General features: G+C 47.4%; 3 protein-coding genes and 1 non-coding gene across 5 annotated transcripts in view; 3 read left to right on the top strand and 1 right to left on the bottom strand.

Annotated features, from left to right (window-relative positions):
* LRRFIP1 (LRR binding FLII interacting protein 1) overlaps nucleotides 1–67,265 on the top strand; it is a 93,938-nt gene extending 26,673 nt beyond the window's left edge. The window contains exons 2-15 of one of the 2 annotated variants that reach the window (XM_049773665.1): nucleotides 18,403–18,489; nucleotides 37,913–37,987; nucleotides 40,981–41,016; nucleotides 41,238–41,363; nucleotides 43,558–43,728; nucleotides 45,853–45,945; nucleotides 46,495–46,587; nucleotides 47,747–47,839; nucleotides 48,986–49,127; nucleotides 60,623–60,672; nucleotides 62,886–63,003; nucleotides 63,630–63,709; nucleotides 65,050–65,154; nucleotides 66,455–67,265. In XM_049773665.1, the coding sequence (XP_049629622.1) occupies nucleotides 18,403–18,489; nucleotides 37,913–37,987; nucleotides 40,981–41,016; nucleotides 41,238–41,363; nucleotides 43,558–43,728; nucleotides 45,853–45,945; nucleotides 46,495–46,587; nucleotides 47,747–47,839; nucleotides 48,986–49,127; nucleotides 60,623–60,672; nucleotides 62,886–63,003; nucleotides 63,630–63,709; nucleotides 65,050–65,154; nucleotides 66,455–66,565 (1,380 nt within the window). In that variant the 3' untranslated portion in view covers nucleotides 66,566–67,265. Of the gene's footprint in view, nucleotides 1–18,402; nucleotides 18,490–27,850; nucleotides 28,160–37,912; nucleotides 37,988–40,980; nucleotides 41,017–41,237; nucleotides 41,364–43,557; nucleotides 43,729–45,852; nucleotides 45,946–46,494; nucleotides 46,588–47,746; nucleotides 47,840–48,985; nucleotides 49,128–60,622; nucleotides 60,673–62,885; nucleotides 63,004–63,629; nucleotides 63,710–65,049; nucleotides 65,155–66,454 lie in introns of those variants that run through there. The other variant, XM_049773666.1, reaches the window with a different exon arrangement.
* Nucleotides 67,266–75,194: 7,929 nt separating this feature from the next.
* RBM44 (RNA binding motif protein 44) lies at nucleotides 75,195–109,018 on the top strand. The gene is made up of 14 exons (XM_049773631.1): nucleotides 75,195–75,267; nucleotides 81,726–83,308; nucleotides 83,984–84,042; nucleotides 85,452–85,628; nucleotides 86,984–87,167; nucleotides 87,253–87,275; nucleotides 87,409–87,493; nucleotides 95,402–95,513; nucleotides 96,380–96,508; nucleotides 100,956–101,035; nucleotides 101,128–101,198; nucleotides 104,719–105,010; nucleotides 108,442–108,587; nucleotides 108,895–109,018. Exons 1-14 carry the CDS (start codon nucleotides 75,195–75,197, stop codon nucleotides 109,016–109,018), a joined length of 3,138 nt encoding a protein of 1,045 aa, XP_049629588.1.
* Nucleotides 90,663–90,724, bottom strand: LOC126009925 (U7 small nuclear RNA). Its single transcript, XR_007496088.1, has one exon. It is a non-coding gene; the product is annotated as a U7 small nuclear RNA (small nuclear RNA).
* Nucleotides 109,019–121,065: 12,047 nt separating the features above from the next.
* RAMP1 (receptor activity modifying protein 1) lies at nucleotides 121,066–138,030 on the top strand. Its single transcript, XM_049773733.1, has 3 exons — nucleotides 121,066–121,259; nucleotides 127,814–127,952; nucleotides 137,597–138,030. The coding sequence occupies exons 1-3, from the start codon at nucleotides 121,208–121,210 to the stop codon at nucleotides 137,850–137,852; spliced, it is 447 nt and encodes a 148-aa protein (XP_049629690.1). The 5' UTR covers nucleotides 121,066–121,207; the 3' UTR covers nucleotides 137,853–138,030.
* Nucleotides 138,031–142,476: the final 4,446 nt, after the last annotated feature.

Raw genomic sequence — 142,476 nt, 5'->3', positions numbered from 1 at the left:
CGGGGTGCAGGTATAAAGGTGCTTTAATTGACCTCCGCGCCCGGACTTGGTATGACGTGGTCAGGAGTGGCTATTTGATCTCCAGTTATTCCAGAATTTCCACTCCAGGGCCAAGCATGTCTCCCTAGCTTGCTGCTCTGTGCTCATCCTCGCATTGGCCTTGAAGCACACCAGGAATCTTCTTTTTTCAGAGGTGAGGCTTTTTCTCTTCTGTGGCTTTGTGTTCGAAAAAGGTGTGCAGTTGGCGCGGACGGTGGGGCCTCTCTAATAATCGATGGATGGCTGGTCTGCAAATCAGTCTGCTTAGCAGAAAAGTAGCCCAGATTTTGAATTCATCTTGAACTTTTACAATGTTCTCTTCTTAGCTGGAGCACTGGAGACATTCAAGCAGTGAGTTCCAGCCCCACTCCCTACTTCCTCTGTGAGTGACATCTGTCAATCACATCAGTGCCTGATGGATTGATGGACTTTTTTTTTTGGCTCAAGAATAGAGATTCCTGCCTCAGATTCTTTGGTTTCTTCTGTCTTTTCTAGATGGTTGAGCTCAGGCTAGATTATAGTGGTCTGAGCCAAATACATGGGTGCGGATCTGAGAACAGATATTTTCTTTTTTTAAAACTGTTCCTAAGCACCTCTTGAAGTGTTTTCTGCTTGTTGTGGTTGATGTTGTTATTGTGGTTATTGAGTTGTTAAGGGGGGAGAGGACATTGCTTTTCCCATTCTACTGAAAAAAAAAAAAACACCTTTTCCTGTGCTTTCCAGTTGATGGAGGGAGCTTTTCTGCATGGCTGAGCAATAAGTGATGGATGGATTTAATTTTTTGTTGTTCTCATGGCTTCATAAAAATAATCAGTGACATCTGCAGTGTGTTGTGTTGGTGTTAGCTCAAAGTGAACCTGTACCAGAGCTCAGGGGTTCTAGAGCATTGTGTGAAAGATTTGCAAATAAAACCCAGAAGTTTGGGGCTGCAGAGATAGCACAGCTGTAGGATGCTTGCCTTGCCTGCAGCTGATTCAAACAGGCAGTGGTTCAAATCCCAGCATCTCATGGTCTCCCCTGTGCCTGCGAGAAGCGATTTCTGAACGCAGAGCCAAGAGTAACCCCTGAGCACCACCATGTATAACCCAAAAACAAACAAACAAAAACATCCCAAAACCAAAACCAAAAAGACATTATAATTATGATTCAAGTGGATGTCAGGGTCTCTCGTCATGTCCAGGCCTCTCCTTTTACCCATGTGTGACTCACTCGTCCTGTCCCTCCAGGCCCCATCCAGTGTAAAACATCCAAAGTCCTGCCCCTCACTGTCGGCTCCCCACAGTGGACACTGACCTAGCCCTCCCCTCGATGTTCTCTGTCCAGTGTGCTTGTTCCTGATCTGGAATCTGCACCTGGACCCCTGTTACCCAAGTCCCTAGTATGACCTGTCACTGGGCCTCTGTTGGACAGTGCCCAGTGGCTCTCCATCCCCTCTACTTCCTTCATCTCCAGCCATATGCACATGGGTGAGCCCCCTGCTGTCCCGTATCTGTGTGGTTGTGGAAAAGGGCCAGAGAGTGAGGCCTAGCCAGGGCTTCCTCATATCTAGGCCACCTCCCACTCTAGCCACCCCGTTATCTACTTTCATTGGGGACCTTCTCTTGCGTGAGGCGTAGTGACCGTTTAAATAAACTGGCTGCTCGCACCTGTCAACCTTTTTTGTGGACACTCCGGGCTGGCCAGATAAGCTGATCATTCTCTCATGGGTGGCTCTGCCCTGACACTCGGGCACGCTTTGTGATAAGCTAAATTCCGAGTCTGAGAAGCTGGAAATAATGGATGTGGGAGTGCCTTTTACTGGCACCTCATCCTTGGGTTTCAGGAACTAAAGAAAAAGTCTGTGATGGAGCCAAGGGTAGGTTTGACCCGAATGCTCTGGGCCCTACATGGGTCTTGTCACTGCTGTGCCCTGCCCTTCTGCCCTGGCTCCCGTTCTTGGGCTCCATGCAAGAACTTTTTTCTGCCTATTCCTGCCAAGTTGGCTTTCTAGGCTCCATGGAGCTCAGAGTCAAGCTCAGACCCTGAAAGGTGGCACACCTCCTTTTCCCATGGCCCTTGTTTTTTATTTTTCTTCTTTATGGCCACTGCCTACCACCAGTCTTCACACAAGTTCAGTCTGTCCTTTCCTTTTTGGTTGTGGTATGTCCAAAATCACATGTTTCATTGTGATGTTGGGGATACCCAAGGGCAGTGTCTCTGGGATCACACTCAGACATATGCAGAGATGCTGAGGATTGAAGTTGAGACTACATGTGAGAAAAGTGGGGCACTTCACTACTGAGACACTTTTTAGGAGTTTGTTTTTGGGCCATACCCCGTGATGCTCAGGACTTACTCTTGGCTCTGAACTATGGAGTAAATCCTAGTAGTGATCATGGGGAACCTATGAGATGCCAGGGATTGAACCTTGCACATGGCTATATGTTCAAGGCAAGTAACCTATCTGTTCTGTCTCTAGGGCACCCTCAGATACAATTTTTGTGCCCCAGAGTCCTCTCATTTTATGAGAATCAACCATCTGTCCATCCACCTGCGAGTATGTTCATAATCCATGCATCAGCCACCCATCTGCCCATTCATCATCCATCCTTATGCTTATCTACCAATCCATCTATCATCCATCCACCCAGGTATCTATTCATTCATCCCTATACTCATCCACCCACCCACCCATCCCTACACTTAATCCATTCATCCACTCATCCATGTATCATCTACCCATCCATCCATCCCTCCATTTATCTACCCACCCATCTATCCACCCCTCCATCTACCCACCTATCCATCCATCTGACCACTCACCCATCCATCTATTTGTTCACTCTCCATCTATCCCTCCATCCAATCATCTCTTCATCCATCATTATCTACACATTCACACATCATGTTGAAAATGCCCTTGGTGTTTCCATGCCTCCCCCCTCAGGGTCTGCTCCCGGCAGGACTGGTTAGTACTCAGCAGGAACAGCTGCCCCCTTATCTGCTGTTTGTGAGGACTGGGCTTTCCAGCCTCATTTCCACTTGCAGCTGGTGGCCGCTGGGGGCAGCCAGGCTCCTGTGGGCTTGAGCCAGATAGCTTTCAGTGTGGCTTTCACTGCAGAGACCAGTCAGTTTCATCCTTGGGGCCCCTACCCAAGCTTGGGGTGTTACTGGATATGTGTAGCACTATGCCAACACCTCAAGGGTGAGAGATGTGTTTTCTGGTGTGGGTGAAGGCCCAAAGAGAGCCTAGGAAGTTCCCCCAAGCTTCTGTGTCTGTGTGTTTTGGGTGAGGAGTCCCTGGGTGTGTGTGTGGGAAGGGAGGATCCGAGGGAAGAACTCGTGAAGTGGGATGTGAAGGGTTCGGACTTGGCTTTGCCCAGTTTGTGAGCGAGTCCTTCTGCGATTATCTGGGCATTCGAGTCTCGCTTGCCTTTTTTAGATGCACTTGTGGGTTTTCATTAGAGGCACCGTCTCCAGCAGGCTCTGGGGTGGGTGTTAGCTTTGTGTTTGCAGGACTAATACAGAGATGTTTGCCAAGCTGCCACCGTGTGGCTAATGCGTCATGCCTAGAACAGCACATGCCATGGTTGTGATTTGGAAAAAATGGTTTAGTGCTAGTTTCCAAGGAAGGGAGCGGCCCAATTATGGTGCCCGCCCTGTCTGCCCGCTGTGCACTCATGCTAGGTAGAGCTGTCTCTGGAGCTCCTGTACTGAGCCGCAAACCTCAGCAGGAGGTCACATGCAGCGCCTAGCAACAGATAGTGCCATGGAGACCAGCAAACCAAGCCTGGGTGTGGGCCCCAGTTGGTGAAAAGTCCTTTCTTGAGCTGGCTAGCTGAAGGGCCAGGGGACCGCTACTATTTCTCTGCTCTGCTCTTCCTAGGCAGGGAAGATGCTTGCTTTGCACGTGGCTGACCTGGATTTAATCCCTGGTATAGTGGAAACCTCATGTCCCAGTCCCAGGGGGCTTGCGGAACATGGGTCTGTATGCAACGCTAGCACAGGAAATAATCCACACAAGATTAGGGAGATAAAACAGGTTCAGGAACTTTCACCACCAAGCTGTCTGAAAGCAGGCAAAAGGTACCAGCAGGCAGACAGACTAGCTATGGGACCCAAACCCAGAAGAAGTGTCTCTTGCCCGTTGTCTTTTTGGGGAAGAGCAGGGCCACCCACATGAGTAGAGAACAGGTAGGGTTAGGAGACTAATACAGACGTACATCCAACCCAGGTGAGACAAGCACACGCAAAGAATAATTATCCTGAATAAAGTAAAAAATGGTTACTCCAACATTCTGGTACCCCCAATATACTCTTCCAAGCCAAGAGTGATCCCTGAGCACTACTGGATGTTACCCAAAAACTAAAAAATGAAGGTAAGAAGGCCCCACATGTCATCTTTTTTTTTTGGGGGGGGCAGGGTTACACTCGGCAGCACTTGGGTTATTCCTGGCTCTACACTCAGAAATCGTTGCTGGCAGGCTCGGGGGACCATATGGGATGCTGGGATTTGAACCACCGTCCTTCTGCATGCAAGGCAAACGCCCTACCTCCATGCTATCTCTCTGGCCCCCTTACATGTTATCTTATCTGGCAACAGCTGGGCAGTTTTTGGAGATGGATGTTTTACAAGCAGCACTGAGGAAGGCGAAAGTATAATCTGGCATCATAACTTTTGGGAACCCCAGGCTCTGGCCTTTGTGGACACAGCCTGCTTTCAGCATAAAAGGGAAAGGATCAACAATTTGGAGCCACCCACTGAAGGGACAGCAATAGACAAGTGGTAGTAGCCAAAGGTTCGCAAAGTATAGCTGTATTGACCTCAAATCACAGATCTTTATATGAGTCTGGAAGGGAGTGGGGGTTCACATGAAAAGTGGGGGACTTTTCATTAAAGAGCTGTTCCTATCAAAATAAAGGAAGTCTTAACCCCCTGTGCCTCAGCTTGGGGCGTGGGACTCAGGAACCACTAGAGATTGGACCTGGGTTTATTGGTGAGGCCCTGGTCCAACGTTCTCCATCCTGACCAGGTCCTTGACCACGGTCAGCTGAGTGACTCAGAAAGTGCTCCAGGCTGGTATTGCTCAATTGACCTGTCGGTTTGTCCTGGGATTCTAATGAGCTGCTGGTTCTCCTGGCTCCATGCCCCTTTGGCTAGAGTCTTGGCTCCTTGCCCTTTGGGGGCTGGAGGTGCTGTCTGGGCACAACGTGAAAGCTCCCTGGATACAAACTCAAGTGAACAAGCCTAGAAAGTACTTTTGCTTTGTCTTGTCCTGGGGCCAGCAGAGTAGCTTGCACTAATTGTGGGGTGGGGTATTGGGAGAGGCCTTTGGATTGGTCCTCATATTGCCTTCTAATTAAATGTCTCTCGATTGGTTCCTTTGGTTTTCCTGTTAAAAAGATGTTTCTCCATTGCCTCCTCCTCTGGCTTTTTCTCCTCCCCTTGGGCTTTGTGTTTCCCCATAAAGGCTGCTTTAGTGGTCTGGAGGAGGAGCTACCATCTTGGCTCGTGGTTCCACACGGTGGAGCGACTAGCTTATGGGTGAACAGCTTAGAGTGTGAGTTTCTGGCCTGCTATTCCTTCCCTACTGTGTGTGGATTTTTTCCAGCGACTCTTGTCCTACCCGGACTTGGGGCACAGGGATCCCTCTTCCTCTCTGGGAATTGTGGAACACACAACCCACCATTTCACAGTGGGGAAAGGTTCCTGTTTATGCTGCCCTATCACTGCAAGCTTTTCTTGAGACTCTGGAGTAAGGAAGTTGCTCAGCATCCGTAATTGGTGGCTGAGCCAGGAACTGGGCCAGATGGTCTCACCCCAGAAGCCCCCCTCCTGCTAAGGTTTCAGGATGCTGGTGAGTGGCACCTGGGGGCCCAAGAAGACATGTTGATGTGTCGCTGAAGGTGTGACACTAGCTGTGACACTAGCAGGTCTAGAATTTGCTGAAGTCGAAATCTTCAAAGAAAGCCTCATTTGTTAACATCACCCAAACTACCTTTTTAATTAGCTTATAGGGGCTGGAGCAGGTATAGCGCTGCAGTAAGGCCCTTATCTTACACATGGCAGACGTGGGTTCGATCCCTGACACCACATTGGGTTCCTGAGCTCTACCAGGAGTAATTTCTGAGTACAGAGCCTGTAGTCAGCCCTGTACCCTGCATCGTTTTGGGTAAAGCCCCAATTACAAAAATAATAGATAAGCTGATACAGTTAAGTTCTCCAATTCATCTCTCTTGGTAGAATCAGAGATTCAAGACACTGATATTGTTTTATGAGTTACTGCATTTAAGGGTCCTGTTATGTCTTTAGATTAAGACTTGTGGGCGTCATTCACTAAAGTTGGAACCAGCTGAATCTTCCACAGTGCCATCTCTGACCCTCTGACCCTCAACTTAACTCCTTACCACAGGAGGCAGGGTGTGCAAACCATTGCATGTAGAGGCGATTGAGCCGAAAATGCCCAGGGCCGCCTTGACAGAAAATGAACATGTGCTGTCGTTGGGTGGTCTGTCGGTAGATCTGGGGGGGATCAGGGAGCAGGGTTGCAGGGTTGATGTGTGTTCTCAGAGCCTGGTGGAGCTGGAGCGAGGGTGGGCGACTCAAGAGAAGCGGGCTCTGGCCAGGCGGGTGGACACAACAGTTTCCCCAGTTTCCTTCCTGTGGCTGTGGCAGTGGCAGGGCCTGCTCCCCCAGGGAGGAAGCACATTCTGTTTGCAAAGGCAGCTCAAGCAGGCGGGTGGAGGAGGAGCTTGCAGGGGAGTGGGTGCATCCCCTGTCCCTGCTTGCTCTCTCTCGCCCTTGGCTGACAAGAGACGTCCTGCAGGGTCCCCTCCGGGACCCTTGAACCGAGCTGCACCCCGTTGGCCTCTGAGCGGGAAACTGCTGCTGGTGGGGCACAGCAGCACGCGGAGCCCGCGCCATTCAGCTATCCGGGTAGCCCCTAGTCAGCACTGACGGGGTGATCCTGAAGAGGTTGGTGCAGGTAGAAGTTCAATTCAGTCAAAATGGAGAGAACCCAGCGGAGGAAGGGGCGGGGAGGGGGCAGGGCAGGGCAGCCCCGCGCCCACAAACCCCAGTCAGGCTGCTAGGCCAAGCCCAATTGATTCCGCCCTGCGTGCGCCCGGCCTCTTCCCGCGAGGGGCCGCCCGATCCCCTCAAGGCTCCGCCTCTCGCAGGTCAGGTCTTCGCAGGACCCCACCCCCCCCCGTTCGGGTCCCATTCAGTCCCCAAAGGCCCCGCCCTTCATGCATAGACCCCGCCCACCCACGCGCAGGCCCCGCCCCGAACCAGTCCCGCTGAGTCTTCACGTGCCCCGCCCCCACAAGACCACGCCCACTCTCCCTCAAGGCCACGCCCAATACTCCGCAAAGCCCGCCCCGAAAGCATGTCCCGCTTAGTCTACACGTGTCCCGCTCCGTTAGGCTCCACCCAGTCCGTCATAAGGCCCCGCCCACCCGCGCACGCCCTGCCCCGAAGGCATCCCGTCCCGCCCAGGCCCCGCCTACTATTCCCTAAAGCCCCCGCCCCTTCCTGCGCAGGCCCTGCCCTAACATGTTCCTTTCAGCCCTTCACGAGTGGCCACGCCCCGAAAGGCCACGCCCACTACAATGAGGCCCCGCCTCTTCCTGCACAGGTCCAAGCCCCGAGCATGTCCCGCTCAGTCCCCACGTGTCCCGCGCTGCGCAGGCTCCACCCAGTCCTCCACAAGGCCCCGCCCCGAATATGTCCCGCTCAGTCCCCCACGTGCCCCGCCCCGCCAAGCCCCGCCCACTCTTCCGTAAGGCCACGCCTAATGCTCATCAAGGCCCCGCCCTGAACATGTCCCGCTCAATTCCATGCGCCCCGCCCTCAAGACCACGCCCACAACCCGCAAGGCCCCGCCCAATCATTAACAAGGCCACGCCCCTCTGCGCAGGCCACACCCCGTCGACCCCTACCCAAGCCCATTCCACTGCAGTTCTAAGAGCAGGCCGAGTCCCCTGCTCGCGACCCCGCGGACGTCACCCATCCTGACCTTTCCCGAATACCTGCCTGAGCCTGGGCAGGGCTGGGCCGCGGGGACGGGCCGGCCCCTTCCCCACGCATTTCCGGAGCTCGATCTCTGGCCTGTAACTGTGCTAGTGTCCCGGGGCTGCATCCCGGGGCTTGTTTGCTGCCGGGGAGGCGGGGATCCCCGATCGGGGCCGGGAGACCAACGCGCGTGGCCCGGGGCGGGGTCCGGGGTGTTCGGAACCCCCGAGGGCGGAGCCGGCGCCTGGCGGGGTGCAGGGCGGAACCCCCGAGGGTGGAGCGCGGAGAGGGGGTGGCCCGGGCCACCTGCGTCCGCCCTGGGCCGCGCCCGTCCGGGACAGTCGGGCCGGGACCGAGCCGGGCCAGCGGAGTGCGGAGCCCGGAGCCGGCACCATGAGCTCGGCCGAGATCGACTGCCTGAGCCCGGAGGCGCAGAGATTGGTAAGAGCCGCGCCGAGGATTTCTGGCTCCGAGCGAGTTGGCCGCCTTGCTGGGGGCCTCGCATGGCCCGGGGACCGTCCCGGCGGCTGTGCCCTGCGCGGGACGGGGCCTGTCTTGGGCCTCCGCGCCCCTGATCGCCGCCCTGGCCCGCAGGAGGGGACTTTCCTGGGGGGGCGTCCTGTTTCCTCGCAGCTGCTGGGCACGGTGTGAAGGAGTCCAGCTCCGAGGCTGGCCAGGCCGGGGTTGGGGTGGACTTGGGGGCCCTTAGCCTTATCCACGACTGGCCATAAGGCCGCTTGGGCATGGAACCCCATTTCTGTGCTCCCCCAGGATCTCTCAGTTCCCAGACTGACTCTGGCTGGTGTCCTGGTGTTGGGTCAGAGATTTTTTTCCCCCCGTTTTCCGGTGGCCAAAGCCAAGTTATGGGTGTGGCCAAACTTGGCAGTGAACTTGGGGTGGGAGGTGGAAAGGCTTTTGCTTCTATCCCTTTGGTACTCTGGTTTTGGTAGATGTCAGAAAGGGGTCCTTAAAGGCAAAACAGCAATCTGGGCTGAGAAGGACACACACATTCTCTCTCTCTCTCTCTCTCTCTCTCTCTCTCTCTCTCTCTCTCTCTCTCTCTCTCTCTCTCTCTCTCTCTCTCTCTCTCTCTCTCTCTCTCTCACATTCTCTCTCTCTCTCACTCTCTCTCTCTCTCTCTCTCTCTCTCTCTCTCTCTCTCTCTCTCTCTCTCTCTCTCTCTCTCTCCTCTCTCTCCTCTCTCTCTCTCTCTCCCCCCAAAACAGTCACTCTTTCTCCAGGTAGGAATTAATCATCTGCTGGGTGTGCACAGAAGATTCCAGATGATTAAGTCTCCCCTGCCCTAGGGCAGCTTAGGGGTGGTGTAGTGTATACGGAGATTTGGAGGAGTGGGCATGCTGCAGAGGGATTCATGCTGAGAACCCTACCTGCAGTGTCACAAGGATTCTGAATGTCCCTCTGCCTCTCCTTCTGTCTGGCTCCTTTTCCCCCCCGCACCACTTTGGTTCTAGGGTCCTGGGAACTAGCACAGAGACCCCCGAATCATCGGGAAGGGCACCCAGAAGAAGGAACTGTTGACAATCTAGACTCTGGCACAGTTGCGCACGCACACACACACACACACACACACACACACACACACACACACTTTTTTTTTGCATCTACTTTGTTTTGTTTTTAAGTTTCAAAGTTGTTTGTGATTGAGTTTCACTCATACAGTGTCCAACACCCTTCACCAGTGCAATTTCCTGCCACCACCACCATCCCCAGTTTCCCTCCTGCCTTTGTGGCAGACATTTTTTCTCTCACTCACTCTCTCTCCCTCTTTCTCTCTCTACCTATTTTTCTTTTTAGTCACTTTGGTTTGCCATATTACAGAATGGGTATCAATTTACCTCCTTTCAGCACCCAGTTCTGGTCCAGAGTGATCTTTTCCAACTAATATTGTCATAGCAGTCTCTTCTCTATCCTCCCTGTACTCCTGTGCAGGGATGATTTTGGCCCAGCTTCACCCCATCCTCAAACTCAGCTGTGCGGGCATCTGCCTGAATGACCACCTGCATGGACATGCCCCTGGAGCATGTGGGTTGGGCATGGAGAAGTTCCCATTGAGGGGCCACACACAGAAGTCCTCTAATCTGGCCCTCAGTTCCAGGACCCCAGAATGTGTGGGGTTTCAGGGTGTGCCTAAGTTCTCAAACTATCTCTACTCTGAGCTGTTAGTGAATAGTTGAAGGGGTGTGACTCTTTGACCTTAGTGGAATCCTCCAATGAGGTGTTCTGAACTCATGGGGTAGACTGGGAAAAGGGAATTCATCTGAGGGACCTATTTTTCAGTAACAACAGCATCCCTTTGAGAGTGGACTCTGCAGAGAAAGATGACAGGGATCATAAGGCCCCAGTTAAGATCCAGATTTTCTGTAGCATTACAGACTGAGCTTAGACTTTGCATGGAAGAGGCCTAAATTCAGTCCCCGACCCAGAGCACTGCTGGATGTGGTGCCAGAACAGAACACAAACAAACAGGGTTCTCTGAGCTTATTGGGGAAAGAAGTCCAGCTGCATGGTCAGTGGGGTGCACTGGGAAATCCCCCGGGACTCCTGTGGGGCCTCTGGCACCAGGTCATGTTCCCACGGGTGTTCCCACAGGTGCCAGTCCTGAGCAAAGGAACCCCGTGTCCTGGGTAGGAGACAAGGAACGACCACCCCCCCCCTGCTGTGGGACAAGAGCCCAACATTGACAGGAGGATGGGTTTGCCAAGTTCCACGTCAGCTGGCCACGCCGGTGGCCTTCTGAGTATATACTGAAGGAGCAGCCGAACAGCCAGTGGACCGCTGGCTCGGACCACTTTCGTAACTTCCAGATTCTCGCTGGGTTGTGTCACCTCAGGTTTGTTTCCACATACTGATTAGTGCCTCACAGCCAGGGCCCAGGCAAGAGTCTTGGAGCCAGGCCCCAGTCCCAGCCCTCCTTCTGAGGTCCCCAGGTCCCCAGGTCTTGGCAAAGGGAGCACTGATGAGGCAGGCCAACACATAGGCGGAAGAATTATCTGAGATTTGGAGCTGGGAATTGCCCCTGTTGGAGGAAGCATATTGCCTCACGGTCCCCCTCTGAAAGTCGTCACTTCTCCCCAGGGCTGGTGTGGCCCATTGGGGGGGGGGGAGGAGGAGGCGGGGAGCATGGGCAGAAAGTCAGTTTCCCTTTTTCTTCTAAGAGTTTCTGTTCAGCCTGAACCCCAATGAGAGTGAGCTGGGAGCGGAAGCCTCCTTAGCAAATGACAAAAGTTTTTGGTCTTAGCCTTGCATACCTAGCACAGGAAATGGGGTTATTTATAGTTTCTGGGCTCTTTTCAGGCGAGGTTGATCACCTGATTGGTCTAGGTCCTTATCTGTGGCTGCCCTGGAGCTCTGGGGTTTTGCTGGTGCCCAGTTTGGTCCTCAAAAGGCAATGTTGGAGAGAGATCTCTTATCCCAGAGAGATCGGGGTGACTCAGCAACAGAATGGTTTATGACTGGCTGTTCCTTTGCCTGTGTGTGTTCAGGATTTTTGAGCATGCCGAAGGGAATTAATCTGGGGCCCCAGAGCGAGAAGGCTCGGATTACTGACCTGGTTATCACGGGAGTCTGCCCTCCCCCCACTAGGGGTAAGGAGAGGAGGAATTTTTATTACCTTAAGGCTTTCTCTCTGGGCCACACAACTCTCAGCTGGCTTTTTTTTCTGTGTAAAGAGTTTATTCTCATGAAATGGACTCACTGTAGCTTTTCACTATTTAGACTGACATGAAGAGAATTCCCTTCTTCTCAATTAGAAAAAAAAGCACCTTAGGGCCTGAGCAATAGTTCAGCGAGTAGGGCTTCCCACCCAGGTTGATCCCCGGCATTCTCATATGGTCCTCTAAACCAGGGGTCTCAAACCCCTCCGTACAACATTTTGTGGCCCTGCCCTAGAGCAGGGGTCTTCAAACTATGGCCCTTGGGCCACATGCGGTCTGCAGAGGAGTCTGATCCGGCCTGTCAGCAGTGAGCACTTTTTGGTTGCCAAGATACCTGCTAGCATATACACTCAGTGTATATCCAAATATCAGGAACCATGCACTCAAAATGGTAACCATCTTTGGTAGCACTTATGCCTGTGAATAGACTTTTTCAAGAATGAAACATCTGAAATCTCCAACCAGATCAAGATTAACTGATGCCCACTTGCATCACTTGTTACGGTTGGCAGTGACAAATATGGAACTGGACATTGACCATCTCTTTAACCAAAAGCAGGCCCACAGTTCCCATTGAAATACTGGTGTGTGATCTGTTTATTTATAAATGGTTTTCATTTTATTTATATAAGATATGTGCAGTGTGAGTAGGAATTAGTAGCTCATATAGTCCGGCCCTCCAGCTCTCTAAGGGACTGTAATCCGGCCCCCACTTTAAAAAGTTTGAAGACCCCTGCCCTAGAGGAATCTTTTTTGTTTTGTTTTGTTTTAGTTGTTTGGGTCACACCCCCCAATGTTCAAGGCTAACTACTGACTTTGCACTCAAGAATCACCCCGACTCTGCCTCCTGCGGCCCCAGGTAAATTGAGTTTGAGACCGCTGCCAGGGTGACCCCTGAGAGGAGAGCCAGGAGTAACCCTTTAGTACCTCTGGTTATGGTCCCCAAACAAATAAAAACATAACAAAAATAGAAGCACAATGTATTGGGACCACATTCAAGATTTAATGATTCATTATGAATCCATAAAGTTTGTTTTCAGTCTATAATAAAATCCCCTGCCCCTGCTAACTTCCACCCTCCCGACACACACACACACACACACACACACACACACACACACACACACACACACACACACACACACACACACACACACACACACACCATCCAGGGAGAAGCAGTTCTGAACCCTCTCAGGAGTCTAGCCTTGATCTAAAGCCCCATGGCCTTCTGGCAAAGTGATGCTTGGTTAGTGGCTAGTGAAGGATTTATTATTGTAACCCAAACATTTCCTGTCATGTTTCTGAGCCAGAGCTGAGAGGACACCATCATTTCTCATCTCGCTGGCTCCTTTCCAATCCTTGGGACATGTGGATAATGGGCATTTTCCTGGGGAAGAGAAACGTGAGGGGTTCCCAAGGTGCCCCAGGAATACCCACACTCACACCTGATGCATACCGGTGGGGTGTGGTGCACCCAGACATGTGGGACCCCCAATACAGCCCTGCTGGCCCAGCTCTTCCCAAAGGCTCTCAGGACATTGTTGGTCTTCCAGTGCCCTGCATTGACAACTGGTCACCGTGGGGACAGTCCTTTCCTCCTATTGTGCCCCAGATGAACCAAGTTATTTCCTCTCTATAAAGAAAGAAGGAAACTGAGACTCAGGCTGGCCTGAGGCCTGTGCCAGGCTTACCCAAGTGGCAAACATGGGGGGGGGGTGGCTCTGAGCCAGGCTAGTCACCACAGGCTGGTACCCAGACATGCCCGCACTGGTGGATGCCCACCTCATGCCAACCTTGGTGTGGGGCTGAGGAACAATGTTGGCCACTCTAGGACACAAGTTCCTGCCCCGCTGAGGAGCCTGGTTTCCACCAATGTTTCTATTTCTGGGAGTTTTCTGGACAAAGAAATTCAATGAGCTTAATTTTTCTAAATAAGGAAAAGAATCCTATGAACAAAAGAGCCGCAGCAATGTGTGGTTTCTCTGCCCCAGCTGACTTCACTGTGCTCTGGGTACCACCAGCGCTATCCCATGTGGACAGGGCTCCTGGCCTGGTTGGTCACAGGAAGCTGCATCCAGGAAGGAGTCTGTGGCCCTTCCACATGGGGGGTTTGTAGACAGGTATTGGGTACAGGGATCATGGAAGGAATGGTAAGAGTGTATATTTTGGGGCAAAGTGCTGCTGCACTAACATGCCCCCACTCTCAAGGGTGCTGGTGTTTGGTCCCTCCCTCTCCCTGTGTCTCTGGGACTGTGGAGAAAACACCTCACTTGTCTTGGAAATAGTCAAAAGTGCAGGATCCAGGCAAGTGGCTCAGATTGGAGTGAGCTGCCTTGGCTGCTGGTGCCACAAACACATAATCATTAACACATGAGCCTTGTCTGGCTCACATAAGGTGCTTTGCAAAGTCTCTGCCCAGTTCTATCAAGGGTACTTGAAGCAGCTTCTTATGCTGACCAGCAAAGTTGGGAGATTCCCAGTTGCAAAATAGGGTAGATTTCCAGTGGGGACACACAACCACCATCACCTTGTGCTCAATGCACATTATGTGACCCTGAAGCACCCTGCTGGAGGTGCTCCAGAACACATTCCAGAACACTCAGGGGTTCCCTAAAGCAATCAATACCTCAATTCCAAGCTTTGCCATGAGGTGTCCCCGAAGTAGAGGGTGCCCCCACTCATTCGCATCTCTGGATCCCAGATCATGTTCCATAGTGACTTGTGTAGAAGGCACCAGCCAGATACCCAAGTGTCCAGAAATGCCAGCTGGATGGCGACCACCAACCTTGGGTTCTTGAGTAATTTCCAAGTCGGACCCACCAGTAGTTCATTTGGCTTTGGAAACCCCAATTTTGTGACATGTGGGGTACTGGGAGGGACCCTAACAGTTTCCGAGCTGTGGTGAGCAGCCTCATGAGACCTCCAATATCCCCTTTCCTCATGCCTGCAACATCCTCTAAGAATGTGGAGGGACCTCATGCATGGCGGCTCCCATCTCCATGGCTTTGTCCCAGTGTGGAAGGTAAAGGAAAGGGCAGCAGCCCCAGAGAACTCCAGGTGAGGGGTCCACAGGTACAGGGCATATGTCCTCTCTGCCCTACGGCTGAGCACTAAGACAGATGGACAGGACTATACCTATTCACACAGTGTCTCATGCTGGTATCAGTTTGGAGTTTGGGGGCCAACAGCTAAAGGGACTTCAGTGTGCTGAGCCATATAGGGAGCTGGTCTGTGTGCTGTTCTTGTGTGCACAGGAATTGTTCCCATACTCCCTCATGGTTCCCTGGCCCCATATTGCCACCCACAATATTTCCCAAAGGCCCTCCTCATGGTGGGCTGTCCCCAGGATGCCCCCAATGATGAGCCTTCCCAGGGGTCCACAGGGGTCCCTTGGGAAGGTTCAGGAGTAAACCAGCCTGGGCCACAAAGGTGGGGTGCCCAGCTCAATTCTTGAGGTGCTGCCATGGGAAGCCCTCATGGGCTCTGAGAAAAGGTGGACGGTGAGACACATGCACAAGGATCCTCACTAGCACCCCTGCAGGGTCCCCACACAGAGGGATCCACACACAAGGCACTCTAGAGAGCAGCAATGAGGAGCTGCAGTGACTGTGTTTTGTACAAGCCCTATGGCTGGCCCTGGTAGTTGGTGGCCATGGGGGAGACAGAGGTCCCCATAGGATCCACCCTTCATGCATTCACAGCAGGATCCTGGCAGCTCAAGTATAGACACACAGGTTTGGTTCGGAAAGAGGCAGCAGTCTAAGCAGGGAGGGAGTACACAACAGAGGCCCGGCCCTGCTGCCTCAGCAGAGTGAATTCAGACCTCGGCAGGGGTGGGCTTTCCATGACTGTCCACAGCTTGTGGGGGAGGATCAGCTTGGGCCTGGCACACGGTGCCTCCCCTGTGTCCACACAACTCCCATGAAGCAGCTGTTTCATGATATAGTCACAGTCCTCTCCCACACTGGTGTCCTGTACCAAGAGAGACAGAGGGATGTCTAGGCAGGGGTTACCAGGCTACTTACTGGAGCCAAAGCACACAGCAATGTCTTTTGCTTGTTTTTGGAGCCAGGTGTCAAACTCAGGTGGGGTGGCCCTCACATATTAACAATAGCTGCAGATCATGGAATCATCTCTGTGCCAGTCACTGATTTCTAGAAGGATCTTTTCAGGTCTTTGTGTTTCATGTATTTTATTTTCCCACCTTGTCTGATGTTGTTTTGTAATAATTGGTGTGGCACAATTGGTGGCAGTGGCTTTGGGCCCACACTTGGTGACTGTGGACTCTGGCCACACTTAGTGTCTGTGGTCTTTGGACTTACACTCAGTGGCCATGGTCTCTGGATCTCACATTTGGTGGCTATGGGCTTTGGACCTTCTTAATTCAGAATCAGCAGGGGCAGAACTGAGTTTTAGCTACATTACCCTTCTGCCTGTCACAAAGCACAGCCCCATGTAGGAGGGCAGCATGTTGTTCTAGCCCCTGGCACTATCCTGGTGAGGGTGAAGCAGGGTCTCTTGTCCTGGAGCTGAGGAGGAGTTTTGTGGGAGGCAGGAGCCAGGCTGGAGCTGGGGAGGATTCTCCCCACTCAGCTCACACCTGCCAGCCCTTCTTCCATTCCCCTTGCCACTCTCCATCCCTGCCCTGGTCCTAAGCTGAAACCAGAAAGAGTGCACCAGGGGTGGTGGGAGTGGGCAGGCAGTGGACAATGGGTGCAGGAGAGGCAGTGAGTGGCAAGAGTAGACAATGCATGGGCAGAAATAGGCAGTGGGTAAGTAGGATGGATAGGGTGGGTAGGTGGGAGAGGGGGTATTAGGTGGTAGGACTAGGGAGTGGAAGGCAGGAATGGGCATCAGTCGACAGTGGGCAGGTAGGATGGGCAGTGTGTGGCAAGAGTCGGCAACAGAGTACAGTGTTTTGGCAGGAGCCCTGTGCTCTTGTGCTGGTGGAGGAAGACGTTGTGGCCGGAAGTGCTCTGAGCACTGTCCTCTGTCCAGCTCTACTGGGCTTTTTATAGATGTGTGACCTGTAGCAGAGCATCACACAGTTTGGGAAGCTGCAACTGTCCGCAGCACAGGTGTGGGCCGGTGCATGAGTCTGAGGGAAGCTCTTGGTGGAGGGACCTGTGAAGGCTGGTAAGAGGCTGTCCCTGGGTGGGGAGTTAGTCAGGCTAGGGCTCTCTCTGGCCTCCTGGTGTACCCTACTGGCCTGGAAGATGCTTGTACCATGGGGCAGTGTCCCTGAACTGTACTGTCAGCTGGGGGACTGAGCGTCCTTGGCCATGATCCTTGGACACGCTGAGCAATGCGTGGAGGAGCACATGCAACCCCCCAATAGAGCCCATGGGGCCGGAGCGAAGGCAAGGCAGTAGGGTATTTGCCTTGTATGCGGTTGCCCAGGGTGAACCTGGGTTTTGATTCCTGGCGTCCCATATGGTCCCGCAAGCCAGGAGCAATTTCTGAGCGCCTAGCCAGGAGTAACCCTGAGCGTCACTGGGTGTGGTCCCAAAACCAAAATAAATAAATAAATAGCCCGGCCCGGAGAGATAGCACAGCGGCATTTGCCTTGCAAACAGCCGATCCAGGACCAAAGGTGGTTGGTTCGAATCCTGGTGTCCCATATGGTCCCCCGTGCCTGCCAGGAGCTATTTCTGAGCAGATAGCCAGGAGTAACCCCTGAGCAATGCCAGGTGTGGCCCAAAAACCAAAAATAATAATAATAATAATAATAATAAATAAATAAATAGCCTATGAACCTAAGTAACAGAGTAAATGTTTGGAAGATACAAGCCAGCCCATGGCAGGCTGGGCCCTCGGATTAGAGTCTAGAAAGGACAGAGACACAGGTACGTCGAGGGGCCTACCCTCCATGAGCCCAGTGCAGAGGGTCCAGTTTTGGGGAGACATCAATTCTCAGGCCTCTTGCTGTGGCCCCTCCCCAACCAGAAGCTGGCCTGGAATAGAGATGCATGTGAAATTATCATGGACCATGAGAATGCAAAGCCTGTGACCGGGGTTTGTGGTGTGGGAGTGGACAGATGTATGACCCCACTACAGGGGGGAAGATGGAGATTCCCCTGGACAGCTGGCAGCCCCATATGCTGGCCCCAGGTGTGATGGGGGTGGGCAGGGGGACACTGGGGTCAGGAGCAAGCATGAGGCTAGAAGTGCCCAGTTGCATGTCCAATAACCCCAATGTCCAATAGCACCAGTCCAGTAGACTGGTGCAGGGGCCTCCACTTCCTGCTTCTGGATGGAGCAGTCAGGCATCTGCATGGCCTTGGCCAGAGTTCTGTGTTTCTCCCTGTCACCTCTCTAGAGCCAGGCAAGCGCCTTGAATCTGCAAATTGGGGCTGTGTGACCCCAAGTGAATTACTTACCCTCTCCATGCCTCGGTTCCTTGGTCTAGAAATGTGGGGACTGGTAACAGTTTCCCCCTGATAGGGCCTTTTGAGGAGGGGCAGACGAGCCCATTGCACGTTATCTCTCAAGTCTTAGAATAGTGTCGGCTGGCATGGAGGCAGGGCCAGGCACGCCCAGCCATTGCCCTTTTAGCCACTCACGTTCATCTCTTCCAAGTGTGTGTGTGTAGGGGAGGGGGGCGCTTCTGTTTATCAGCTGCCTAGCAGGATCCTCCAGAGGAGTTTTGTTCCCGGGCCACTTCTCATGCCATTTCCTGGTCTGGTGTTGCAGGCGGAGGCCCGGCTGGCAGCCAAACGCGCAGCCCGCGCTGAAGCACGAGAAATCAGGATGAAGGAGCTGGAGCGGCAACAGAAGGAGGTAACCTTGGGGCATAGAGGGGTGGAGAACATGGGGTGGGGACTCTGCAGGTGACACAGGCTCCCCACTGGCACGCCCAGTATCCTAGGACCTCTTCCCAAGGTCAGGGTGGAGGTGCATAGTACAGATGCCAGCCATGCTTGAGCCCCACTCCTGAAGGCCTCTACACTCCGAGATGCCATCCTGCACACCTGCAGCCCAAGGGAAGGGCAGCTTGGCACTGCCCGGGCTGACTCTGGCCAGGGCTGGATCTCAGCAGGAAGTGTAAAGAGGGGCCATTCCACATTTTTTATCCAAGATCCCCCATCCGGCATGTCTATTAGTGGGAGTGTGGCCCACAGGCTTGGCCAATGTGGGGGTGTTGGGGTTGGGGCCCACACCTGGAGAGGGAAGTCCAGTCTTTTCAAGGCTCAGCATGGCTATTTGCACACCTGCTCCCATCCTGGGCCACATCACATGGGCCTCAAGTTCTCACCTGAAGTGGCTTTGGAGAGTGGCCATGAATGTTGTGGGTGTCACCATGGCCTGAGTATCATGGAAAGTGTTGGGAGTAGCTGTCGATGTTATGGCTCCTGGTCTTCTTGGTCCCCTTCCCAGGAAAGGGGACATGTGACCATGATCTCATGGCCCACGAGAGTCCTGAAAGAAATAGGAGTCCAAATCTGTGGCTGCCTTTCCTGCCTGAGATCTCACTCCCCTCAAGTGCTTTTTCTAGGCCTGTGATTCACAGGAACTCCTGATGGGAGCCAGGGTGGGTTGTTAACGTCTCCTGTCCCGGTGGCCCTATAGTGATGGGGACAAGAGAGAAGAACTACAGGCCAGGTCAGTGGTGGCTGGAGGTGAGTGAGGAGTAAGTGGTCTTGAGCACTACAGTTGGTGTAGAATCAGGGGGCTGGAGTAGAGATACCACTTTTCCCCTCGCTTCCCCTGTTCTCAGTGTCAGGGTCTGCCATTTTCAGTGAGGATTTTTTTTTTTGGGGGGGTCACACCCGGCGGTGCTCAGGGGTTAGTTACTCCTGGCTGTCTGCTCAGAAATAGCTCCTGGCAGGCACAGGGGACAATATGGGACACCGGGATTCGAACCAACCACCTTTGGTCCTGGATTGGCTGCTTGCAAGGCAAACGCCGCAGTGCTATCTCTCTGGGCCTTCAGTGAGGATTTTTTAAGGAGCTCCAGTTTCTGAACCATTGTTTTTCCTGCAGTTTCCTCAAAGACGAGTTTTCTCTGACCATTCCCAGCCAAGGGGCACTTGTGTGATTGGAAACATGAAAAGTGCCGGAACATGAGAGTGGATTTGTGGTGGGTTCACACTGGGAAAGTCTGATGAACAGCAGGATGCACCCTCTCTAGTGGGGACAGAACACAGTTCATTTTGAGGGGGAAATGGTGGACTTTACGTAAGCCCAGGATGAGGGACCTGGCCAGGACAGGTCGCTAAGAACCACAATGATGCAACTGTGGGCAAGTCTCAGAGTGGGAGTGTCAAGTGGAGAAAGGCCAATGTGTCCTTTTGCTGCTGTCATGGCCTGGAGTGCACCATCACTACCGAGACCCTGCCGAGTGTTTGCAGGTGGCCCAATCCCCTGGCCTATGCTGTGCCCCAAGGAGGTGAATGAGGAAAGGCACTACGAGTGGTACCTGCTTCTGTGGGCTCTGAGATGGTTCTGGGCACATGAGCAGCAAGACATCCTTTGTCTTCCCCATGTTACTGTGAACATGTGTGCTGTTGTAGTTGAGTATATGAAGCGTGCATGTTTGTGTGTTTGAGTCTATATGTATGAGTGTATTTGTATGTGCCATGGTGCTTATGTGTACAGGTCTATATGGATGCATGTATGTGTCAACGAGCAAGTGTGAGTATAAGTGTACATGCATGTGTGAGTGTGTCCCTGACATACCTCCTCCCCGCCCCTCCACGACACAGGCTTGTCACAGAGCTCTAGGGAGAATTGATTCCCAGCAACGATTTACCCCTGTGAGCTAAATTCCGCACCATCCCTCTTCCCCTGCCCCCTTTAGTAGTATTTCCAGAGGCTCATGGCTGCATCAGGCTCTAACTGGAGCTGAATCTTTGGGCCAAAGAGATTAAGACAGCATCTGTGTGGCCCTCTATGAGGTCGCTATGTGGCATGCTGTGTGACCCATGGTGTGGCCTGCTGAGAGGCCCACAGCATGGGTCACTGTGTGACTTGTTATGTGGCCTGATATGTGGCCACCGTGAGATCACTATATGACCCATCGTGAGGTTACTCTGAAGCCTGCTGTGAAGTCTCTGTGATCTACTACGTGACACTGGTGACCTGTGTGAGACTTGCTGTGTGACTCAGTGACCTGTTTTGTGATCCTCTGTAAGGTAGCCCTCTGCAAGGTTGCTCTATGGACCTTGTGAGGTCACTGTGTGGCCCACTGTGTGATCCACTGTACGGCCTGCTGTGAGGTAGTTTGTGAGGCCCTCTATGTGGCCCTGGTGTGCAATCCTCACCAGATGTCACCCTGGTCATCCCAGGCACGTGGAGAAGAAGCTGCATAATCATGATATCCCTACCAGGGATACCACTTCCAGGGCCACACCTACTGACCGCTGTGCACAGGGAAGTAGTGAAAGGGTGAGGGCTGTCAGCTGGGTGCTGAGCACTTTCAAGGGAAGAACCGCTTGAGTGGGAAGCTGTGTCCCGAAGGCTTGACAAACACGACATGAGTCTTGCTGGTTAGCATCTTGCTCCCAAGGACCCACAGGTGGCAGAGGCCGGCCAGGCTCTTTGTTTCTCCAGCCTGAGTGTCCCCCTGGTGTGGGGACCAAGCTCAGGACCTTACACACAGCCTGTGGGCCACCACCTAGCCAAGCTGGGCCACACTGGTGCTAATCTTGCTGCTGCTTGATTCAACCCCGTGGATGGGGTGGTAGGGTGGTCCTCCACCGTGGGTCTGACCCAGGAGAGGCCTTTAGGACTCTGTACTTTGCTGCTGCCAGATCTTGGCCTGGCTATTTTTAGAAGCTGCCAGCACGATTTCAGGTTAAACCAGCTGGCAGTGCTGTTTGTTAGTCAGAGTTGTTGATCCAGTGGAAATGACTCTGTTATGCGGGGGCAGTCCAGCAAGCGGCTGCTGCAGTGACGTAGTGGCTGTGAACCCTGGTCCATACATCCCCATTTTCTTGGGCTGTGGCCACCCACCTTATCACAGTACTTCTGAGCAGGACCATTACCAAAGGCCCCAGTGTGGGTGCTGTCTGTCCACACTGCAGGATGGGTTGTCTCATCCTGTCCTGGGTGCTGGGTGCTGTCTTCTACACTTTGGATTGGATAGGGAACATTTGGTCTACACTGCAGGTCAGGATGGGTACTGAGTACTGGATGTTGTCTGTCTACACTTTGGAATGGATAGGACACTGTCTCTCTCTACTGCAGGGGAAGGGTGTCCGGTGTGGGTGTTGACTGTCTACACTGCAAGATCAGATGCGGTAGTGTGCAGATGTTGTTTTTCTACACTGCGGGACAGGACTTGGTGTCCTAGGAGACACAGGAGAGCAGGAAGCTGGGTCAGGTTTGGGGGCCTGACAAGCCCATTGTTCTGGGCTCCCCCACTAGTGTGCAGAGGTGCATGAAGGAGATTCTGACTTTAGACCTGAGGGTCTGAACTGACATGGGGGAATCCATCTTGCTGGCCCCCCTCCCTGCCATACTCAGTAACAAGCTGGAGGGGGAGGTCCTATTGCAGGCCCCTTATGGGACTGTGGGCTATTAAAGAGCCAGCCTCAGTGGTCTGGAACCTTCCATTCTGCCTGGTATCCCAGGGGTCTGCTGCTTACCATAAGGACAGAGGATTCCTTTGTAATGGGGGTTCTAATAATGACAGGGCCGTGTGGGGCATTATTACTGTCAGTACAGCTTTTGATGGTTGTGTCACATGTCATTGGGATAGTAAAATATGTGAGACCAGAAATTGCCAAGTTTCTCATATCACCATTTCGGAAACTTTTGTTACATGAATGACTGAGTGAATGAAGCCATGACCAATCTTCCTGATGTTGGGCAAACCTCTGCCACCAGCTAATGAATTTGGGCAAGTACCCTGGTAAACTTGTTCCTAGCGAGCTTCATCTTTGCTCTAGTTTCTGGGGTGAGCTGTTTCCCGGTGTTCTGCTTGCATCTGCTTGAATCAGATCATGAAATCTTGTTTTCACTCTGTGTGAATTTGCCTGTTGACTTTCCACTGACAATGGAAAGTTACGGTATTTTGCCCATTTTGGTTTACTAACTGGTAGTTACTGTACTTTGGTTAATTCACCTGGGTGGGAAGGAATTTAAGGTTGAAGTTGAATTACCTTCCAGTTACTGCCTGAGGCTCTGCAGACCTGGTGGGGCCTAGGACCCCCAGGAGGTGTTGCCCACAGTTCATCAGAATCTCTAATGAAATAATGAAAATAAATTATGATTCGTAATCAATGAGGCATCCCTGAGTTTTCACACATGCCTCTTGCCAAGGACCATTTTTCCCAACATGGCTTTTGTCCTTGATTTCAGGTACCACTTCTCTTTCTGTTGCTTCTGCTATGAATTGTTTCTGTTTTTCTAATTCTTTCCTGTATCTTTTGCCCTTTTCTATAGATATATCAGGTTCAAAAGGTAGGCGCTTTCTTCCTGCAGTGTTTGCATGCCCTTGCCACCGAGCCAAAACCTGGCCCTCCCTGCTTGGCTTGAGTCACAGTGCTTCGTTCCCACTGAAAGCCCCGGCCCACTGGGTTCAGTTCTGTGCACAACACACATCTCATCTCCATTTTCCTCAAGAAATTTGAAAATCATTTCTTTGAGAATGACAATAATTCTAGGCAATAAAATCACACTCCAGAGTTTGGAAACCCCTCTGGATGTATTAAAGAGATGATCTTTTCACATAGTCTTTAAAAAACGGCCCTCAACATTTTAAAGCAGATTATCATACAGAGGTATTTTTTTTTATAGAACCGGAACAATAGTACAGCAGGGAGAGCTTTTGCCTTGCACATGACCAAACCAGGTTTGATTCTGCAGCACTCCATACCACTCACCCAAGCTTGCCTAGAGTGAGCCTTGAATGCTTAGCCAGGAGTAACCCAAGTACTGCTGGGTAGTGGCCCCAAAACAAACAAACAAACAATAAAGATGTATTATATAGTGAATGAAAGTTCTGAATAAAGAAATAAAAAGGTGGTTGAACAATAAAATCCAATCACTTGAAATAAGGCCACCCGCCGCCCCTCATGCCAGGGTGCATCACTGTTCTGTAGATGCAGCTGAGCTCAGATGTTGGAAACCAGATGCAGAAATTGAAGAGCAAAACAAGTTAACCTGATTTTGCAGCATGTACCAGGGCGTCTTTCCAGGGACTGAGTACACTCTGTTACTTAATCCAGAATGGCTTCTGGATAAATAATATGCATTCATTACTTCCTAGATAACAAATAGATATGGTTTTCTTTAAGAGCAGATAAGAAGATAAAGGAAGATGACAGGACTTACTTAGTGCCCGGCAGGGATATGGCTCAGCAACCCAGCAACGCATGCCTGACATGTGTGTGGCCCTACATTCGAACCCTGGTACAGGAAGGAAGGAAGGAAGGAAGGAAGGAAGGAAGGAAGGAAGGAAGGAAGGAAGGAAGGAAGGAAGGAAGGAAGGAAGGAAGGAAGAAGGAAAGAAGGGAGAGAGGGAGAGAGGAAGGAAGAAAGGAGGGAGGGGGAGGAAAAAGAAGGAAGAAAGAGAGGGATGGAAAGGAGAGAGGGAAGGAAGGAGGGAAGAAGAAAGGAAGGAGGGAGGGAGGAAAGAAGGAGGGAAGAAGGAGGGAAGGAAGGAAGGAAAGAAGGAAGGGAGGAAGGGAGGGAGGGAGGAGAGAGAGAGGGTGGAAAAGTAGAAGGATGGAGGGAGGAGATGGGGGATGGCCATACTTGGATAACAGTCTGTACTCCAGTATTTTGAGCTATCTTCATGGTCCCAAAGAAATAAATAGTGAAGAAATAATTTAGGGGTGCATGGGGAACTGTCTTCCCTGTCAAGAGTGACCCCAATCTACCAGGTGTGGCCACCCTGATCTCCCTGATCTCCCTGCCTTCTTTCACCTCCCCAGCTCCCTGTCAATCACTTCTGTCCTGAGGGAACAAAAAAATCACCCAGCAGATTCTGGACTCTTGTCCTGAGGTTTGCATGCCTAGTACTCATGCTCTGTGGCCCTAGGAGTTCCAAGCCCTGCTTGGAGCCTAAATGAGCTGGTCAGGGGTGAAGGTGGGACTGGGCGTGGGCTCGCAACCTCCTTCCCCTGCCCCCAGCCCTGTTCATTTTAGCTCCTTCCTTTATGCCTGTTTCTAGGTCATCTCATCTTTTTTTTTTTCTTTTTTTTTTTTTTTTTTGGACATTTTGGGCCACACCCGATGATGCTCAGGTATTACTGCTGGCTATGAGCTCAGAAATGCTCCTGGTTTGGGGGACCAAACTGAGGTCCATCCTAGGTCAGCTGCATGCAAGGCAAACACCCTACCAACGTGCCACCATTCCGACCTCTCCTCATCCTATTTTTTGTTTGTTTCGGGTTTATTCCTGGCTCCGTGCTTGGGGATCCCACCTGGTAAGCTCTGAGGACTGTATGGAATGCTGAGGAACAAACTTGGGCAGGCTGTGTACAAGGCAAGTGCTCTACCCGCTGTCCTGTCATTCTGGCCCCAAGGTCACCCCATTTCTTCCGAACAGCTTCCCGGAAATAGATAACACTGTTGAAGCTTGGTCTGAGCAGTTGTCTCAGAAGGAGAGCCCCAGAGACACTCGCTGTCATGGTCCCGTCCTGCTGACTATCCACTCTCCGTGGGACCCAGGCTCTGCGCATGCCTCACCAGCTAACCTGGCTGTGCCCTGGGCCCGGTGCTCAGAGTTTGCTGTGCTGCTGTGACTAACTGCACCAAGTTCTTGGCATTGCTGGGCTGGGAGGTACAGGGTGTGGTGGGCATCCTATGGAGTGAGAGAGAGTGTGTGTGGCCACAACTGTCCGTGAAACCACCCGGGAACCAGATGAGGGACTTTGCTTCAAGCTTTGCTGCAGTCATGGAAGTCAGAGCTACATGGCCTTATTGGGACTCTCAGACTTGGGGAGATGGATCTGCTATCACCTCTCTCATTTTCTCCTTCTCCCACTCCGCTCACTCCTCTCCCCCACTCCCCCCCCCCCCGCCCCAGTGCAGCACATAACTCAGGGATGCTTCCACTCTGAGCTCTGACTCAGCAAGTCCCTGGCATGATCTTGAGTTCAGAGGCCTGCACCAACCCCTTATGAGTGTAATGGCGAGTACACCCTCTGGGTGGTCTTTCTTCAGCATATCTTCCTCCCATGGCAGGGCCATGTCCCTGCATCTGGCCCCTCCTAAATGGAGCCACCCACATAGTGAGTCTGGGGGTGCTTTGCACCCCTGTAGGCAGAGGCCTGAGACTTCATGGTGGGTCCTTGTGGAGGATAGAGATGGGAGACCAGAGCATGCAACAAAGCTTCCTCCTGCCCCGAGTGGCCTTTACCACACCCACATAGCTGTAGTCATAGCTTCCCAAATTCTTGGACCCTATACTCCACACTCCAAGGACTTGTCCTGCCTTGCATCTGCTCAGTCTATGGTGGCTTCCCAGAGTCGCAACAATGAAGGCAAAAGCAGCTCGAATGTAGGGGCTGGGTTAGGGAGGCAGGAGGTCCACAGAGATCCCCAACATCAGAAAGGGAGCAGCCCTTAGAGTTGCTTCTGCAGAGATTCCAGACCACCCCACCAGCAGCAGCTGCTGCTGCTGCTGCTTTCTACCTGAGTTTCATGCTTGCCTGAGGGCCTAGGCAGGCTGAGTGAGATCTCTGTCCTTTTCAGACCCACTCACTCTTTCCTCATGAGCCCTGGTATGGCTTGTGTGTCTATGCATGAGTATGTGTGTGTTTGTATCCGAATGTGAATGTGCATTTGTGTGTGAATATTGGTGCATGCATGAGTGCAGCAATAACTCGCCCGATGACCTTTTAATGTCTTGTCTGATTTTCTCTCCCTTCTGTCTTCAGAAATATTACGGGCTGGATGCGAAGTGGGGTGACATCGAGCAGTGGATGGTAGGCCTGGGGTCCATAGGCCTGGGGTCCGCCCTGTGGAAATTCAGGGTTTATAATCTGATTCCTGCGCAATTTCATTGTACAAGCCCAGTTGAACTTGAGTTTCAGCTTGGGCTGCCACAGCCAACCTGCCTGGTGTAGTGGGTCTTCTTGGCAAGTCCAGTCCTGGACTCTGGTCTGTTTGGAAGGATCTGGGCCCTGGGGTGCCCAGGCCAGGTCTTGTGGAGGTCTCCACAGCTCCTGAGTTGAGGGTGGGTCCCATAGAACAGTCCAGAGGCTTCATCTTCCAGGTCAGCTGAGCGCAGACAAAATCCAGCTTTGTCCATCTCCATCTACCAGCCCAGGGGCCCTGGCCTTGCTCCTCACAGCCTCCCCGCCTCCTCCTTTATAGGATCCTCTGGCCTCATCTTAAAAGATAGGATCATGTGAAAGAGAAGCATTCTTGAAAGTCCCTGCATTGGTGGAACAGACTAGCTACCCTCTTTATTACTTTTCTCATCTGACCTCCCCCCCCCCAAAGGCAGGGAGGACCTGTGGGGAAAGTGGGAGGCTTCCAAATGCCGGGTTGGGAGAGAGATGGGATGGCAGAGGTGAGGCTGCAGTACAGAGGTGAGGCTGGGATGTAGAGGTGAGCCTGGAAAGGCAGAGATGAGGCCTGGATGCAGAAGTAAGAACCAACAACTAAAGGTGAGGGATGGGATGGCAGAGGTTAGGGCCAGGTTGCAAAGGTGAGGATGCCTCCCCATTCTGTGCTCAGTGTTTTCTGATATTCAGAACTGTAATGAGCTCAGCTGCTTGGAAACTGAACTTACCCTTAGATGCAAACACTTCCCTCCCCAGCTTTCATGGCACTTCTGGACAGTTTCAGGACCCTATTTCTTTGAAGCCACAGCTGGGTTATGGATGGGCTGTTCATCTGTCTTTCTGTCTATCCTTCTGACCTTCCCTTCTTGGTACTTCGGCAGGAAGACAGTGAACGCTGCTCCCACCGGTCTAGGAGACACCCCTGGGTCAGTACCCCTGGATCAGCACTCCTTCTTCTGCCCTTTCTCCTCTTCCCCACCTTGGGACTGATTTTAATATTCAAGTTGCCTTTATGGAAAACAGAAGCACCAGCTGATGGGGCCAGTTCCTGGCCAGGAGCCTGACATCTGACTCTGCTAGGAGTGGGCCTGAGATGTGTCTGCACTCTCTCACATCCTCATGATTTTATCCCCTTTTCCATCCGGCTTCCCTGGCTTGTTTGAAGAACTGGGTGTTTTGAGGCTGTGTCTATGGGTCACCGACCCCATGCCACAGGCTGCTGCAGTGTTGCCTCACACTGCTGGACCCAGAAATAGGCCCTGTGTCTGGACGCTGAGAGCAGACCTGCACGAGTGAGGTGGGGGACCTCATCCCACCCAGGTGGTTGGGCCCCTGCACTACTGCCCCATAATGCCGCTGGGTCCCACCATGCATCCTTAGAATCTGGACTTCCAGCCACACTGGTCCTCAAAGCCCTTCTCATTCTTTCTCCCCAGGCCTCTGACGATGAGGATCACATGTCCCTGGGGAGCCGTAGCAGCCGGCGGGTCAGTGCCCAGAGGATGGTCCTGTCTGTGCCCTCCTCCACCCCTTTCTGCAGGCAGCCAAGTGGTCATGTGCTCAGAGGTTCCTGGATGGGGTGAGGGATATTATCCCTGGTCCAGAGGATGCTGAAGAGTCCAGAGAAGGTTGAAGGGTCCAGAGAGGGTTGAAGACTCTTCGAGAAGGCATGGGACGGGGACACTCCCTGTCCTGTCCATCTCACCCTGTGTGCAGGGAGTGGAATCTCCTACCTCTTAGAATACTTAGAATTTGCTGCTCAGCTCTAGGGGACCCTGTATGCCCCCCAGAAAACTGCAGAGCCACCCTGTCAGCCTACAGCTGGCTCAAGGAGCCATATGGGGTGCCAGAGATTTAACCCAGATTAGCCACACACAGGCAAATGCTCTCCCTGCTGTGCTGTCCCTACAGCCTCTTTTTAAATTGATTTTTTGCGTGGATCTCCCTAGCAGTGCTCAGAGCCTGGGCTTAAGAGACCCTGTGGTACTGGGGATTGAACTGGGCCCTCCTGCCAAGGAAGCAAAAGCTACAGCCTTGAGCCACCACTCTGCACCCTATTTGTCTGTTTGGAGCAGTCGTGGTACAATAAGACACTTGTTAGAACTCTGATTCCTCTGGAAAGTACCCCCCCCCAAGTTCTATTGTTGGGCTAGGACCCCTCCTCAGGGGGAGGCATCTTCTGCACCACTTCCAGGTGAAATCAGGCCCTCTTGATATTCAAGACTTTGGGTTTTGTAGGTTCTGATCTGAGCTCTTACCTCTCATTTTCAACTTTCCTGAGGTCTGCAGAGAGAATCAAGCTCTCAAGCACTGGGAGCTTCTTTTCCTGTGGCCTGTATGCAGCTGAACCTCCCAGAACTAACTCCCATCTGGGGCATCATAGGTTGTACAATGGGGCAGGGAACTGGTTTCCAAGGGTGGGAGTTTTGTGTGAGTAGAACCCCTAGGTTTGACCCCCAGCACCATATGTGGGTCTTGCCACTGCTGCCTGTGTGACCCCCCCCCAAAGATGTAAAACCTAAATACACACACACACACACACAACACACACAACATCTTTCACCCTTAACAGAAGGAAAAGTCTATGCACATTTCCTGAAATCAGCAGTTCTGGCCAGTCACCTTCCGTTACTCTGGTGATGGTTTCATGAATCTAAATCATCTTAAAAGATGCAAAAGGTGGAGCTGGAGAGATCGTACAGCAGAGAAAGCACTTGCTTTGTACGCGGCTTACCGAGGTTCAATCCTGACACCCATGTGGCCCTCACTGGCCCTCACCAGGAATAATCCCTAAGCCCAGAGCCAGGAATCAATCCTGAACACCACCCACAGGTGTGCCTCCAAACCAAACACACAGGTGACCCCAACATTCAGGAGGGAGAGTTGCCATGGCTCCGCAGTCTCTTTTGCTTGATGTTTCCTTCTGATCACTGCACTTGCTGTGTTTTTTCAACTCTCTTCCCTGCTTCACTTCCCATTGTCCCGACAGGCTCATCTGGACATGGAATCTGCGGGCCCCTTCTCTTGGGTGAGCTGCTGGCCTTGCCTGTGTGTGGCCTGAGTGGTGTGAGACTAACCTTTGCTTTTCCACAGCCATGCAGAAAACTGGCAGGAGGACCTGCCATCTGTCAGGACGGGCCAGGGACTCTGCCCTCTCCAGTGCCTGGGCGCCCCCTCCCGGGGGTTCTGAGCACCAGCCTCAAGGCATGTGTGGGACCAGCCAAAGTGAATATAGCATGAGAGGATTGGGGGCAGGGAAGCCAAATCACACCAGGAACTCTGGCAAAGAGACTTTGGCCTGCCATCCCAATCAAAGGAAGACCTGTCCTCCTCACTTGGAACCATTCTCCCCAGAGTTGGACTGGTCCCCTCGACTTGGAACCTTTTCCCCAGGGAAGAGTAGTCCTCTTGACCTGGAATCATTTTTCCAGGGGAAAGCTAGTTCCTCTGACCCAGAACCATTTCCCCCAGGAAAAGGGCAGTCCCTCTGACTTAGAAGCATTTTTCTGATGCTGGACTGTGCCCTTAGCCCCTGCTTCCAGGAGCAAGACCAGGCCTGGAGAGTCCTACACTCAGTTCTGCTTTGCACCTTTCTGGAAGTTTCTCTTTGCTTTTCTTGCACTGCCAGAAGTCTTTGCCCTACATCTCGGCCACAGGAATATAGCCTGGAGATTCAACCCTCAGTTTCCATGCTGGTATTTGTCCAGCCTCAGGCATGCTCCTTGGTGCCTCCCACTGCATCTCTCCTGTGGGTTGATGGTTACCATAAATGTGTGTCCTGACCCTGGAGCCCTCACAGAGGTGGAGTAGAGCATGAGGAAGGCTGAGGGACTAGATCCACCCACCAGCCAAGACTTCACAGTATGATTCAGGAGTGAGAAGAGCTACAAGGAGAGCTCAGTTCCTGCTGTGGCTTGGCCTTGCACCCCAGAAAAACCAGCATGTCTGGTCACTGACCCTGCTGTGTCTCATCTTCTTGTGATAATATGACTTTAGGCCTGAGATGTTCAGCTTCTCCCAGTTTTTGTGTGCCCCCCTCCACTCACACACTGGGCTTTTCTCATGCATGTTCCACCTCACTCCCAGCTCACCCAATGCAGTGTCTCCCTTATAGACTCATTTCTCTTTTTATTTTCCATTGACACAGGCAAATGGTTATGATGGGGAAATGATCGGATCTCAGGCCCTGAGTAGAAGATCTAGCAGGGTTAGTAACTTAAGCAGTAGGATGTTTGCATGGTACAGAATTCAAACAAGGGCTTTTTTTTTTTTTAATATTGCTTATTTGAGCTTCTTTGCTTTTCCCCCTATTACAATGGGCCTCCTCTTCTTTTTCTAGTATATGAGAATATGAAAGCTCCTGTGAATATTCTTAGAATGTTCATCTGAAATTCTGAGTGCTGATCAAGATGGATAGGGATGTGTTTTTAAAAGAGCTGTAATGAGGCTGGGGAGATGAGTCTGTTGTAAAGTATCCACAGCACATATGAAAGGCTGGTTCCTTCCCTGGTACCACATAGATGGGTTGGTGAATGAACAGATTGGTGGATGAATGGATAGTGGATAGGATGGATGAGATGGGTAGATGGACAGATGGACAGTAGAATGATGGATGAGTGAGAGATGGATAGATAGATTAGCAGATGGGATGGATAGGCAGATAGATAGGCGGGGGCTAGGTGGATGGCTCCATTAAAGAGCATCCCTTTGCTTTATGTGATGTAGAATAGTTTGTACTCAGATAAACTGGCTATTGTGGTTCTCTGCACCTCTCGTGTCATTGTGAAGACAACACTTCCCCCCTACCCCCCTATGCTTGGCTTCCAGAGCAAAAGAGAAGGAGGGAGAGGGGTGCTAGGATTTAGAGTAACCTGGTTCTGAGTTCTGGGAGGGACCCTGACCACGGCAGGGATGCCTTGAGATCCATTGGGAGGGTCTCAGGCACCTCAGGGGTTGAACTGAAGGTTCCTGCATCTGTCAGACCTGCACACCCCCTACCTCTAGACAGCAGATGGTGTGGGGGCTGCCTGCCTGCCCATTGCCCTCACTGTTTCTGGTAGCATTGGACCTAGGCTCTACTTGCTGAGTCCAATTATTTCTACTCATTTATCTGTATCCATTAAAATAATGTCTGCCCTCCGAGTTTTAGTTTTGACTTCACGGGGTGATTTTGACCCCTCCCCCAGAACTCAGAGCTGCCCTGGCTCAGCCTCCCCCTTGCTCTTCCCCAAAGTAAAGCTGGCAGCCCTTGTTCTGGCTGGAGGTGCTGACTGTGGGTGCTGACATTATGGCAGGAGGAGGGGAGACAGTGCATCTGCCGGCCACAGGCTGCTGGAGGGGATCCCTGACCTCAGCTTTTCACCCCACACGTGTGAAAACTTCTTTCACCACCATCACAGCACACGGAGGCACAGTCTGGACTCCAAAGTTCCTCGACTGACTTTGGCCAGTGCCTCTCCTCTAGGACTCCCTGCATCTGCAGTAACATGTGTGCGTGTGTTAATGTGGGGCAGTAAGCTCTGGTGCACACGTGTGTAGGCGTGCATGTCTGTGTACATGTATCAATGCACAGAGCTCCGATACATAGACATATGTCTAATGTGTGTGCAGGGCACAGAGCTCTGAGGCGGTGCCACCTACCCTAGGTTCCACCCCTGCTCTGATGTGGAAACAGTGGATGGACGTGCATTGCATGGATCGCTAGCTCTGAGCTATGCCTTCGGAATGCAGACTCAGAAGACTCTGTTCTAGAACTATTTCCAGAGGCAGAGGGAGGGTAGGGAACTGAGACCACTGCCAAGAGAGTACCCAGGACTAGCCCATGGCTGAGATGAAATGTAGCCGCCATGCATACAGGGAGATCCCAGGTAGGATAGGATGCATCACTGCAGGTAGAATGAGCCTCCAGCCTGGCCCATTGGAAGCATCATTTCCCAGAGTTCAGGAAAACCAAGTGCCTGTCCTCTGGGCCCCACTGCTAGCCACAAACACCCACTCCATGGCCCAGGCTCTCAGCAGATCGAGGTTTAACCGAATGTGAAGACATGGCCAGGTTATGGTCCCACACATACCCCTGGCGGATGCTTAACCCAGGCTGTGCCTGAGAATTGGACTGCCAGAGAAAGGATTAAACAGGCGCATGCAGAGAGAGCACAATCCTGAACAGTCCGTCTTATGATGGGTGCAATGACAAGGTCACAGCTCACAAGGGCGCAGAGTTATGAGTGAGAATTAAACACACACACCCCCACTCCCCTGAGCTAGGAATCCATGAACAGAAAACAGCTGCGAGCCTGGGGCAGTGTAAATCCCGATCGCCCAGTTCTGCCACTGACGTGCTTTCTCGGCACTGGCATGGCCGGGCTGACAGCGTTCCCTCTGAGTGTGGAGTGAGACAGGGAGGACAGGGGGAGCAGTAAAGGAGGGCCTCACTGACTGTCTTCTTCCTTGGGACTCAGAGCTGCTACAGTGGAGACACAGGCAGATTCTCGGCTCTGCCTTCCCCGCGGGAGAAGCTGGTTGATGCGGCGGGTTTTGTGGTGGGTTTCATGGCACGGACGGATTCCGTGTGAATTTGCTGCTTTTCTAACATCTGGCGTGAGTCTGGTGTGCCACAGAGCTGTCATAGACACGTTTTCTTACCTCTGCCTGCCTCCTTCCCTGCCCCATGTATGTGTATTTGCGGTGGTCGTGGTGTGGTTTGAGCGAGCTGGCCAGAGGCAGAGCCAGTCACAGTATTCTCTCCCTGGGAGCCCCTCGGGATCATCACTTTGCAGCAGATTTGCAAGCTGCTTCTCTGCCCTCCTGGATGAGGCAGGAGAGGCCAGGTCAGATCCCAACCCAGACGTTACACTTGTACCTGTCTCCAGAGACAAACATATGTGGTATGTGCTGGCACCCTCATCACGCCTCTGCCCACTCAGTGAGTCCCAGGGAAGGGAAGTATATAAGGAGGGAGGCCAGCAGGACTAAGTGGCTAAGACCAGACTTGGGCCCAGAGTGTTTAATTCTCAGCAGAACACAGGCCCACCTGGCAGACGTGGGCAGGAAATGTAATCAAGAGAAGGCCATTACCAAAAGTCTCTACAGGATTTGAGCTGAGCCTTTGAGAGGAAGCAGGAAAGAGGAATAAAGAGAAACCAGCCAGGTTGCAAATCCTCTCTTCCTCACCTGCATTACAGTGCCCCCCCTCCCCATTCTGAGTCCCCTCACTTTACTGCAAGATGCAAACCCCTCCCTGTGGGTTCCTGGCTCCTCCTCCGTATCCCAGTTCAGACTTTGTTTTGTTTGGGGGCTACCCCCAACCGTGTTTAGGGCTTACTCCAGGCTCTGCACTCAGGATCACTCCTGGTGGGCATGGGGGCAGTCAGGTGGGATGCCAGGGACTGACTGCCCTACCCGCTGAACCATCTCTCTAGCCCCAGTCTAGCCAGAATAGAGTAAATCACCTGACACACCCCCGTATCATAGGGTCATGAAGAACTTTGAAGTGCTTTGTGGCCCATTGTGTACATTCTCCATTTTCCAGGGGGATGCTTCCTGGTGACCCTTGACCCCTGAACACCCAATTCCCATGTGGCAGAGACATTTCCAAAGACACCCTCAATCTCTGCGGTGGTCAGGGGAAAGCATATGGCTCTGTGGAGCTCTCCATGAGTTACCAGAAACCGCTGGAGGACCGGCTAGGGTGAGGCATGCTCTCTACCACTCAATGACTCTCCACCACCTCATCTGAGGCTGCTTTATATACATCTGACCCGGTTCATTCCCCAGCCCTCCATAGGTTCCCCAAGCCCTGCCTGGAGCGATCCCTTAACACAGCCAGGAATAAGCCCTGGACACACCCAAAACAAAACTGGAAAAGTCAAGAGGATTTTTGTCTTCTGCTCTGGACAGTGTCTCCCCATGTACGTGAGAGCCCCCAGGACAGGCCCTTCCCATTGCACTCTTGGCCAGAGTCCACCATTCTCATGGCCAGACCCCAATCCTGCCCACAAGAGGTGAGAGAATTGGGCCAGCATCAAGTCAGACTCCATAGCCATCCCAACCATTGGGGCTGAGCCAGCCCTCAGGACAGTTCCAGTTCATTTGCACCTTCTGCAGAACACACAGACTTGGTCTCAAGAATTCTCCCACTGGACCCTAGCCAGGTCCCTGGGCTCATGGGAAATATATGGGCTGGGTGGAGGCCGCCCTGATGGCCCTCACCCGTGATGTGACTTATTGCATCCAGCAGAGGTGTGTGGTGGCATGTATGTGATTGTGAGCGTCCCCACTCCTCACAGGACCACAGAACTCAAGGACACAGCCAGTGCATGGGGCGTCAGTTTAGATGCCCACTTGGTCCCCAAAGGCACCTTTGCCAGTTAACTGCACAACTCTTCTTTCCTGCCCCCACCTGCCTCCCTTCCCAGTGCATGCTTGTGGATTTGCCGTGTCTCCCCCAAGATGGTAAAGCCATGAACCTCTCTTTACCCCAAATTCTCTAATTCCAGGGATCTTCCGGCTCTGTCCTCAGTCTGTCAAGCAGCAGCTTCGCTCCCCAGCCCCTTCCAGCCCAGAATGGAACCTGGGTCTGTCCCCCCACAACTATCCCCTGGAAACCCATGTAGCTACTTTTGCTCCTTCTGTGGAGACCCCAGAGCACAGACACCTTGAGCTTTTTCATTTTACTTCTGCACCTGGTGGGGTTTACAAACTTCCTGGCCTAGTGCTTGGGGTGGGGGGTTGTCTCTCTGATATTGCTCAAGGCTGCATGATGGGTGGTTGTAATACCCCACACCAGCCTGACTCCCCTTCAAGAAGGGGAGAATTCAGATTCTGGAGCAGGGAGGAACATAGGGGCTGAAGGGGCTATGGAAGGAGGAGGGTCTGAGCTTTTTCTCCTTCATGTAGTTGCTCCTAACTCAGCTTCATGCCTGCATCTGAAAAGTGTTTTGCTCCTGTGAACTGCCCAGGAAGCTCCATTCCCTGCCTCCAGCCTCCTGTTTGGGGAGGGGTGCCAAGGTCACTGACCCCACTCACAGTTACCTGCCCCCAGGTGCCCTGGTATCCTTGCCTGCAAGCCCCTCCCAGGCCTACCTGGCTCTACATGTGCCCAGTCATAGTATCTTCTGGCCCCCCAGCAAGGGCTGACTGCTAGACAAATCCCAGGGGGTTCAGGCCTCTCCTCAGCTCAGCCTTGGGGTCTTGGACCAGGCATTCCCCCTGGCAGGGCAGGGGCTGACTTGCTCCTGAATCATGGCCATGGAGACATGGCACCTCTTTGGGGGTGGCTCTGCCAGTCTCCCCAGTTCTTGGGTGACCAGGGCTCTGGGGCAGGCTGGGATATGCTCCCACCTCCTCATTCCTAGGGGAGAGTGACCAGGTCCAAGTTATCACTGCCTCCTGCAGCCTCGTCCTGGCTCCCTTTGCTTTCCTTCTCTGCCCAGCTGTGAGGTGGGGCGGGGGGGGGGGGGGTTCCTGAGTGCAATGGAGCATCCACCATTCCTCTCTTGTCTCCTTCCCTTTGGAATGACAAACCTGTACCCATATCCATGTCTGGAAAACCCTGGGAAGATCAGGACTGGGCTGTTGCTGCCCCTGAGACCCCAGGAGATTCATGGGAATGAGAGAGGAGACCAGTTGTCAGCAGGAGGTCTTCAACAGGTGGCCAAAGAAATGGTGGCCAGTGGGAAAGGGTGGCTGGTGATTTTGCACCCAAGATGTTTTCAGCTTCAAGGCCCCAACAGCAACAATCCTGAGCCTACAGTGCTGGTGGATCAGATCCTTGTCTGCTCCATAGTGAGGAGCTTTCACAGACCACAGCTTGAGGCCAGTGTTGGCCTCTGGCGTCAGAGCCGTTGCAAACCCGGGTCACATGGGTCACCCAGGCTCCAGGCTTCTCTAACCTGGAACTTTTTTGGGGGGGGGGGCCACACCCATTTGATGCTCAGGGGTTACTCCTGACTAAGCGCTCAGAAATTGCCCCTGGCTTGGGGGGACCATATGAGACACTGGGGGATCGAACTTCGGTCCTTCCTTGACTAGCGCTTGCAAGGCAGACACCTTACCTCTACTGCCACCTCACAGGCCCCTAACCTGGAACTTTTCATTAGAATATAATGTTGTAGAGCAGACTTCATTGTTGACACTGCGTTTAGTCAACAGAAGGTCACACATGGATCAGCTTCCTATTGTGTTAACTGTTTCTCTTGGTTCTCACATGTCTTGGCTGTGAGAAAATTCACAGAGCAGCCACAGAGCCCTGTTCATGTCCTCTCCATGATGGGGAAAGTGTGATTAAGGGTCCAGGGGAAGGCATCCCATTCCCATGAGAGACAGATGCTGACACACACTTACTGCCGGACTCTGAGCATATCGCAGGTTGTCTGGTGTTTCCTTGGGAGGAGGCCGTGGTCATGACTGGTGGGCTTTTTGTGTGTGGCCAAGGACCATATCTGATGGACTCTCCATGCCTGCTGGACCTTCCATGGCTGGTAGACTATGTCTGGTCTGGTCTGTGGCTGGTGGACCATCCCTGGCTCACTTCCTTGGGGTAGCGGCTGGTACTCTGGGGAGCCTTGCCCATGCTTTTGGCTTCTGTGGGACATAGTAAGGGTGAGGATGGTGTTAGTGGAGGGAGAGCATGAATCTTCCCAACTAGCAGCATCAATTTCTGGCATTCAGGCTGGTGCCCAGCTATGCAGGAGGCAAGACAGGAAGCTGGGTGGTATCTCAAATTGTGCTCCATCAGGAAGGCCTTGGCACATGTACAAGGGGTACAGGGGGCTCCAGACCTGCCCTATACACTCACATGCCTGCCATTGGATCTGGGGGTCTGTATGCTAGATCAGGGTCATCTTCCAAAGTTTGACCCTGTGGAGCTAGTGTCACTGTTCCATTATCCTCTTGTAGATGAAGGCTGCTCTGTCCAAGATAAGATCTTTCCTGTCTCCTCTCACCACCACCGCACCATTGATTTTGGGGCCACACCTGGCAGTGTTCAGAGGTTACTCCTGGCTCTATGCTCAGGAATTACACCTGGTGGTGCTCAGGGACCATATGGGATGCCAGGATTAGAACAAGGTCAGCCGCGTGCAAGGGAGGCGCCCTCCATGCTGTGCTGTCCCCTGGCCCCCCTTCTTCTCCTTCTCAGCCTCTCAGTGTTAGCAGCTCCCCTCACCTCCTGGGACAAGTGGGCCTCTTGCTGCTTCTCTGACCTGTTCTGTTTCTGCCTGTCCTGCCGCCTCTGTGTGCAGCCCTCAGAGCACAGCGGCCTCAACTCCAGCTCCCGGGCCTCCTCCAGGGCCAGCTCTGCTCGGGCCAGCCCCGTGGTAAGTGTGACCCAAGCCTGTTCCTCCTCCTGCTCCACCTCTTCCTTCTCACATTCCTGCTCCTCCACTCCCCCTCTCAGCCATTCCTGCTGAAGTTAAAGCAAGTGGGTAGCTGGGTGCCTCTCACAGCAGGATCACCTTGGAGCTTTGAGGGTCATTAGGAAACTTTGGGGGCCTAGAGCTGGGGGCCCGGACATAGGGATGGAGCCCCTGTCAGGTGTGGTTTATGGGACAGATGTGGGAAGGACCTGTCAATGACTCCTTTTGTCCAGGATTGGGGGGCCAGGCAGTCTTGAAGGTAGCATTGCTACCACCATTCCCCAGAACCCTACTATCCCCACCAGGACCCTCACTATTTCCCAAACTCCCATCATTCCCCAGGCCCCCACCATCTGTCAGGCCCTTCACCATATCCCAGGTCCCCACCATTCCCAGTAGCCCCACCATTCCTCTCGGCCATAGGACTCACAGTGCCCCCCTGTCTGGGGCCTCCCTTTAATTTCTGGGGGTGTGGGGGTGCAGGGTTCAGACAGGGTTCCCAGAACTAAGCAAAGGCCTGGTTCAGAAAGTACCCTCCAGACAGGACCTCCAGTCTTGGGTGGGCAGCAGAGTCAGAGACCCCCTGAGTGAAGGGCCAGGGGGAATGGGTCATGAATAATGTGTACAGGAAGTCCAAGTTTGGAGGGAAACTTAAGCACCAGTGTCCACTCTCCCAGTGTGCTCTACAGGGTTTTTTTTTTTAATGATATTCTCATTGGGGGGGGGTGTTTGGGCCACATCTGGTGGTGCTCAGGGGTTGGCTACTCCTGACTGCACTCAGAAATTGTTCCTGGCAGGCTCAGGGGACCATATGGGGACCCAAGTCCTTCCAGGGTTGGCTACGTGCAAGGCAAACGCCCTATTGCTGTGCTATCGCTCTGGCCCCGAGTGATATTACTCTTACACTGGATGTTTCGAGCCAGTCCAGAGAGCTGTTTGTCTCAAGGGAGTTGTGCAAGACAGTCCAGATACCTGCCCAGGGCGGGATGTGTTACCAACCCTCAGGTCAACCCCAAAGCCGCTCATTGCTCCGTGCTGCCACCTGGTGGACAACACTCCATGCTGCAGCATCTCACACTTCCAGGGGCCTTTTCCTGACCCACTGGACCCTTTCTCTGAGAGTTTCCTATTCCCTGTCTACAGTCTTAGACTCTTAGTTTTAGAGTGGGGGCTTGATGTATTTTTTAATTTATATAGAAAGAGCAAGCAGTTTGAAGACCACACCAGACAGTTTTGGTTTGGGGACCACACCGGACAGTGCTCATGAGATGCTTTTGGTTCTGTGCTCTTGGTTCTGTGCCTGAGGGTCGCTCCCCTCCCAGTGCTTCTGGAGGAATCACATACTGGGGATCAAACCCTGCTTCCGACATGCACTGCAGGGCTTCATCTTTTCTGGTCTAGTCCCTGCTTGCTTTCTGATGGGAACTACCCCCTAGCACAGCCCCTGCCATGACACTCCATCTGGGGTTTTAGTGCTAGGGCCCAGCGGTGGTATATGCCTCCATGGCCACACCAGAAGTTCTGGTGCAACCAGGAAAATACCCAGTGGAGCGCAGAGTCTCTGTGCTGTACCCCGAGAACCAGAGCCCTAGAAATTTGTTTCCCACCAACGCAGCACAAGCTCAGTGAGCTACAGACGATAAGTGTCACCATGCCCCACAGTAGGGGGCACAAGAGACCGCCAAGGTTCCCCGGACAGGTGCCTTGAGCCCAGCACATGAGATGGGCCTGTAGGGTTCTAGTTGTGGATGGAGGGCTGGAAGGGAACCCCATGACCAACCCTGAGTCTGTCCCTCGGGTCCTGTCCCTCCTATCTTGTCACCTCTTGGGCACTAGGAGACCTTTGTAAGGTGCCAGAGGTTGGTCCCAAAAAACCAAGTGAGAGCCACTGGGGGACATACAGGAGCTGAGGTGGGGGGGTGGATTAAAACTAGGTGAGCACTCTCAGGTGTGGGCAGAGCAGGGAGGGCCCCCTGATGTGGTCAGAGCTGTGCAGGGACCCTCAAACATGATCAGAGCCAGGTGGGCACTCCCAGACATAGTCAGAGGTGAGTGAGGACCCTCAGGCATGGTCAGCTGGCAGGGACTTCGGCCCCATAGAGGGGCATCCTCAGATGTGGTCTGGCTTGGTCCAGCTGACCTCAGGATTTGAGTTCTTTTGGATTCAGAGTTTCTTCCTATCATATCATTTATCACACATACCCCTCTCCCCCATGAAATGCATCTCACACACCTGAGTTCATCCCCAAGACGCCAGCATGGAGCCATATGTGAAGCAGTTTCTGGCACCAGTCACAGTCAAACCACAGAAAGGGGAAAAGGAAACTGGAGTCTCCCCATGACCCAGGCTGCTGGGAGCTGTGCTCCCCATCTACTACCCAGGGCGGGGGTTTGGGTGCAGTAGGTCTTTGCCCCAGAGAACACCCTAGCCCCAGCACAGTGCAACCAAATGCATGAGCTTCATTCTGAGTCACTACTGAGTGGATCCTGTTCTTCCAGACCCTTCCCTTCAGGACAGGAAGGACTTGGGAGAAGGGCAGCAGGCAGTAAGGGGCACAACAGTGTGGGGAAAAGGAGCCATCTGGGGATGACCATACTGGCCAGCATAGTGAAGGCATCCCAAGCTCCTGTGTCTGTGCTTCAACTCATGGGTCCCTATCAATGAAAAGGTTCTCTCAGGTACAGTGCTCAGGGCTTACTCTGGCTCTGCATTTAGGAATTATCACTCCTGATGGCTTGGGGGACTCATTGGGATGCCAGAGATCAAACCTAGGTCAACCCCATGCAAGGCAAACTCTCCCCACTATGTTATCTCTTTGACCCCCCGCCCCCAATCAAGGAGTTTTGAAGTTCTGAGGAAGCCAGTGCTCCATCATGCCATTGCCTTCACCTGCTCCTGATGATCCCTGAGTGCCTTCAGGGATTTCATCTCTACTCTCTTTCTTCCTCTGCAGGTTGAAGAGCGACCAGAGAAGGATTTTGCTGAGAAGGTGAGTACTGGAAACTGGGTTGGCGGAGGCTAAGTGACAGGGAGCTTCCCAGGGATGTGGTTGGACATGCCCACTATCCCGTGTCCAGGACTTGGTCACCGAGGCCTGCTCTGGGGGGAAGGTTGGGTGGGTGGTGGGAGGAGGCAGACCCCTGCAACAAGGGACATCTGTGGCACCCAGGTCATGAAAACAGTGCTGAGCATGTATCCTCTGTCGTCCAGGTGTCTCGGACCCTGCCAGGCCTGTCCTCGGCCACACTATCTTCCCTGGGCGGGGGCATGTCCCGCCGGAATAGCGGCGACACCTGCACCTCTGTGGACACCGAGGCATCCCTCAGGGAGATGCGGGTGAGTCCCCTGATGGGTGTTTCAATTTCTACCCCTCTCATGCCTCCCTTTCCCCCCTGTGTCCCTGGCACCCTCACTTCCTGTGCACCCAGTACCCTGCTGCCACCAGGACCCACTTCAGATTTGAATTCATGCAGGGAGCTGGGCACACCTGGGTGAGGGCCACTTCTGGCCCTGGGCATGAGCCACAGACACAGGACCCACTTTCTGTGTCTCCCCACTCTGACACTTCACCTCTGCCCGGGGCCTGGCTGCCCTGGTCTTCGCTGCCGCTGTGGCCTTAGAGATGCCCATTGATTGCCAGGGGGACTGGCGGGTCCCACTGTCCATGGCACATTGGCGTCATCCCATCCTCAGCCTGGGCTGCATCTCTGAGGGAGCTTCTGTCAGTCAGTCTGCTCGAGGCACTGACCAGGGTGCAGGGAAATCTTAGGCCTGCTTCTCTGCTAATAGGAACTGAGACTCCCAGGGCCGCCCTGGCTCCCTCTATGACCCGCTGAGCCTCTGAAGCTGGGCTTAGGGCACATGAGCACCATCATGTCTGTGTGTGTGTGTTTTGTGTGTGTGTGTGTGTGTGTGTGTGTGTGTGTGTGTGTGTGTATGTGTGTGTCTGCCAGAATTGAGTGTGAGATGGACAGAACCAAGCAGAGCCAGACCCTGTGACTGTTTCACTGACAAGCAGAGGCTCCAGTTCCATTTTAAGAATTTCTTTATTTTATTCATGAGAACCATCATTATGTTTTTTAAAAAAAAAAATCAAAGCCCTTGAATTTATCCCAATGGGCTTGTTTATTCCCTTAAGGAGATGCCCTTCCTCGGGGTGGGGGGGTTCCACCTACCTGTCCCCACCTCACTACCTTTCTGTGCCATTTCCCTAGGAGCTCAGTGAGTTAAAGGAGCAGATTCAGGATGTAGAAGGCAAATACATGCAGGGACTGAAAGAGATGAAGGTACCGACCCAAGTGCCGTCTGATCCCCCAGTCTGTGAGGCCTGAGGAGACACCCGCTCACGCGTGTGTTCCTGTGGCTTCCAGCTGTGGAATGTTCCAGAATGGCAGGGACGTTGCATGGGTTTGAGCCCCTCTCAAGTCCTCACTAACAGTCCTGACAACACATTGTTTGTCCCTTCACATCTGCCCCATTCCTGTGTCCTCCCACATGCCTGTGACCTCACTGTGACTGACCCACATGGGGCTTTGCTCACCTCTACTACTGCCCTTAGGGTACCCTTGCCACAGTGTACCAACCACTGGGCCGGTCCTCCTGGGAACACTTTTCCAAAATATGTCTCTTTCCCTGACCCAGCCTATATCTCCCTGTTGAGCTCGCAGAAAGCACAAACATATACACACCCAGATCTCACAACAGGGTGCCAGATGGAGGTGACAGGATGTAGCCTGGACAGACTGGGAAGGTAAAGGACAAGCCAGGCCTGGCTTATGGGCTGTAGAAAGCCTCATAAGTCATGGGAGGCCTGCCCCTCTTGTCCAGCTCAGGCCCTGAGCATTCTGGGCACTGTGTTTTGTTCGTTCAGGCCCTGCCCAGTAGATGGAGACTCTGACCCCACACTGGGTCTCTCTGGGCTCACCTCCAGGCAGGACATGGAGGTGTCATTGCGTCTACTCCAGTCCTTCTCCTGCACATCCCAATGCAGATCTGGGACCCAGCTCCAGAACTTGAAGAACAGCACACCCCCAAGGTCCCACAGATCACACACTCTAGCTCCCTTGCTCTGTTGCCCTGTCCGCCTCCATGATCCTGGCGTGGGTCTCCTTTGCCCTGTTGTCCCAGACATAACTGTCATGGTTTGAGCAGGAAAGATTTCATCTCTGAAAGGGAGACTTCCTGTACTTTGAAGGCTCCGCATGCTTCTGATTCATATCGATCTGCTTTGAGCAGCCAGGCTTCCATGGAGCTCTGAGTGACTAGAAATCTGTGTTTAAGAAACTAAAACTGGGGCTGGAGAGAGCCAGTGGGGGAGGTTCTTGCCTTGCATGGGGACTGACCCGAGTTTGATCCCTGACATTCCATATGAGCCCTGCCAGGAGTGATTCCTGAGCCAGAGCCTAGAGTCAGCACTGAGCACTGCCAGGTATAGAAAAGCAAAACAAAACAAAACAAAAACAAAACAGTACAAGTGACCTTGGCCTTTGGTTCCTCCTGAGAATGTCACACTGTGAGCCGGTCTCTGCAGGACTCTCTGGTGGAAGCTGAGGAGAAGTACAAGAAGGCCATGGTGTCCAATGCCCAGCTCGACAACGAGAAGACCAACTTCATGTACCAGGTCGACACCCTCAAAGACATGCTCCTGGAACTGGAGGAGCAGCTGGCCGAGTCTCAGCGGCAGTACGAAGAGAAAAGCAAAGTGAGTGTCAGAGTGAGAGAAAGGGATGAGGGCACACAACACACACACATACCCCTGCCTGAATATTTACACACACAGTGCGCCTACCTGCATGTACTTATGCACACAGATATATAAACACTCATGTACCCATTTATGAATCATCTGCACATGCACACATGGACCCATCTGCAAATACACACATGCAATACATCTGTCTGTATACACATGTACATGCACAGTCCCATGTACATCTATGTACACATGGGCCCATCTGCATACACACAAATATGAACCACCCGCACATGCACACACAAATGCACACACCTACATATATACCCACCTGCATATATGTACATACATGACACATTCTTAATCATATACACACGCACCCACCTGCACAAATACTCATATGCACATATACTCTCACCTATTTTCTGTTTGTATCTAGGGATGTTGGCTTAAAGAGAAAAAAATACAGTGATTCTCCACTTGTCTAGGGCCCCCAGATATTGTATGAGAAAAAAACTGCTATGCTGTATGCAGTATTTGTGGGCACATGTGAAAGATATAAAGGTGTGGCAGTTCTGCCAGGAGATCACTGTGTTTGTGCATGGAAATTCAGATCAAACTACAAGCACTCACACTTCCACACAGACCAGCTTGCTTACCAAGACTCCATTTTCCTGTCCCCACATTTCAAGATTCCTATGATTTCATTAGAGTGACAGTGGGTACCAAGCTTCAGAGATTTTAGACAATCACACTCATTTCTTCATGCTGCCTGGAGTCAGTGACCATGGCAGGGCTCGGTGTCTTCCCAGGGCTTATATTGTCTATCTCTGGTCTTTGTGCCTGCTGGGCCAGACAGATTCAAGACTCAGAGTAGCTAAGACAGACTTAGATCCTGTGACAGACAGACTAATGGCCATTCGATGTTCAGAGTACAGTACAGTACAGAGAACAGATGAATCCGTTGGTTTTCTGAATGGGTGATGCCACTCCCTTGGGGCTCTCTGGAACAAGCAGGGGAGCAGTTACCTATTTTGTTCACCACGCAGGGGTTCTGCATGCTTTTTTTTTTTCTTCAAAGTGATGGTAAAGCATCTAAGTTTGGGATCGTCTGACCTAAAACAGTCTCATTTTTTCAGAGGTTGAGATAAACAAAAATGTTAATCGGTGTCATTATTTTTTCGAATTGGGTATATCTGAATTCCAAAGTGGACAGACAGTACCTCTTTACTGTCCAAAACCCGTACCATTGACTGCTATGCTGGAGAACTGAAAATTTAAAGATTATCTAAAATCTTATCCCTGAGACATCCCTGAGTTCCATCCCATTCCCCCAATAAACTTGACCCTCCACAGGAATGATGGATCCCAGCAGCATGATGCATCTCAGCAGTATAAAGCCTAGGAGGGAAGTACGAAAGGATGGACAGAGGGTCACCGAGAATAGCTTAAGAAACAGGAGAGCAGAGGCTCCTTCTGACCCTGGATGAAAAGCCAGTGGCCCCTTTACCTGGCTCTAGAAAGCCCAGATTTGGCCTCAAATCCAGCCCCAGAGAAGTTTACTGAGTCTCATCTCAGTCTTGTTCACACCCCCTTGGGCACAGCAGTGCTGTGCTGCTATGCTGAGTAGAAGCCCCTTCCCAGGTTCAGACTGGGAGGAACTGTGGAGTGGGGTGTGCTCTTTCTGTGCTGATTGGGAGGCCAGGTCTTGGGATGCAGTCAGGTAGGAGGCACAGGGCTATGTGTTCCTGTTAGCACCCACTTTGCCTCTCCTGCCTTTTCCCGTTTGGTTCCCCAGGAGCCAAGGTGATGTGACATGAGGTCACTCACTCTCATTCTGGCCTTCTTCATCCTGGGGCCTGGTTGGCTATGGTGCCATGGAAAGCCCTTTGCAGGCTGCCTTGAGTAGACCCTGAGCACAGCCAGCCATGGGCACTCAGCTCGGGGCACTGCCTGACCAAAGAACTCAGCCAGGTTTGCCATTGGCAGTGACTCCCAGTGTCATAGAAAACCCAGGGTTCCCTTCTGGGAAAGCTAGAGCATGGTTCACATCGTGGGTCATGGCTGGTAGGGTCAGGGTGTGCCCAGCACACCTGTTACCTATATTACCTGTTACTTCCTGTTACCCCCCAGGAGCTGGAGCGGGAGAAACATGCACATAGCGTGCTGCAGTTCCAATTCACTGAGGTCAAGGAGGCATTGACGCAGCGGGAGCAGATGCTGGAGGTGAGTGCAGCATCTGGGCATGCTGGGAGACGGGCCCTGGGGGTTGGAGCTTGGTGGGGGACAGCAACTGGCAGGAGGGGACCTCCAAGGGGTCCACAGCTCAGCTAGTTAAGCCTCCAAACTGGGCTTGGAAGGGGGATTGTGGGGAGACCTGACCATTAACAGGTAGGAGGGGTGGGCAGGGAGGCCCACGCAGGAGAGATGGTAGGAGAGCACCAAAGTTTGAGACTGACTAGGAAATGACCAAAGAGTGTGGGAGCCTCTGCTTCCAGGACAATATGGCCTCCTTGTGGGAATCCCAGGGCCTAGAATGAGCCAGATGAGACTCAGGCTCGAAGCCAGGATTTCCCAGCAGGCTGTGTTCTGCCCTTCCTGTGCCAGTGGACAGGACAAGAACTCCCCACCTGCCTGGGGACCTTTGAGTCACAACTGTGGGGTGGAGGGTGAGGTGGGGGGAAACTTGCTGTCTGGACACTTGGATGTCTACTCTGGGCTCCATTCTGGCTTAACCCTGTCTTCACTTCCTTCCTGCCTACCACCTCTCTTCAGGAAATCCGACAACTTCAGCACAAACAGGCGGGTTTGAGCAGGGAGATTGCGGACCTGCAGGAGACCATAGAGTGGAAAGACAAAAAGATAGGGGTAGGGGATGCAGGGCTGGCTGCCCTCTACTGGACATTGCCCAGAGAAGGCTTGGTTTGCAAACTCGCTTGCTCCGCATGCATGGGGACAGTCATGGGGGCCTCTGATGGGCCTCAGTGATCATTTTTTTTAAACTTTATTGATTGATTGGTCTTTGGGCCACACCTGGCAGCACTCAGGAGTTATTCCTGGCTCTGCACTCAAAAAATTGCTCCTGGCAGGCTGGGAGACCATATGAAATGCTGGAAATCGACTGGGTCCCTCCTGGGTCAGCAGCAAGCAAGGCCCTACCACTGTGTTATCTCTCTAGCCCGGGCCTCCGTGATCTTTACTCAGAACCGGAGCCTTTTTTCTCCACATCTCAGAGGTGAGAGTGAGGAGGACCATGAGGAAGGCCCCGCAGGGCTCACCTGAGACTGAGAGGGTGAGGAGGATCATCGGGGAGGGACCTCAAGGCTGACCTATGAATGCTGCAGTTTCCAGCCTCAGCTTGTCCTTCCTGGGCCTCTGTGGAGGCTGACAATGACAGGTGCTAAATCTCCCTGGAGCCCCAGACCTCCTCTCCATGTGGAAGCAGGGTCTCCAGCTGCATGGTTGGGTACTCCAGGGAAAAGCAAAAGCAGAGCTGCTCAGAGTGGCCGCTGAGTCCTGACCAAGGTCACCCCAGCACACAGCCCGGTCCTGTCTCTCTCTCCCCTCCTGCACGGAGGGCTTGGGCGCATGTGCCTGCCCATGTTTGTGTCAGACACACCTTCAGAGTGTGATATGAAGCCTGCCTGGCTAATAGCTACCCCAGCACTTACATGCATCTTGCTCCTCCTCTTGGGGGGGTGCTGCTAAATCCCCATCAATGCCATCTCACTGTAGTCAGCAGCATGAGAAGCAACTAAGACAGTATTCATGTCTGGAACAGTGTGTGCAGTGGCAGCTCAGGCATACTATGTTTGCATAGCATATCTATGTGCCATGTCTATGTGCCTTGTCTGCATGCTCTGACTATATACTGTGCCTGTGTGCTGTGTCTGTTTCCTTGTCTACACGGGTGTCTGCATGCCATGTCTGTGTGTGTGCTCGGTATGTCTCAATTGCCTTTCCTGTCTCTTTCCTACTCATCCATACCTTCTCTGTCTGTCTCTTTCCTGCTCACCGGCGTGCTCAGGCCTTAGAAAGGCAGAAAGAATTCTTTGACTCCATACGGAGTGAACGAGATGATCTTAGAGAAGAAGTAGTCAAGCTGAAAGAGGAATTCAAGGTATGAAGCCAAAGGAGCAGGAAAAAAATAATAAATCCCACAGCAGTTGGGTGCAGGGCACAGACTTTGGGGGTGTTGAGGAGCTACTGTGTCACCCCTGTGAGGTAACCCGCCACCACAGGGACCCCTGAGTCGGTGACCACAACCCAGGGCCGTGTATGCATATGATAGATCACAGGTTTGAGTCCCAGGAAACCATCCAGGCTGGGTTTAAACCATTTTTCACACCCAGTACAGGATTGTTGTAAGGATGCATCTCATCCTGGGCATGCTCTCAAGGCCTGTTTCTACGGACATTGTGTGCTATGTAGCCCAGGGTCCGGGGAGGCCCCACTTACTAGACTTGAAGACCCTAGCATTGCAGGCAATATCAAAGGCTGCTGGTGACAATTTTGCTGTCCCGGAGGGATCTGTTTAGCGTACCCTCCAGGGACTATTGAGTCCAGGGTTTCCTGTTTCCTGTTGCTTGGGGGTCAGAGGTCAGGATTAGAACCATAAAATCATAAAACAGCAAGACAGTTAAAATCCAAGATTCCTAGTGCAGTTAGTTCCTCTCCTGGGCTGATTCTAGGGTTGCTTAACCTCTGAGAAGGCACCAGCGAGAGTGCAGCAAGGAGCGTGTTAGGATCACAGGTCGTTGAGGGTAGAGCTGTTTCCAAAGCATCCCCTTATACTGGGGTTCTCTGCACAGCATATCAGGCCTCTGAATGCTTCTTTCCGACATTCTTTTGCCCCCTCCACAAGCTTTATAGCCTTCTCTTCTGTTTGATTTCTGGGTTTGTTTTTTTTTTTTTTTTTTTTTTGGTTCTGGGGATCAGAGCCAGGGCCTCATGTATAGTAGCCCGAGCCACTGTAGGGTGTGAGGAGAGGCCAGAAATGGGCTTGGTACCCACTGTGTGATTCCTGTGGGCTCTCTCCGTAGATGCAAAGTGAGCTAGAGAGGTGCCCAGTACACTCCCCTCTGGGTTAGGAGGAGTGTGCGACCATGCCATGGGCTGTTTACCAGGTGCAGATTCTCATTTCTCTGCATTTCTCCTTGACTTCAGTGCTAGAGGTTGCGGGGAGCCATTTTTAATTTCTCTATGAGAAAGACTCAAATCTCCTATGGCCTGGCAGGGATCACGATGTACCTGTTTTTGTTCCCAGAAACATGGAATAATTCTCAATTCAGAAACAGCTACCAATGGGGAGACTTCCCATATTCTGGCTGATGCCTCGAACCCAGGTCCAGCCAGCTCCACCACTGAGGGGCTCAATGCCACGCCGGCCTTGGGGGACAGCGCTTTGGGTAAGTACAGGGTGCGGCCGCTGCCTGCAGGCCCCCCTCATTCCGCATGATCACGGCACCTGGCCCCAGGGCTGGTTGCTGCCACACCTGTTCACTGCCCAAAGCATGGCCTGTCCCCCTTAGGTGCTGCCGCATGCCACCACCATGCTTCCCTCTAGTGCTTTTCAGGGCTCCCCAGGAAACAGGCGCTGGGTCCTGCTGTCTGAGTCACCCATGTATGGCTACTGGAGGGTCAGAAGATAAGGGAATGAAGTGGCCAGGTTTGTAGGCCAGCAGGGTGTGTCCTATATACCTGCATGGAGAGTTTAGGGCTGTGACATAGCGGGGACTGGACAGGGACCAAGATGGAGGGACTGCAGGAATGTGAATGACAGCTGCCAGTGGTCAGGGTGCTGCTCCCAAGTGACACTGTGCCTTGTCCTGTCTCTCAGACTTAAACTGTGCTGTCACAGCTAGGGCTCCTGGGGAAAGCTGGGGGTGCATTGTGGATGGCTGGAACCCTACCTTAGGATCTCCAGGCCGGGTCTCCTGGACTCCAGGCCTTAGGCACAAGCCAGTTCCCAGGTCTGGCTCATGAGGTATGACTCTGTGTCCAGGTTCCAGGCTGACAGCCAGGTACTTCCCTGGTCCCAGGAACAGCTTCCATCCAGCTCCTGACAAGGCAGAAGTCAGGCCATGGGCTTCTGGGGCTGCCTCTGGAAGGGGCTAGAGAGGCTGAGTCTTTCTATCTGCTGGGTCCAAGTCCTCCCATCCACTCAGGCCGAGTTCTCCAATTTTCTCAAACCCAGTTCTCCTGTCTGCTCTGGCTAAGTTCTCCTATCTGCTCAGGCTGAGTTCTCCCATATGCTCTGGCTGAGTCCACCTGTCTGCTTGAGTCAAGTCCTTCTGTCAACTCAAGTAAAGCCTCCCATCCACTCGGGGTGAGTCTTCCCATCTGCTCTTGCTGTTTCTTCCCATATGCTCTTAATGAACCCTCCCATCTTCTGGAAATGAATTCTCCGGTCTGCTAGGGGCTAAATTCTCCTGTCTGCTAGGGCCAAGTCCTCTCATCTGCTTTGGTTAAGTTCTCTCACATGCTCTAGCCTAGTCCTCCATCTGCTGAGGCTGAGTCCTCCTGTCTGCTTGGGCCGAGTCCTCTCATATGCTTCGGCCAACTCCTCCCATCTGCTCGAACTGAGTCCTCCCATCTGCTAGGACTGAGTGCTCCGGTCTGCTAGGACTGAATGCTAAGTCCTCTCTTGCTTGACCTGTTCAGATACGCATTTCTAAGGCCATAGAACAGAGTGGGCTGAACCCAAATCAAGGTGCAGTGAAGGGCTCCCCAGGTTGCTTTTGTACTTCCTGTTCCAACCAGCAGTGTGGGCACTTCCCAATGGACATGCTTAGTGACACTGCAGAGAGAGATTGGCTGTAGGTCAAGGTTTTACAGGGGAAGACTAAGTCCATTCCCAATACAAGTCTTCCTGCTCTGGCCCATGCTTGGTTGGCCCACACTGGGGACAACCAGGGACAACTGACCTGGTATCTCCTGGGCTGGTGTCTGTCCAGCCCTATCTTTTGGGGCACTTGGCTTGTCTTCCATTGGCAGTTCCTAGCTGGTGACTCAGCCCCTTCTGGAGTGGTGGGTAAGTGGGCAGCTGTAGGGAGGACAGGGTGAACGCTAGTTGTCGGGAGGATGGGGTGATGGGCAGCTTATTGTCGGGGGAATGGGGCAATGGCCATTTGGGCCTTTCATGAGCTCTTCCAAGCACTGTCTTCCTCGAGGCTAGCCCTGAGGCGGCCTCTCTTTGGCTCTGTATAAGTATTCCTTGGAAGTGACCAAAAGCAACTCTGAGGCCACCTCTCAGCATCATGGACGTTCCTGAGCCTGCTCTGTACTCGGCATCTACTCCTGTTTGCTGCTCTCTCTCTCTCTCTCTCCTTCTGCCTCTCTGCCCCAGCTTCACTCCACTCTCAGCTCACCTCACCCCGAGGCAGCAGCAAGCCTCTTGCACCCAAGTGACATGGGCCCAGCTAGTGCCGCAATGCCTGGCTGCTTGGCCATTCATGTCCAGGGCCAAGCAGTGGCTCCGGGCTGTCTGTGTCATTAGAATGGGGCCAGGTGGGGAGAAGCACTCAAGTTCACGTTTCAACATGTCTGGTGTGGTGGCCACGTCACAGCACCCCTTCACTGTTCTCAATGGTCATTTTAGGAAGAGCCAGTAAGGTGCCGTGGACGCGTGGAGCTGTGGTACAAGTGGGGCAGAAAGAGACTTCACCGAGGACTGAGCCAGACCAGCCCACAGAGGATTCAGGGAAGGCTGGCCCGGCTACCAAGGCATCACCTCCTAGTGAGAACAATGGCAAGGGCCAGAGTGCCCCTGAAAATCGAGCCTCTGTGTCCGAGTCCTCCGAGTCCCTCCCAGAGCATGCAGCACAGACCGCCAGTGGGGCAGGTCCACGGGAGCCACAAGAGAGCCCCTATAGGGCTAGGGCAGAGGACCCTGAATATGGGGACTCAGCAAGCCTGAGCCCCTCAAATTCTCTAGAGTGCAGCTGTGACTCGGTGGATCCTGAGGAGGGGCAGGTGGCCACAGATGACCAGCGCCCCAGCTTAGCTCATGTTCCCAAGAAGGAATCGACAGAATCCACTGCCATGAAGGAGCCCATGCAAGACACCCAGGTTGGTGGAGACAATGACAAAGAAGGGGGCCAAGATGCTGAGAAGCCCTCCCAGACCCAAGTCCAGATCATGTCTGATGTTCCAGTGGCAGCGCTAGGCATGGGCGAGGCCAACAGCAAACCCTCAGAAATGAGCGAGGCTAAGAAGGAGAAACAGGGGCCCCAGGGAGAGTCCCTAGACCCTTCCCAGAGGAAGACTAAGAACAAGAAGAAGAAAAACAAGAAGAAAAAGGCACCAGGCCCTGTCAACAGCAGCCCCGTCATTGAGGAAGATACAAAGAGTTCCACGAAGGGAGAAGAACCCACAGTCGAAGGTTCTGGACAAAAAACAGTTTCACAAGAACAGGATGAGGGCACTCACATGCCACCACTACCACCAGAAGTGGTAACAGGAGGTGGTAAGCACCCAGAACGTTCTGGAACTGAGGGGGGTGAAGAGCAGCAGCAGAAAGACGAGGCAGGGGATGCACCAGTCACACCAGGGATGGTTGTGGGAGATGCGGTCAGGGAGAGAGGAGCCCCAGGCACTCCCAAGGAGGAAGAGGAAGCATCTTCAGGGGGAGCACAGGGAAGCCCCCCAGGGTCACCTGCACCCCCCAGCTCCTGGGCCGGGGAGGGTACAGAGCAGCTCAGTGTGAAAGATGGTATCTCGGCATGTGCCGAAGAGCCAGTCAACTGCTGCCCAGAAACCCCCAACAACAGAGTTAGTGATGACAAGGGCACAGGCAAGGAAGATTGTGCCTTGTCGTAAGTCAGACTCCATATTCGGGCCTGATTTCCAGCCCCACCTCCCCACTGTGAGGTGTAGGGTGGGAGTCCCCGGTCCTAGAGCTGCGCAGCTGCACAGCCACTTGGCGACAGTCGATGCCAGGGCTGACCAATGTCCAGTCAGTTACTGTTACCTGTGGCATCTCCTCTCACTGTCCAGGTCCTTGTCCAGACCTGAGTGATGAAGCCTAGGCCTAAGTTCCAAGTTCTGAGGACATTCCCCCTGTTCTTCACCCATCCTGGCTCTGCTTTGGGTACAAACCTTCTCAGTTATCTGGGCCATGAACTACTCCAGACCAAATACCAGGATGAGTGGAGCATTTGAAGCCCTGCACTCTGCCGTGTAGACACCCTGATAGCCTTCCCAGAGGGTCCGCTCCAGGCTGATATGGAGTTGGACGTAGCCTCAGACTGTCCCTGCAATTATCCCTGTAGACAGAATCCTCTGTCATAGATGGCCAGCCTCACCCCCTCAGAGTGCTTTATCAAACAGGTTCTTCTGTTTCTTCTTTGTGATGCCTAAATCTTCATCTTCCTTCTCTTCATTGTCATCCTCTTCTTCTCCTCCTCCTTCGTCTTCCTCTTCTTCTTCCAAATCCTCCTCCTCCACTTCCTCCCCTTCCTCTTTCTCCTTCTTCCTCCTTTTTTTTTTTTTTTTAAATTTGTGGTCCACACCCAATGATGTTCTGTGCTTACTCTGATTCTGCACTCAGGAATCACTCCTGACAGTGCTCAGAAGACCATATGGGATGTGGGGAATTGAACCTGGGCCTGTAAGGTAAGCACCTTTCCCATTGTAATTTTGCTCCGATCCCTGATGTCTGAACCTTTTTTTATAGGCAATTTCAACTTCACTTTGGGCTGATATGACTGAAGATTTTTTTTTTTTTTTTGGTTTTTGGGCCACACCCTGTGACGCTCAGGGGTTACTCCTGGCTATGCGCTCAGAAGTTGCTCCTGGCAACATATGGGGACCATATGGGACGCCAGGGGATCGAACCGCGGTCCGTCCTAGGCTAGCGCAGGCAAGGCAGGCACCTTACCTCCAGCGCCACCGCCCGGCCCCATGACTGAAGATTTTACTTTATTTTTCTGGAAAAGGTGTTGAAATTACATTTCCTACTGTAGTGTTTTGGGTTAGGAGTATGATTTCTAACAATTTTTAAACCTTATCTTTTTTTTTTTTTTTTTTTTTTTTGATTTTTGGGTTACGCCCGGCAGCACTCAGGGGTTACTCCTGGCTCTATGCTCAGAAATCGCTCCTGGCAGGCTCAGGGAACCATATGGGATGCCGGGATTCGAACCACTGTCCTTCTGCATGTAAGGCAAATGCCCTACCTTCATGCTATCTCTCCAGCCCTAAACCTTATCTTTCTTTCTGTTTACCTTGCCACCCCTCAAATGAATAGAACAAAAGGACACTGACTTTATCCAAATTGCTCATTGCCTTTAACAGGAACTTTAAAGTGCTGAATCATTCTGCTTCAGTATAAATATTTTCATTTGCTTTCTCTGTATATTCTTATTGGAAAACTCTCATCTCCAGCTTCCTGAATGAAGTGTTTTTTATTCCTTATATAAAAAAACCATTTACAAATACTATAAGGACAGATAAGGTGATAAAATATTAAAATCACAAGGGACTGTATCCTATTGGTTGTGACAACTGTTGCCATTTTATAGATTCCTGTAAACTCTTGCTGTTACACTGGTGCCTCTGTGTGATTTGAGGCACACCCCAGTATTGTGTCATTGAAATAAAAACATTCTGTAATAGCTGACGCCTGTGCCTTTGAGTCTGGACTGCAGCCTGGGTTCCTCAAGACGTCTCTACAGTATCACCAGGACTTGCTTCTGGTTTGGGGTTCTAGAAAGCACTGGAAGTTCTTTATGGGAAGTGGACAGAATTTTCTCTCTCCTTGTGACATTTGACAAGCTCCTCCATGCAATCTTCCCTGTGAGCTACAATTCTGACAAGGGCCCCCAAAAAGACCCCCATTCTTGGGGTGCTGAGATAAGGCAGTAACTCAAGAGGTTCTGAGGGACCTGGGAAGAAGTCTCCCCAAAGTTGACTGTGGGTGCAAGAGTGTCCTGGCATGGAGGAGCATGAGGTGTCTGTGGGCCAATTATACATGGGTCACAGGGGGTTCAGTTGAGGTTTCTCAGTGGCTTCCATGAACCCCAGCAGTTCTCACTGCCCTGCCAGAGGCTATGGACATGGACATGGTCCTACACACACACCCTCAACGTTGCCATCTGTCAGCCACTCCCTGTCCTCCTTGTTTTCCTGTAGCACAGCACAGGAAAGTAGCAAGACCATGCCAGGGGGTCACTGTTCACCTAATTACCAAACATCTTGCATCACCCTGTACCTATAAGGTTACACCCAAGAGCTCCAAGAGAGGCCTGCCCCCCAAATGAGAGTGGACGACAGCCAAGAGCAGGAAGGAAGCAAAGAGGATAATGATATCGAGTCGATCAGCCAGGCCATGTCACCATTATGACAGCTCTCATAATGGCTAGCTACTTTGCTGCTTGGACAAAAATGGCTTCACAGTCCAGCACTCACCAATGACCACAGGGAAGTTACTTAAATCACCCAGTAGCCTTGGGTGTTGTGCAATTGAAAGGGACAGGAAAGTACCCAGGCAGTTGGAAAACATGTCAGCATCCAGGTATGAGAGCTGGAGGATAACCTGTCCAGTTTTCCCCCGAGGAACCCAGATATCTGGGACCTCATCAGAAGGCTGAGATGAGGACAGCTGACCAAGGACAACTGATCGCAGATGCCTCGGATCAAAAAAGCTGAGACGTTGCAGCCCTATCCCAGGCAGGAAACACAGTGTAAAGTCAAGTCCAGATTTCAGCCTGCACAGTGCTGGATGGATATAGCTCATCTGGCCGGTAGCAGACCTTGACTTTCTCATTGCTGCTTCTCACAGTAGACAGATTGAGGGAACAGCCAAGTTTATTATGTGTGTGAGAGAGTGACTGTGCTCTGGTATGACTTTCTGTGATATTCGGTGTTTTCAGCTTATAGGAATCCTGATGAACTGAACGTCTAGATTTTTAGAAGAATGCTATTTGTGGGGGTGCCCATTTCCTCTGAATAGATTTTTTTTCCTGGGACATGCTGCTCAGACAGAGGGACAAAACTATTGGTTCCAAATTTCCAGACCCCAAGTAAAAGGGAGAGGCTTGGAACTTAGCTAGTGTGGTGGTACCCTGGAATTCCACTACCTCTGCCCCAGATCTCAGGTTGTGCTGGGCTGGCATGGGTATAGATCCACTGTGATGGCCCGCAAAAGAGAAAAAGCCTGAGTTCTCTAAGGTGTCCCTGCTCTGCCCTTAGCTGGGGCTAGGCATCTGAATCCCCAGGAAAGTGAAAGCCAAATCCCTAACCTACAGGCAAAGAAAAACCTATACTGGGTGAGGGTTCTGCACACCTCACTGAAGCCCCTCATGATTCCTACAAGTATGAAGTATGGAGGAAGGCTTGGTCTCCTGATTCTGGAGAGGACCAGGGGGTCCTTCTAAAAGGAAACCACCCCCAAAGCTCCTTCATCTTTCACTCCATGAGGTCAGGTTCAAAGCTGCTAGAAGAGGAAGCTAGAGCATGGGGGACAGGAATTGACCAGAGGTCAGAGGTATACCTACCAGGCATGTGTGTACCCCAGTTCAATCCCAGCACAGCAGAAATCTCGGGGAAAAAAGAAAAAACAATGGTTGGGCCTGGTGAGACAACCTTGCATGCAGCTGACCCAAATTTAATCCTCAACATCCCAGCCTGCCAGGAGTAATTCTTGAGTGCAAGCCAGGATTAACTCCTGAGCATCATTGAGTGTGATCCTAAAACAAAAACAAAAACAAAAAAAAGCCCGTTGGGGACAAGAGCTACAGCACAACTGGTGTATGCCTTGCACACAAGTGACCTGGGACAGACCCAGTTCAATACTCAGCATCCTGCCTTGCACACGCTAACCTACAACAGACCGAGGTTTGATCCCCCAGTGTTCCATATGGTTCCCCAAGCCAGGAGTGATTTCTGAGCACATAACCAGGAGTAACCCTGAGCACCACCAGGTGTGTCCCAAAAACAAAACAAAAAAAAACAAAAACAAACAAAAAATAATCGGCATCCCATATGGTCCCCAAACCTGCCAGGAGCGATTTTTGAGTGCAAAGCTAGGAGTAACCCCTGAGCACTGCCAGGTGTGACTCAAAAACAAACAAAAAATAATAAAGAAAGCCCAGTGGTCACTGAAGGCCCCAGCACCATCTTCCTGACCATTTAATCTAAAAATGTGATCCGTCAGTAGTATTGCCAATGTCACATGACTGGTCAACCAAGACAGGCTATTTGATACATGAGGACTTAATTCTAACATGCCTTGTTCCTCAAAAATTTTTCATCTGACCCGGAAGCAGTTCATGTCTGAGTGAGCCAGATGATCTAGGCCATTGCTGAGTCATTCGGTTTGTAAAGACAAGGCACTAACAGTCTCCTGGGTCTAGCAGTAAGTACTGCAGGGAGGTGCCACTGTGCACACACTACTAGACACAAGTTTGTAAAGCTCGAAAAATGCACCGCCCGCTTTCTTTACATCAAATAACTGTGCCTCTGTTTTCATTCCATGTTTTTAAACCTTGAGTCCTGCTTTAAAAGCTTCTACCTCCTTAATTTTTCGCATCTTCACAAAAGATTAAAGGTCAGATTACCCGATTTTCATTGTACTTAATGTATTGCCAGCTACTATATTTTGAACTTCTTTTAACTAGCTAATTTGGACATTTGAAGTCATCTTGTCAGATAAAATTCAGCGAATTTGTACTGCAGGTGCCTGAGCTTCCAGCTACAACTCCAGTGATATCTGTGCTATTTGTGTACAGAAATAGAAAATGGATCCAATAAAGTGATGCTTGATGAAAGAACTAAGTGTGTGGTTGCATTTATGTTTCCGTCTGGGTAATTAATAGTAGGAAAGGAGTAAAACATCTGTCGGGAGCAATTAGGCTGCTCGAAAAGTAAAATGGAGCCCAGAGGGGGGATTAATCCTCCACCATCATGCCTGCCTTTATCTGGGGTTCATTTCACTATTATGCCTTTCAAAACAGCTCAGGTTGTTTCGGTGAGAAAAAAAAAAAAAACAGGGAAGACGTGTAATTGGATTGGAGTGCAGAGAGACAGGCGTTTAATGAGCATAAAGCTGTATTTTATAGGAATACAGATCATTAGGAAACTCGGCCTAAGGCAGAGATCTGTGATGATGCTCCTGGAAGGAAGCAGGGCAGAGGCTGACAGGGTGAGCGAGTCTGGGCAGGGCCTCAGTGAGCCGGGACCCAGTGGGCTATGAATTCTCCTCTGTGGGGGGCCACGGGGATCTGGCTGCACTGGGCCTGGCACTGTAGGACTGAGGGCACACCCAAGGCCCTGACTCTGCCTTTGCACCTGTGTCTCAGACCCATGTCTTGATTAATCCTCTTTATTCAAGAGACCACATCACTGTCCATCCCTGCAGAGAGCTATTTGGAGGCAATTCCTAGATGCACCCTGTTATAATGGCGCCCTGAACATGGATCTGAACTCTGGACCCGAGAGAACAGCAATCATGGTGAGATTCCTGCTTTTGAGTTTGATGTTGGCTCTTTTCAGTTGCAGTCAGCCCAAAATCTTGGGCTACCACGTGAAGCCATTTTCAAATATGACCGACACCCCTTCTGGGGGAAGAAGGGCAACTGAAACATGGGAGGTGGAAGCTTTTATCACCCCCATCTCAGGCCCAGGCCCAGGACTGAGACTTTGTTACAAGAAACAAAAACTTTGGCCTCCTCAGAGATTGGTGGGAAGCCTAGATTGGAAAGGGACAAGAAAAAAGACTGTATTTAGAATGGACTGATTTACTGAATATGACCTACAGCTTGAATTTGGATTTCGACTTTGAAAATTTTCGGACTGGACTTTTAGTTTAAACCACTTTGAACTCTTAACATCCAGAAGCGCCCTACGGAAAAAAGCTGCGGACAAGTTGCGTTGCAGCAGCTGTGGCAGCAGAGCCGGCTTCCAAAGTGCTTTCTGGAAAAAGGCAGCTGCGATCAGCACACAACGACTGTCCTGAAGCAGATAAGCGGCAAAAAAACTATGGATAGGCCAAAAGTGGCAACGCGTGTGTCCTGGCTCGGCTCAGCTCGGCTCTGCTCCGGTAAAGCTACATGGAAGCGGCTTTTTGCAGCAAGCCTGGGACTCGTCCTCCAGATCAGGAGAATAAAATAGCTCAAGTTAACCCAGTTGAAACTCCATTGAAGAAAGCCACGTGGAGACATCAGCGTGGAAGAAGACCAGCATCTGAACTAATGGTTTTTAGGTGAAGGGATTAAGAGGGTAACCACCTAATTTACACATAGTTCATGATGGGATAAGTTTTAGTGGTGTAAAAAATTAGTTAAAAAAGGGGAAAAATAACAGTAAAGCCCAAATGAACAATCTAATTTAAAAACCGCCGCATTTAACTTTGCTTCAGGTGTATCTCTTGATTAAGTCAGGTTCTTGCCAATTTAAATGTTTTATTGTTTTCCATTGTTAATATTTTCAATTACAAAATGTTTTACTGTATATTTTAATGTATTAGTCTGTTTTCAAAATGTATGTTCTGGATTTATACTTTTGTGCTTGTGTGTAGGGAAGGTTAATAGGAACAAAAAGTTCCCAAAAATAGTTTAAAGGTATAGGAACAAAAAGAAGTTCCAGAATAGTGCTTGGTAGAAAGCATTGAAAAAATTTTAAGTTACAGGTGTATGGTATATTTTGCAGAAATGTTATATTTTTGAAAAAGGCTAGTATGTTAATTTTCACTTTATTGCGTTGTTGCTATGGAAATATTACCTGCCTTTGGCTAAAGGCATAGTCAGGATTGCAAAAGCTTATTATCATTCATTTATATTAAGGGAGGGGCACCCTGTGTTTAGGTTAGAAGTTTTTTTTTACATTTTCCTGTGATTCACTTATGCAAACAGCTGCTCTTTTATTATTGACTAGTTTTTTCTTTAATAATTGTAGACAATATTGTTTGTTTACTAAAAACAAACGGGGGAATTGTTGTATATGTAAATATTTTAGGGGATTATTATGTTACTGACCCTAACCTGATTTGTGATTTGCCCTACCCTAGGGTGTGACCTGGCATTCTGCCCCCACCCTAGGGTAGTACCTGATTCTGCTTCCACCATTGGTTGGTATCTGATCCCACCATTGGGTGGTACCTGATTCTGGGGGATAAAAACAAGGGTCTGTGGAAGGTGAGAGGCTTTTTGGTAGGAACTGATGCTGAGGCTTTGGACTTCAGTCTTGTCCACCAAATAAAGCTAATATTTCCACAAGCCTGGCTGTCTGCGAGCTGTTTACCCGCCGTTTCACCTCAGAACCATCGGCTAGACAGGGTGGCAGACTCGTGCTCCGAGCTGAAGGGGAAAGACCTCATCCTCCATCCCTCCATCAGCCAACCTCTTCAGGGGCTGACTTGCAACACACCCCTAAATACTGAGCTGAGTGAGTGGTAAACCCAGTTTCCCTCAAAAGAACAGCAGCTCTCACCAGGCGGGCAGTGGATGGTCTGTGAGCAGACTCTAGCATCACATACACAGCACAGCTCTGACCTTGTGGAAGCTGATCAAAACCCCGAAATGAGCACTTCCACATGGTGACTTGAGTCCGAGGCCTCAGATGTTGCCTCATGAGGAGACTCTATGTTTGTTCCCCACTGATGATGCTAAATTGAGAAGCCTGTGAGCTCTTGTGTTACAGTGCAGTTTGGCCCTCGCGCTCTTGCATGCTAACCCCACGTAGAAGATTAGCCTGTTTGCATGCAGCCACCGGCGGCCCCTGACGAGACAGCATGGTCTGGGAAGCCGGCCCACCCTCCCTTGGCTGAATTCCTCCCCATTCACTGTGGTACGTGTATAATCCCTTCACCAGAGATCTGCTAACCTGAATGTTCATGCCTCCATTCAGCACTGCGCTGAGAGGCCCAGTGCTCTGAGTGCCCTAAGCCATGTCTTTCTTGTTTCCTCAGATATCAGATTGAAAAGGCTTGTTGACGAACGGGAAAGCTTATTGGAACAGGTAACAGCTTCAGGTCCTTTGTAAAATCTCCCAGTGGATTCCCCACCTTCCCTCTTTCTTCATGATGCCACAGACAGACATATCACTCCTGAAAGGGATTGCTCTGCCCGCTGGTTTCTATGTGGTTTTTTTTTTGTTTTTTGTTTTTGTTATTGTTTGTTTGTTTGTCTTTTGTGATTTTTTGGGGTCACACCCGGCAGTGCTCAGGGTTACTCCTGGTTCCATGCTCAGAAATTGCTCCTGGCAAGCACGGGGGACCATATGGGACGCTGGGATTCGAATCGATGACCTCCTGCATGAAAGGCAAACACCTTACCTCCATGCTATCTCTCCAGCCCCGGTTTCTATGTGTTTTTATCCAGTGCAAGTATTGGGCCTGTGAGGCAATAGAGGAGGGCCTCATTGGGTACATCTTCCCTTGAGACATCCCCTGCAGGTTATTGGAGATGGCCTTGTTAGCCCTCCCCAGCAGCCTCTTTTCCTTCTCCTGGGCTATCCAAGACAGCTCAGCAGCAAGAGCCACTTTCCTGCAGGTATTTCTCACCAGAATCCTTTCAGCTACAATTTCCTTCATTGATCTCTTTAAAAAAATAAAAAGAGCCAAGAAAATTTTTCAAGAAATTCCACAATAAAAAACAAATGACGGGGCCCGGAGAGATAGCACAGCAGCGTTTGCCTTGCAAGCAGCCGATCCAGGACCTAAGGTGGTTGGTTCGAATCCCGGTGTCCCATATGGTCCCCCATGCCTGCCAGGAGCTATTTCTGAGCAGACAGCCAGGAGTAACCCCTGAGCACCGCCGGGTGTGGCCCCCAAAAAAACAAAAAACAAAACAAACAAACAAACAAATGACAAAACAGGGGTCAGGCTGGTTCACTTCTCTCACACCACATGGTCCGTCAGGCATTGCCAAGTGCAGTTCTAGAGGCCCCCAATGCAGCCTTGAGTGTTGCCTGAATCCCCCCCCCCCCCGAGCATTACCACATCGTCCGTGATGAAGATTCATTTCTACATTCCCAAAGCTGCCATCTGAGGATACCCTATTTCTCTCATCTTCCCTCAAGAATGATTTCTCTAAAAATTGGGTGAAGCACTAACCAGGGAGTGTTAGGAGCCCCCAAGATCATTCCAAAGAGCCATGGAGGGCCAGGGAAGTGACTCAGTGTGTCTGGCATGTGTAGGGCCCTGAATTCAATCTCCAGTGGTCAGTGCAGTATAGGGAGGAACCCCACAACAGTAAATGAAGCCCCTCTTTTAATGCCTGCTATAAACTGCAGCTCCACTCACGCAAAGCTCTGTGGAGAGATCTCTGGCCAGCACTGGGACACACTCCTGCAGCTTATTGGGCCCCAAGCAAGATGCACCCAGATCCTATGGGGACCTGGTGACAATACTAGTATGCTTAGATGGTCTGGTCCCCCTTCCAGATGCTTAGTGGAGAAAGTAGAGGTTGACTCCTCTTAGAGGGATAAACATGGAAGCTTTTATGTCATTTCCTCTGCATTCAGAAAGAATTTCAAGGGTTATGGCAGTTTGTGCCTGATAATATACAGATCATCCCATTATCATTCACTGGACCAAATCTTAGATCATTAACTAGAAGGATTTACTCTTACCCTGGGGAGATTTTGTGGTGGTTGTGGGTTTCTTGGGGGCCACATGCTGTGGTGCCTAGAGATTCTACTGGATCTGCATTCAAGGGTCACTCCAGTGGTGCTGAGGGGCCATTTGGGGTGTTGGGGATTGAATCCAGGTAGACTATATGCAAAGCAAGTTTGTACTCTCTCCAGCCCTGTGATGTGATTTTTTTTTTTTTATGGACCACACCTGGCTGCACTCAGGAGTTACTCCTGACTCTGCACTCAGAAATCACTCCTGGCAAGCTCAGGGACTGACCATATGGGATGCAGGGATTCGAATCTGAGTCTGTCCTGGGTTGGCTGCATACAAGGCAAATGCCCTACTGCTATGCTATCTCTCCAGCTCCATGATGTGACTTTTCTGATAGGAAACAGCACTTCTTCCTAGTGGTTAAAGGGCTTCTATAAGAGAGTGGTTGCATTTCTGTCACCATGAAGCCCAGAAACCCTGAGTAACTGCAAGCTATGTCTGCTTGTAGTTCAGGGTGCTGGTTCTGACCCTAAGCTCTATGATAGTTGCCTCTTTAGCCTTTGGTAGAGAGGAATTAACGAATTTTCTGGCGGTTTGTTTCCAGATTAAGAGACTGAGAGCACAGCTGGATAGTAAAGTAAAGAACAGCAAGCCAGACCCCCTGCGCCCTGCTGAAGACATCCTGGAAAACGGCGCCGACATGCACGTGCTGGATCTTCAGAGTAAACGTTCTGGGGTGGACTTGGTGGGCGGAGAGAGACACATTCCAGCCAGAGTGGCTATTGGGATTCACACACACACACACACACACACAAAATCACCCTTGTCCCTGGCATAGTTCAGATCCTAAAGGGCAAGGAAGGATGCTCTATCTAAGCCTAAATTATTGAAAGCATATCCCCAAATGCGCTCCAAGAAACTCTCCATAAGGTCTGCAGGTTGCATATCTGGACCTCCCCTACTGACCAGCACTGTAGACTGACACTTGCAGTGTCAACCCATAAGCAAGAAGCTTCTGAGCAAGAAAATGATGCCTGCCTGTCATTCCCTTCACTTTGTTCTCGCTCTATTATCTGCACTCTCTGTCTCTGTCTTTGTCTTTGTCTGTCTCTGTCTGTCTGTCTGTCTGTCTGTCTCTGTCTCTTTGTCTCTCTCTCTCTTTCTCTCTCTCTCACCCACCATGACAGCCAGGTGTAGAGAAGTCCCCTCTGACCTCAGCTCAGTGGGATGAAGGGCCCCAAGCCAAACCTCCCCATGTGTGTTGGATCTGGCGTTGGTTCCCAGTGAGCAAGGTTAGAACATTCTAGAAGGAAAAAACGTAACCCATCTTTCTTCTCTCTCCTTTTAGGGGATGCCAACAGACAGATCAGCGACCTCAAATTTAAACTTGCCAAGTCTGAGCAAGAAATTACTGCGTTAGAACAAAATGTGTGTGCACTCTAGCAGGGACAGGGATGAACTGGGGCAGCAACGGGGAGAGAGACCCCCTGATGAACTGGGGTTCATATTGCTAGAAGCAGCTCCCTGGGGAGGCTCAAAAGGGAGCAGGAAGCCACAACGTTTTTTGGGTTTGGATTTGTGTAGTTTTTTTCCTTTTTTTTTTTGTTTTTGTTTGTTTGTTTGTTTTTGGGTCACGCCCATCTGTGCTCAGGAGTTACTCCTGACTCTATACTCAGGAATCACTCCTGGTGGGTTCAGGAGACCATAGGAGTGTTTCTCAACGTCTTCTAGTCAAGAAAGTAAAAAGAGAAGGGAAGCCACTGTCAGGATTCATTCCAGTCTCTACCACTCCCTTACACAGGGTCTTCAGTTGTAAAAGGAACTACTGTGCATATGGCATTTTAAGTTCCTACTGTGAGACCCTGAGTTTAATCACCAGCACTATAAACTAAAGGAAATCATGGGGACAGTGTTCAGACACATGATATATATGCAGCCATGGACTCAGTTCCTGGCAACACACAATGCATCCGAGCACTGCTGGGTGCAGTGCTCTAGCCCCAAGGTCTGCTGGGGTGAACAAGATTCCCCAGTACTGCATCAATCACCTTACCTGCTTGACCCAGATTCACCATAATGGGTCCTTGGACCTCCTGAACCCTGCTTAGGGGCCCTTAAAAAAAAACACACAAACCAACAAACAAATAAAAAAACCCTTGAGTTAGTCCCAAACTGCTTTGTGTCAGAAGTGCCTTTGCCAATGTTCTTTCCCAGCCAGGCATGCCTCCTCAGGTTCCCAATTTATTGTGTTCCTGCCTCAATGCTTCAGGCAGGCTATGACCCTACTAAAGTGAGAGAAAAGAGAGTCTCTTTCCCCCTTAGGGTGGGTATATACCTTTGGGTGATATAAAATTCAATTGAATTTTAGGGATCAGATGAGGAAATGAGAGAACAGCACATCTCGAAAGGGGGACTTATATGGGCATGTGTGCATTTCAGCCCTGACTGGATATATGCCCAGCCTGTCCAACCCTCTCCCCTCTCTCCCACTTCCCCACCCTGGGACCCTGGGAGATCATATGGGATCTGGGGTCCAGTATCTCAGGGCCAGGTCTGAGGACTAGGCCCAAGGGAAAATAAAACTGCCTATGTCGGAGCTCAGAAATGTGCATGAGCAGCTCAGTGAGATGCAACCCAGCTCACATTAATAGTGAGACATCTCTGGTCCTCCTACAACTCAGATCCTTAGATTTCAGGGAATGCAACAATGGGGGAGAGAGCAGAAAAACTAAAAAACTCTGCTTACATGCTGGGTGTTTTCCTTTTAGGTAATTAGATTAGAGAGTCAAGTCTCACGATATAAATCAGCAGCTGAAAACGCAGAGAAAATAGAAGATGAACTCAAAGCTGAAAAACGGAAACTCCAAAGAGAGGTAAAGTTTCATAATTTTCATACGGCAGAAGAAGGGATGAGGAACTCGAGGACATCTGGAAAAATCCACCTCGAACCTTCACAGTCACGTCCCTATAGATGTGACTACATTGTGTGTGACTATGTGTGGTGTGACCCCACAGTGGGCTTGTCTCCTGGGCCCACAGCAGACTCAGCCCTGTACCCAGCTCTGAGGCAGTTGGGAGTGTTTTCCCCACTTCACTTCTCTCAGCTTCCTTCCTTCTATTGGGTCTGACTTTGCCCTCCAGGATGGGTTCTGGGGACCTCCTGCTGTTTGCTCCTCTGGAACTGTCTTGGTCCTGGAATCTCAGGAGACAGCAAAGGCATTTGCACATATCTGCCTCACCTCCTTTTTTTCATGACCTCTTTTCCTTGTAGTTTCTTCTTTAACATTTGTGGGCCTTTGGCCAACTTATTATCTCTTGAAAGATGTCACCCGTGCTCTTCTGTTTCCATGTCTGAGAGTGGCAACTCATTTTGCTACCAGTCGCTCCTGCTGGCTCAAATGAATCTCCCTCATGTATCTGGTGTGCTGAGGCCAAACTTCCAGTGCAAACTTTGTACCTAGGGTGGCCACTGATGGGGCAGGGCAGGGGATGTTCAGACCCCAAACACCCTATGCATCATATGCAGCAGAATTGATTACTTCAATGACTGACAGCTCTTTTGGGTACCTTCATACCTGCTGCCTGCTGATCTGAGCTTCTTCCTGCTGTTGGGGTACCTTTCTCTCTTCCAGATCCCATGACATTGGCTCTGACCCCAGACATTCTATCTTTGGTTCCTGGTTCTTCCAGCATGTGGGGCCTTCTCCATCTCATCCCAGCTCCACCTTGCCAGCTTATTTTCTTCAGTGACCATCGTAGGGTACCCCAAGACTGTCATGCCTGTGGCCTCATTGTTTCAGAGGAGTTTCACTTTCCTAGTGATATAGGAGGCTAAAACCTGGGCTCTCATGACTTTTGAAGGGCTGAATCATCCCAGAAGTGTAGTCTGCAAACCATCAGGGCCAGACCCACCAAGTCTACCTGAGATGGTCCTGGTAGGGGGATGTAAGGGTGTGGCATGCAGTGCCTGGGACAGGGCCTTGTGCCTGGAGTCTCTCATGTTCTTTCAAGTTTAGGAATACAAGCTCACACACAGATATGTCCATTTCCTGTCTCTGGGAGCTGGTAGATCATATTATAATTTTCTGTGCTTCTCGAATCTTGGCAGCAGTATTCCCTCTGGAGATCCAAAAGTCCTCAAAAGTCCTCACTGCTGTTCCTCTTTTTTTCCAGCTCCGCTCAGCACTGGACAAGACGGAAGAACTGGAAGTGAGCAACGGTCACTTAGTGAAGCGTCTAGAGAAAATGAAAGCCAACCGGAGCGCGCTCTTGTCCCAGCAGTAAGAGCAGGGCTGGCAGGACCCACGTGGTGATTGAGAGCTGGTCTGTTCCATCTGGAGCACTGCTGCACCCTATGAGCCCTCAGCTCCTCTGCAACCAGGACCCCAGCTGGCTCAGCCGTGGGAGCTCCAGCAGCCGCCACAAGAGGCCTATGAGGATGGCATCTGGCCCAGTCTGCAGGGTTGTAACAAGTACACTGGGTCCCCTGGGGAAGCACCGTACCCCCACAGTACAGCATCCTCATCGCCATGGACTGTGGTGATCAGAGTCGAGAAGAAAAAGGGACCGGGGTTTTCTGTTCATGTGTCTTGCTGGAAATTAAGGGGGAAATGTGACAGTGTGGGGACTTCTTTTCATGGCCGCAGCTACAGTTTGGGTGACTTCAGTAGCATCTTAGTGCTTTTCATACACAGAACACTGGAACCACAAGCCATCACCAAGCAAAACTCTCACCAGGAACGGGAAGGTCTGCAAGTCAAAGTGACCTTAAGAGGGCTCTTTACAGGCAACCAATGCAGCTTTTCTAAGGGGTTTTTTGCATCCATTAAATCAGAGGAACACCTTTTTTCAGGGTAATTAGGCAATAGCTTCACTGAAAATGACAGCTTTTCATTTGCATTATTTAATCCTTATATTTGGAATTGAAGCTGTTAACTTCTTTTAAAGAATGTACTATGAGAAAAAATTAAAAAGTGAAACTTGAGTCGTGTGTTCTTGTTCTCCCCTACCCATTCACACACACACACACACACACACACACACATACACACACACACACATACACACACATGAAGCTCTTTTACTAATTTCATTTTGTTTTCTATATTGAGTGTAAAATCACCCCATACACCTTATTTTCAACCCTAGTTGAATGATTCTAAAGCAAGGTCCAGCATGAAATAATCCAAACCAGGCTGAGGGTAAAATACGTGTAGACTGGCAATCTTCTACCTCGTATCAAGAGCAACTTGCTTACCAGATCAGTTGTTTTTATTGAGTCAAGAGACCACCTCCAGGTGGAGTCGTAAGGACAGAGTAAGTACAGATATCTCGGTCTATCCTGAATCAGTCCCCCCCCCCCAAGTTTACATGTAAGACAATCTCTGTTTTGGGGTAAAGCCAAATTGTAAGCAAATAGATACAGAGGAACCAGGGTTGATCTTTGGGGTGAAACCAAATGTTAAACAGATACAAGGTACCAGGAATGATCTTTGCTTTGGGTAAAATAAGATGTAACCTAACGGGGCCGGGCGGTGGCGCTGGAGGTAAGGTGCCTGCCTTACAAGCGCTAGCCAAGGAACGGACAGCGGTTCGATCCCCCGGCGTCCCATATGGTTCCCCCAAGCCAGGGACGATTTCTGAGCACATAGCCAGGAGTAACCCCTGAGCGTCAAACGGGTGTGGCCCAAAAACCAAAAAAAAAAAAAAAAAAAAAAAAAAAAAAAAAGATGTAACCTAACAATTCTTTTTTGTATGCCAATTCAATTGATTAATTTCTCTTGCCTTGTTGGTTTATTAGAGCTGTATTCCTGGTACACAAGAACATTGTGGTGGCACAGGCACGTGTTGCCTCCATCTCCCTTCTTGAGATGTGGACTTTCATACTTTCCCTCTAGGCTATGTACCCGGAATCTCTGCCATTGAAGAAGGCTGCACACATGTATTCCTTGGGCACACACATGGTGCCTGCACGCACATCTGCATCTCCCTTCTTGAGATGTGGACTTTCCTACTTTCTTTCTGGTTGTGTACAAGTCTCTGCTTCTGGAGAAGCCTACATTCTCTCTTAAGTGTGTTACTCCTTTAAAAAAAAAACTTTATTGATGGATTGATTGGTTGGTTGGTTGATTGGTTTCTGGGCCACACCCAGTGGTGCTCAGGGGTTACTCCTGGCTCTGCACTCAGAAATCGCCCCTGGCAAGCTAGAGGACCATATGGGATGTGGTGAATAGAACCAGTTCGGTTGCATGCAAGACAAATGCCTTACTGCTGTGCTATCTCTCCAGTCCTGAGTCCATTACTGTTACCTCTCCTCTTCCTCAGAATTTCCAAATATAATCTATTCTGACTTAAAAAAAATAATAATAACATGCATATAACAGCTCAGTCTCTCCAAACACAAAGTGAATGAAGGAATCTGAGAGGGAGCCCCAGTGAAGCGCTGGGACAGGCTTTAAGGCCGGCCATTGACTTCTGTTTGTCCCAGTTCCTCTCAACATGGATTGTGATTCTTAGAAGGCTGATGCCAAGGCTAGTCTTTCAGACCACACAGGGTCACCCAGAATCACAGCCTGAAGCCAGGGGATTGTTGTACATTTAGGACTAAAGAGATTCTCCCTCCAAAACTCTGGAGGTCACAAGTTCTGTCCTTAACCCAGACACACCTGGCTGGTCCACAGCTGGGATGAGAGAATTCTAGCTACTCCACAGCTCGTGTCCCTCCTCAGTGTCCTGATGAGTGACCCCCCATGACACACACACACACACACACACACACACACACACAAACACACACACCATCTATACAAAAACCTCCTGGCACTAAAAATAAGCAAATAAATAAAATTAAAATAATAATTAAAAAAACCCAGAAACCTCCCAGCAATGATCCGATACAAACATCCAAGCTTTGGAGCGGCAACACTCCAGTCAAATTTTTTCTCTTGATGGGTGTTTTGGGGTGTGGTGCCCCCCCAAACCCCAAAGCTGCCCCCAAGTCCTCAAGGGCTGTTGGTGGATGACACCTCAGCCCACTGGCAGCTTGGCCTTCTCAGGGCCTGTTCCCCCAAAGCGTCCCCTCAAGGAGCGTATTGGGACAGTCGCCACCTCAAAGCACTTCCGACCATGCCATTTGATTTCCCACGTTCGCGCCCAAACGCTGCTGGCTTGCATTGACCAATCACAGCGCCACGCCGCCTGCATTGACCAATGGGACAAGAGCCCGCTAGTCAGGGGGCGGGCTTAATTCACTTAATTCACCGTTACCCGACAGGCACCACGCTGCTCTTCGAGCCCAAACGCTGCTTGCATTGACCAATCACAGCACCACGCTGCTTGGATTAACCAATCACAGCGCTGCGTCTCTTGCATTGACCAATGGGATAAGAGCCCGCCAGTCAGGGGGCGGGCTTTCGTCGGCCGTTACCCTACAGGCTCCGCGCTTCTGCGCAGGAAGCCTCAGTTGCGCCAAGGAGTTGGTGGCGAGCAGACGTCGCGTGGTGCAGCGACTTCATCAGCACAGGTGAGGTGCGAGGGACGTGGCTGTGGACTGGTAGCATGAGGGACGCCCTGGGCCAGGGCTGAGGGCGAAGGGACAGTGGAATCTAAAATGATTTGGGAAAAGCCATTGAAGCTTCTGTGAAGGACGGGATTTCGGGGCCCAATAAGCACAGCACGTTGGCCCAGAAGCTTTGGTGTCCCGGGACCCCCCCAATATCACGCCTTTCTTTTCATTCATGTCTCTCCTCAGCTTCCCAGCACTGAGGCTTCCTTGCACCCCCAATGTTGGGGACCTGGGGTGCGGTCTCCACTTCGAAGGCTGAAAGTGAGGATTCCCGTCGGTGGCGTGTGTCCTCCGCTCAGGTACCTCCGAATCCAGCAGTGACTCAGACTGCCAGCGCTGAGGTGAGGTGGCAGGTAAGTGCCCCCGTACCCCCACCTCACACACACCCCTCGTGGGCTAACAGGCACTTCCGGTTTGCGGACTAAGGTGGGACCGGAAGTGTGCTGATCGTAAGAGGAATGAACAGCCGGGTAAGTTGCGGGGTAAACACTGAGCCCCGGTTCTCCACGTCCTGATGCTGTCAGAGATCCAGGATCCAGAGATATTTTTATTCCGGGTTCGAATCCCCCCACCCCAACCCCGTATTACTTGGTGCCCTGGGGCATACAGGGATAGATTCCCCCAGCTCTGAGCTGAGAGTTGCCCCTGAGCACCACCCAGTGTGACCTCGAAATTTAAAAAAAAATTTTTAAAAAAGGAGGTGGCCAGAGTGCTAGTACAGCATGGAGGGGTCTTGCCTTCCTTGCACGTGGCCAATCTGGGTTCGATCCCTTGGCATCCCATTAGAGTCCCAAGGGGCACAGCCAGGAGTGATGGCTTACGTGCAGAGCCAAGAGTAAGCTCGGAACATTGCCCCTGGTGGCCTCCAAATGGAAAAATAAAATTGGGAAAAAGAAGGAAAGAAGAAATAGGTCCAGGGCCCAAAGAGATTAGCACAGCAGTAGGGTTGTTTGCCCATGCACCTAAACGATTCAGGACAGATGGTGGTTCGAATCCCCGCATCCCATATGATCCCCCCGTGCCTGTCAGGAGCGATTTCTGAGCACAAAGCCAGGAGTAACCCCTGTGCACCGCCGGGTGTGACCCACCAAAAAAGAAAAAAATGGTCATAAGTAAATAGGTAAAGTAATAAGTAAAGACCTCCGAAGGGAATTAAGGATCACCAGCCATTCTCTATTTCTCTTTTCGAGGACTCTCGTTTTTTACTGGCTAGTTTGGCAAAGTGATTCTAACATTTCACGTAAGCAGTGAGCCACAATTTCAGTATCTCCGTACCTTTGCCAATACTTAATCCCATGCATTTCTAAAAACAAAGCAAAACAAAAAAACAAATGAGATTCTCTCACCTTTGTACTTTTTCTTCTGTTTTGTTTTTGTTTTGGGGGTCACACTGTATGGCACTCAGGAGTTATTCCTAGCTCTGCTCAGAAATTACTCCTGGCAGGCTCAGTGGACTATATGGAATGCTGGAGATCAAACCCGGGTTAGCCCCATGCAAGGCAATGTCCTACCCACTGTGCTATCGCTCTGGCCCCTAACTTTTGTGCTTTTGATTTGTATTTCCCTGATGAATATTGTTATTTCTTTTTATGTGTTTGTATATTTTTCTCAGATAAATGTTTATTCAAGTTCCTTGTTTTTGGTTTTGGGGTCACACCCGGTGGCGCACAGGAGTTACTCCTGGCTCTGCGCTCAGAAGTAACTTCTGGCAGGCTCAGGGGACCATATGGGATGCAGGGATTCAAACCTGGGTCTGTCCTCTGTTGGCTGCGTGAAAGGCAAACGCTTTACCTCTCTGACTATCGCTCCAGCCCCCTTTCTTTATTATTTTTAAGCTCCCCAGCAGTGCTTGGGTCTTGTGGAACCACTCTTGGCTATGTGCTAGGGAGGCCATATAGTGACAAGGATCAAACTTATGTGAGTCCCTATATACTTTTGCCTTCTCTCCCTTTTTTTTTTTTTTTTTTTTTTTTTGTGGTTTTTGGGTCACAGCCGGCAGCACTCGGGTTACTCCTAGCTCTATGCTCAGAAATCACTCCTGGCAGGCTCGGGGATGCCGGGATTTGAACTATCGACCTTCTGCATGCAAGGCAAATGCAGTACCTCCATGCTATTTCTCCGCCCCCCCTTTTTTTAATTGATTTTAGGAATTTTTTGTTCTATACAAGTAGTGAGAGAACAAATGTCTTGTTTTTTTGTTTGTTTGTTTGTTTGTTTTTGGGGGGGCCACCTGGCGATGCTCAGGGATTACTCCTGGCTGTCTGCTCAGAAATAGCTCCTGGCAGGCACGGGGGACAATATGGGACACTGGGATTCGAACCAACCACCTTAGGTCCTGGATCAGCTGCTTGCAAGGCAAACGCCGCTGTGCTATCTCTCCTGGCCCAATGATGCCACTTATCATAAAAAGCATACTAGATATTTGTTTTCAAGTTCTTTGGGTGTTTTTGTTGATGCCCATGATTATATTAAGGAAGTTTACCTTTACCATAAACTGTCTTAACTGCTATTACCATGTTTCCCCCTACATCTATTAAAATGATTATGTGGCTTTTTTTCTTCTTTACTTTCTTACTATGTTGAATAACATTAATTGACTTTCAAATGCTAACAAAGCCTTGAATTCTAGAGATAAGCTCTACCTTGGCATACATTTTTTTGGTATATTGCTGAATTTGCTTTGCAAAGTATTAGGATATAGGCATCTGCTTAGGAAATTTATTGGGTATTTTTTGTGTGTAATGTCCTTATATTTTGGTATCAAGATTATGCTGGATTTAAAACAGCATTTTTTTGTAAAAATGTACTTAAATATTTTTCTGAACCTATAGTATAGGAAGTTTTCCCTTTTCCTCACTGCTGAAAGACTTTGATTAAGATAGAATTCTGCAATTTTTAACCTTAAATAGCAGGGTTCATCTTTAAAAATGCATCTGGACTTTTTTTTTTTTTTTTTGGTTTTTTGGGCCACACCCGGTAACGCTCAGGGGTTACTCCTGGCTATGTGCTCAGAAGTTGCTCCTGGCTTGGGGGACCATATGGGACACCGGAGGATCGAACCGCGGTCCGTCCAAGGCTAGCGCAGGCAAGGCAGGCACCTTACCTTTAGCGCCACCGCCCGGCCCCGCATCTGGACTTTTGAGTGAAAATTTTTTGAGATTAAATTTTCTTAAGATAGATAGTAGAGGGCCCGGAGAGATAGCATGGAGGTAAGGTGTTTGCCTTTCATGCAGGAGGTCATCAGTTCGAATCCCGGTGTCCCATATGGTCCCCCGTGCCTGCCAGGAGAATTTCTGAGCATGGAGCCAGGAATAACCCCTGAGCGCTGCCGGGTGTGACCCAAAAACCACAAAAAAAAAAAAAAAAAAAAAAAAAAAAGATAGATAGTAGTATTGTGATTATTATTTCTGGTATTCATCTTAGGAGGTTTGGCTTTCAAGGAAGTGTGTCTAAGTTACAGAATTTATCAGATAATTTGCATATTCCTGTTACTATTTTGGGAGTTACCAAGGATTGAATCCAGGTCATCAAACATGTAAAATATTTCTGTATCCCTGAGCTATATATTCCCTTGTTCCCATTATGAATCATTTTCATGTCTGTAGGCTCTATAATGATTCCCCCTTTATCAAGACATTGGTAATCAGTGTTTTCCCTTTTTCCTTATTTTAGATATTCAGAATGTATTTATAATATAAAAACTCTGTAGTTGGAATTTTGTAAGCCAGTTCCTATTTCCATTCAGATATTTTACACTATCAAAAATATAGTTCTAAGTTATTATAGATATACATACAATTAATTCATACAACAGTCCTTTATAAGTACAATTTTTAAATTATTTTTTAAATTTTATTTTATTGAAACCATTGTGATTTACAAAGCCCTTCAAAGTTTTATTTCAGACTCCAATGAATCAGGGCCAATCCCTACACCAGTGTCAACCTCCCTATACCAATGTTACCAGAATGCATCCTATACACCACCTTTGCCCTCTGGCCTGCCAGTTAAGAACTGAGGGTAAAAAGAGTTAACTAGGAAGATATAATAGACCAGGGATGAGAGAGTGAATTTATAGTAAAGTATATAGTAAAGTATTTGTAATGTAGTAAGCAGAAGAGATGGGAAAGGAAGGTTGTAAATAATGTGGCAAGACTATATACAACATAGACAGGCATTATGTACAGTATAGACAGACATTAGACATAGAGGTGGCTAACAAACACACACACACACACACAATGAAGATAGATCCATATATTGCAGTTGAAAAACTGACCCACGTGGAATGACACTTCTGAACCTTTCTGACCTTTGACGATATCAAACTCCACAATCTCCCTATCTGCAGTGCTGCACAAAGACTTCTTGGGGTTTCTTTTAATTGCTGTCCAGTGAACAAAGACATCCTACTTATGTCATTTCTGTTAATGAATCCATATCCATTTCAAGCATAGAACCATCAAACAGTAAGACTTGGATTGCCAGCACTGGCTTATCCATCTTCACATAGTTTATCCCACCTGGTCCTGTACCAACCTTGGGAGAGAGTCTTTTGAGTGAGAATTTTTTATTCTTGACTATTGCACATATTTGTCAGACACCTTAAACACAGTTTTGCTTATCCTGCTGGGTCCAGTACTGGCCTTAGGAAAGTATTTTGAGTAAGGATTCTTCTTCACTACTGTAAAAGCACTCTTCCCTTCTTGGGCCATGTGCATGGGAGAATTTTTAACATATATGCTACGTTCATTTTGAAAGAGTATGGTAATACCCCAGGGCAGCTTGAGGCAACTCATAAAGAGGTTTATGTAAGCTTATATTCCAATAGAGGGTATAGTACATTCAGTGCAGCAAGAGGGGGCATGACTAGACTAGTTTCTTTATTCAGTACCCCCAAGAAATTTGTTACTCTACTCACTGTTTTAAAGTTTTTATGTCCCTGTTCAGGTGCCATTCTGTGGGAGGGGGTGGGTGGTCTCAGCTTGCAGTTTTGCACAAATCACTCTAAATTGTTCTTTTGGCCAAAGGTTGTTGAGCAGCTTCTTGGATCTTCCTGAGACAACCAAACTTCTCTGCTGTTTTTCCCTGATATTTGTATTAGTCCACTGTTCCTTTGAAGTTTTGAAAGATTGTGTTTTGTTTGTTTTAAAGTATTTGTTTGTATAACTGTCAACTTATGATTTTAAGTCATTTCAATGTGCCTGTCATATTATTTATTGGTCCCCTAATATTGTATCTAAGATGACTTATCAGTTTATTTTTTGTTTTCTTAATAGTTCTTAAAATATAATGTCCAAGTATAAATTGTTGAACATTTTTGCCTCTTCTAGAATACATCCTTGAACAATGCAGGCCACTTCAGTGGTGGAGATTGGTTCTAGTAAAGGAAACCTCAGTAATGGAAAAAACCTCCAGAAATGTGAGTTCTTTGTTCAGTTCTATTATGAGCATAATTGATAAATGTAATTCGGCCAATATTTCACCTCCATTGTTTTGTAAACAATGGATACTTAAACATTGATACTTTTTAAACATCCTTTCCAGTTAAAATAACATTCCATATGTTTTATTTTAGCGGGTTCTTTTCTCCTTCTCCCTTCTTCCCTCCCAAACTTCACTTGGATTCCAATCAATATCCTCCTGACTATAAAGCCTTTTCTTATTTTAGGTGCCATGATTTACAATATCATTAATGATAGGATTTTATCTATACAGTGTTTCAACATCACACTCTCCACCCCAGTGACCCCACCCCCACCCTACTTTATCCTTGGTCCTCCATCAAGGTAAATTCAGTTTTATAGACCAGTTCTCAGGTTCTATTGCCTTTGGGCTTCTGTTAGTCCCTTACTATGTTTCTTTATATCATATATATGGAGGTGACTCTTCATCTATTTCTCCTCTTATTACTTCATTCAGCATGATATTCACCATATCTATCTGTACACGAGTAGCAGCAGATTGCAATGTCTTTTCATGTAGCTGAGTAGTCTTCTAAAAGTGTATCTCTACCAATTTCTTATCTAGTCATCTTGTGCTCTTGAGTTGTTTGCAGAGTTTGGCTACTGTAAATGGTGTTGCAATGAACATAGCTCAAATATCTTTTCAGAAAAAAAGATTTTGGGGTCTTCACAGTAGATACAAAGAAGAGGAATGGATGCATCATATAGAAATTCAATTCTTAGGTTTTGAGAGGTGTCCATAGTGTTTTCCAGTACGGTTGAATAAGTCTACATTTCTCCCAGAAATAGATGAGAGTTCCTTTTTCCTCACATCCACACTGACACTGCTGATTTTGTGCTTTTTGATGTGTCAGTCTCAGAGGTCATATATTTTATAATTGTTTTGGTTTGCTTTTTCCTGATAAGGTATGCAGAGCATGTACTTTTATAACTACTGACCTTTGGTTTGTTTGGTTTTTCTTTTTTCTTTTTTTTTCCCCTCAGCTTTTGGGTTAAACCCGGCAGCACTCAGGTGTTACTCCTGCTCTGCGCTCAGAAATCACCCCTGAAAGGTTCAGGGAACCATGTAGGATGCCAGGGATCGAGCCAAGGTCCGTCAGGGTTGGCCGCATGCAAGGCAAATGCCCTACTGCTGTGCTATCGCTCTGGCCCTTATATGTGTGTGTGTGTGTGTGTGTGTGTGTGTGTGTGTGTGTGTATTTTTTTTAGGAAGCTTCTGTTCATCTCTTTTTTGAGTGGAGTTGGTTATGTTTCTCCTGTAAAATTTTACTAGTGCTCTTATATATTTTGTATATCAACCTTTATAAGATAAATTGGAGAGAAATATTTTCTCCCAGTGTGGTAGGGACTTTTAATTTATTTTTATCCATTGTTTCCTTTGTAGTGTAGAGGCTTCTTAATTTGATGTAGTCCCATATTCTATTTGCTTGGTCAGTAACATTAAATGACTGAGGTTGCTTTCTAGATTCAATATCATGAAGGCCCTCCCTATGTTTTCCTCAATATAATTTAAAAGACAATTTATAGTTTTAGGTTTGATACCAAGGTCTTTGATCCATTTTGGATTGACTTGTACATGGTATGAAATATGGGTCAAGGTTTATATTTTTACTTGTGACTGACCAATTTTCACAGCATTGAAGCTTCTTCTATTGAAGAAGCTTTTCTTGTTCTGCAATTCATGGTCTTAGTTCCTTTGTTGGAGATGTGCTACCCATTTGCCTGAGGTTCTGTCTCTGTCTCTCAATTCTAAATGGCTTTTCTATTGTCTACTCCTATCATTGTCATAGCAGTGTTTTATTCCAGACAAAGGGTCTAACACTTAGCTGGACATGTTCTTTCACACTACTGACTTTATACATGCTATTTTATTTTATCTTTCAACATACCTATCTTGTAATCTTCCCCTCTGGAGAAAAGGCTTTGTTCTCTCATTAATACATATATCGCTTTTCTTTTCCTTTATATTTCTCTAAGTAAATGTTTTCAGTAAAATAATTTTGCTTGAAAAAAAAAGTATTTTGTTTTCAAAACACCTAAGTGTAAAGTTTTTTCAGAAGACTTTTCTTCTCATATATTTAATTACTTATCAACACGACACTCACCCTCTTAAATTATATTCATCTATAATCAGGGTCTCAAACTCAATTTACCTGCGGACCGCAGGAGGCAAAGTAGGGGTGATCCTTGAGTGCAAAGTCAGTAGTAAGCCTTGAACATTGGGGGGTGTGACCCAAACAACTAAAACAAAACAAAACAAAAAAAGATTCCTCTAGGGCAGGGCCACAAAATGTTGTACGGAGGGCCGTTTGCGGCCTGCGAGTTTGAGACCCCTGAATTCTATATGCTTTTATTTTGACCCTTGAAAGTTATTAGTATTGTAGTATGCACTCATGTTTCCTTAACTTGTTTCCCTAATGGTAAAGCTAGCTCAAGGAAGCAGCAATATCTCAGAATAGCTGCCATATAAATAGTAAATACCTCACTGCTAAAGAATTTTATCTATACTCATAGTCAGCTGGATCAATAATAAATCATAACAAAACAACATAGACTGTGTGGCTTAAACAAGATATTCCCTCAGCACACACAGGTCTAGAAGCTGGAAGTTCTTCTAAATTAGAGCATTAGCCTGGATGAGTTTTTCTAAGGGCTCTCTTCCAACCTGCTGATTGTCCACATTCATTTTTCAGTAGTTATTATTTTAGTTGCCAAGTGTTTGAGCCTCTCCCTCCCTCCCCATTTCTGTTCATGTTTAACTTTCATTTTCCATAGTTAATTCAATTTCTATCCTCTTGAATTTATGGAGGTATTTTGTGACCCAGCAATGTCTCGTGCATGGTAGAAGAAATGTGTATTCTTTTTTTTTTTTTTTTTGGTGTGGGTAAGGAACCTTCTCTATATGTCTGCTAAGTTCACCTCTTCAGAACCATTGTTTTCTGTTGAGTTTTAGTCTATTTGCTGTATAAAGAGGTGATAAAATGGCGTTAAAGTCTTCAGCTACTATTGCTTTAGTGCCAGTATCATAGGACCTCATTAGGAGCATAAATGTTTAGGAGAGAGTTCATTATGACCTGTTTATCCCTTGATCATTGAGAAATGACCATCCCTATCTTTTATAACTTTATTTTAAAGTCTATGTTGTCTGATAGTATGATAACCCAGTTTCTTAAAGGAGTTTTTGTTTGATATGTTGTTTTCCAGCTTTTGACTTTGAGCCTGTTTGCCCTGTTGAAATGTGTTTCTCGTAGGTAGCAGAAATTTGGGTTCATTTTCCTCATCCATCTTGCCTCTTTGTTTCTCTTGATTGGTACAGTTAAGTTACTAACATTGAGAAATATTAATGGCATAAAGAGATTTTCACCATAATTCTGTAGAAGCTATATTTGTGAATGTGTGTTTTTTCTTAAAGAAGCCCCCTCAATGCTTGTTGCAATGTTGATTTCAAGGCAAAAAGTTCCTAAGCTGTTGCTTATCTGTGAAGCTCTGTGTCATTCCTTCAAATCTTAATGGTAGTTTAGCTAGTTAGAGTATTATTGGTGAGGAGTTCCTATTATTGAGGGTTTATTTGTTTTTGTTTTGTTTTTACTGTAACCCACCATTTTTATCTGACTCCAAGGGTCTCACTTGATAAATCTTGAATTATCTTAAAGAAGCTCCTTTGTAAATTTTTCTTTTTGATCCTGTTTCATTTAATATTCTATATCTCTTTGGCTCTCATAATCTATTTGTAGTTTTTTGTTTTTGTTTTGGTTTTTTTGGTTTTTGGGTCACACCCGGCAGCACTCGGGTTACTTCTTGCTGTATGCTCAGAAATCGCCCCCGGCAGGTTTGGGAGAACCTATGGGATGCCAGGATTAGAACCACTATCCTGCACGCAAGGCAAATGCCTTATCATTGTGCTATCTTTCGGACCCCTTATTTGTGGTATTTTATTTTGTTTTCTTTTTATTGGACACTTTGGGTCTCCATGATCTAGCTCCACATACTCTTCAAGTCTGGGAACTTCTTAGCAATGATTTCTTTAACTAATATTTCTTTATCAGAATTGCTTTCCTTGTATCTCAGGAAATTGGTTGATTCTTGTGTTGTTGGTCTTGAACTCATGCCATAGTTCTTTCATATACTGTTCATTGATTTTTAGACTTTTTCTCATTTTCTGTTGTTTTCTAGAGGTTTTACGCTTGGGGCTCACTGATTTTATCCTCAGTTGCTATTGCTTCTCTGCCAAGACCTTCCATTGAAAATTTTTTAACATAAAAAGTAGTATTTATTTTAAGGGTTTGTGAGTTCAATGCTTTAGACAAATTGTAGATACATGGATTTCACTTACTCCTTCCTTGTATTAGAATTAGCAAGTGGTGGGCCCAGAGAGATAGCACAGCGGTGTTTGCCTTGCAAGCAGCCGATCCAGGACCAAAGGTGGTTGGTTCGAATTCCGGTGTCCCATATGGTCCCCTGTGCCTGCCAGGAGCTATTTCTGAGCAGACAGCCAGGAGTAACCCCTGAGCACACCGTCAGGTGTGGCTCAAAAACCAAAAAAAAAAAAAAAGAAGAAGAAGAATTAGCAAGTGACCTCTCCACATATTTTTATTATGATTTTTATATATTGACCAAAGTGGCTTACATATCTTTCACAGTAATATTTTAGGTACATATTAACATTGAATCAGGGAATTCCCATTACCAAAATTGTCTTCCCTCCACCCCCATTCCCATCTTGCATCCCATGTCCCCTACCCTCACCCCCGGGACTGCTAGTATAAGTGGTCCCCTCTGAGTCTAGCTTCCTACTTAGTGATTGTACAAGTGTTTGGTCTTGGTAACCTCCAGTATTTCCCCCTCTATTTGAGAGGTGGAACTAGATAGTTCTAGATATGTGGTTTTGATTGAAGAAAAGAAAAGCAATAAAATGGGGTAAAAATTAAATAAGCCGAAAGTGGGCGGAGTCCTTATAGAGGCTCTTAACCTCAGTTTGAGAGAGGAACGGGAAAAAGGAAGTGAGACACCACAACAATACAAAAGGAGATATCAAGTAGAAAATCCAGTGAGCATTAATTTCACCCATCATTCTCTATAGTTTTCTGTTGCTTCTGATAGTTTTTTCATTGCTGACTTCCTTTCTGCACTGTTGTTTCTTTGAGCCCATTAAATATTAAAGCCTCTCAACATGTTATTTCTAAAGTCCTCAGCTGAGATATTTTAATACTAGTTAGTACAGGTTGAGTCTTCAGGTTACTCTCCTTGCTCAGTAAACTTAGTGGGGTTTTACTTTGCTTTCCTATTGTGTCTGTTGTAGTATGGAAGTGAATATTTGTAATTCACCACTCGTGTTCCACAATCCCTCACTCTGGAACTTTCTGAAAGATTCAGGTGAATGTGTTTCTCTGCCTTTCGTATTCAGGCTATTCAAACAAATTTGGTTGTTGCTAACTAGCTGATTCAAGTTTCACAAGAGGATTTCAAAAAGGCTTTCAGTGTCATTGGCTGTGCCTTTTTTGGGCTATAATTTAGGGCTCTATGATTTTTTACTACCACTACCACCTTTAAGTTTTGTGGAAATAGGTGACCGAAGCTAGGATTAGTTAAATATTAGTTGGGGCAGCCAAGTCATTCCGAGTAAATTCATCGTAAAAGTTCAATGTGTGTTCTCCGTGAAAAGATACTGTTGTTGGGGGGAATGAATGAGGTCCACATGCTTTTTATCTTGATAGAGGAGCAGTGTTCCTGACCTGAATTGGGGAAAGATAGCAGTTCCTGTTTGCAGGGGTCCTCAGAGCAGCTTGAGCTATAGGTATGGGGAAAGGTGTGATGTTTCTGGCCTGGGGATTGAGAAAGATACGGTGGGGAGTCAAGGCATGGTCGTTCTCTGATCTTTTCTGGTCCTAATGTCCCCATCTTCATGACATCATCTAGCCAAATAGTTCCCAAAATGGGGCTATCAGTCCCTGGGAGATTCTATGATAATCAGAGGGAGGACAGAGTCTACGTAGACTATGATGCAATTGGGGCTTTTTTCTATTTGCTTGCTTAAGGATGGGCACTGTATTAACTTCTTTATTTTTCTGAAAAAGGAGGCTTTGAGACACTGATGCATAGTTCTTTCATATACTCTTAATTTATTTTCAGACTTTGGGGGAACCTGTGATTTATTTAGCCCTGATTACCTCCCAAGAGTCCCATCTATAATTAATCTCATTTTGGAAGTTAAGGCTTCAGCATATAAATTTTGCACAGAATACAGTTCAGTTCTCAGCATTCATCAGGGATATCTAGTACATATTAAAATATCATGTTAAAAGCTTTTATTTCTTCACTGGGAAGAGCTTGAGCCAGATTGTGTCTGCTATCTTTCTTAGTATCTAGATTCCTTGATGCTATTGGTAACATTTTCTCCTTTTCTCATTTAAATCAGATGAACCTTCTAATAGTAAGAAAGAAAATTTATTCTCTTCCAATCATTGTAATGAGACCAGAATAAATTTGCTTGGTGAGTGGAATCCCTTGGCACCCAAACGAAGTGCTAATAACCAAAAAATCAACAGAATTGACAAAACAGATTTGTTAGAGCCATCTTTTACTATGGATCCAGATACTAACACAAGAAGTACTCACTCGCAGTCAGATGAGTTTGAAGACAGTATTGACTATGCTTTCTTGAATGAAACATATTCTATAGTTTACTCAGAGTCAGAATTAAAGAATGAAAGTGTTACTCACTTAAATTCAGAAATAGAGTCTGAAATGCAGAAAAAAGAGGAAATTGTTTTGGATATTTTGGAACCGCAAGGTAATAAGACTTTTGGCTTGGAAAATATTTCAAATGATTTTAAAGAAATTGCCGAAGATGTGCAAAACATTGATATAGATGAAGACTCACAGCAGGAATATCATAGTGCAGAAGAACAAGAATATATAAGTAACCAGTTATCCTTTGACCAAGCAGAAACATTAAATGTAGCTAATCTGAAAGTTGTTGAATTACAAAATGCTGGGCATGCTATTAAATGTACTAGCAACCCAGAAGATAAGCATAAATCAGAAAGTAGTTCCATCATCTCTTTAGATTCCATTGATGTTTCTGAACAAAAATATTTATCTCCTGTCTCCACATTACAGAATTCTGTTATGTTAAGAGAATATCATGATTCAGAGCATGAAAATGGCAAGGAAGAAGAGACTGGTTTAATGTATCACACAATATTTGATGAATTTTTACTGAAGTGTAGTCCTCTTGAAAAACAGGTAGCTCAGTCTCAGAATGATTTTTTGAAGCCTGAAAAGACATTAAAAACTAAAATTTATACAGGCAAAACAAAGAATCAAAAAGTTGAAATTAGGGGTTTTTGTGAAAATGCAAGTGTTCCTAACAAAATATTACAGCACATTGAAAATCCTGGCACATTAGCACAGGACAAAGCTTTAGAGACATTGCTACAACCCTATAAAGATTGTCAAACTTCCTGTACTACTTTTGATGATTCACAAATACTTGCCTATGGACATTCACATTCTAAAAGCCTACAAAATAATGCTAATCAAATCTTAGATTGTTCTGCTACTCCATCAGAGTTTTCGGTCAAAGATAATGAGTCAGTAGAAGATAACAGGATAAGAGTTGTTGATGGGAATACCACGAAGAAAGCCTACTTTCACAATATGAAAGGAGAATGTCCTGAGTCCATGACAAATGCAAAAAGGGACATACTTACAGTTAATCAGATGGTAGATGTTAGCACAGATTTTAGGGCTTGCTTCACAACCAGCACAGCAACCAATACAAGATCTTCTGTGGTATCTACGTCAAGCAACACGGAAATAACAATGATGAATAAGGAACAGCCTAATAAATGGCCCAGTGAGATGCAAAGTGTGGCTTGCAATACAGACTGGTCATACAATCAAGATAATGAAAATTCTCAGATGCTTACGTCAAATGAGTCATTGGGAAAATCTCTCTCAGTTGACAGTTTGAAACCTAACGGAAATTTTCTTAAGGTAAAACCAATATGATTACCAATAAGATGTCCTTTTTACTTTAGTAAGATGCAGTATATGCTAATGAGAATGTTTTCATTTGCTAAATTTAGCAGGTGTTTCTAGGGTTAGGAGAAAACGCTAGATGAAGGTAAAAGGAGAACAGATTGCTGCTAGCCCTATTCCTTGGTGACAGCTATTCCCAAAAAGTCCTTTTAAATTTGGGTTTTGGGCACTGGAAGATGGGTCAAAGGACTGGAGCACATGTTTTGCATGCTGGAGCTCTGAGGTCGATCTCAGCACTGCAGTGTTCCCTGAGCATTCCCCCAGGGGTATTCCTAAGTATTGAGTGTGGCTCCCAAACAAAACATTTACCAGATTTACAGTTTGGAAATCCAAGTATAATGTGTGGTGTTTGTTGTATTTTGTCTTTTTATGGGTACTCATGCATAAAATATACAGAGACAGTTATCTATAAAGGTGAAATATTGAAATATAACCTGTAAGTTTCAGATGTACATAATAATTGAAAACATGAAATTGAAATCATTTTTGAAATTTTGAATCAAAATTGAAATCATTTTACCTCAGTTTTGTTAAGGACTAGTCTTATAACCTAAAAGTTTGTTAATTTTTTTATTTTGTTCATATTTATTTACTGGGTGTTTCTAATTTGTTTTTAAATTATAATTTTAGAGTTCACTAGAATTAAGAAAAGCATGTGATCACACAGACTTCAAGAAACATCCCAAAGGGTAAAGTATGAGCTTACAGATATATATGAGGGAGGGGAAATATCAAAGTAGTAATTCTCTTTTTGTGCAGTGTACTTAACCATTTTAAATAAGAGTTAAGGGCCTGAGAGATAATTACAGCAGGTAACGCTCATGCCTTGCACATGCCTGATCTAAATAAAGATTTGATCCCCAACATTACATAAGGTTCACTGCTAGAAATTTTCCTGAATAAAAATAATAATCTGCAGTAAGTCATGTACTGTTGAGTGTGTCCCCAGGAATCAAAAAAATGTAATAAATAATAGTTAAAGGGGATTTTAGGAGATCATCTGGGGTGAGAGAGATAACATGCAGGTAAGGCATTTGTCTTGCATGCAGAAGGTCAGTGGTTCGAATCCCGGCATCCCATATGGTCCCCTGAGCCTGCCAGGAGCGATTTCTGAGCATAGAGTCAGGAGTAACTCCTGAGCGCTGCCAGGTATGACCCAAAAAACAAAAAAAAGAAAGATCATCTGCCTCAACCATTTGATTTCAAATTATAATTAGAACAATGTAATATGTTAAAGATGTTCACTTATTGAAATTACAGTTGCAGTAATTCCTTGAGAAATTGATGATATTTTTATTCAGCTCAAACACATTTATTGCTTCCTTTAATTTAATCCCAGTAAAGGCTGAAACAAAATAGTTCCATTGGAAAGTGTCATATATTTGAAGGGTAAATATCTATTTTCACATTTTAATATATTATTAAATGTTTCATTTCAAATTATTAAATGCTCTTAAAATTTATATAATAGTGGAAAAATAGAGCATAGGGTAGGGGAATAGGATAGTATGAGAAACCAAATTAGTTTTTCCACTCTGAGGTCATTTCTTCATTTTTCTAGTGAGCTTAATTCCATAATCAATCCTATAGAAGTTTCTAGGGACTAAAAAAGAGTACTGAGAACACCTAGAAATGGCAGTTAGTAGCAGGGGAGAATGATTCATCAAGACAATTAACTCTCAAAAGAAACATGCAGTAACTGGAGACTTTGATATAAGAGCACAATAAAAACAATTGCTGTGATAATGACTATTAGGAAAACTATAAATTAGCTGTGTTTTTTATTTAAAAAATAACATGTGGGTTGAAAATCGATTGATTCTGAATAAAGCCAGTACTTTACATTGGAATTCTTTTTTAGAAAAAGAAAGTATGAATTTGAGAATGTTCTACTTATATAACTTTAGAAATTATATATTTAATGTGATTCAACCCTTTATTTTCTAAAGCTTTTAAGTGTTCATACAGCCATTTCAGCTTTAGTAGAAACTGATTTAAAATTTTAAGAGGCAAATATAAAAAATGAAAAGCCTCTTTCTTGGAGGCATGTCATTTTCACAGAATGGAATCTTACCTAATCTAGTCTTTTACTTTAAAGGGAATTTGAACTTGCTAAAGAGATGGAGAAGGATTTGCCTTCAAATTGCTGTCAGAAAATAATTCAGAGAGCCATGAAAGCAGAATTGCACCTTTTACATATCCACTACCAGATGTGTCATCGCCATTGTAGTGATATTTACCAACTTGTAATGGAAAATAGAGAAGTATTAAATAGGTAACTATTGTTTTCTAAACTGTTTTCATAATTTATAACTAGATTTTTGTTCTAGAAAATTTATTTTCATTTGTGATGTGGGAAATGAAGGGTGGATTATAACTGGGTTTTGTGAGCTGGCTGAGGTCATTGACTATTTTTTTATAACATCGTTAGTCACCATGTGCAACATTCCCACCACCAATACCCCTCATCTTCCTCCTCTCCCCTTCCCCTTTCTGTATTTGAGACGGGCATTCTATTTCTCTCATTCACTACCATTGCCATGATAGTTGTTTAGTGTAGTTATTTCTCCAACTGCACTTACTCTTTGTGGTAAGCTTCATTTTGTGGGCCAGTTCTTCCAGCCCTCATCTCTATTGTCTGGGTATTATTACAATACTGTCTTTTATTTTTCTTAAAACCCAACTGTTAAACAAACAAAAAAAACCAACTTGTACATATACACAATGGAATACTATGCAGCTGTCAGGAAAGAAGTCATGACATTTTTCTATACATGGATGGATATGGAAATTATTTCACTGAGTGAAATAAGTCAGAGAGAGATATACACAATACTCTTACTCATCTGTGGGATGTAAGGCCTTTGATTTTAAAACATAGTGTTTGGAGCACTGGAGAGAGTTAAGCACTTTCCTTGTAGGCAGTCAATCCTAGTTTGATCCTTGGCACCTCTTATGATGTCTGAGTACCTCCACTCAAGGCCCTTCAGATTATCAGTGTGTGGCCCAACAAACAAGTTGTGTGTTGGTACCAGGGAAATGGCTCAGAGGGTTAGATTGTAGGAGGCCTGGCCTTCCATTATTGGCATCCATGATACCCAAACAACTCTATAATGGAGTGGGGGTCCCTGAGCACAGGAATAGTCCCTGAGTATAGCTAAATGTGTCTCCCAAACAAAAATTATGGACTATGCTTTAATAGATTGAAAGGTATCATTACATTTTGGGATGATGAGTTGAGTAAAAGGTTACTTTGGGAAGACAGGAATGGGAATCGGGAAAGTACTTGCCTTGCATATCTGAGGCCGAGGCCCTGGGTATGATCCCCAGCACCATGATAGTAATTTTAAAAGTTACATATCATATTTCTTTTTAAAGTATAAGAGCAGGTGAAATTGGAGGGTTGTCCATAACATTATATCATGATCTCTTTGTACTGTATATAAAGGGCTTCCCTTTATATATTTCCCCTAGGAAAACACATCTGCTGATTTTATTTTACTAAACACTTGGAAGAAAAATATTTAAAGATCTGGTTGAACTAGAATTAAGTGTATAATACTATTAAATATTAAATATTGTTAAGTGTTAAAGTGACCAACTTGATTCTAAATAATTTATTTTGAACAGGCATTTATTGAGTGATTCTACTAAGAAGGAATTAGGAGCAGTACTACTCTCGGTTTTGGGCGACCTAAAAATTCGATATATGAATCTGAAAGAAAAGATCAAGGAGGGCATTCCCTTGGAAGAGATGCCCCCACTCTCAATTGAGACCAAATTACTAGCTGCCTTCTCTTGTTTTGCTTTCAGGGTATGTAGTTATGTTTTATGAATGTTTTTCTTCATCTGGCCAGAAAACATTTTTAAACACATTTTTTCCTTTTTCACTCTTTTAGCTAATGAAAGAAGACTCATACATGTAAGTTATGTTTCACCTAACTAGAATTTACTACATCTTACAAATTGCTTACTGCACTTAAATTTAACTTTTCTGTTCTTATTCTTATTCAAAACATTGGTCATTTAATCTTATGAAATGTTTATCTGTTTAGCTTTCTAGGAGCAGATTGTGAACTTGATCATCAAAGCACAAGCGATGTTGATATTTCATCAAGCCTAAAAAACACAGTCTCTCAAGCAAAACTTTTAAAGGTTAATTCTGAGGTAAATAGAGGCCTTTGAAATAATGTGCATGTCCTCCCCCCACTCCCCGTCTGTGTTTCCACTGCCTTTCTTTAGGCATTTTCCCCTTACCCCATGGGAGGGGTTTTGGCTTTGGATCTTAATAAAGGGGGAGGCACGTGTGAGTTACTGGCTTGTGGATGAACAGCTTGTAGTGTGAATTTGGGGAGGGGTCACACTCGATGGCGCTCAGGGGCTACTCTTGGCACTGCGCACAGAAATCGCCCCTGGCAGGCATAGGGACCATATGGGATGCCGGAATTTGAACCACCACCTGTCCTGGGTTGCTCACGTACAAGGCATATGTCCTACGCTGTGGTCTCTCTGGCTCCTAGGTGTTGTGTTTTTGTTTTTATAGATAAGTTGTTCAAGATTGTGTTACCGTCATACAATGTATAACAACCTTCACCAGTGTGCATTTTCTGCCACCAACATCAACAGTTTCCCCCTCAGTCTTTCTGGTGCCCTCTTCCCTCTCACCCACCCTCTCCCACCTGCCACTGGGGCAGACATTTTATCTCTTTTCTTTTTTGACATTGTAGTTTGTACTACTGCTAATGAAGGGGTGCTATGAATGTTCTTTACATGTTAGATCCTTTTCCAACTGCATTCTCTGCTGTTTATGGCAAACTTCCTACCATGGGCTAGGTCCTCCTAATCATCACTATTGTCTTTGGATATCATCCTTATACTGTCAGTATTTTCTTTATATCACACAGATGAGTGAGATTATTCTGTTTATCCCTTCCCTCTGACTCATTTCACTCAGCATAAAGCTCTCCATATCTATCCATGTATAAGCAAATTTCATGACTTCATTTTTTCTAACAACTGCATAGTATTCCATTATGTAGATATACCACAGTTTCTTTAGCTACTCAACTGTTTTTGAGCCCCTGGGTTGCTTCCAGGTTCTGGCTATTGTAAATAGTGATGCTATAAACATAGGAGTGCAGAGGACATTTTTGTAATTTTTTTTGTGTATGTGTACCTGGGGTATATCCCTAGGAGTGATATTACTGGATCATAAGGAAGCTCAATTTCCAGGAATCTCCATATTGTTTTCCAGAAAGGCTGTACTAGACAGCATTCCCATCACCAGTGAATGAAAGTCCCTTCCCACATCCACACCAGCACTGGTTGTCCTTTATGAGTGTGCTGTTCTCTGTGGTGTGAGGTATACCTCATTGTTGTTTTGATTTGCATCTCCCTGATCATTAGTAATGTAGAATATCTTTTCATGTGTCTTTTGGTCATCTGTTGCTTCTTTGAGGAAATGACTATTTCTGTTCCCCATTTTTTGATGGGTCATATATTTTTTCTTGCTCAAATCTGTGAGTACGGGGCCGGAGAAATAGCACAGCGTGTTTGCCTTGCAAGCAGCCAATCCAAGACCAAAGGTGGTTGGTTCGAATCCCAGCATCTCATATGGTTCCCCATGCCTGCCAAGAGCTATTTCTGAGCAGACAGCCAGGAGTAACCCCTGAGCACCGCCAGGTGTGGCCCCCCAAAAAAATCTGTGAGTACGTTATATATATATGTATGTATGTATATAGCTTAGATATTAGCCCTTTATAAGATAGGTATTTAGTGAATAATTTTTCTCATTCTGTGAGTACCCTTTGTATCCTAGTTACTATTTCCTTTGACATGCAGATTCTCAGTTTAATGTAGTCCCATTTGTTTATCTATGCTTCCACTTTCTTCGACAGTGGTGTTTCTCCTTGAAAACTCTTGTAGTCTCAATGTCATAGAGTGTTTTACTTATATTTTCCCCTATGTATTATGGTTTCAAGGCATTTAATACATTTTGATTTGACCTTTATGCATGATGTTAAAGATAATTCTGAGTTAATCTTTATGCATGTAATTGACCAGTTTTCTCAATACCACTTGTTGAAGGGGCTTTCCTTGCTCCATCTTGTATTTGTTGCCCCTTTATCAAAGATTGGTTGTATACCTGAGGGTCAGTCTTAGAATAAATCTATTCCATTGATCTAAGGGTCTGTCTTTATTCCTGTACCATAATTTTTAATGACTGTTGCTTTATAGTACAACTTAAAGTTGGGAAAAGTGATACCTTCCAACTTCTTTTCCCAAAGTATTGCTTGAGCTATTCATGGGCATTTATTGTTCCAAATGATTATCAGGATTATTTGATCCACTTCTATTATTCTATTATTTGGTCAAGGTGTATGACCTTCTTGATGAGCCATTGGATCCTGTTTGCTAGGGGTGTTTTGGGGGGGGGCACACCTAGTGATGCTCAGGGATTACTCCTGGCTATGCGCTCAGAAATCAATCCTGGCTTGGGGGACCATATGGGATGCTAGGGGATTGAACCACGGTCTGTCCTAGGTCAGCGTGTGCAAGGCAAACGCCCTACCGTTGCGCCACCGCTCCGGACCACTGAATCCTGTTTGCTAGGATTTTGTTGAGGATCTTTGCATCTGTGTTCATCAAGGATATTTGTCTGTAGTTTTCTTTTTGTGTGTCATCTCTGTTTTTGGTATAAGGGTGATGTGAACGAAGCAGAGCTGTGTTCAAACTTTTTTCTCCCAAATTCTACCCACAACTGACAGTCTGGGTTGACATACCAAATGTTTGATTCCAGCTGATCCATTTTTATCCAATCTCTGGCCACTGCTTACACCACTCCTGTTCCTCTCAACACACTCAGCTGGGTTTAAACTCATAACCATTTCTTTAATTTTAGTTTGGGCTATAAGTACTTTTAAGTTGGAGTTTAATACATCTCATTAAATTAACTAAATATGTATGAAGGTAGTTTAGTTTCACAGAGTCTTAAGATCTAGATGCGGGGCCGGGCGGTGGCGCTGGAGGTAAGGTGCCTGCCTTACCTGCGCTAGCCTAGGAGACGGACCGTGGTTCGATCCCCCGGCGTCCCATATGGTCCCCCAAGCCAGGAGCGACTTCTGAGCGCATATAGCCAGGAGTAACCCCTGAGCGTCACCGGGTGTGGCCCAAAAACCAAAAAAAAAAAAAAAAAAAAAAGATCTAGATGCAATTGTAAGTTCTTCACAAGCTTATTTCTAATTTGTCAGAATTGTATATTATCTCTAGTAGTATTTGTATTTTCTTTAATGCAGTTTTTTTGGGTAGGGGGTGCCTTCCAGTAGAGACCAAAAAGCCTGCTAGACAAATTCTAAAAGAGCTGTAACATTTTAAATGTCGTTCTATTATTGTTTTTAGTCATAGCAAATTTTTATGAAGGTATTGGGGTTTATAATACTGTTATTTACACATGCCAGCACCACGCCTACCACAAGACAGCCTGTTTCTCTCCACTAGTGTACCAGAACCCCTCATCATCCCCATGAAATCTCAGGTCTAGAAACAACTTCTTCAGATTTTTACTATTTATTCTCTTGCTTTGATTCTTAGAATTGAAGTTCTGGGCTGGAGTAATTGCACAGAGAGTAAGGCATTTTCCTTGCATGTGGTCAACCCTGGCTCAATTCCTGGCATTCCATAAGGTCTCTGAACCTTCTACGATTAATTTATGAGCACAGAGCAAGAGTAACTCCCAAATGCTACCATGTGTGGCCCCAAAAACATATACACACACCAAAAATAAATAACATTGAAGTTCTGTGATTTATATTTTTATATTAATGCTTATTTCTAATAAACATAATTTTTTCCACAATAAATTATTCATTTAGAGGTGCCACACAGTTTTAAATTACAATACAGTGGGATAAGGATCAGAAAATAGTTAAGTATTGTTTTATTTTTTTTAATTTTTTATTTTTAATTATGAGAACAATGATGCAAAGAGGACAAGGTAAAGTTACAGTGAAAGCACAATCGCCCATAAACAGAGTTCTCAGAAAAAATCCCCTTGCTGACACCTAAATATTGAACTTACAGTCAAAAAAACATTAGGAAAAATAAGGCAGAACCCATGTACAGTTACTTTGTCCACAAGTCCATGTACAATTACTTTGTCCACAAGTCCCCAGATTGTAGTACATTATAACATTTCTTAGCAGTACACAAAGCAACGTAAAGCCATGAGATTTATGTGACTCCTTAACTTTGAAGGCATAGTAATTTTATATATTCATGCACATACATATTAGTTTAAGTTAACATCAAAAGTTTAAGAGGTTTTTTGGGGGGGTTATTCAAAAGGGCACAGTAAAAACGGTGTTAGAGTGGCAAATATTGTTTGCATAGGCTCACCAAAATATGGGGGTCATAGAAAGGAATAGCCTTGGTCCAAATACAAGGAGACCCTACCCCTGAAGTTTCCTGGCATAAGACCAACTCTAGGCTCCAGGCAAACTAGCCCATTCAATCCAAGTCATTGTAGTGCCAATACAGTTCCATTTTTCACACAGTCCTATTGTTGGCATCAGGTCTCTGTATTAAAGATCCTGGAATCTGCACATCCTACATTGACGTCAGGCTGGTGTGGAGTATCCTCTAGTTTCACCTCATAATTAAGGAGCAATACAGCAAGCCCTGTCCAGTAAGGAGGTCATTGTTCTTGTTAAGTCTTTTCAGTGTTTAGGGAAGTCTCTTTTGAGTAGATCCATGTCAGAGCAGCTGTAGGGTATTCCCTGGTAGAGAGGATTGCCTCCAGGTGATGTTATACACAACCTTGGATGTTTTGTAGATGTCTTCCCTAGATCAGGGGTAAATAGAGAATGCCCATTCTTCTGAGGCCTGTGCCAGGTCATTGCCATGTCAATGTTCAAGGTGTAAGGTCCCATTGCACTACAAGATTTGTGTGTTCCCATCTCTATTAGATAAGAACTTATTGGTATGTAGAGTATTTTCCCATTTTAATGTGCCTAAGCAAACAATAAATAGAGCCACGTGGCGTTATCAGAGTATATGGGGGCGTAAAAACACGTCCAACAATACCCATGATTTGGTTCAAACATAAGCATTAAACTGAGGGATTCTTTCACACCAAATTCCATATTGAGCAGTTCACAAAGAGAAGATAAAAAAAGGGGGGGGGGGAGAATCGTCACTGTATAAGAAAATATTCAGCAAAAGTTACAGCCGTCAAAGAAAACACCAATAAAACCTTGAAAAGACATATGTGTACTTTTTATGCCATTTGGAATAGTTGGGTGGGTGTTAACTCCAGGGCACCACTTTGGTCTGTGACTTAGGACTCTACAGTACTTAAGTTAGAAAGGGTAAATGAGGAGTAGATGATAGGGGTTAAGGAAGTTAAAGAGGGGGCTGGAGACATAGCATGGAGGTAAGGTGTTTGCCTTTCATGCAGAAGGTCATCGGCTCGAATCCCGGCGTCCCATATGGTCCCCCATGCCTGCCAGGAGCAATTTCTGAGCATGGAGCCAGGAGTAACTCCTGAGCACTGCTGGGTGTGACCCAAAAACCAAAAAAAAAAAAGGAAGTTAAAGAGAAAAATGATCTTTTGTAGGGGTGTGCATAAGAGCAGAGTACAAAATGGACATTCTGCATACATAAAGACATAATTCTTTTTTTTTTTTTTTTTTTTTTGGTTTTTGGGCCACACCCTGTGACGCTCAGGGGTTACTCCTGGCTGTGCGCTCAGAAGTTGCTCCTGGCTTCTTGGGGGACCATATGGGACGCCGGGGGATCGAACCGCGGTCCGTCCTAGGCTAGCGCAGGCAAGGCAGGCACCTTACCTCCAGCGCCACCGCCCGGCCCCATAAAGACATAATTCAATGATAATGAGTACTGTTAATGTATATTGTGCGTGCGGGGGCGCTAGCCCCTGCGCGATTTTGAAAATATAGACTGAAAAGAGATTACCAGTGAAGCTGGGAGGCCAGAAGTTCAGGGCCCCACCCAGAACCTCCCTAAGGAGCTGAATGGATAATGGGGGAAAGCCTAGGGTACCTTCAAACTCCACCAAGGGACCCAACTCAACGGCTTGCCCAGGCATGTGACCCGGGGAAGCCCTGGAGATCTGGAGCAAAGCGGCAGAGGGGTGCTCGGGTTACCCAAGTCCCGCACCTCCCCCCCAGGCCTGGTTAAGAAGGCCTGCGGCATGGTGGAGGCCAGCCGAACCCCATACTGCTAGGCTCCCGGCTCCCAGGAAGGAGAGAGATCCTTCAAAAAGCTGGGAGGCCATAAGTTCTGGGCCGCACTCAGACCCTCCCTAAGGAGCTGAATGGATAATGGGGAAAGCCTAGGGTACCTTCAAGCTCCGCCAAGGGACCCAACTCACCGGCTTGCCCAGGCACGTGACCCGGGGAAGCCCTGGAGATCTGGAGCAAGGCGGCAGAGGGGTGCTGGGGAATAAACATAATTTTAATGCCACACTTACTACCAGTGTAACTCACCTCCCTTCCCCAAGAAACCTCAACTATGTTTCTTTATTATCTCACATGTGGGAGAAATCTTTGCTCGTTTGTTTGTTTTGGGGGGGTCACCCCCCGGTGGTGCTCAGTGGTTACTCCTGGCTATGAGCTCAGAAATTGCTCCTAGCCGGGGGAGCATATGGGACGCCTAAGATTGAACCCAGGTCTGTCCTGGGTCAGCCTCCTGCAAGGCAAATGCCCTACCACTGTACTATGGCTCCTGCCCCTTTGCTTTGTTTTTGTAATTGTGGAGGCGGTATCACCTATACACATGAATGAATGAATTGAAATAATAACTTGGAATTTTAAAAAATTATAAATCACTGATAACTTGATATAAAAAATTAAACTATAATTTATAGGTTCATAAATGTTAACAATATTATGAATGATTCTATGTTGATACTATTCTTTGGGAGCAGGGGCCACATCTGATGATGCTTGGGGGTAACTCCTGGCTCCATACTCAGAATTCCTGGAAGTGTTAAGATCATATAGGATGCCAGGGATAGAACCTGGGTTCTCTGGTAAAACCCTGCCTGCTATACTATCTTCATTTCCTGCTTTTTATAACTTAAATAAAATAGATTAATTCTATAAACATTATTTAGTAGATTTAAAGAATTAAGAAAAATTTAAGGGAAAATAAAAATGGGCATATAAAAGTACAAAAGTGTGTTTTTATCTTAAGAAAAAGGAATCCTGGCTTTATGTTAGGAAATAAATTATTGGGGCTAAGCAGCTTGCCTTGCACTCGACCAACCAGGTTCCTTCCATCTCTAGCATCCCATATTGTTCTCTGAGCAGTGCCATCAGTGATCCTTGAGCACTGGCAAACAGGTGTGGCCCAAAAAACAAACAAAAAAAGGAAATGCATAAAATTCCTGAACAAGCAAACTGGGAGTAAAAAAATTTTCTTTAGTAGAGAGCAATTAAAAGCACCATGAGTGCTCATTATCCTTTTGAAATAAAAGCAAGAGTAAATTATAAGAAAATAGTACTTTTACACATATTAAAATATGCATGAACAAATATTAAATATGCAACTATTAAATGTTAGTAGGAAAATATATTCATGCCTCAAAAATGATTTCAAGTGCTGCTAGTGTTGAGTTTGTCATACTTCCTAACTAACTATAGTACAGACCCTATATCTGCTTTGTACACAGGGTTTATGTTCTAATTGTGACAGACAAAGCAACAGGTTCTTTAAATTACTCTTGCTTACCTGTTAATTCAGGTTGAAAAAAGTCTTTTCTCTCATAGCCTTCTTTGTAGTGAAGGCTATTTTTGTTTGTTTTAGGGCCACACCTGGCAGTGCTCAGGAATCACTCCTGGTGGGCTGTAGACCATATGGGTGGTCAGGATTGAACCTGTGATGGCCATGTGCAAGGCAAACACTCTACCCACTGTACTATTGCTCCAGCTCATGAGGACTATTTTAACAAGTGAAAAGTGCTGTTCAAATAGATCATAGTAATTGTTAGTCCTCAGTTACCATTATTGTTGTTTCTATTTTGATCTTCAGATGTCTGTAGTATCTGACAATAGTAATGCTATACAGAATAGATTACCCAAGGATGACTTTAAAAATGGCGAGATAGACGTAGACTTGAGTCAACTGAAACTTGAAGATAAAGGTCACGATAAAAACATATCACCTTCTCATGGTACAGAAAACAAAAGTAAGTTTGAAATGTCCCTTATGCCCATTCATTAAATCTAAACCTTTTTTTTTTTTTTTTGGTTTTGGGGTCACACCTGGTGGTGCTCAGGTTTACTCCTGGGTCTGAGCTCAGAAGTCGCTCCTGGCAGGCACGGGGGACCATATGGGATGCCGGGATTCAAACCACTGTCTGTTCGAATCTGCTGCATGCAAGGCAAATGCCCTACCGCTGTGCTATCTCTTTGGCCCCTAAATCTAAATATTTTAAATTAAATTATGACAATATTATTTTGTTATATCAATTTCCCTTAATAAATTTGACAGTGCTAAGTAATAAGACATTTAATTACCTATTTTGTGATTTTTATCTTTTGAGAAAAATAAACTTTTTGTTCTTCTATCTACTTTATAATATAATGTAAATTCGTGTGAATTTTTTTTAACTCTTGGTTCTCTGTGGAAAGATTACCAGACAAAAAAAGAACATTAATTCAATATTAAATAAAATTTAAAGTACCATATTACTTAGTCCCATTTTATAAAGACAATGTTCTTCTAGGTTGAAGTCTCTTTAATCAAAGATAAATAAGCCAGAAATTAGTGTTAAAGGAGAACTGGGGTGCAAAATGCTCTAGTGCAAAAGTGCTTTTTATTAAGGGACTGCAGGAATTCTCTTTTCAATGAATCTTTATACTTGATTTTCTTATTTTATTAAAATATTTCTTAGTTATTACATAAAACTAATAGACATCAGTATAGTTTATTCTCAGGAATAATTTTAGATAATTCCTCAGGTTAAACCTTATACATAATTTTAGCTACTTATGCTTAATTTTTTAGGCTGTAAAAATGATAGAGGTTTAACTGAAGATTGGTTTGATGCTAGAGAGAACCTGACAGGAACCGACTTTTCAGAAATTCAAGAAAATCAAATAGAACAAGACAAAGGACATCTGGAACTTACACAAGGTGAGTTCTTTGTGGTTTACTAAGAATCCAAACCAAAATCCATTGTAGAACAGTGCTTATGTCTTCTGTATTACTTGGGACAGGACAGGAGAGGTGAAAACTGTCTTTCTCACTTTAATAGTTTAATTTCTTTCAGAAATGTTTGCCCCTAATATCTGTGATTATTGACCTTCTAGCACTATTTAATTTAATAATTTTTCCTTTAACACCGTGGTTTATAAAGTTGCTGATCATAGTTATTTTAAGCATTCCAATACTAATCCCGCCACCAATATAACATTCCCTCCACTACTATCCCTAGTGTCCCATTGTCCCAAAGGCTATCTCTTGACAGATACAAATAATTTACTTAATATTGTTTGTTACAACTAAATGGTAATGGAATTATTGGGGGGAGGGGACTCATTAAAAAAATTTGTGAAAATTGTCATATCACTATGAGGTCAAGTCATTGAAGGTTTATTAAGCTGTTTGTTGCTAGTTGTGTTGCTGATTTTGTTTGTTGATCTTAGGTGGCTTCTATGATAATTTTACATCTGATTTGGTGCATGCCTACTAGAATGTCAGTATTGAAAAATATGAAGGTGTTGTGTAGTCCAGGTCTTCAAGGAGCTGTTGAGCTGGGCCAATGAGCAAATTGGGCAGCAGCCAGCTGCTGTGAATCATGGGCCTGGCTACTAGGGCTTCTGAAAATACCAAGGCACAGGGGGAGGTGGCCTACTCTGGCTCCAAAAAGACCCTAGAAATATCAGCCTCACAGCTGTCATACCAAAACAAAGCTTTTGGTGCTTTGGTGTCTCTGCAGAGAACAGTGAAAAAGTGATGAAGTTGGGCCGTTGGTGTGGCGGCTGTTAGGGATGGGGGTGGTTGCCAGGCTACAGTATCTGCCCCTCTCCTAAGGCACCCCAGTTTACCACAGGCACCCAGAGCTGCGAGACCTGTATAGCCATGAACTTTCATGACTGGCTGGCCTATGCCTATCTATTGAGAATTAAATGAATCTGTGCCACTATCTTCCTTATTTCTGCCTTTAAGCTGCTGTGGATTTTTTTCTTTTATTTTACAAATCATAATTAAATGTTAAGTTGTTAAGTTATTTTTCTACTTAAAAAAACAATGCTTCTTAAGGTTTTTAGGGAGGCAGGGTCAGGCCACACCCAGTGGTACTCAGAGCTTACTCCTACTCTTTGCTAAGGTATCACTTCTGTTAAGACTTGGGGGACCCTATAGGATACTGGGGATCAAACTGAGTTGAGCCAGCATCTGTTGTTTTTACTGCCCTCAATTCTAGGTAGAATGTTTATTCAGCCCATTGCAATGCTACTGAACTCTAGTAAAAGGGATGTCTAGAAAACATGACTTCTGATCCTTAGTCATTATTCATTTTGGCTGTGCTTTTAAAAACTTGGTCCCTTCTCACCCTGAGATAAAATTTTGTAAAGTATTTACTTTCACTGTTTTCTTTTCAGTAAGTTATAAACATATTTAACAATAACTATGAGGTAAGTTGTTGAGGGGTAGGTATTATGAAATAAAAGATTTTACCTGAGTGTCAGCACCACTGCTTACTAGATTTGGGACCTAGATATATAGGACTAGAGTGTGCTCATCTGGAAAGTGGGAATGATAGTGTTCCTTGGGGTTGCTTTAAATTATGAAAAAGAGTCTGGCAGATGATCTGACATTTAGCAAAGACTCAGTAAGGTTTGGGTTTTCCATAATTTGGGGGGGGGGGGTCCTGGTGGTGCTTGGGTCCAGCCATGCTTGGAACCACCTGCATCTCCTTATAGTACAAAAATTTAAATTAGCTGATAACTCCTTATATAAATAAGAGTTTATATATAAATATAAAAGCTGCCAATAGCTATTTATATATTTTTATGTAACAGATTTTCATAGTATCTTAAAAGAATATATTTAGGGGCCAGAGCAGTGGCACAGAGGTAGGGTGTTTGCCTTGCATGCAGCTGATCCAGGACAGACCTGGGTTTGATCCCCTGGTGTTCCATATTATCCCCCAACCAGAAGTGATTTCTGAGCACATAGCCAGGAGTCACTGAGCGTCACTGGGTGTGGACCCAAGAAGAGAGAGGAGGGAGGGAGGGAGGGGGGAGAGAGAGAGAGAGAGAGAGAGAGAGAGAATGAATGAATCTCAATTTAGTGATTCCTTTTCCACTTCAAACTGGATTCTATTCAAAACAGACCAGGAGGGATTGAGGAAATAGCCCAAGTAGAGACCACATATTTGTAAATATGTACATATATGTGTAAATTTGATCTCTATGGGTAACAAAACTACAACTAGGGAATACAGGTGAGGGTGAAGCATTGGTGATGGGGGAAGGTTGCATGGGTGAAGGGTGGTATTCTTGTTGTGACTGAAACCCAACTACAATTGTTTGTAATTGTGGTGTTTAAATAAAGAAATTATTTAACTTAAAAAAGGAAAGAAAAAGAAGAAAAGAAAATAATAAATTCCCCTTATTTTCCTAGCAAAAAAAAAAATAAAAAAAACCACAAGTAGGATATATGACTTGAATGCAGCTGACCTGGGATCTATCCCTGTTACCCCATAGGAGAGATCCAGAACCAGAAGTAAGCCCTGAGCACTGCCATGTATGGTTTGATACCTAATTCCCCTGCCCCAGCACTGCTTTAAGCAGTCACTAAGACACCAGAAAAGGTTTTTTGGCCCAAAGATAAAGTAATAATAATTTAGAAAAATTTGGAGGGGTCACACCCGTTGCACTCAAGAATTATTCCTAGTTATGCACTCCTGGCAGGCTCGGGGCCATACAGGATCCTGGGGATCGAACTCAGTCCATAACATTCAAGGCAGAAGTCCTCCCCATGTAGTATCACTCTAGCCCTGTGAGAATTGTGAGATTTTTATATTAAAAAAGAAAAATATATGGGGCCAGAGTGGTGGTGCAAGCAGTAAGGCGTCTGCCTAGCGCATGTTAGCCTAGGACAGACCGTGGTTCGATCCCCTGGCGTCCTATATGGTCCCTCAAGCCAGTAGTGATTTCTGAGCACACAGCCAGGGGTAACTTACCTCTGAGCGTCACTGGGTGTGACACCCCCCCCAAAATGTGTGATTTACAAGAAAGATAATGTCTAAATTAAATTATTTGGGGGCTGGAGAGATAGCACAGTGGTAGGGTGTTTGCCTTGCATGTGTCCAACCCGGGATGGACCCTGGTTCAATTCCTAGCATCCCATATGTTCCTCAGCTTGCCAGGAACAATTTCTGAGTGCAGAGACATGAGTAACCCCTAAGCACAGCTAGGTGTGATCCAAAAACAAAAATTCCACACACACACAAGTTATTTACACAAAGTTCTTTAACTTTTTCTATTACCATAAACTTTCTGTATCTACTTCATGCATTTTCTTTGTGTGTGTGTTTTGTTTTGTTTTTCTTTTGGGGGGGGCACATGTGGCAGCACTCAGGGGTTACTCCTGGTTCTCTGCTCAGAAATCACTCCTGGCAGGCACGGAGGACCAAGTGGGATGCTGGGGTTCAAACCACCATTGGTCCTGGGTCGGCCGCTTACAAGGCAAACGCCCTACTGCTGTGCTATTTCTCCAATCCATAAATTTTCTTAGTGTAGGATACATTCCTAGCAAAGGAATATATGTAGAAGGTCCTAACAAGTTGAAGCAGGATTGGGAGTGGAGGAGAACAGATAAATTAAAATCCTGCATGCATCCAATGTCTTAGCACTCATCTGTCTTTCGCTAGTTATATGACTTGTTATGATATCACTTACTACTCTATATCCTAGATTCTTAAATTACAGGTTGAGTCCACATGACATGATATAAAACAAAGTCGATGGCACAAAAACTTTGACAATAGCAAATGGTGTCTGAACACACAACCAAAAGTTAATTTAAGATTAATCACATAATGAATCAGACCTGTTTCTATCAGTTTCACCCTTCTTGCATTTTCTAGGTGAAAGAAGTTGCAAGTAGAAAAGTTTCAGAAGCCTTGCCCTAGACATTGGTTCATTTTTAATCTACCAGTCCAACCTCTTTAAGGACAGGAATAGTGTTCAGGGATTCCCAGAACCTTTCCTGGTGAGCTCAGTCCCAATGGTTCTGGGGTCACCAACACCTTAACTGTTAGTACTCAGTGGGAGAGGGGCATGCAACATAGGGTTTGAATCTAGGGTTTCTCAAATGCTGGCCATGCACCCATTCATTTGTACCAGCTCCCTGTGCCCTATTCTCTTTGTTGTTGTTTTTTTTTAATTAAGTCCCCAAATCTTAAAACTAGCTCAGACTCTTGGTCTTCAGTCTGGTGTTTATATTTTCTAATAACTTTGTGTGGTACCATAGTAAAATAGTGAAATATTTAATGATTTTCACATTTTCTTTAAAACACATTACTAGAGTCTTAGGTCATCTTCTGTTCTAGATCTTATTCCGCTACCAGCAGAAATGAAGAACATTGAACCCTTACGAAGAGACAAAGGTTATTTGATACATGTTGGTAGTCTCTGCCCTTCAGTATCTGAGGTATACCTGGATTTGGTTTCTAACTCATTTTTAAGTCTATTAATTGCTTATTGGTTTACCTACTTTTCACAGACCTATTTCTGTTCTTTTAGGCCGATTTAAGGGCTTATTTTCAGAAATATCAAGTTTGTGAAATTTCAATTGATGATTCTTCTAATTACAGGTAATGTTCCCCAAATTAAGTAGTAACTGTATTTATTGGGTGTCCACTATATGCAAATGTCCTGTGTTCTGTGTGTACCATAGAAAAGATGAAATAGGGGCCGGGCGGTGGCGCTAAAGGTAAGGTGCCCGCCTTGCCTGCGCTAGCCTTGGACGGACCGCAGTTCGTCCCTATGGTCCCCCAAGCCAGGAGCAACTTCTAAGCACATAGCCAGGAGTAACCCCTGAGCATTACCGGGTGTGGCCCAAAAACCAAAAAAAAAAAAAAAAAAGAAAAGAAAAGATGAAATAGGGCCATTCCCATGGGGTTCCACATCTAGTGGAAAGAGACACAGCAACAAATAGATTCACTTAGGAATGGGTTGTAATGCTCTTTATAGCATCTTATTTCTGAGGAATGTAAGAATTACTGGGTTTTGTCTAATTGATCTTGTTTTATGCTATTTCATAGGGACAAAAAAAGTGCATTGGGTAAGAAAATGGTTTCATATTTAACTTAATGAATAGATTTGAGCAACTCATTTAACATTTCAATACATCAGGCTCTTTATCTGTAAAATGAGACTAATATTAGCACCTTCAGTTGATGTGAAACATACCATTAAAGAAGTAAAGCAAAAGGAATAAGCTTTACATATTAGAGATGCTCAAAATTATATTTCTATTTTATTTTAATTTCTTTCTAACTTATACTTCTTTTGTTGTTTGTTTGGGAATCATACTCGACCATTCTCCGGGCTTTGAGCTCAGGGATAATTCCTGTGGCTCCGGACCATAATGGGGTGCTGGGGATTGATCACTGGCCATGTGCAAGACAAGAGCCCTACTCGTTGTGAACCCTATGTTTTGTTTTCTATTTAAGCACATAACTACATTACCTACAAATAGTAATTTCCAGTATTTATATTTCTACTTGTGATATCACCAGAACACTCAAAAATATTAGATAATAAAGGGGGCCAGAGAGATAGTATAGAGGTAGGGTGTTTGCCTTACATGCAGAAGGATGGTGGTTCAAATTCCGGCATCCCATTATGGTCCCGAGCCTGCCAGGAGCAATTTCTAAGTGTAGAGCCAGGAGTAACCCCTGACTGCAGCTGGGTGTGACTCAAAAAAATGGTAATAATGGAAATTCCTTTACAGATTGATCACTACAATATATATTATGTATAAGTGGTATTTCAGATATGGCAATATCAGTTAAAATGGATCCTAGTTGTAGTTATGGTTGAAATGTCCTTAAAATAGGTAATTTCCCCTACATGGTGTTGCCTGAGATTATATGCTTTTGGGGAATATAAGACTAAAGGTTGTCACACACCAGTGTTTAAGGACTTGGTCAAACACAATGCTGCATGACTTAAGTACCATTATGATTGGTTCACACATACAAACACACACCACTTTTTTATTGGCTTGTTAATATATTTTATTATATTCAAGCAGCATTATAATCCAAAGCATGTTATTTGTGAAAGATTCTATTAGTACCTTATATTTTTTTTTGCTTTTTGGGGGGGAACACACCCAGTGATGCTTAGGGGTTACTCCTGGCTATATGCTCAGAAATCGCTCTTGTCTTGGGGGACCATATGGCACACCGGGAATCAAACCATATTCTGTCCTAGGTTAGTGCATACAAGGCAAATGCCCTACCACTTGCACCATGGCTCCAGCCCCTCCTAATAGTATCTTAAATTCTTTTTTTTTGGGGGGGTGGGTTTGGGGCCACACCCAGTGATGCTCAGGGGTTACTCCTGACTATGTACTCAGAAATTGCCCTTGGCTTGGGGGACCATATGGGGCACGGGATTGAACCCAGGTTCATCCCAGGTCAGCCGCATGCAAGGGCAAGGCAAAAAGCTCTAAAGTTGTGCTATCGCTCTGGCTCCTTAAATTCTTTTTTTTGTTGTTGTTTTTGGATCACATCAGGGATCGCTCCTGGCAGACTCGGGGAACCCTATGGGATGCTGGGATTCAAACCACCATCCTCCTGCATGAAAGGCAAACACCTTACCTCCATGCTATCTCTCCAGCCCCCTTAAATTCTTTTTTTTTTTTAATAATTTTTATTCAGCAAAGAGATTTCATTTAGTCAAGAAAGTTTTATTCGGGCCGGAGAGATAGCATGGAGGTAAGGCGTTTGCCTTTCATGCAGAAGGTCATCGGTTCAAATCCCGGCGTCCCATATGGTCCCCTGTGCCTGCCAGGAGCAATTTCTGAGCATGGAGCCAGGAGTAACCCCTGAGCACTGCCGGGTGTGACCCCAAAAGCCACAAAAAAAAAAAAAAAGAAGTTTTATTCAGTGAAGAAATTTAGAAAATGATTTTAAAAAGGAAGTTAAAAAGAATTTGACTTGTAGTTTCATTTTTAGAAAAATCATCTCTTGGGGCCAGAGAGATGGTAGGATGGTGTTTCAAATCCCGGAATCCCATATGGTCCCCCAGTCTACCAGCAGCGATTTTTGAGCATAGAGCCAGGAGGAACCCCTGAGCACTGCTGGGTGTGACCCAAAAGCCAAAAAAAAAAAAAGAAAGAAAAGGAAAAGAAAAATCATCCCTTTAGTTTTGCTGCATTTATTCCGTTAACCATTATGATCAATACTTTTTTTTTTATTTGGTTTTTGGGCCACATCTGGCGGTGCTCAGGGGTTACTCCTGGCTATCTGCTCAGAAATAGCTCCTGGCAGGCACGTGGGACCATATGGAACTTCGGGATTCAAACCAGCCACCTTAGGTCCTGGATCTGCTGCTTGCAAGGCAAAAGCCGCTGGTGCTATCTCTCCGGCCCCTAATACTTTGAAAAGTATTGTACTTGCCCAAGTTAGATAATTTGGTACGATTTTCTAATTTTTCACTACAAAATCAGAATAACTCATTCTGATCAATTATTTTAAGTTTTGCCTTTCATAAAATTAAATCTTTGATCTATAAACATTTAGAGGTTATGTTCGTGTATTAAAATTTTGGGGTCTTTTTTTAGATGGGTAACTACTTGTCCTAAGCTATGAATCTATGTAATTATCTATGTATAATCTATGTAATTATCAGTTTGACAGGTGTTTCTCATTAAATATAAACTGATTAATGACAAATATTTATAACTTTTTTTTCTTTTTTTTGTGGAGAGGATACCTTCCAAACAGAGCTCAGTTTGTCACTCCAAGTAATTATTGGGCAATCTTGCCAGTCAGTTCAATGTTGAGACCCAGTGATGTTGAGGAGGCTTCAGGTCTATATCCTGTGGTGCCAGCATTCATTATATGCCAGGAGTTGAACTCAGGTCCTCCAGTGTGCTAGGCATGGCTCCTGAAGTCTGAACCATCGCCCTACTCCCTGCTTCCATCTTCATTATTTATCCGTCCCTAATAAATAGTCTTTCTAATCCCAAAATACTTATATAACTTTTAAGAGCAGTTGTAAAAAATATACCTAGGCCAGGAGATATAAATTGAAACTTGGAGCAATTGAAAGAAACTAAAAGATGGGTACTTAGTTTTTTTTTTTGCTTTTATATTTCAGATATGCATCTCTTACTTTTAAAAAAAGTAATGATGCAAAAACTGCTGTGAAAGAAATGAATGGGATAAAAATCAATGGAAAAGCAGTGAATGTGCGACTTGTTAAAACTCCCGGAGAATACCCATCACCACTTTTATTGAAAAATGGAAACCGAGTTAGTGTGAATAATCTGGAGAACAGCACCTGTAAAGAATCAAAGCCTGTCTCCTCTATTTCTCGACTGGCGAGAACGAGACCAAGGCATCTGGTGTCAGAGCAAGACAATGAGCTTTTCCCTTTTGAGCAGAAAAAGGTTAGTCCTCTATCTGTCCTTTAAAGTGTTTCTACATTATAGTGTATTAAGTAGTTTTGTAGGATAAAAGTTTTAAAATCAAGTTTTCAAGTGGGGATTAATTAATTACATTAATCAATCATTAAAACTTACTAACCTGCTTCTGTACAACTTAGTTACTCCTGGGAGTAAGTCTTCATTGTAGACTTTACTACTGAGAAATTTATTTCTTAAAATTCAACAAGACTTTTTAAAGCCCACCTTTACTATCTTTTTTGTGAAAAAGACTATTCTAACTGCATTTAATTATCTTTGTATTTAGTTTTAAAAAATTAACTTTTTCAGAATTGTTTTTTCCAGTCTAAACTCTTCAACTTTATAATTGGTAACTTATGCAGCTTATCAGTATTTGTTCAAAATCCTATTTGGGATTATTTTGTTTGTTTTATTTTGGGAATATATCCGACAATGCTCAGAGATTACTCCTGACCCTGCACTCAAGTATTATTCCTGGTGAGCTTGGAGGTAACCATGTGAGCTTCTGGGTATGAAATCACAGTTCACAAACCATATGCAAAGCAAGTATCCTTCCCGAAGTACTACCGCTCAAGCATCTATTTAGGCTTATATTGAAGCTACAATCAGAGAAAATTCCTTTGCAACTATATGCTCAAAATGACAAATATTTATTGAATAAGTCTAGGTTTTCATCTTAAAAAAAAGGATAAAGAGGGGCTAGAGAGATAGTACAGTTGGTAGGGCACTTGCCATGCATGCAAAGACCTGAATTCAACCCCCACCATCTTATATGATTCCCTGAGCATTTCTGGGTATGGTCCAAAAACCAAAGAAGAAAAAGAAAAAGGTATTTCTTCTAAAGTTCTTTTTAGCCCTTTCTTTCTTAGTTCTCAGAGTTACCTGAGCCCTTTTTTTAACCATCAATGACTACATTTACACGCACAGACTTTCCTCAGCACAAAACTCATTCAACTCACCCTAATCCTAAAATTCTTTTCAACTTGCCTTTTCATTCTTTGGAAGTTGCATCACACTCTCTTCTGGGGTTTACAGGTAGACTTCCCTGTCAAGTCATTTCTTATATTATGCTTCCTATTATTAGTAGTAATTGTTTTATTGGTCTTTCCCTATCTACCTTCTTTCAGACTACGTTTGGCTATTTTATGTTCATCCCTTGAGACTGTTCTTTCATTCCACTGACACTGCCTGTTCAAAATGGATTTTGGGAACATAATCAAGATGTAGTTAGTAGGAAGATGGTGTGCCTCTGTGAGCACCTAAACAGACTTGGGAACTCTGGCATCTCCTCCTCTTTGAAGTTTTTCTGTCCCTTCATTTGGCTTTATTTTACTTAATTCTAATTCTGCAGCTTATTTTAGTACAAGTTTCATAGATTCAACTAACTTGTTTGCTCTGTGTTCCAATCCCTATTTTAGACAAGGAATCAGATTTATTTAGCCTGTGCTTTTAATGCTCATTACTCTCAGTGCCAGCACTCTCAGTTTAGTCAACTAGGACAGTAAGCCATGGAGTTAGCACTGAAGGATAATGGTATCATTGATGCCCATGACTAAGGATGTGTCTGTGACTTAGAGTAGTCTTCCTTGTTCTCTGACCTTATTCTCTGGCTTTGTTTCCCTCCTGTTTCCCTCTCTGTCCTTCTGGTTTGCCCCCTAGTTTTATGACATGGCCCCATTTGCACAATTTATATGTATGGTCAGTGGTCCCCTTGAAATGATGTGGGTCTGCAGGAGACTGTCTATTTCTGGAACAATGACTTATAGTAGTAGTATATGGGTAAGAAAGGTGCCTAGAACCATCTTTGTTAAATTGTACTTTCAAATTCTCTTATCTTTCTGGAAATTTCTTTTTGCCTTCCCTTTTCTTAGATTTACAGGATTTGTTCACTTTTCATTTAGAAAATTTTCTTACATGCAATGAGAGGCAGAAATGATGATAATGAATAACAGTACATTCATAACCTGGCTCTGTAATTACTCATCACATGATAGGGCAAGTTATTGAAACTCTATCTAAATTTTCATAACTTTTTAGGGGTATACCTGGCAGTGCTGAGGGGTTACTCCTGACTGCATTCAGGAATCATGCCTGGCAGGTTTGGGGGAACCATATGTGAAGTCAGGTATTGAAACTGGGTCAGCTGTGTACAAAGGGTTAGCACCTTACCTGCTGTACTCTCACTCTGGCCCCTCCATAACTTAATATAGGCATAATAACTCTTCCAGCTGTACACTACTGTAGACACTCAGAAAGCAGGAATGAGCAAAAGAGAGGAAATGAGAACTTGTGGAGACCTTTAATCTAGGAAAGATGATAAGGCAACATACAATTGATTGACATGACATGTCTTTTTTTTTTTTTTTTTGTGGTTTTTGGGTCACACCCGGCAGTGCTCAGGGGTTTTTCCTGGCTCCAGGCTCAGAAATTGCTCCTGGCAGGCACGGGGGACCATATGGGACGCCGGGATTCGAACCGATGACCTCCTGCATGAAAGGCAAACACCTTACCTCCATGCTATCTCTCCGGCCCGACATGACATGTCTTAACATTTCATTATCTGACTTTTCCCCAAGACTTCAGAATATCAACTCTGTTGAATTTTCCAGTGCTTTTCAATGGCTTCATTCAATTTGTCACCTACTTGTATGTTTAATAGTAATTAATTGGAACATTCAAATGTTTTATCTTTAGTTGAATTTTAAGATTCATACATGAAGGGGAAAGGGTTCAGTTTTATCTCATTAGTTTTATACACAGACAAACATAGCATATTGCACAGTTTTGTGTATACCTCATATTCAGGAAATGTAGAATATTTAAAATTGTCATGTATAGTGAGTGGTTTTACCTTTGTCAAGTATAGTGAGAGAATTAAGCTTTTATTCTCCACATCTAAAATGGACCTAGTTTTATCTGCTCTTTGGAAAATTTGAGGAAATAATTAAAAGTTTTGTTGGGGCCGGAATGATAGCACAGCGATAGGACAAGGTTTGCCTTGTACACAGACGACCCAGGACAGACCTGGGTTTGATTCCCGGCATCCCATGTGGTCCTCCAAGCCTGCCAGGAGCAATTTCTGAGATGCAGAGTAAGGAATAACCCCTGAGCACCACCAGGTGTGACCCCAAAACTGTAAAGAAAAAAATCTTTAAATCTTTAATATTTTCTGTTATGCACTATTATCAGGAATCTAATTAAGAGAGGCTAATATCCTTTATCATTACTATAAGATAAAATGGCTAGAAGCTTTTTCATACATAGCACAAGTAAATCTACTTAGAATAAATAATCCTAAATCAAAAAAATGCTGTAGGACTTCTGATATTTAATGTTTTATTTTAATTGAAATAAAGGTTAATTTAATTTTATCTGAATTGTCTTTAATGGACATTAATTTTTGAATGTTCATTTAGGGTCTCAAGAAGAATTGTAAGCAACTAGAATCTGCCAAATTATTGCCAGATGTGCCTATTCCATTCATACCTCCAAATACATTGAACCTACGCAGCTTTACTAAGATCATTAATAGACTAGCTGAACTTCATCCAGAAACTGAGAGGTAATGACAAATTCTATGCTTATAAAATTTTCACATAAAAATATAGCTCCTTTCTAGGCCAGAGAGATATAGTACGGTGAGCAGGGCATTTGTATCACATGTGGCCAACCATGATCCCCATACCCTCATATGGTCCCCTGAGCTCATCAGGAGTATCCCTGAGTAAGCCATGAGCATCACCAGGTGTGACAAAAAAAAGCAATACAAAAATATACAGAGAGATAAATAGTTCAGTTCAATAACAGTGGAAATTTAGAATATGTCACTTTGGAAAGACAAGTGATCATGTATGTCTTTCTTTGCCTAGAGACCATATTATAGATGCACTACAAGAAGTGCGAATAAATCATAAAGGTTTTCTAAATGGCTTATCAATTAACACTATTGTGGAAATGACTGCGTCTGTTTTGAAAAAGTCTCCCTCCAGTTAGGAATAAAAGAAGCAATGCAGGTAACTAATCTTGTCTTTTAAAAAATATTACTGTATAATTTGAAGCATTAAATGTGCTTTTTTCATTCTTTTTAAATTTAAATAATAATGTTACAAAATTAAAATACAACCTAGATCAGTTATTGCTAATGTGAACAAATAACCCCAAAATGAATAAGCTTGGACAACTTAGCATGTTATACTTTGCTTATGATGATTTCAGAAGGGGCATGTCAGGATGAGTATAGCTTAGGGACTGTAGTGTTGGTCTGAGTGCTTGTATTTTAGGGGCTTTGCAATACTCAAGAGCCTGCATATGTGATGACTCATTAAATATTAGCCAGAAGCCTAAATCCCTCACTACATAGCCTTCTCAGTGATGCTTGAGCTTCAGAGATCTTGGCAACTGCTTTCTACAGCCAGAGATCGGAGATAGACCTGAAACTACATTGTCCTTTTGGAAAGAACTAAGATCTGTGAGGACTGAAAAGGTAGACAACATTGCAAATGACTTTCATACCTTATACATTTTAGATTAAATAGGCAACTTTCTTTTTCTTTTTTTCTTTTTTTTTTTTTTTTTTTTTTGGTTTTTGAGTTATACCCGGTGACGCTCAGGGGTTACTCCTTGCTATACGCTCAGAAATTGCTCCTGGTTTAGTGGACCATATGTGGGATAGTGAGGATCGAACCCAGGTCCATTCTGGCTCAGCCATGTGCAAGGCAAACGCCCTACCACTGCGCTATCTCTCCAGTTCCTATTCCTCTACTTTCTTAAAATACAAATTGGAACAGACATGTGGAAATTGTCTTCAAGGAAAAATATTACTTTATAGTATAGAGGTAGAAAATTTCTCCTTAAGAACAGACTGGAGCACAATGATAAGGCACATGGCCAACCTGAGACGGACCTGGGTTCATGGTCCCCCAAGCCTTCCAGGAGCGACTTCTGAGTGCAGAGCCATATGGACCATATAGGATTCCAGGATTCAAACCACAGTCCGTCCTGGGTCAGCTGCATGTAACACAAAATGCCCTACCTCTGCTATCTCTCTGGACCCATTGTTTCCTCCTCTTGTTTCTTTGCTTTTGTCAGTGAGAGGGGATTGTCCATGATTAGTTGTGGTGCTTACCCACTCTGCCTCAGCCCATGATCTTCACACCTCTTTCAATAGTACTACTCAACTGAGGGTCTCCCAACACCATCAAGAGTGAACCCTGAGCACAGAACCAGAAGCACTGAACACAACTGGGTGTGGCCCAAAAATAAAAATCTAAATAATTCTTAATTCAAGGAAGCACAGCAGGTAGGGAGGGCATTTTCCTTGCAGACTGCCAACTCTAGTTTTATCCCAAGCACCACATATGGTCCCCAAGTTCACTAGGAATGATCCCAGATACCACAAGGCATGGCCCAATAAACAAGATAAAATTAAATAAATATAACTCAGAAGACTGAAGGTTTCAGGGCTTGTCTTACAACTGAATAACCTTATCATATTTAGCCCCTTTCCCTTCCCTCTGACACTTGGTTGTGGTTCTCAAAAGAGGTTACACATCAGTTTGTAGTGCTTGAATTCTTTGCCCTAGTGCCGCAATGGCAAACCTATGGCACTTGTGCCAGCAGTGGCACGCAAAGGCCTTTCAGTTGGTACTCAGGAAGGTCCGCAATTAATAAATTTATAAAATTTATAGTTTTTAGATACTAAAATCTTGTTATTAAGATTTAATTGACATGCTTGGCACTTTGAGGAAATTCTTTGGTTTTGTGCAGCAGTTTGGGCACTCGGGCTCAAAAAGTTTAGCCATCACTGCAGTGCTTTCTAGGAGCTGTTCTCTTTCTTACACATGTTCTGGTTGTACCACAGGAAGACACTGTGGTGCTAACATATCCTCTCTAGGAGTTGTGTTCTGGGTTCACTCATCACACATCTTCACTGGTGGGGGTCTCATACCTTTCTAAACATGTGGCTTCAGTGTAGCCAGAAATCACATGTAGCTCCTGAAACTAGACAGCAAAGCTTCCTTCCAGGTATCAATGACAAAACTAAGGGCTCATAGTGGACATGCATTACTGTATAATTTGAAGCATTAAATGTGCTTTTTTCATTCTTTTTAAATTTAAATAATAATGTTACAAAATTAAAACACAACTTAGATCAGTTATGCTAATGTGAACAAATAACCCCAAAATGAATAAGCTTGGACAACTTAGCATGTTATACTTTGCTTATGTTGGCACTCAGATCTCACTCTTGCAAAGCAATGCTTCAGTCATAGTACAATCTTAAGACCCTCTGTAATTTCATCTGATTTTTTAATATTTTACATTGAAAAGCTTAAAAAATCTGAATTGATTTGTAATGTTTTTTTGTTTTTGTTTTTGTTTTTGTTTTTGTTTTTGGGCCACACCTTTTTGATGCTCAGGGGTTACTCCTGGCTATGCGCTCAGAAATCGCCCCTGGCTTGGGGGGACCATATGGGACGCCGGAGGATCGAACCGCGGTCCGTCCTATGCTAGCGCTTGCAAGACAGACACCTTACCTCTAGCGCCACCTTCCCGGCCCCGATTTGTAATGTTTTAATTAAGTTTATATTTATGTGTGTATACATACCGTATTTTCCGGCGTATAAGATGACTTTTGAAACAAAAAAAGTCAACGGAAAATCGGGGGTCGTCTTATACACTGAGTATATCCCGAAAAATGTTTCAATATGCTGCTAAAAGAAAATTGTCTGAATATTGCCACAAAACGAATTTTCCAACTCGATCCTGCTCCAATCACTGCAAGGCTGCTTGGACCGCCTCTCTAACTCAGCCAATCCAAGCAGGCTTTTTATGCATGCAAATTAGACAATGTTCTGGATTCAAATCTACACTGTAAAAAGCCTGCTCAGATTGGCCAGAGTCAGAGAGGAAGTCTATTATAGTATAACCTTTGAACCTTTGCTTGTTGTGATTGGCGCACTGTGGTACATGAGCACAGGAACATTCTGTCTGATACAGCGAATATAGGCCTAAACCTATGTTTTAACTGCAAAATTAGGGGGTCGTCTTATATGCCCAGCCGTCTTAATATGCTGGCAAATACGGTATGTGATTATGTCCTTCTCAACAATATAAATGTCAATTCCCTTTTTATTATTATATATTATGCATATGTATACTATATAGCCTAATATATATATTTTATATATAACTGCATAGCTACTATACTGAAGATTATATATAATTATTATCTTTTGTTAATCTTAACAAATATGATTTTTCTCACAAAAAGTCTTGAGTAATTCTAAGTATACAGAAAACAAGACCTGTTTAGTTATTGATATAGTAAAATAATTTAGTGATAGGCTTAATCAAAAGATAGAATATGGAGCCGGAGAAATAGCATGGAGGTAGGGTATTTGCCTTGTATGCTGAAGGACGGTGGTTCGAATCCCAGCATCCCATATGATCCCTTGAGCCTGCCAGGGACAATTTTTGAGCATAGAGCCAGGAGTGGCCCCTGAGCGCTGCCGGGTGTGACCCAAAAACCAAACCAAAAAAAAAAGAAAGACATAGAATATAATGTAAATATATATTATTTCATCCAGATCATCAAATGATCTTAATCACAATAATTGGTTTAATAGTAATATTCCAGTAACTGCAGTAATCTGGAATAATGGAATTTAGTTGCCAACACATACATTTATTGATGATTTTTGTCTTTTCATGATATAGTATTTCCTTGGAAAGCCTGAGTTTCTTCCTATGGAGAAAGTTCTACGACACTTAGGAAAAGCTACGGATAGGAACAATTGGATTCAACACTTTATATTATTCTACCTGATAGCCTTCCCTGAAAATCTCACCAATGCTTTTCTGTAGTTTTAAGATTCCTCTCCTTAAAAGTTTTAAAATAATTTTAATGTTTCTCTACTTCATATTTCAAACTTGTTACTTAGATTCTTTAAGTTGTATATTTTGGGCCAGAAAAAAAAATAATTGTCTATTTAATACTGTTAAACACTGATTAAAAGGGTTTTTTTTAGAATTGTTAAATGACTTTCATACATAAAAAATGTTATCTGAAGTTCTTTGTCTTCCAGTTTTCAACTATTTTATGACTTTTATTTGACTATATATAAATAAACTGAGTCTATAGATAATTTATTTTGGGAAGTGTACATTTTTAGACTTTCAAGGCAAATCATTTACTCCCATGACACATTTATGTACATGTAAATGGCTTCATTTTAGGTGATATAAGTGTATCTTCCCTGTTAACCTTGATAAAGTTTGTCAATTCAAATAATCACCACACTGCTTATATTCATTTTGTATTAAAATTTGGGGGGGTTGGTTTTTGGGTCATACCGGCAGCGTTCAGGGGTTACTCCTGGCTCTATCTCAGAAATTGCTCCTGGCAGGCTCAGGGGACTATATGGGATGCCGGGATTCAAACCACCATCCTTCTGCATTCAAGGCAAATGCCCTACCTCCTTGCTATCTCTCCGGCCCCTCGTTTTATATTAAAATTTTGACTAGCATGTAGATTAGAATAAATTTCAAGGGGCGGGGCGGTGGCGCTAGAGGTAAGGTGCCTCCCTTGCCTGCGCTAGCCTTAGACGGACCGTGGTTCGATCCCCCGGCGTCCCATATGGTCCCTCAAGCCAGGAGCGACTTCTGAGCGCATAGCCAGGAGTAACCCCTGAGCGTCACCGGGTGTGGCCCAAAAAAAAAAAAAAGAATAAATTTCAAAACTTGGCGGTGGCGCTGGAGGTAAGGTGCCTGCCTTGCCTGCGCTAGCCTAGGACGGACCGCGGTTCGATCCCCCGGCGTCCCATATGGTCCCCCAAGAAGCCAGGAGCAACTTCTGAGCGCATAGCCAGGAGTAACCCCTGAGCGTCACAGGGTGTGGCCCAAAAACCAAAAATAAATAAATAAATAAATAAATAAATAAATAAATAAATTTCAAAACTTAATTTTTTACCATCTAATAATATAAATTTCTTTAATTTCTCACTTTTCTTGGGTCTCAGGTTGCTGGGTGGGAGCCCCTCCTGGTGATTCTCTACCAAGTACGTTGGCAGTTTAATGCCAGGAAGAGCCAGGAGGGCAGTGATACCAGTGATTTCCAGGGTCACCCAGAAATGCTCTGGGAACCACATGGTGCAGGTCCACCATATGCAAGACATTGCCCCTTAAACCTGGGTCTATTTCTCTGGCCCTGTAATCGCTTCCTTTTCAGAGCAGTGTACTATTTAAAGTTGCAATGTGGTTTTGCTAATTGTTAAATGAACATTTCAGTGATTTTTCTGGGTTCCAGTTCCTACATATTCTAAAGCAGGGGTCTCAAACTCAATTTACCTGGGGGCCGCAGGAAGTAAGGTTGGAGTGAGGCAGGGCCACATAAGGGATTTCACACAAAAAAAGTCCTCAAACATCATTATTTCTTCTGAACATGAATAGAACATTGAGTGAAGATCATGAACAGTTCTTCTGAACATGGCATCTTTTGCCTATTCCTTGCTGCCAGAGACTTGACAGAGCTTCTTCTCACAAATCTGAACCACATTTGGCTTTAGAGAGGAAGCAGTTGAGACCCTCAGTATAGCTTGAAGATGATCATCATTAATTCTAGACCTGTACTTTTGACTTATTGAAGTTCAATGTGAAGAATAACTTTTCACACAAATATGTGCTGCCAAAAAGGCACATGGTGTGTTTGAACATTCAGGAAAGCTCAGGAAAGCTGCGGGGCAATTCTTTCAAAAATTGCCCATGCATGTCTGCTTTTCCACTAATCTCCCTGAACTTGGCTTTGAGATCAGAGTTGCATTGCAGGTCAATAAGCTCCATTTGAAGCACAGGAGGGGCATCTTGCACATCAAAGGAAAAGGGGTCCAAAATTTTGGAAAGTGGCTCTGTGCTTTTTGAAGTCTGCAAATCTTTGATCAAATTCCTTCTCTAGCTTAAAAATAGCATCAACATATTTCTCACCACAAGTTCCTTGCATGCTGGGTAATGGCAAAGATTTGAGAGAGCTGGGATTTCCATAACACAAGTTTTGTGGAGAATGCTCTCACATTGTCTTAGGCAGCACTGATAAGCTGCCCCGGGCCTTGTAACATCTTGTTTAGTACATTCAGCTTATGTGTGATGTCAACAAGAAAAGCTAAGTCCATGAGCCATTTGTGATCACTCAACTCAGAAACAGCATTCCCATCCTTCTCCATGAAGGCTTTCACTTCTCTCAACTCAAAAAATCTTTTCAGGACATTTCCCCTGCTGAGCCAACATACCTCGGTGAAATAGAGCACATCTCCATATTCTGACTCCATTTCCTCTAAAAAAAAAAAAGCACGGAACCTCCTGTGCTTTAAGCCCCTGGATCTGATTTGGTTGATGCATTTCACAACAACAGACATCCCATTTACTACAAAGGGCCTGCTGATGGATAATGTAGTGAAGAGAGAAATGGCCTTCTCTACATCCTCCTCTTCAAGTTTTTTTTGAACAAGTGCCACCAGTCCATTTTTCCTCCCTGTCGTTGATGGCACTCCATCGGTTATTCCAACAAACCTCTTCATGGCAAACCTGCATTCCCAATGGCATCACACAGATGTCAAAATATCTCATTAGTGGTGGTCTGGCCATGCATTGGAATGATTGTGAGCAGCTCCTCTGTCAATTCAAAATTGCAATCAACACCATAGACATAAATTGTGAGCTGCGCAGTGTCTGTTCTATCTGTGCCCTCGTCAAGAGCAACTGAGTATGCATCAAAACATTTGGCTTTCTTACACAGTTGATGATAAATGTCACTTGACATGTCAGAAATGCACTCTGCCACAGTGTTGGCAGAAAGGCTGATTTTGCTAAACTGACCTTTCTTTTCCGAACAGATAATACTTGCAGCCTGTAACATGCATTTTTTTTTTTAACAAACTCTCCTGTGAATGGTTTCCCTGCCTTAGCAATCATCTCACTAACCATGTAACTAGCTTCAACTGATGCAACATTCTCTTTGGTTGCTTTCTTGAAGAAATCTTATTGCCTCATTAGACATGCTTTAAGTCTGGCAAACCATTTGGCTCTCTCATTTCCTTGATATTTTGCACATTTCTCAGCATGTTTAGTTGAATAATGGCGTTTCAAGTTGTATTTCTTGCATTAGTAAGAGAAAAAAACGCAAAAAATTGCATTAGACATTTGCATACCCCGAATGGAACTGCTCGGGGTATGCGAATGTTTAATGCGATTTTTTCTTTTTTTTTTTTTTTTTTTTGGTTTTTGGGCCACACCCGGTAACGCTCAGGGGTTACTCCTGGCTATGCGCTCAGAAGTTGCTCCTGGCTTGGGGGACCATATGGGATGCCGGGGGATCGAACCACGGTCCGTCCAAGGCTAGCGCAGGCAAGGCAGGCACCTTACCTTTAGCGCCACCGCCCGGCCCCTGCGATTTTTTCTTACTGTGATTTCGGTAAGCGAATAATCACGAATACTGCGATATTTGAAGGCCAGCCACGGGCCACAAAATGTTGAATGAAGGGCTGCAAGTGGGCCGCGAGTTTGAGACCCCTGTTCTAAAGTTAAGTACTATATGACCTTAGACAGCCTCTGATTTTCCTGTGTCCCAATTGTTGGGGAGTGAGAGGAGCTGAGGGAAATGGTCCTCTCAGGGCAAGCATTCTTGGCTCTAACTCACTCTTCTGGGCTCTTTTTCTTTCTCCCTCAACTTTCTGCAAAAAAAGGGTGCCTTAGGTGAGCATTTTCTTGGAATATGTTGCATTACAAATGATAGAAGTATGGAAATACCACACTGTTGTCAAGTATAACAAGCACAAGGTTTATGCATACCACCCAACGCTAAGAATGTCTATATCCTATATGATTGTGAAAGATGGAAAGCTAACATTGGTCATCACTTCTAGCCACAGGTCTTATTTTTTTTCCTCACAGTTCTTCTTTTGATGTTCTCTAACGTTCCTTTACTGTCCTAGAATACAGTCCAGGACCCCCATAGTGCTCCAAGTGTCATGCCTTCTTCATTCTTAGTTGCTCTATCACTCTGTTCCCATTCTAGAAGTTTCTTGCCTTCTCTGGTTGCTGGATGTTGCTCGGTCTTTGTATTTGACTTCACATGCCAGGTATTTTCTCCTTCCTTGCCTGAGGGTCTCCACAGGACCACAGGAGAGATGAGGTAAGTAGTCGGCCCTGGGACTCAGGGATAGGCCTCTTATGGAGTTGCTCTGTCTTTGCTCTGTTAAGGTGACCTGCCAGGTTTCCCCAATGTAGACTGGAAAAACTTGATGGTATGCAACAGCTATTTCTCCTAAAACTTCTCCCTGATTCTCTTGCCCAAAACAAATTGCCCCTGGTGTTTGATGACCTCTCAGAGTCTCATCTTCTCCACATCCCACATAGAACTTTCTGTTAGCAAAGCTGTCCCTTTGTCCCTGTACACCAGTGCTTCTCAAATAGTGGGGTGCACCCCCCAAGAGGGGGTGAAAAACTCTGTAAAGGAGGGTGCGTTTGACCTCAACAAACACTGTCATAACAAGCTAAGCCCCATGTTTGTCTGTATGTCTATGGAGCTGAGAGTTGCTGTGTCCTGCTTCAAACCCCGCTTAGAAAAGCTATGCATTGCAAAACGTGCTCATTGTAGCCATCAATCCAGACATCACCTCTGATTAAAAAATCAGCTCAGATTATTTTATATATTTTTGTTTTGCAGGTTAAAGTTTTTTTTAATAAAAGATACTAATTACAGTCATGCCGGGGGGCGCAAAAAATGTTTTCTTCTTCCTAGGGGGCCATGACAAAATAATTGAGAAGCACTACTGTATACTAAGCGATTTACTCAGTATGGACTGGCTCAGCAACCTCCCACATCTGTTTCCTTGCCTTACAAAAGAATGAGACTTAGTAGGAAAGGTGGTGGGTAGGTCATTGCCACAGAGTCGGCCATGCCATCAGGAGCACACACTTCTATCCTGTTTCCCTTCTAGGAGATTCAGGATGGAGGAAGTGCCCAGAGGCGGCCTGTAAAAGACTCAGTGGCTAGACCTCAGCCTTAGCACACAGTTCTTTACATCTCTACATCATGGCAGCATGTCTGATTCTGCCTGCTGTTGGGCCTTTCCTGCTGCTCACCTGCTCTGTATGATTCTTACACATCCAAGGAGAGTTCTCATCCTCTATGAGATTGCTCAGCTAGCTCTGATTCTTATCATTTTTGCATCTAGAATGTTACTGTTCCTCTTGTGGCAGCCTCCCAGCATCCCTGGTCAGATTTCTCTGCTGGCCTCCCTGATGAGGACTCATAGTTGTGAGGAATCCCCAGTTCCTCCTCTTATCCATTGATTTGGTTTGGGCCAGAACATTTGAATAGGCAGCTATTCAACTGCTTCAAGTCTCAGCTGGGCTGATTTGAATAGTCAGACTTGGTGGTAGACAGGACTGCTCAATGATTTTCTTGATGTTTCCCTAGAATTGGTACCTGTACCCCTTGCAGTTGTTCCTGCTTATCAACCCTTCACTCCGCAGTCACAGTTTCATCAAGAGGGTCACAGCATGATTTGCTATTTTTATCAGCAGATAATTGGAAGCCTATAAAATGTTTGGTGGTGGGCTTTGGGGGTTCAGTTTGTTTCTTTGGCTCAGCCTCCTAGGAAGTTGTGTGGGCCTGAAGTCCCAGTGCAGCATTTCACTTGGCTATGCTGGGGAGATGCCAGTATCGAGTTTGGCCTTCACATGGCAGGTAGCACTCCAGCTTTGGGAAATTGGTTCTGTCCCTGCCTCATGCTTTCTCCTTTCAGTCCTTGGAGCTGTCATCTCATTGGCTGCTCTGATGGGCCCACTGGGTACATCCCTTTCTAGTGCTTTCTGTTTGTCTTCAGGGCATGTCTTTCTACAACTCCTCCATGTCTCTTGATTACTGGTTCTAAGCAGTTTGGTTACATGCCGGGGTGGAGGGGTTGTGTGCTCAAGTGCTCAGAGCTTTTATGACTATTGAGTTTATACTTTTATATGTCTTCTGGGACTCTGGGGTCATAGATCACAACTCAAAGTTGTTGGAGTTACGGAACCTTGTTCTTTTGGGTTTGTTTGTTTAGGGTTTTTCTGGAATGTAGCAGTGACTTGTGCATTATTCAGTATTGTTAATTGTTGCTTTTAAACTTTTTCAGAGCCACCTTTAAATTTCTTTGACCCCAGTGGTGAAGCTGTTACGATGATGTTCTAAGGTTCTGCTTCTTCCTCTGAAAGTTTCCCTGGTGGAAGCTGGAGCTGCTGATGGCCTGGAGTGACTTGGGAGCTAGGCTTTGCCCTTTCCCAAGGTTCTCCCCCAGTTCATTCTTAGGTTCTTAGGACTCAATAGGGAGCTAATGCACTTTTTATATTAATGTCTCTGTGCAGTAGCTGGATTCTAAGAAAGTGTATAAGGAGATTTGATGGAAGATTTCCCAGGGTGATGTGCCATATGGGTATGCTTGTACGCAGACATGCTGGTCAGTTGTGGGGTGGACCTTCCTGGGCCTCTGCAGCCAGGCCTCCTCCCCTGCTTCAGTCCCCTCACTGCCCTAGACATGTGACAGGAGACAGAACCCACAATGCCTATGGCATGGGACAGGGGGCAGCCCAGGACAGCCTCCTCCCCTACCCTGGCAGCACCCCCTACCTCAGTCTGGGCCTCCTCCCCTTGCTCTGACAACCCCTGCCTATGGTCCTGATTCCACCCACATAACAGCTGGTGTTGACAGTCAGTGGTGGGGAGGGCAGTGTCCAGTTCTGTGGTCTTGTGTTCACCAGCAATTGTGTTAGCCTGTTCACAAAGCACACATTTCAACTCTTCCTTTCACCTAGTGCTCAATTCAGCAGCATCCAAAACTTAGGTCAACTGTCCCTTTTCTGCTACCTTTTGGAAAGCGTGCCCAGACCTCTGGGCCCAGATACAGCTCTGAAAGCATTAGGAGGGAGAGGGAGAGGGTCAGGCTGGGTACCGCCATAGCACCAAGACCAGAGCAGCGACCTGAGTTAGGGCTGGTGTCCACTCAGAGCTGAGAACAGATACATGTGAAGGTTCCCCCTAACACCCTGTGCCACCTCAACTTTGCCAAGACTGGTCCAACCTGCTGTGGGAGGATATGCAGGATCGAGGGCGGGGGTCAGAGAAGAAGGCCAGCCAAGAGGGGACCTTGGGGCGCTGCTGCAGGGGGATCAGCAACCCAGGTGCCATTGTCCTTTTGAGGACAGGTCGCCACCTAGTGGACAACTAAGATCCCTTTTGAGGGGATGTCCCTCATCCACATGCCCCAGTTCTCGGGGCCTGACAGGAGAGAGCTGCTGCCTCCCGACCTTGCAGCTTCCAGCAGGGGTCTCTGTCTCTACATCACAGAGCTGCCCCCTCAGTCCTAAGAGATGGACCCCTCACTGCCGGACATGTGACAGGAGACAGATCCCCCTCTACCCAAGACATGTAACGAGGGGACGGCCCCCACACTGCAGGGCCCCAGGATCCCTCACTGCATAGGACATGTGACTAGTACTCAGGTCTTGGTGGCCCTGCCCCAATTATCCCAAGAGATAAGACGTCAAATTAGGGCACAGGAGAACCCCAGAAACTTGGGCGCGAAAGGGCAGGGAGTCCAAGCGCAGAACCCTGACGTACAGTCTCCAGGTGATGACCTCAATCATACCCTAGATTTCATTCCCATCATCATGCAGAGATGCCTGTTGGGTCCCTCCTGCAAAGAGGAAGGCGGCAGGAGGGACCCACCCTAGACCCAGTGCCCTCCATCCTCTCACCTTCATTTGGTGCCGGGAAGACCCCGAGACCCTGCTTAACCTCCCCGGGGCTCACCTGGGAGAACGAGACCAGAGGCGAGTGTGGGGAACCGGGATCATGGGGAGCCTGGCCTTGAGCTGCGGGAGGGATTGGGCGCGTTTGGCATAGGGCTCAGGGCTGCAGGTGATGAGGGCGCTGCTCCTTCGTCTCCCTCCCAAGCCCAGTGGTCAGGTCACCACGCCCAGGGCCCACCCCTACCAATAGACCGCCCCGCCCAGGGTCCCCCACAATGGACCGCCCCGCGCCCCTCCCCACAAAATGGGACGGGCTGCCCCGCCCTGCCTTCTCTCGGGCTTCAGGCGCCGAGTCTCCGTCTCCAGCGTGTCCAGCCACTTGGCTGCAGCTCCGTAGCTATGGCCCCTGGCCTGAGCGTCCTTCCGCGGGGCGGCCTCTGGCTGCTCCTGGGTGAGTTGGGCCCCGAGGGGACCTAGTGGGGGCGCGACACTCCCCTTTGACCCTTCAGGGGAGGCACCCTGCTGACCTGGCACTAGAGTTGCCCGGGTCTGCAGGGGTTGAAGGGAGGGCCCTCCCAGGCAAGAAGGAACTGCAAGCGTCCTAGGAAGAGGGGGTAGCCTGGGGGCCAGCGCGGAGTCGAAAGTAGAGGTGGGGCAAGCGCCCCCTCCCCACATTTCCCCCAGGACTCAGGATCAAGGGGCTCATTGTGCCCCCGCCCTTCTGTGTTTCTCCCACCTCCAATGCCACACCCCTGCAGGTGGTCTTAGCAAAAGAGGCTCAGGTGCGCAGAATGTGAGACTTAGAGCCGGTTTCAGACGTGTTTATCTCCCAGTTGGCTATAGCTAAGGTGATGACCCCCCAACAGCTGCAGATTCACGCCCTGTCCTAGGGTCAATGTGCAGAGAGACCATGAGGACCTTAGTTCAGAGGGATGTACAGGACCCAGTGCCAAAGGATGTGGTTTCCTGTCTTTGATATTTTTCCTCCAGTACTAAGAAACCTTCCTGATGGGTTTTCCCCACCCAATATGTTTCAGGGCTGCAGTTATCTCATAATAAAAGCTAAAACATCCCTTTAAGGGAATAAAATCCAGTGGCCCCGGGAAGCCCAGAGAGTCATTGCAGATACCTGTGGACTCTCCCCACATGTGGTGGGTCACCTCAGAGCTTGTCCAGGGGTGATCATACTGTGGTTATCACCGAGGAAGCAGCTGCTGCGCCTTCCCACTCTCCCACTCAAAACCGCCACCCAGACCAGTCTGATCTAGCGCACTAGAATCCACTTGAATGATACGGAACTTGCTGTGTGAAGAAATTAGCGTTTCTGGTCCAAGAACTGAGCAGTGTGTCCTGGGTTTGCTTTTTGCTCTTTTCTGGAATGGAAACACTGAAGCCGATAAAGTGTGTAAATGATGCACCAACTGGGTCACTGGCCCTCAAACTGCTCTGTTTACGAGAAAGCTCTGCATGTTCTGGCGAAAGCAGAGTCCAGGGATGGATCTTCACTGAGTCGCCTGGCCTTTGTCCAAGCTGGAGACATGCATGACTTTCCAAGGTTGTTAGGGAATTAATGTCATGGAACCACATGCTGTCTCTTTCCTAAGCTATGATCTTATCCAGGTCTCTTTGTAATGAAGATGTTGATGTCCAGAACGGCAGATTGGAATTTCCCGTTCTTCTAAATATGCTCGTGCAGAGGTTCAAGAAATTTCTGGCCAATTCCAATCAAGCTGTTTTCCTTCTGAACTGGGCTTTTCCTCTGTGAGTGCTAAACCTTCTCCCTATGACTTGCAGATCCTCTGGTTTCTTCTGCTCTTGTGTCAGGAGACTAATAGGAGAACAGGCTTTGTGGATTATCTCTGAGAGGATGCTGGCACTAAAGAAAGGGCCCAGGGCTGTCCTGCAGTGATTTTAGAGCTTCACAAAGGGTGTTGGCTTCAGAATTAGCTCCTGTTCTGGCTCTGAGGCCTCTGTCTCGGCAAAGTCTCCTTCCCAGGCACTGTGGGAGCCAGTGTTTGTTGCAAGGTGGCTGGATTTGTAGAAACATGTTCATGGAAGTACAACTATCTGCAAGTGAGGGTGCCCAGCCGGGAATGCGCCTTGTGTGGCCTGTGCAGTGAGTGAATGTTGCTGGGTTAGCCTGGAGTCCTCCTAATCTGAGCAGTGGTATTTGCTCATTAGCTCAGTGTCTCTGTTTGCCTTCTTCACATAGCTGCGAGGAGAACTTTCTGGAGTTTTGTCTCCCCTCCATTGTCATATGCCTATGTGCATGAGGTGGTCAGTCATAAGCCAGGGCTGTTGGATAATCAATTGCACCCACAGTTTGAGTATGGAAAACAGCAGGGAACTGGCTTTCCCTCGGGCAAATTGCTTTGAACATTCTGATAACTTGTTCTGATTCTTCCTCGCCCCCTTGCCCGATCTGAGCCAGTCTCACAGGTCAGCACCATTAAGGAGAGCCAGAAAGATAGTGCAGAGTTAGAGCACTTGCTTTGCATGTGGCCAGCCCAAGTTAATACCTGGTACCACATGGTACCCTGCATACCACCATATCCTCAGGCCCTCACATTGAACCACTAGTCTGATTGCCTAAGAAGCACTGGGAAAGGGCTTCCTGGCCCTCAAGCACTGCTTAGGAAGCCTCAAAGAAAAGAAAAACACAGCTAGGGTCTGGGAGCAAAATGAGTCAAGTGGCTGACCTTGGTCCCACATATTCCCGTACAGGGTCACAAGTGAGCCAGAAATAGCCCAAGCATTATAGGGTGAGGCCCCCAAAGCAAAACAACATGTGTCTGTCTGAATTTATGAACTGGTGGCCCATGCATGAACCCATTTGGCATGACTTCTAATACCCCCACCCCTGTGAGCATAGTCTTTTCCTGGGCATACCGGGCACAGTGGACCAGCCCCTCACCCAGGCTGCTCTACAGGGACCCCGCTCTCTGCCTGGGCTAGAGCTGAGGAAGATCTCTCCTAGGGGCTGCCACACCCCATCCTCTGCAAACTCTAAATGTATCTCCTGCACCTTCCAGGGCCCAAGAGCCAAGCCCAGGGGAGCTTTTAATAGGGCCTGCAGGACCGAGCCTGTAAGGTACAGGCACTCTGTGGATGGGTACCAAGAAGGGCAGTTTGGCTGAGGAACCTTATTTTATTGGAGATCAAGAAAAAGCAGATGGCAAGGGCCAAAGAGAAGAATGAACAGGAACAATTAGGAGAGATAGGTTCAGGCAGCCCTGGGTGTGGGGCTTCTCAAAGGGCAAGTAGTTAGCATGCAGGATGCTTAGAGGGCCTGGTTCTGTCCTCAGCTTATAAAATCCCACCCAGAGGGAACTTCATGGGGGTGCCCCTGGACTGGCCTTCACACAGCTGGATTCTAGGGAAGTCATTGCTTTTCCTGCTAAGGGTTGTGTCAACACAGCTCCCAGTGCCAGCAAGTCCAGTTTCAGGCCACATAAAGACACTATTGTGGGCCCAGAGAGCTCTCCGGAGTGATTGACCCCCCATGGTTCCTTCCTGGGACCCCGGGGGGTAGAGACCAACCCCCTGGCTCCTTCCCAGGGTGTCTGCCCCACTGTGGAGGAATCACCCCAAGATTCATACCAGGCGCCTGAGACTCCCTGGCCCAGTGCCCACATCCCTGCTTTGTGGGCTCACAGTGTCCCCTTTATCTAGCAGGACAGTAGTATCAGGCCTGTGGCCAGTTCCCACAGTGTGTCTATGGGATCCGAGCAGTGGGTTGTGCACCCCTCTACCCACCACCCCATGTGCAGGCAGCCCTGCACATGTGCAGTCCTGTATCCCCAAACCTCACCTTCTCAGTGTGTCCCCAGGCTGACTCGCCTTTCAATGACCATCAACAGTTCCGGCCTGGAGGAGAGTTGGCCTGGAACCAAGTGGCCACTGGCCAGGTGACTAGCTGCTGGTGGGGTATCTAGCTTCAGCTGCTGGACACTCCACTTCCTTCGTGGATGTGTCCATGGGGAAGGCACATTTGTGGGGCTTGTGGATGATGTACCCCACCCCAGAGCAGGCCAAGAATCTGCTGTCACCCCTGACCCCCACACTGGCCTGGGGGTTTATTATAGCTTAGGGGGTTGGTTCCCCTCTGGGAACCAGTCTGCAAGTGCCTGGTGGGACAATGGGCACCTCTGAGAGCAGAAAGCTTAGATTTTACCCTAAAACCAGCTTTGAGAGTTCCTGGAACTGTAAGGTGTCTATTCCCCAAGTCAAGGCCTAGACTGGTGTCCAGTTTCACTATAAACATGTGGTATGGCAGTGCCTGAGCGCTCCCTCCCCACACCAGTGGGTGAGGACCCTGCGGGGAGCTGCAAGGTAGGAGGGTACCTGTGCCCCCCCTCACCTGTGGTCAGTGCCCAGTGGGGTGGAATAGTGTGAGTGTGTCCATCCCCAGAGTAGACTCACAGCATCTGTCCCACAGCCCTCCAGAGTCCACCTCTGGCCCTTCATATGTCTCTGTGTGTCTGCGTTCTTTTTTTTTTTTTTTCCTGTCTTTACACATGAGTTATTTTGAAGCAGTCCTTGTGTTGTGTTTTCAGTGTTGGGGCTACACTCAGGCATCTAGCTCCAAGCAAGCACCTGTCCACAGGGCCTCGTGCCTTGGCACACTTATATCGGCTCTTTGTCTGGCTCCTTTACCATGGTACAGTGGCCACAGAATGAACTGGGTGTTTACAGGTACACTGGGAAGGTGCTGACAAATCCTGTATGTCTGGACTAGTACAGAGCCTGCAAAACCCAGGGTTCTAAGACTGTCCAAGCCTCTGGTCTCCTTCCTACCTGAGCCCTGCTGGGTCCTGTGGTGTCTGGTCAGCTTGCGTTCTTCCCCCTCACTGGGACAGGCAACACCCACATCCCATAGCCATGCTGCTCCCATTTCCACTTGTCCCCTGGTCACTCTGCCTAAAAGTTCCTTCCTCCTTTAGGTGTCACCCCCACTGATTCTCGTTTCTGAGGTGTCCTCTGCTCCCAGGGCTTGGGGGATCACATGGTGCCTGGGATGAGCTTGCCTCCTGCACCAAGAGCTGGTGCTCAGAGCTTTGGACTTTCCAGCCTAAGCTGACTTTTCAACATGGCACAGGGTGAAACAGGGTGTAAGGTAATTGCCTTGCACACAGACAACCAGGATTGATCCCAGCACTTCTTAGGGTCCCCAAGCACAGTGTCAGGAGCAAGCTCTGAGCCCCACTATGGATGACCCAAATATCCCCCCAACAAAGAAGAGGGGCCACAGCCAATGGGCACCATGGAAGCCCAGAGCTTGCTTTGTAAACTTTGCACTTTTATTCCTTTTCCAAACAGCCATGTGCCCGTTTTTCTACCCAAAGCAATTGCATCTGGCTTGGTGGGAAAAATGCTCAGCAGAGATTTTCTGACCATAGTGTGGAGGCTGGATTCTGGGCTGCATGCCTTGTATTATGCATGGGGTAGGGGTTATATTTATGTCCATCTAGAGCACTGGGAGGGGCCCTCCCTGAAGCAGAGAGGGGAGGGTGTACTCAGAGCAGCCAGAGTCAAGGCCATGGGCAGATCCTGAAGTCATGGAGGGCAGGCAGTGAGGAGTACAGGGTGAGACTCAGCCATGCAGGCAAGTGGATGAGACAAGGGTGCCTCTGGATGACCTACAGGGAAAGGTATTGTCACCCTTAGAGACTCTGGAGCTACTTCCCATATCCTAGTGGGAGGCGCTTCCTGCAGTGCTCATGGTTGTCCTGCCACCCAGCACCTCCAGGGGCATGTTTGTTTCCCCTTCCCAGTTTAGGAGGGACCACCACCCAAACCCCAAGCAGGCTGGTGCAGCCTCCAAGTAGAATGAGCAGATCCAGAGCTGTGGGGACCTGAGAGGTACATTCAGTTGGGAAAGAGAGAACAGCCAATTCCTGGGTGCTTCAGTTCCCTGTCTTTGAATGAGTGTCAGGCATGGTTAAGGATGAGATGCTGCAGCCACAGACCTCGTACCTGAGCTGTACATGGTGTGGCAGGTCACACATGATACCCCCAGAAGATTCCTCTATGGCCTGGCCTCCTGGTGCAGCAGGCATCGCCTCCCAGCGGGGAAGGGAAGCCAAGGGCTGACCCAGGGGTGGTATAAAGGCTGCAGCATAATGGGGCAGGCAGAGGAGCCCCAGGTTCAATCCCAGTGTCACCTTGAACCCCCAAGCACTGCCAGCTCTACGTGTGGCCCCCAAAGAAAAATTGTCAGAGGGGCTGGAGTGATAGCACAGCAGCAGGGAACTTGCCTTGCACAAAGCCGATCTAGGATGGACCTTGGTTCGATCCCTAGCATCCCATATGGTCCTCCAAGCCAGGAGTGATTTCTGAGCACATAGCCAGAAGTAACCCCTGAGAGTCACAGGGCATGCCCCCCCCCCAAAAAAAAGAGCCAAAAAAGAAAAAAGAAAAATCATTAGAGCTCCGGACACTACCCAGGGGTTCCTGAGTCCCACAACTCCTGGGGGTCCTTTTTTTATTGTCTTTTTTAACCACACCCGGCAATGCTCACGGGCTACTCCTAGTTTTGCTCAGGACACCTTCCTGGCATGCTCAGGGGGCCATGTGGGATGCCGGTGACCGAACTCAGGTCGAACGTGTTCAAGGCAAGCGCCCTATCCACTGTTCTATCGCTCCAGCCCCTCCTTGGGGTCCCTTAATACTCTCAATCCTGGGGATCCTGAACTACAGATCTTGGAGTTCCCTGAATGTCCATAGATCCTGGGCATCCCCAAGTGCCACCAGGATACTCAGGGACCCTCAGGATCTTTGAGTGCTTGGGAATTCTCAGGATCTGCGAGTACTTGGGGATGCTCCCCTTGGCCACAATTGGAAATGGAATCTTAGGGTCAAAGGAAAGGCAAGACAGGCAGGGAACAGGGGTATCTTCTGGGGGTTGAGTGGGTCCCAGGAAACAAAGGGATCTTCCTGGAGGCTGTCTGGGTCCTGGGGAACAGGAGGAATTTTCTGGAGTCAGTGATACTGCCTGTCTTGCAGTGCACCCTCTCCTCGTGGCCACTGCCTGCCTGGATGCTGAATTCGCCCCTGCCCTTCATGAGCTCTGCCTCAGCCGCTTCAGGGCCGACATGGACTCCATTAAGCCAGAGCTGTGGTGCAACTGGGAAAAGACATTGGGGTGAGTCGGGGGGGGGGGGGGAGGTCTGGGACAAGACTGTGGGGTGGGATTTGTCATGTCCAGGGATCTACTAGAATGGTCCAGGTGCCCCCCAAAACTCCCCAGTGCCTGCACCATAAGTGGAACGGAGGAGCTGTATGCCATTTTCAGAGCTTGTCCTGGATCCACTGGGAAAATAGGGGAGTCAGAAAATTTATTTTTAAAAAAGTCAGGGTGGGGCCATAGAGATAGCACAGCAATAGGGCATTTACCTTGAACGTGGCCAATCCTGATGGACCTGGGTTCGATTCCTGACATCTTATATGGTCCCCGGGCCTGCCAGGATCAACTTCTGAGCCCAGATCCAGGAATAACCCCTGAGCGCCATCGGGTGTGCCTCCAAAATATAAATAAATAAAATAAAACCAATAAAGTAAAGAGAATAGGAGTATAAGCTGGATTTTCCACTGAGTTTCTGGCTCAGTGCTTCTGGTCCTAGGGCTATTGTGAGGCTACCATGAGGGTCCTGAGGTGAGGTCCCCACGACTGGCTCTAGCACAAGAACTGGCCAAGAGGATAGGGCAGAGGGCATGTGCCCTGCCCAGGTTCATCCTCTTCTGACCTGGAGCTTGCTGAGAGCCCCTATGCTGAGAATTTGGGGAGTCAGGCTCAGCCATGCAGTGTCTGTGCAGTATCAGTCCTGAGAAACAGAGCTGGGGGCCAGGCCTGCCGGGAGCACATGGGAGTCCAACATGCAGCCTAGTTTTGCAATTGAAAACAAGAAGTAATGAATGGCCTGGCTGGGCATATAACCTAATTTGGGGCATTCTGGGGAACAGAGAGCAGAAGTATGTGGCAGGAACTCTCCTGGCCAGAGTCCTGGGGATGCTGGGAGGGAGAGGGACTGGAATGGATGTAGGGGCTGTGGCCGGGTTACTGAGTGAGTTTGAGGGGGAGGGGCTCTGCTGCTCCCTCCTAAGACATCCCCACATGGGGGCACATCTTCAGTGACTGGGAACAGAGCCCCCACCTCCATGAAGCCCCAAGCATTTTCTCTGGAAGGAACAACCACAAATCTGGGAGGCCTTGGCACAGGCCGAGCAGGGAAAGTCCAGAGTCCTCCTGACATTAAGTCCCATTCACAGAGGCTGAGAATCCAGGTCAGAGGGACAGGACTTCAGGCATAGCCTTTACCTTGCACATGGCTGACCCAGGTTTGATTTATGACATCCCATAGGGTCCCCAGAGCCCACCAGGAGTAATTCCTGAGTAAAGAGCCAGGAGTAATCCCTGAGCACCACCAGTTGTTAGCTAAGAACAAAAGTCCAGAAGTTGAGAATCTAGGAGACTGGTATGGCCTGGAGAGCTGCTGAGGTTCTCTGACAGCTTCTGAAGGCCCTGCAGGCTTTCCATCTCCCTGGTTCTCAGTGGATCTCTGACCTTTGGAAATTGGGTCTTGGAAAGGCAGATACCTGCATAAATCCCAGTTAGGGGCTTTTTTGGGATCTCACATGGGGCTTGAGCCCCTCATTTATTAGGCTTGTGGGTTTTTCCTCTATCTCAGGTTGTCCTGTCCATTTTGTTCATTTCTTTTCTCCCTGCTGTTAATGCCAGGCGTTTCTTTTGAGGCTCAAATATTGATTAGTTTTCATTTGGCCAGATGTGAACTAGGAAGACACAGACATTCTCCCTGGCTCATCCCCAGAATGCTCCACCTCCCAGGCACAGGAAGCTGAACTGTGGGCGCCACTCACCCCACTTCATATGTTTCCCCTCCTCTCTCCTTCTCTCATTTATTCTCCCTCTCTCCCTCCTCTCTCTGTCTCTCACTGCCTCTATCTCCCTCCTTCCTATCTTGTGCTCTTTACCTCCTCCCTCTCTCTTTATCTTCCATTTTCTCTTGCTCTCCTTCCCTTCTCTCTCCCTCTTTTAAACTCTCTAAGACTCCAAAGTGGCCCTCAAGTGCTGGGGCACCAAGATTTCTCAGGGTGCCCCTCACCCACCTTTGTGTGACCCTGTCCCTAGAGAGCACAGCTCCCCACTCAGCCTTCCAGTCAGACTGTGGCTCCCTTGGGTAAGGTCCTTTAAACGCTGAGGTGCCATGAAGTTGGGCCACAAAGCCAGATACTGAATTGGGCTCAGCAGATCAGTGAACCTGGGGACCCCAGGACAAGGTCCCCTTCTTCAGCCCCAGTCTTAAGGTCCTGGCCACACTGCTGAGCACCCATAGTATTTGGGGAGTGACCTGGCTTTCTCTCTCCCCTCCACCCCTAGCCTGGGCCAACCTCCAGTCCAGGACACCCCCTGCTTGTTGTCCAGCTAAGAATAAGTGGGAACAAGAAAGGCCTCTCTGCTGGGCACAGACACACTTGGCCCTGTCTGGGGTCACCTTCACAGACCCTGGGCCCCCTAGGAAGCCCTCCATATAGTATGTCCCCCTGTAGCCTCAGGCCAAGAGCCAGCTTGGGTTATTGGGAAGCCCAGGAAAGATTGGAACCTCCAGAGAGTCGCCTACCCCAGACACGGCCCAGGTCACCTGCCTTCCAGCCCCCAGGCTATGGCTCCTGCCCTGCATGTCTCTGGCCCCTAAGAAGGCCCAGCTTATATCTATGTCCTCACCTGTCCCTGTGACAACACAAGTGAGGGGTGAGGGACTGTGAGGGTATAGGGAACTTGGCAGGGCAGGATGAGGGCTCAGGGAGCAGTGGGTGGTAGTTAGGACTGGCCTGTGGATAGTAACCACTAGGTGAGGACATTATGAGAGCAGTGGCCACTAGTGCTGCTGTCCAGTGCTGGCTTGCCTCATCCTGAGCCCACATTGCTATGAAGACCACAGTCCCAGTGAGGGTAGGAGCCCATGACAAGCACAAGGAGAGATGCAGGGCTGGACTAGGGCCCACCAGGGTGGTCACTTTCTTGGGTCCAGGGAAGCAAGGTCCAGGCATATCTGGCATTGTGCAGACTGAATATGGTTCCTGCACTGCAGGAACTGCTTCTCTCTATAGGCCACAGAGGTAGGGAGGAGGACAGCAGAGAAGGGGCAACAATGGGAGCAGCTCTGGGAACTGGGAGATGATCCAGTGCGTGTGAACCCCAAAATCTAAACTGGGGAACACAAACACGCACCTCCCAGTCCATCTCTGGAGCTGTGGATTGCAGAAGAGAATTGGATGCCTGCATCTTGCTCCTTCACTACTACTGTAGGGAGCACCAGTTGGGTCTAAGAGAGAAAAACCAGGGTGGTTTCTGAGGTGGGGGCAAAGGAAGTACCTGTGGGGCTCCAAGGGCCTCAATCTTCTGTGTGGGTAAGAGGCCTATGGGACCATTAATATTTCCTTTTCTGGAAAGTCAGCATGCAAGACCAGGACATAGAAAAAAGCCTGCAGCAGGGAGGGTACAGAAGACCAAAGTGGGCTGGGGGCATGGGAGAGAGCCTGGAATGGAGAATGGCACCTCCCCAGGTCTGGGGACCCCTCACAGCTGCTGATCCCTGCCAGGCACACCCACTGCAGTAAGGAAAGCCTATTTCCACTTGTTTCCCCCTCTTTGTTTTTTGGAGAGAGGATCTTCTGCTCTCGGGCACCCCAACTTTAGGGACCATCCCTCAGCCCAATCACTCAGGCAAGGCGAAGACCAGAGTTCTGAGAAGTATTATGGGCACCTAATCTGTGTACTGAGCAAGAGAAGGCTCCAGGGCAACTGACACGGGGTCCCCTGGGGGCCCTAATTTGTCAAGAGATTAGGGTCCCCGTCTAGTCCAGAACCTACAGCAATAACCTTAGTTCAGAGATGTGGTCCCTGTGAGAGCTGCCGATGCATCATCATTTCAATTCTCCAGGTTTAGCCTAATTCAGGTAGGAGCCCAGTACCACTTTGTCCCTAACACCAACCTTCTGCAAGCCCTGGGGTGCTGAGCACTGTGAAAACTGAGCTCCAGGCAATACTATATGGCATGAAGCAGAGTAACACAAACAAGACTCCCTCCTCCCTGAGTTCCTAAGGACAAGACACCCCAGTGCCCCCCATTGGGGGCTGTGAAGTTGGCCTTACTGAGGCCTGTTTGGGCCTGTCCTGGCTTCAGAGAGGTTCTGCCAGGGTAGCCACCCAGACCGAATTGAGGCAGATAGATGCCAGGCGGGGAAGAGAGATATGACCCAAGGAAGAAAGGAGGTGGCTGCTTTCCTGGTTCCTGCCGGGAAAGCACTCTCAGGCTCCACTAGCAAACATGAGTCCCGTGGTCAGAGAAGGGTCTGTGAGCTTTTGCTTTCCCCTGGAATTCCAAGCTGACTTTTATCAAAGGCTGCCCGACATAGATCACAAAGATCCAGAATCATTTTTGGGGCCACCATACAGTGAGACATAGGAGAAATGGGCTTAGAGCAGACAGAAGTTAAAAAGGCTTCCCGGTTCCAGGGGTGCCAGCCTGTGGCACACAGCTCCTGAGGCTGTAAGCAGAGGTGCCTGCTCAGAGTCTGGGAGTAGGTTTGCTTTTTAAGAGCAGGAGGCTTAAGAATTTGAAGGAATGGGTCAGAGAGAGAGGGCATAGCTAGTGAGGCACTTGTCTTGCAAGGGGTCAACCTACATGTGGCCCCCTATGTAGCTAGGTGTGGTCCAGAAACAAAACAAAATAAAGCTGCCCAGACTAGCAGTTCTTGTAAAAATGATACTGTGGTCACATTTCACTTCCTTTTCAGATTTTCTACTTTTTAAGTGGAATTTGATTGCATTTTGTTTCGCTCCCCCCCCCCAAAAAAAATCAAATTTATCAAAGGAAGACTGCTACCTTTGCATATCTTTCTCATATGCATTTATCCTTTTTTCCATCTTTTGTCTTTTATGATTCTGTATATTGATGTTTTTCTCTACCTTTTTTCACCTAGGTTAGATGCCCCAGAAATGTCTATTTTATCTTAGCTATCTCTGTGAAAATCAGCTACTGAATTTACTTATTCACTTTTTAAGTATTATAAATATGGTTTTAAAAAAGTATTCATTTAAACTGCCAGATAGGGGCCAGAGCAATAGCACAGCAGTAGGGCATTTCTCTTGTACATGGCCAACTGAGGACAGACCCAGGTTCAATTCCCCACATCCCATATGGTCCCCTGAGCCTGCCAGGAGCGATTTCTGAGTGAAGAGCCAGGAGTAAGCCCTGAGTGCTGCCGGGTATGACCGAAAAACCAAAAATTAATTTTAAAAAATAATAAACTGCAAGATAAATTAATTTTGTTCTTTTTTTGGGGGGGGAGTGTGGCACAACCAGCAGCATTCAGGGGTCAGCCATCTCTGTTCTTTTTTCCTTATTAAATTTTATGGGGCTACTCCAGCTCCACGCTCACTTTCCTCCTCATAGTGTGGGGCCCAGGCTGTGCAGATCAAGCCTGGGCTTCTCCATGCACCTGTCCTCTGCTCCTTCTCTCCCGCCTGACTTTCTTTTGTGAATGCCTTAATTGAATACTTGTTTGTTTTCATTTCTTTCTGTTTAGTAATAAGATAATTAGCATCTGTGGCTTTTCTCAGAACTGTTTGGCCTAGCCCACATCTCTTGCTTGATTTTTTATGTGTGTGGGCCAAGAACTCAGGACCTCATTCGTACACAAAAAGCTGCCTGCCTGTCCCTGATACCCCCACACACATCCGGTCACTGCATTCCTTTTCTTCATTGCCCGTGATTGAGTTTTTAATAGTTCCTGTTTGACCCATACTTCTTTATGTCATCTTTCATTTCTGAGCTTCTTCAAAAATCTATCCTTCCTACTTTCTTATCTTAGCTCTTGTTCAGGGCTCACTCCTGGTGGTGCTGGGATTGGAGATATGACTCAGCTGGGGCTGAAACCTGGGTGGCCACATGCCAGGCAAGCTCTTACCCCTGTAATATCTCTTTGGTTCCTCTTTTGAATATTACAGCAAGAGAAAGTTGAGGTACAGTGTTCCCTGGGTCGATCCTTTGCTGCAAAAGGCAGGACATGGACTCTGGAAGGGCTAAGACTCCCAGCAGAACTGCCCCCAGTCCTCTGCAGCCTTCCTGCATCTTCGTGCCCTCCATCCTACTTTTGGGTAGTCTCACTGTCCACCTGGTGATTATGGTGGAGACAACTGGAAATGAGAAGCACAGTGGATTTGAGTCCAGGGTCTGGGACCCCCACCTTGGAGGGGAGCAAGCTTTATCTTGAGCCCAATTAGAAGCATCCAGGGAGGCCCTTAAGACTATACCCATCCCTCCAGGCCACAGGATTGACAGCGGAAAGGGAGGGTCTGCCTCAGAGCTGAAGTGGGGGGTCACCCTAGCACTCCTTACTGAAAGGGACAGCTCCAACGGAAATGAGGCCCCGCCCACAACTAGAAAAATGACTCAGCATTGAAGGGAGACAGACAGAGCTGGAGAGGAGGCTGGTTTGAGGGGGTGAAGGAGGTGAAGGATGAGGACGGGCAAGTGGGGTGTGGCTGGGCCAAGGACAGAGTGTGGCTAAGGCTTGGCTAGGGCAGGGCAGTGCCCACCAGATATAGTAACTGCCCAAGCAAGTGTCTCAGCCCAAGCAGTGGTAGGTGGCACCGGGCACAGCTGGGATTCTGACAGGAGGTACTGGGTGCCCCAATAGAGATAAGGTGATCTTGGGAGAAGGGCCCAAGAGATGAGAGATGAGAAGAGGAGAGAGAAGAGGGCATAGGGTAGCATCTGGGGGCCTCAGTGGGAGATGTGGAGTAGCGGGAGGTGGCAGGGCAGGATGCAGTGAGGGTAGGTACAAGGAACTCTTTCTCCGGCATGCCCCCACTTTGATGGGGACACTGATATTTCTCTCACTTCAGGGACAACCAGGACAGGAGCCCGCTTGCTGGCCTGCATGGGGCTCCACCTCTCCCACACTTCCCAACAGGGCCTTGCAGGGAGTGGGGCTACATGCTGAGGCCCTGCCCAGGTGGCTGGTATCTCCACTGGTTGAGGAATCTCCACTAGTTGCAGGTCCGGGCACCCTAAGTGATAGGCAGAAGCCAGGTCCCTTCTACACCCCACTTTCCCAAGGTATAAAGGCTCTGGGGTGATAAGAAAAGGCATGAGTTGGGGGCTGCAGTTCTGGGACCTGCTGGTCTCACAGCCTCTTCTTTGGCTTGGCCTGTGGCCAGGATGGTCTCTTTGGCTCAGGGCTGACCAGAACTATTGGGGAACCCCTAATGGTTCCACCAAGGCCCCACTTTCCTGGCTATGGAGGTGGTCCCCCGGGTTGGACGCCGGTGTGTGGTCACTGATAAGCCTTCAGCTAGGGGTCACCTGTGCTGCTGTCTTCCACACAGACCGTGGGGTCCTCTCACCCACTGAGCCTGCATGTCCCCTCTCCTCCAGGACAGGTGCTAAGCCATCAAGTCACTGGGCATCAGGCTGACCGACGTCTGGAGCCTCAGTCAAGACCTGACTATGAAGAAAACACCCACTGGTGTTCTGGAACACTTCACAGTTCACTTAGGGACCCAGGACAAAATGTCCAGCCAAAAAGAAAGAAAGGGGTTGGGGGGGGGGGAGGGAAGTATTTAGTTAGATGCAGAGGTCTTTCTCGTGGTGATTTTGGACACTTCAGTAGCTCTGTTCCTTGGAACGGAAGTGTGCAGGCCCTGGCGGGGAATGCTTCCCCGTGCCCTTGCCCTCTATACCCACAATATTGACTGAGAGTCCCAGCTGTCACTTCTGTATAAATAAACAGGATGAAGTGGGCAGTCGGCTGCCCGTGAAAGATATTTTTAGTCGCAGAGGCTCTGCAGGCTGCGGGTAATGTTTCAGGGATGGGGCTGCTTCCAGAACAACAGCCGAGCAGGCTTAGTTGGGGGCCACCTTCTGATCAACTCTGGGCCAGGTTGGCAGGCCCTCTGTGCACCTCAGAACACAGAAGATAGGAAGGGACAGATTTAAGGCCCCATGGGCTGGAGAGAAGGGAGGGCTCTTGCCTTGCACCTGGTCAATCTGGGTTTGATCACCAGCATCCCATTATGGTCCCCCAAGCACCAGCAGGTGTGGCTCAAGAATAACAAAACAGGGGACTGAGCAATAGCACAATGGTAGGCCATTTGCCTTGCACTCAGCCAATCCAGGACAGACAGTGGTTCAAATACCAGCATTCCATATGATCCCCCAAGCCTGCCAGAAGTGATATCTGAACACAGAGCCAGAAGTGTGACCTAAAAACAAAAACAAAACAAAATTTAAAAATATTAAGAGCTCCTGAGTGTGGCTTCTGTTACCACAGAACCTACCCATGGGCCTTTGAACTACATGGCATCGAGCCTGGTAATGCCACCCCAGACTGGGTATGAGGATGTGGTGGTCTGTGCTTCCCTCCAGCCAGGCCTGGACACCAGCGCCACCATCTCCTCCTGTGATACCAGTCTGTGGTATTTCCTGTGGCTTTTCCCACTTCCATTTTCTGACAGAAGTATGGGCCCATAGCCAATGGCAGAGACTGTGCCTCAGTGGGCCTGAGTCCTCACACCATCTGCCAGCAGCAATCCCCACTCCCTTGGTCCTCCCCTTGGCCTGTGCCCTTGGGGCCTGTCCCTGTATCCTGTTTCCACCTCTCCCTGTTCTTGTTGCTGTTGTTCTGATGCCCGGTCTGGTCACATCTTTGATTGTGGTACTTGTCCACTTTGTCCACAGAACCTTCCACTGCTTCCCTATGGCTCTCCTGGACTTACAGTCTGGCTCCACTTACTCAACCTTTTTGTTTTATTGTTTTGTTTTTATTTATTTTTGAGCCACACCTGGCAGTGTTCAAGGGTTACTCCATGCTTTGCACTCCTGGCAGTGCTCAGGGGACCATATAGGATGCTGGAGATTGAACCCTGGCCAGCCATGCACAAGTATCCTACCCACTATTACTATTACTCCAAACCCTTACTCAACTTCTTAAAGTGTCTTAAATAACTTCATTTATAAGGTCAGGGAGGTTTCCTGCTTTTGTGACTGTGCCAAGTTCATTGGCCTCTTAAAAATAGTTAAGTGGGGCCAGAGTAGTAGCCTTGCACACAGCTGTCACAGGCTTGATCCTCAGTACCCCCATAGGTTTCTCCAGCCTTGTCAGGACTGATCCCTGAGCACAGACCCAGGATTAAGTTCTGAACACTGCCAGTACAGCCTAAAAACACACAAAAATTTAATTTATGTTCAAGTGGTAAATTTGAAGTTATTTCTATTTCACAGTATTCTGTAGATTGTAAACCTTGTTTGCTGGGTCTTTCTTCATACCTGGTCATTCCCCTCTTGCATGTCCAGGATCATGCAGAGGATGGCAGTGAGCTGAGATCTGTCCTCATGGCTTAGCCTCAGCAAACCATGGACCTAAGGAGCACCTCAGGGCAAGGCCTGGACCCATCTAAGGTGCATTCCAGGTTAGGGGGGTGTCCTTGCAGTGAAGGGCCAACAAGAACTTTAAGAGGTAAGGAGCTGCCTGCCTGGGCCATTATGTGTGACCCCCTCAGGAGAATCAGCTTGACCTGGGGGATCTGGACATGCAGAATACCTGAGCACTGTCCTTGGAGCCATCCGGTACCTTCCTATGCTAGAATCAGGGCTTCTGGCCTTGGGCTGGACATTGTGGGCTGCTCTGTCCCACAGGAGGTGTGTTGGGCCTCACGGGAGTCTGTGCTGGCCAGAGACTGATGCCCACCCTTTCTGTCCACAGGAGCTACAAGGACCTCAGTAACTGCACCCAGCTGGTGGCTGTCCATTTGGGCTGTGCATGGCCCGGCCCCATTGTGGATCGCTTCTTCGTGGCTGTGCACCGCCTCTACTTCCAAGACTGTCCCGTGTCAGGCAGAGCTGTACAGGACCCGCCCAGCAGCATCCTTTGCTCCTTTATTGCAGTGCCTGTGCTGGTGACACTTCTAATGACATTGCTGGTGGTCTGGAGAAGCAAGTGCCCAGAGGGCGTTGTGTAGACTGGCTTGATGACCAGCTCCCCCCAGGGACATCCCTCATCCTGCATCTCCCCAGAATGCAGAGCGGCTGAGAGAGCAGCCCCTGGCCAGAAGCAGAAGCTGTGCTCCAGGCACTGCCAGGTTGTGTGGTTCTGGCAGGACTGTGTTGTATGTGAATTAAAATATGCCGGACCCTGAACCTGTTATTCCTGAGCCTACTGGTGGCAGCCCCCACTGATGAATGGTGGGTTGTGCATTCTACAATCCCCAGAGAGGGAGAGAGATTCCCATACTCTCTGTCCAGATAGGACAAAAGATGCAGGTCTGGCAGCAATTCCAATGCAGGAAATAATACACACACTGTTGGGAAGGTATAGCAGGCCAGAAAACTAATTGCAAGCTGTTCACCCACAAGCCAGTCGCTCAACCATGTGGAACCATGAGCCAAGATGGCAGCTCCTCCTTCAGGCCTCCTGAGTAACCTTTATTGGAATAAACAAAGCCCACCCCCAAGGGGAGAGGGAAAAGCCAGAGGAGGAGGCAATGGAGAAACATCAATTTTGTTTGTTTTTGTTTTGGGGCCACACCTAGTGATTCTCAGGGGTTCCTGGCTATGTGCTCCTGGCTTGGGAGATTATATGAAACTCTGAAGGATCGAACCGCTGTTCGTCCTAGGCTAGCACACGCAAGGCAGACACCTTACTGCTTGCGCCACCGCTCTGGTCCTGGGAAATATCTTTTTTAACAGGAAAACCAAAGAAATCAATCTAGAGATATCTAATTAGAAGGCAATATGAGGACCATTCCAAAGGCCTCAACCAACACCCACCTAGCCAATGACTTTCTGGCTCCAGGGCTCTGTTCCAGGGGATTACTATGAAGTAGGGTGGCTTATGAGCAGGTTTCCCTCACCCCACCTTCTAGGACCATTGGCTGAAAGAGACTGGCAGTCATCTGTGTGGCCAGGCCAGGTCTTTCTGCTAGGCTCAGGACTGACAAATCCCCCATGTTAATCTCTCCCTATATGCCACTGCTCCCTCATCTACAATCAGGCATGCTTCTAGAAGGTTCTGGAGTGCCAGCACTGTGCCTACAGTTCTGATAAGCCCAGAACCCTCCTTGGCACAAGGCTCACCCTTTGGTTCTGTTTCCCAGTTCCACCCAGGTGGGATGCAGGCTCCTTGTTCCTCCTCTTGCTCAGTCCCTGAACATGGGGACCAACCGAACTTCAGGTTGGTGTGACTGGTCCCTGCCACTGAGCAGGGGGCAGGGTCACAGCCAGAATAGGGTATCTCAGTGGGCCCTAGTTTTATTTCATTTTTTGTTTTGGGGTCACTCCCATCAATGTTTAGGCGTTACTCCTGGCAAGCTCAGGGAACTATGTGGGATGCTGGGGATCATACTCAGGTCAACAGCATGGGGGGCAAATGCCATACTCACTGTGCTATCACTCCAATTCCCAATTTCATTTCTTTTTTTTTTTTTTTTTTGGTTTTTTTGGGCCACACCCGGCGTTGTTCAGGGGTTACTCCTGGCTGTCTGCTCAGAAATAGCTCCTGGCAGGCACGGGGGACCATATGGGACACCGGGATTCGAACCAACCACCTTTGGTCCTGGATCGGCTGTTTGCAAGGCAAACGCCGCTGTGCTATCTCTCCGGGCCCCCAATTTCATTTCTGACGGAGACAAGCTCCCAGGCCCAGGCTCATTCCATGCTCTGTGTGACCCAGCCACTGGTTCAGGGCTACTGTGTCCTTCCCCCGAATGCCAATTCTGCTCTCAACTCAGCTGCTCCTCACTTCTTGGAGTCAGTTCGTCCCTTCTGGAGTAAACTACTGACTTGGCTGGATAGCTCCACCCTCGGCCGTTTCTGTCCAACAGATGAGTTTTCCTGGAGTCCCTGTTGGGTGCTAAAAAGGAGTCACCTGCAGCTCAGACACTCCCTGTCCCTACACAAACTGTCCCAGTAGCTGATGATCGGCCTATGAAGTGCTATTACCTCTCTGGACTCCAAAGGGATGGTTGGGATAAGCCTGTGAACCCCCTTCAGATTGGCCAAAAGAGACAGGGCACCACTGTTTTGGATTGACACCCAGCCTGGCAGGGTTGGAGGATGTAGAGGTCAGACTAGAGAGCTTTCCAGATGACCCTCCTTCTGATAGAGTGCAGAGAAACTTTGAGGCCAGCCCTGCCCTTGCATGCACTCTGGAATGGGAGCTGCCCTGTGAGGAGTTCTTCAGTATGAGAGTGAACAACTGTAAATGTGTAAGTGTTCTCGCGTATAAGAATGTATGAGAGATAGCACAGCAGTGTTTGCCTTGCAAGCAGCCGATCCAGGACCAAAGGTGGTTGGTTCGAATCCCGGTGTCCCATATGGTCCCCTGTGCCTGCCAGGAGCTATTTCTGAGCAGACAGCCAGGAGTAACCCCTGAGCAACGCCGAGTGTGGCCCAAAAACCAAAAAAAAAAAAAATGTATGCGAGCATGGGCCAGAGCAATAATTTGCAGAAGATTGACCCAGGTTCAATACTCTGCAACCCCATAGAGAACCCTGACCCCCACCAGGAGTGGTCCCTGAATATAGAGCCAGGAGCAAGTTCTAAGCAGCACCAGATGTGCTAAAAACAAAACAAAACCAAAAATAAAAACAATGTTGGTCTGCATCAGTAAGTGTGTGGGCATGTGTGAGTGTGTGAAAATGGATGGGGGTGTGTTCTAATATGCAGCTGTGTGTTTTGTAGAGTATGTGGTTTGTGAATGTGCAGGTCTGATTGTGCGAGAATATGTGGGTATGTCGACTTATGAGAAATGTAGGGGGTGTGTGCTAGTGTGAGGCTATGAGCATGCAAGAATATGTGAATGTATTTGGGTACTCAGTCATGAGTGTGCGGGAGTAGTGTGTTAGTGTGTGCTCTGAGTACAAGAATGTGTGAGTTTGAGGGTGTTCAGGTGTGTAAGATTATGTGAGGATGTGAGTACATAAGGGTATTCAGTGGTGTGAATGTGTGGGTGTGGGCATGTCAGAGTATGCATGAGTGGGAGTGGGAGTGTCAGGGTATGCCAGTGTGTTGTGTGTGTGTTTGTATATGTGTGTGTGTAAGGGGGTATATGTGGCTGTGAATACACTCCCAGGCCATGTCGGTGTCTCCAAAATGAGCCTCTGAATACAAACACTGTTTGGACGGTTTGAACATGGCTGCCATGTCCCTTTGCTGGGGAAGAAAGAAGCTTGGTGCCCTCTCAGAGGGCTCCACTCTGAGTTTGACTTTCCTGGGGCCTGATTGTGCCTTTGTCTGCTTCCCCATCTCTGGTCACATCCTGTGCACAGAAGGGCTGGCCTGCCTGTCCTCTGTGTCATGTGGAGGAGAATCAACCAAACAGCAGCAGCATCTGGCCTAGGAACCACAGGGGAAGGGCAAGGTTCCAGAAGTTGTTCTCACCCCAAAACAAGCACCCCATGGCCCCAGCATGGCCTGTTCCAGGAGGAAGACCCTAGAGTGTGTTCGATGCATCCTCTCCAACAAACTCCCCAAGACTAGCCATTCACCCTCTGTTTGGGGCCAAAGCAGTGCACATGGCAAAGCTCAGGTACTACCCCAGACCACCAGAGGCCATGAGGACTCTCACCCAGGTGCCTCAGGATTCCCCATCAGGCCTATCTCAGGACTGGTGGGGTCAGGGAGTTCTGGCATGGCCCCACAAGCCCAGACATGCTGGTCAGTGATGCGATACCTGGGGGGACCATATGGGGTGCTGAGGATCAACTCATGTGCAAGGCAAGCTCCCTATCCATTATGCTACCGCTCCAGGCCCAAGGAGTCTTATTTCTTGCCCTGCTGCTTTTTTTAACATTGGGTTCGCATATAGGCTTCCAAATGATGACTTCAACATAGACACTGCCAGAGCAGTGGCGCAAGCGGTAGGGCATTTGCCTTGCACGCAGATAACCTAGGACGATCCCCTAGCATCCCATATGGTCCCCAAGCTAGAAGTGATTTCTGAGTGCATAGCCAGAAGCAACCCCTGAGCATCACCAGGTGTGGTCCAAAGAGTGAGAGAGAGAGGGGGGGGTGGGGTGGGGAGAGAGGGAGACAGAGGAACAAAGGGGCAGATTGTCCTTATAAATGGTTTTGTCCATCTGAAAAATGACAGGGTGGCAGGGAGAGAGCATGAAGGGATAGAGCACAAGAGACCCAAAAGTCTTCCCCATTCCTACATTGGACATGGAGCGGCACCCAGCAGCTGCTTTCACTAGAAAAGTGACCAGGCAGGGGTGGAGGTTCTGTGATAAAGCACTGAGCTCTGGAAAATTAAACCAAACCAAGCAAGATAATACAAATGACACACTGGCTCCACACTCCCAAGAACAGGGTTCTGGTCTGTTTTGCTTATTATTGTTTATAAACAATGTCCTGTCCTGCTGGTTCTGAGCATCTTCCTTGAAGGGTGTTTGAGAAATAGCCAGTAGTAGCCAGAAGCTCCTCATGTTTAATGTAAATACTGCTACTCCCTGGAGATGCTGCACCCCTCATCAGCTCCCAGACACCTCTCTGATGCACCCACCAACTACCTCCAGAAGCTTCTTTGGGAGTGGTTGGAGAAGTTGGGCCACAACCAGCTTAGGCATTGCTTCTGGCTCTGGACTC

The sequence above is a fragment of the Suncus etruscus genome, chromosome 5 (genome assembly GCF_024139225.1).
Source record: "Suncus etruscus isolate mSunEtr1 chromosome 5, mSunEtr1.pri.cur, whole genome shotgun sequence".
NCBI classification, from domain to species: Eukaryota; Metazoa; Chordata; class Mammalia; order Eulipotyphla; family Soricidae; genus Suncus; species Suncus etruscus.
Note: the sequence above shows the minus strand (reverse complement) of the source record. Positions and strands in the feature narration are given on the sequence as shown.

Bases quoted from the DNA above. Each gene is read 5' to 3' on its own strand.
- RAMP1 (XM_049773733.1), top strand. From the start codon at position 121,208: ATGGCCCCTGGCCTGAGCGTCCTTCCGCGGGGCGGCCTCTGGCTGCTC. The intron at 121,260-127,813 runs GTGAGTTGGGCC...CCTGTCTTGCAG, and splicing joins CGGCCTCTGGCTGCTCCTGG to TGCACCCTCTCCTCGTGGCC. The intron at 127,953-137,596 runs GTGAGTCGGGGG...TTCTGTCCACAG, and splicing joins AACTGGGAAAAGACATTGGG to GAGCTACAAGGACCTCAGTA.
- RBM44 (XM_049773631.1), top strand. From the start codon at position 75,195: ATGCAGGCCACTTCAGTGGTGGAGATTGGTTCTAGTAAAGGAAACCTC. The intron at 101,036-101,127 runs GTATACCTGGAT...CTGTTCTTTTAG, and splicing joins TCTGCCCTTCAGTATCTGAG to GCCGATTTAAGGGCTTATTT. The intron at 101,199-104,718 runs GTAATGTTCCCC...TTTATATTTCAG, and splicing joins GATGATTCTTCTAATTACAG to ATATGCATCTCTTACTTTTA.